The sequence below is a fragment of the Phocoena phocoena genome, chromosome 7 (assembly GCF_963924675.1).
Source record: "Phocoena phocoena chromosome 7, mPhoPho1.1, whole genome shotgun sequence".
NCBI classification, from domain to species: Eukaryota; Metazoa; Chordata; class Mammalia; order Artiodactyla; family Phocoenidae; genus Phocoena; species Phocoena phocoena.
In genome coordinates, this window is record NC_089225.1 from 48,859,368 (window position 1) to 49,003,546 (window position 144,179).

The window sequence follows — 144,179 nt, forward strand, 5'->3', positions numbered from 1 at the left end:
GTATATAATGTATATATCATATATATGATAATCTATATATAATATAGATTCTGTATATGTAAACTATCCAGAATATCATATAGTAGGTTAGAAAGTGATAAGGAAAAAAGAAAAATAGAACTGGGGAAGTAAGATCTGAAGTGCAGAGTAGGAGGGTGGGCAGATTGTAGTATTAAATAAGGTAGACAGTTTACTGAGAGAAGGAAAGAATTGGAAGAAGTGGAGGAGGTAGTCAAGGGTTACCAGGGGCAATAGTGATCCAGGCAGAGGGGACAACCAGAATGGGGGCCCTTAGGTGGGAGTGACTCCACATAAAAGACAGCAGTGAGGCCAGGGATGGCATGAATGATTAAGAAGAATGACTAAGAAAAGAGTTGTAGGTGATAAAGAAGTAAAGGGGTCTTGTTTATACAGACCCTTTTCACTAGTGAAAAACTATTACTCTGAGCAAATGGAAGAGCCCTTGAAAGGTTTTGGGAAGAAGATGACATGATCTGACTTAGACATTTAAAAGGATCTGCCAGGCTGCTGTATTAAAAACTGTAAAAAAGAAAAAAGGCAGAAAGGAGACCTCTTATGAAGTTTGGACCAGGGTGATAGCAGTGGAGGTGTAAGAAGTGGTCTAATTTTGGATGTTTTGTAGGTAGTTGCAATGGGACTTATTGACAGGTTGTGAAGTGCTAGAAAAAGAGAGAAGACAAACATAACAGAGCAACTGGGATCAAAGTATGATCAGTGGAGTTGGAGAAGGCCATGTATAACAGGACTGAGTAGGGGAAATCAGAAGTTCAGGTGAGGATAAAAAGTTTAAAATATCCATTATACATTCAAGCAGAGGTAGTGAGGATGCAGGTAGGTATTGCAGCATGGAGTTAGGAGAACAGCCTGGACAAAATATATAGCTTCAGCAAGGAGATGATATGTAAAACCACGAGAGAGCATGAGATCACAAAGGCAGTAAATGTAAATAGAGAAAAGATCCAAAAATTGAGACCTGACCCTCTCCAATTTAATCAAGAGGTTGGGGAGAAGAGGACTACCAGAAAAGGAGACTGAGAAGGACTAAAACAGTGAAGTAGGAGAAAAGACAAAGGATGTGACATCATGGGTCACAAGAATGTGCATCAAGAGAAGGAAGTGATTGGTTGTGTCAACTGCTTCTGATAGGCCAAGAAAAGGCAGATTGAGAATTGGCCATTGCATTTAACGATATGGAGATCACCGCTGGTCTTGATGAGAGCTGCCTTAGTGGGTCAGTGGAATTAAAGCCTGACTTAAGTGGGTTTAAGAGAGTATGGGTGGAGAAGATTTAGTGTATGTGTAGATAGCTATTTCAAGGAGTTTTGCTACAAAGGAGAGCAAAGAAGAGGAGCAGTAACTGGATGGGAAGCGGTGTTGGGAGAAGGTTGTCATTTTCTTAACTGGGAGAGACAACAGCATATTTATATGAGAAGGATCCAGTGGAGAGTGAACAATTAATGACGTGGCAGAAGGAGAGAATTGCTGGCTCAGTGTCCTTGAGTAAACAAGACAGGGTCGGGTCTAATACATAAGGGAGGTGAGCATATTGGGAAAATTTTAATATACTGTTTTGACACTGCATGACAGTCTCATTATTAAATAGTTCAAAGAGTCCAAGATTCAGAGTAGAAGTGGGTGGCATGTGGATAGGTATCTGGGCTTACTGTCACTTATTTCTAGGTTATTAATTCTTAACCAGGGGCCATGAGGATAGTGGCCATATCTATCTTATTTATTCTGTGTGCCTAGCGCCTAGGATGGGTTCTGGCACATTAAAGAGGTGCTTAATAAATATTTTCTAATTGACTGATTAGGTGAAGGAGATGTTTTATTTTCTGTATTTCTTACATTTAGCATAATTTACCCTTATTACTTTTTTTCTCGCAGTTTTATTGAGATATAATTGACATATAGCACTGTATAAGTTTAAAATGTATACCCTCATCACTTTTCAAATTAAAAAATGAACGTTATTCATCTTAAAGAAATGCATGGAACCAGGAATCTATAATTGGTGATTTCAAGTGAAAAGCAATATTTAAAAAATAAACTACCTTGGGCAACTTGCTAAATACTGTGTAATTCTGAACTGTTGACTGAAAAAAAAATGCACAACAAGAGTTGTGAGTTAAGTTTTATTTGGGGCAAAATGAGGACTATAGCCCAGGAGACAGCATCTCAGATAGCTCTGAGGAACTGCTCCAGAGAAGTAAGGCAAATGTCAGTGTTGTATATGATTTTAGTGAAGGCAGTACCTGCAGTGAAGCACACATGTCGACAGAGGCTTGCTGCTAGTCACGAGGAGCAGATGTCTCCATTCATGATTTTAGTGCTTTTCTAGATATGAGGAGATACAAGAATTTGGGCTCATAAAATCTTCTCCTGAAAATATCTAAATATCTGAAGGCCTGTTCTGCCAGTTTTTCCCAGAGCACAGAGGGCCTCATTCCTGATCTCCACCCTGAACTCCTTTCAGGGTGTGTTGACGGTCAGAGGTTGCAGCAGCTAGTGACTTAATCCTTGCAGAGGCAGATGGCAATGACAATTTTTAGATGGCAAAACCAAAATAAAAATAATATGTATTGGATGCCAATAATATGGTAGGCTTTTACATTTACGTAGTAAGATATTACAACTAACCCCATTTTATAGATGAGGAAACCAAAGCTTAGAGATGTTAAGTATCTTGACAGAAATCACAAGGTGAAGTGAAAGACATGGACTCAACCAAGGTCTGTCTGACTTCCTGCTCTTCGCTACTTCACAAATCTGTCTTTTGCAATGCTGGTACCCTGCATAAAAATATTACCCAAAAACCTAATGCAACATTTTCTTTGTATCAGATTCATTCTAAGCAGTTTCTTCACCACATAAATTCAGAATTGTTTCCTAGCAGTACTATCTTGGCTTAAAATGTATTTTTAATTAGTAGCCTTTTAAGAAAGGTAGAAGCACATTTGAACGAGTTCAGAGGATTTTCCTCAAATAACAAGGTGCAGCCGGATTGCTTTTTCTGATACGTACCTGTCTTTCCTCCCAGGGGAAGGTGGGAAAAGAGAAGGAGCTTACAATACGGAAACCCATTTATAGTTTGAGACCCTGGAAAACATTACAAAGCAGAAAGTGAATTATTTGTCCTTTTGTCAAAGTTGGAATTCTCACTGACTTAAAGTACAGAATTCAATTCATTGGATAGGCATCTGGGATTACATGAGCCATATTCTGATTTTTTAAAAATTTGAAGTATATTAGTAAGCATTGTGAAAATCTTTTCAAATAATATTAAATATATTAAGTAAAACTGAAAGTTTCTTCTTTATCTCCCTTCTCCTAATGGTAAGCATGGTCAAAGCTGACTATGTCTTTTTTCAAGACTTTTTCTGTGTACAGTAAAAACATTATCTTGGTGTCCTCTGCTTTGGAACATACGTGGGAGCCACACTCATTTTTACATCTGCAGAGCATCCCATGTTATGAATGTGTCAATACTCATTTAACTATTTCCCTATGGAAGGACATTTGAAATGCTTTTCAATTTTTCACTGTTACAAAGAGTGCTATAATAAGCACCTATGTATTTCCAGAGAATATGTTCCTAGGCATAGAATTACTGGTCAAAAGCGTTGGGCATTCCAAAATTTTGACAGATAGTGCCAAATTACTGGGAAAAAAAAGCTGCTCCACAACGAAGTAGGCCAAAGCTTGCTATCATAGCCCTTTGCCAACACTGGATATCATCAGTCTTGAAATCTGCCAATTTGAGGTGTGTGTGTGTGTGCTTTATTGGTACCTCTGGATTTTAATTTGCATTTCCCTGATTATTAAAGAGGTTGAGCATCTTTTCATCTGTATATTGGCAGTTGGTATTTCTTTTTTCTATTAAGTATCTGCATAGAATTCAAAATATGTCCAGTTTCTCAATGATTTCTCCTTTTAGGTTTGACTGAAATATTCCAGAGAGTACCCAAGTTTTACCCAGGAAATAAGAGTGCATGTGCAGATCATTATTTTCAAAATGGAAAGTATATTTCTTTTTGTGGATTTTTTTCTTGACTATAAAAGTAAGTCATGATAATGATAAGAAAAACAAGATCCAGGTGTGCAGAAAACCATTTTTAAAAAACTATTAAGAACACAATTAAGAAAAATGTTAAAACCTATTACAATAACAACCCAGAGGTACCCACTATCAACATTTGGGTGGATCTATACACTTTATTTTGTAGCATACCATTTTACAAAAGTGATAAAAGATGATAGTACACATTGTTTCTAAACAATTTAAAGTATTTTAAATTGTAATTTATTTTGTTTTTATTGTGAAAATAACTCATACTCATGGTGAAGCACACAAATACCTAGGAAAGTGTAATGTGGAACTCAAAACTTTCTGCTCAACCCTGCTCCTGCACAAGCTAACGTTTTGGTTTGCTAAATTATGTCGTCAACAATTGCCTTATTATGTTGGTGTTCAGACCCATGGAGAAACCCTACTTAAGCAATAATGAAGTGAAAATTCCCTCAAAATATGCACTGGTATTAATTAATCACAGAATTTTGCTTTTCCTGAAGTATCATGGGTAAAACATAGCCATGGGGTATGAAGACGTGATTGGAGTCCCATTTCTGCCATTTATTAATAGTCTGACATTAAGAACTACTTCACTCCTCCTCAGATGCAAACTGGGATTAGTAACGCATACCCTTCAAGGTACTCTGAGGATCAAGTGACATTACTGCCTGACACATGGCAAAGTGCCCAATAAATACGTTTGAATTTGAATTATCCAAACTATTCCATATAGCTATATTTATCTTATAACTAGATTTACACAGGAAATAATGTTATTTTCACATCATTTATTTATAACCAAAAGTCTTTGACTTACCACAAAGATGGCAAACAAGACTTTAAGTGTTGTGACATAAAACATAAGAGCTTCACTAGGTCATAACATTTATTATTTTCAAGCACAGGGCATCTAAATTGTTTGGAAATCATTACGTCCTAAAAATTGAGAAGCGTAAACACGAGCAAGCACATAAAACCTACTAGTAGCGTCATTTTTTTTTTTACGTGACATTAGAGCAGCATATTTAATCATGGTATCTCAATATTCCTATGAAGAATCTACTGTGGACAGGATAGTCTTTAAATAGAAGGTTTAGACAGAATTATGTCAAAAATTAATACAGCCCATATTCATGGCATTTTTCAAAACTACTCCTTTAGGAATTTCTATTCCAGTCTAAATAAAAAGGGAATTAGCTTTTAAAAATATTTTCCCACTACTAACTTTCCTTATCCTTTCAACTTGTTTTGGTAATTGTTTTACTGAGGTTATTTATATTTTACTGAGGATATATATATATATACACACACACACTGTGTATATATAGTAGTGAAGGGTTTTATGGCTTACTTAAGGGAAACTTCTTTTGAATTCTTTGAATCTGTCTACTTAATCTGCTCTTAGTGATGCTGAGATTGCCTGAAGGAATAATTCTGAGCTGGGGTTTCATATTGTGAAGATGATTCTATTTATAATCTGAGCTAATAGACCCTGCATTTTTATGAAGTCTTCATCTCAGAGCCCTATTAAATTGGGGAAGTACCAGAAATGGCTGTCACTTTTTCAATGTAAAAATATCAATATGAAAGAAGGCAAAATGTGCCTTTGATATTGTAGAATATTATTGTAAGTAAGGCCTTATTTTAGAGGGCAATTCAATACATCAGTGAGCCTGTGGATGAATTATGATGTGATCCTGTGGGAAAAAGAAAAATCAAGGGGAACAGAGTGGACAATTTGTTTTGAATAGAGTGGGAATGGTATTAACAGCTCAATTAAGTACCAATGGTTTAGAATTAGCTAAAAGTCATTGTCTTCCTGGGACAAATATATTCTAGCTTTTCTAACTTGCTTTATGTTTCACATAAATGCGAACTAAAACGTGTTTACATTTTTCCTGTTGACAACAGAGCAAGCCAAAAAAGGCTTCACTTGCTGAGTAGAAATGAAGATTCATCCATCTTTGCTTTCTAGAACACTGTCAGGGCACAAATTCTTTAAGTTTCTATATTTAGGCTAATGTAGATACATTTTCACTGGAGAAGTTTGGCCCAACTATTCTGAATCTTCCGCATTCCTCGCTCTCCTACTTTCTCTCTCCATCTCCAGCACACATTCACCAACTATGTCTTAGGAGGCACCATCACTCCATAGGTGAATGATGTTTTCTCATCAGTTGCTCTGCACTGGATTCAGGCCTCTGACAAGAACAGCTATTTGATAAAATGACAGTGGTCAGCTTTTCCTCAAACATAGTTTCTCTGCATTTTTAGTTTTATCACATAATCTCACTTTCTCCGCCTCACCTCCTGAAGAAGACTCTTTTTTTTTTTTTTTACCCCTGAAGTTGCTCTTTCAGATCCACCTTCTCCTACCTTTTTCTATCATCTGCTTCCAGAGCTAGACAGCTTTCACAGTCCCTTCCTGTGTTCTCATTCTTTGATTCCAAATCTGCCTGAGCTTTAAATGTAATTCCAAGGTCATTCCCCCACAGAGTGTTGAAACTTCTGTTTCACACTCGCTAGATCAGGCTAATACCCCTAATCATTTCATCTCCACTCAGAACCCTAGGAAAGGCACACTGTTATGTGTTCTCCCTACCCAAGTGTGAACTCTGTAAAAGGATGTTGAAACAGACATTTAAAAAGTTCCCACTAAGAGAAAATGAAGGATCCATCACACCTTATTTCCATAATGCTTTATCTATTTCCCCCCAAATCTTTTAGTCTCCCCCAATACCCAAGTGAATGGTGGGAACTCCTGCTGTTTGTCTCGCTACCACTCAGCTTTCTCTATTATCCCTGAGTGCTAAATCACAAGTGGAGATAGAGAAATTACACATTAAAAACTCTCATGTGTATCTAGCAATGGCAGAAGTCAGTTTCAAAAGCCCCTGCAGATCTTGATAATAACAATTTCTTTCTAATTCTGGTTGTTCATTGCTAAAATAGAAAAGCTGGGAGCAGGACAAAATTGTATTCCCAGAGAAATCTAAACAGTAGCTCTTCATAACAAAGTAAAAATAATGTTCACTGATTTGCAAACTTTATGGGTATATCATAAAATATTGGGTCACCACTCTGGATCTGGTAACAAAACAAAAATATGTAGATTATTCCAAAAAGAACAGCTCAGAACTCCAAGTTAAAGCCTTAATGTCAACCTGTTCTCAGATGAGACAGATACATGGAAAGAAATCTTCAGAGGGCTTTTTAAGAGTTGCCAAAGAAATACAGAAATTCTATAAATAGAAAAAGTGTGGAAAAGCACTCACATTTATTCTCAATGAAGAATCTAGCCTATTCTTATGACATAATGATAAACAACAAGAGAGCCTACGTCCTTGATTTGTGAAGACTTTATGAACACCATCCTCCAGAATACTGAGAACTCACATTGCTGGGAAGGCCAGTGTTCTGATACAATCTCTGACCGATTCTCTTGCCCTACATTTTTCCTTTATAAGCATGTTGGGCAGAGTGGCTCAAATGGAAATTTAATTAAAAGAGAAAAAGCTACCAGTTTTTCTTCAAATAGGTAAATCATGATTTTATGGAATTTCTGATTAATATAATTGTATTATATACCAAAATCGTCTCATCACAGGAATTTGACTTCCTGGTGCCCTTAAGCCCATTCCCTTCAGACACCTGCAGCCGTCTCCAACAGTAATCTGGACAGAAAACCAAGCATCTGTTCTAGTATAATACTCATCCTGCATCAGCCAGTGTTAAGGTGAGATATGCTTTGGTGTTTGCAACATAGTTGTCAGCTATGGACTTGGTAGGATAATGAAAGTTAATATTTATTGAGTTCACCATGGACTAGTACACTCATATCTTCTTTAATCCTCAGTAACCTGAAAGGTACAAATTATCATTATCTCTGTACACAGCCATCTACAACCCCCATATCACCCCCTCCTTCCCTGAAAATTTTAGCTTTTGTCTTACTGTTACTCTCCCTAACATCATACCTTCATAACCTAATTCTTGGTTATATCTGTATCCATGTAAATAAGCCCTTCAGTGGTAGGTTTCTGACTACCTTCTCCAATAGCTTTATCTTTTACTTTCCTCCTGTGTACATACCATACAACTGTTCATAACCAATAATTGTAACCCTTCCATGATCTCCATTCTCTAACTGCCTCCTATCTTACTTGCTTCCTCCCCCTAGTAATATGATTCTTATAATCCTTCAACCCCATTGGGACCTACCATGCATGGATCCCACCACCTTTCCACTCATGTCTTCCTTTCTTCCCCAAATAAACTAGATTCCGTGGCCCATCATTGTAATCACTTCCTGAAATTTACCCTCAACTCCCTTTGCCCATCTCTCCTGCTTTATAATACATTCCTGGCATGACCCCACCTCAGGTTCAACCTTACATTGCCTATTTCAGACCTGTTTCCAGCTGAACATGACTGAAGAAAAATGTACAACTATACTGATTTATTTCTATTTAAATTCATAACCACTAATTTCAACTGAGTCTAGGTGGCAGTCACTAATCCTATCTTATTTTCCAGGTCCACTAAGTCCCTTCCCATCCAGAAGACATTCTTTTTCTTCTTATAACAAAACTCCAACACCTCCTCCCCCCATCTCTGTGATCAGCTTATGATCTTGTTCACTATTTCACTGAGAAAATAGAAGCAGAAGAGAAATGTCGTAGGCTCTCCTCCATATCTCAACCTTCTATTTGTCACTATGGATGAACTGTTTCTGTTGCTATCAAGGCCAGACACTCAACTTGTACACAAGATCTCATTCTTTGTTGCCTATCCAAAGATATTGCTCTGGTATTTACTCTTCTCTCCTATATCATCAGTATCTCCCTCTACTATATCACTTCTATCAGCTTGTAAGTATGCTTTTTTTTCTTTAAAAGTGAAGTCTCTTTTCTCCCACATCACCTTTCATCTATGCCTCATTTCTATCCACTCACTTAGCAAAACTCCTTGAGAGAGCTATTTACACTCTGTGGTCTGGCATTGCCCCTACCACTTCATCAAAGCTGCTCATCAAGGTCACAGTGCCCTTTGAGTTTCTAAATATGATTGTAACTTCTCAGCCTTCCGCTTACCTGACCCATCACTAGCTTTGGAGAGAGTTGATTACTCCCTCCTGTGCGCCGCCCTATTTTATTTTATTTATTTTTTAAACTTTCTTTACTTTGCTGCCAAGAAACTACACTCCTCGTTTTCCTCTTGCCATGTTTGCTGGCTCTTCTCAGTTTCCTTTGTTGGTTACTCCTCATTTCCCCAGTCACTAAACATTGGGGTGCACAGGACTCAGTCCTCAGACTGTCTCTGTCCTTTATCTGCAATCTAGAGGCTTTGCATATTATTTGTTCACTGGAAAATGTTTATCTTTAGCTTAAAGTCCTTCCATAAATTTCAACTCATACATATAGATAGATAGGTAAAACTACCTATCTGACTTCTCCACTTAAATATATAATAGACATCTCAAAGTTAATTTGACCTAACCTAAACTCTTATTCTTATTTATCCCTTGGGAAACTTTTGCAGGCTTTCCAGGCATAAAACACTAACGCCCTCCTTATAATTGCACAGGTGAGAATCCTTGGAGTCCAGGTTGTCTCCTCTGTTTTCCCTAATCCCAAATCAAGCAAGTCTTTTTGGACTCTACTCCAAAATATATTCAGAATAAACCATGTCTTATCACCTTCACCTGATTCAGGTCCCCATCATTTTTCATTTGGTTTATTGTTAACAGCTTCCTAACTGGCCCCTCTTTCTACCCTTACTCTCATACAGTGTATTTTCAACACAGCAACCAGAGTCATCTTTTTTTTTATTTTTTGCGGTACGCGGGCCTCTCACTGTTGTGGCCTCTCCCGTTGCGGAGCACAGGCTCCGGACGCGCAGGCTCAGCGGCCATGGCTCACGGGCCCAGCCGCTCCGCGGCACGTGGGATCCTCCCGGACTGGGGCACAAACCTGCGTCCCCTGCATCGCCAGGCGGACTCGCAACCACTGCGCCACTAGGGAAGCCCTGTTTTGTTTTGTTTTTTTTTTCAAAGTCATCTTAACCTTATTCGTATTGTTCACTTTTCTGCTCAAGACCCTCCAGTGACTTTCTGTTTCACTCAAAGTCCTTACAAGGGGCTACAAATGACAGGACTATCTGGTGCTCTTCTTATGCCTCAGTCACCTCACACACGTCTCTGCCCTCGTCTCCTCCTCTCTCCCTCCCTTGCTCACTCTTTTCCAACATTCTCACCTCCTTGTTATTTCTGGAACGGGCCATATCCTTTGTGTTTGCCATTTCTTTTTTTCTGGAATTCTCTTCACTGCAGATGCTCTCATGGCTCACTTCTTCACCTCCTTCAGGTCTTTGCTCAAAAATCACTTCTCAGTGAGGCTTTTTCTAATCACTCTCTAAAATTTTCCCCCTCCTTCTCCATCCTAAGACTTCACTCCCTATCCCTTGTGCACTTAGCACATGATACAGTGTATATTTTATTTAGTTATTTTCTTGTTACCTATTTATTTTCTTTCTCCCCTTCTTCTCCTATGTCCACTAGAATGAAGTTCCTCGAAGGTGAGAATTTTTTCTGTGCCTAGAAAAGTGCCTGAAACATAGTCGATGTCCCAAAAGTATTTTTTCATGAATGGTTTCCCATTTTAAATAGGACGCTTAGAAAGTATAAGACCAAAACCATACAGCAAGTAAGCTGTGCTGCTGAGTCCGGAACCCAGGCACTCTGAGTCCCATGCCTTGCCAAGTACTCTTCACTAGACCTGTTTACCAGATGCTGGAGTAGGACCTGGAGTGGCAGTGACTCATCATCCCTTGCTTACCTATTAATGGTGAAGCTGGGATAGTTACAGGAGAGAAGTTGTACTTTCAATACAAATTGGAAAATAAAATGGAAACAATGAGGAAAGGCTCTTAGAGCAGTTTGATGAATTCAGAGGCTGAATCTTTTTTTTTTTCATTCTAATTAAATTCATTTATTTATTTATTTTTAATTTTTTAATAGATCTTTATTGGATTATAATTGCTTCACAATGCCATGTTAGTTTCTGTTGCACAACAAAGCAAATCAGCCATACTCATGCACATGTCCCCATATCCCCTCCCTCTTGAGCCTCCCTCCCACCCTCCCTATCCCACCCCTCTAGGTCATCACAAAGCACCGAGCTCATCTCCCTGTGCTATGCTGCTGCTTCCCACCAGCCAACTCTTTTACATTCGGTAGTGTATATATGTCGATGCTACTCTCACTTCGCCCCAGCTTCGCCCTCCCACCCCATGCCCAGAAGCTGAATCTTAACAGATGAGTAGGAATAGCCAGAGAAGAAAAGAGGAGGTATTTTAGGTGATAGAAATAGCATTGCAAATACATGGAGGTGTATAGTTGCATTTTATGTTCAGTGCCCTATTAGTGGGATGGAAAAAAAAAACATGTAGCATTTGATAGAAGGTAAGACTGAGGCAGGAAGAAGAGTCCATATGGTGGAGACTCTTGGGACCATGCTAAGTATCCTGATAGTGAGTCATGCAGGAGTTTAGCGGGGTGGGGGGGAGGGGGAGTGTTCCTTGATTACACTTCTGTTTGCGATTGCCCACCCAGTGCCAGGTGTAAAGAGGGAGACCAGGGACTAGACCAGCAAGGCAAGAACGGGGAACAGGGAGCAGTGGGTGGAGAATGCTGGGGCACACCAGGTGGGAATGGCTGCAGGAAAGAGGGCTGGATGAAGAGGAACCTGCCATGGCAACCAAGAATCAAAAGTCGGAAAAGTGGAAGATGCCTAGGGGAGTTTGATGCAAGTGACAGAAATAGAACACTTAAAAAGGGCTGAAAAAAATTTAAGGGATAGTTTCTTCTGGAAAGATCAGTTCTAAAGGAATGATGGAAGCAGATGCCTTATGGAAGAATAGATGAGAGATGACAAATTACAGTAATTTTCCAAATTATTGGATATAAAGAGAGAAGTGGAGTAATATCAAGATGGCAGTGCAAAAAGTGCTTTGTTTCATTTTTCAAATGAAATGAGAAGGTGTGTTCTGGGTTGGTATTTGTCCTATACACATTGAAATTATTCACTAGTTGCTTATGGCTCCTACTAGATCCGATAGGCAGATTTATCTATTCTGATTCCATGGTGGAATCTATTCCGATCTATTCAGAATCTAGAGTCAGCAGTCAGTGTCCAGGGTCATTGTTAAATATTTTTTATATTCTCCTTAGTGTGATTATAGGCTAAAGGGAAGAAAGTAGAAAAGGAATGGCTGAAGATATGGGAAAATGGCAATTATTCATAGCAAAGGTTAGCAAACTATGGCTGAGAGCCAAATGTGACCTACTACTTCTTTTTGTATGACCCTCAAATAACGGTTTAACGTTTTTTAACGATTGAAAAAATAAGAACGTTTCATGACCCATAACGATTTCATGAAATTCAAATTTCAGCGCCCATGTATAAAATTTTATTGGAACACAGACAAATCAATTTGTTTACATACCATCTACAGCTGCTTTTGCATTGCAACAACAGAGTTGAATAGTTGCAACAGAGACCATATGTCTTGCAAAAGCCTAAAATATTTATTATCTGGTTTATTACAGAAAAAACTTGTTGACCACTGATTTATAGTACAATTCTTGAGAAGAGAGAGGGAGAAGATGGGATCAAGGGCACATGCAGAGGTATTGGCCTTGAACAGGAAAAAAAGATGCTTTATCCTACAAAACGGGGAAAGGATGATAGGATTGTGCAAATATAAACAGTTTTGTAGGGGCTGGAGGAGAAAGAGGTGGGGGCTCGTCCCCACCACATACACCTCACACTCTAAGTGAAATGTGTTAGCTGCCATCGATCATGACATTCTAGAGGACAAAAACTGTGTCGTATTCATCTCTGTCTTCCCCACAGCTTTCAGCACAGAACCTTTCTTTCAGCCACTCTCACTAAATATTTAATTGAATCCCAGGTGAAACTCTATTATAAGCGCATTCCTAGAAACCTCTGCCTTTAGGGCCTTGCATTTAATTCTCTTACTATCTGAGCCCACATTTATTCAAGTTTGATGTTATGTTTAGAGGTGTAAAGAAAATGGAAGCTGACTTCTTATTCAGTTAATTTCCAGTTCACTAAATAGAGTCCATATAGTCAGAAAGAGTTAATATTCTTATTAAAATTGTCCTGTTTTTCCCTTTTTTCAGCTGGAATAGTTTTGTGTATCAGTAAGGTGTTTTAAGAATAAATACTATCCAATATAAGTCATTAATACAGATTTTTTTTAAAGCTACTAACAATATAAAAACAAAATAGGAACCACAGGAAAGTTTAAAAGTTAAAGGGGAAAAATTATTATAGAGTAGCATATATGACAACCCTTAGTTATTTTATTTAGCCAGCATGGTGAGTTTTAAGAGTTTGAATTTTAACACACTTGGGTATACACTACTCATTCACTGCCATTGTCACAGTTGCTACTGTCTTATACCTGCTCATATGAATATATTGCCAGCCCGGACCTGAAAAGTATTTAAATTTATAATTGCTAATGAAGAGTTATCTGAAAGCACAGAACAGTACAGATGACCAACTTGAGGTTTATTTTCATCATGGCTTAAATATACATACAAGAATATTTACATGAATATACATAAATTCACCCCAATCAGCCAAATCATCAGCTCTCCCTTGTTTACTTAAAAAGTAACAGCATGACAGTGGTAATCATATTACAATATATAAATATATCAAACCAACACGTTGTACACTTTAAACTTTCACAATGTTATGTGCCAATTATAAGTCAACAAATAAATAAGCACCAAAATAAAAAAAAAGTAACAGCATGTTTGTGAAAGTGTCTATTTTACCTATTAATCTATTGTGAAAATTAATTTTGCAAACACTCAGTTATCTAATGCTCTTTAGCCCCCCGATAAATCTTTCCATCTCCAAAGGGAGCTATACTTGTGACGACCTATAATGATATTCATCTTGGCATGATCATCGTTATAGTAATCTTCTAGTAAGGCATAGATTGCTGAAAAGAATACTCTGAAGTGACTGATGATAGCGTTATAATGCCCAGTGACAGAGAACATATCTATACATTCAAAGTAATAGTAACTAGGCACATTTACACACTCCCAGGCTGCCGCCTCTAATCTAGAAACTTATCTAACAGATGTAAAGTACAGCACAAACTTGCAGTAAAATGATGTGTCAGGAGCTTTGGGGGAGAAAAAGAGAGAGAGAGAGAGAGAGAGAGAGAGAGAGAGAGAGAGGACATATGCAAAGGAAAAAAAAAAGCAAAATATTTTGCCTATTAATCAATTCATGGAATATGAGAATTGGAAAATGGGAGTTTTTGTTTCGTCTTTCCAACTGTATTATTTTTCAACAAATACAAAATTTTGGTTCTTTGCCACTTTCTTCAATAAATCACTCTGGTACCAGAAAAAAAATCCCCAAACAAAGCAGTGCATGGTCTGTGAAGGTGACAGAAACATCAATAAAAATAGTTTAACTGTTGATCTCTATTGATAAAGGTGTACCTTTAAGATCACTTGTTCTAAATGGTATCAAACTCCTCATAGGTAAAGGCTAGGAGGAACAGGATATGGTTGCAGCTGAACATGCTTTTCATTAAGTATCTTACTTCAGGCTTTCTATCTGAACAACATTTAAATGCATTAGACCAGGATAAATGTTGGGAAGCTGACATTTTTTTAAAAAAATGAACAAAACGTAATTTATTAGCAGACTGTTCTCTGGAAGGAGTCCCAGTTATTTACAAGTAAAGAAAAGGGATGTATAATAGAACTAATAGTTGTACTAATGAGCAAAATCAGGTTCTATTGTCACCATTTAGTTTTGACACATTAGAATTTAAGGGAATGTAACTAAATTGAGATCTATAAGAATGGAAAAATGTTAACTTTGCATTTTAAGCCATCTTTCTAGTCTCCTGTTTGTCCCATATTATGGAATTACTCTGCATGTGATACTTTTTCAAACCTAATATCATTTTTTATTCATCCTTATCCAAGGACAAAAGGTTCTAGTTAGGTCCTATTTCTTAGAGAGCTCACAAACTATTATTTTATCTGGAAATTTCCTCTTGTTAAATGATGGGATCAACGGACTTCTCCCCTAAAAATATATTTTTAATAGGAGTGTCAATTTTATATAGTATACATATACTCCCAGGAGCAGAGGAAGTTGCTTAGTGACTTCTGTAAAGCTTTTTTGAAAATGACCCATGGTACTGATCTGTGTAGTAAGAAAATCAGGGAGTTACGACTGCTTTTTAGCACTCACCTCAAACATACTTTTCATAATATCCTGTGAACAATCCTTATATGCCCATCTCTTTTCCTGCATCTTCGTCTATCATGTTATCCTATAGCCAACCCAAGCTCTATGCTATCTTTTCTCTCTACCCTTAAGCCATGTGGTTCTCACTGAGTGATTCCATTCATGCCCCGCAGCCTCTGCATCTCCTGTGACAGTGTCTGCCCAAACCACCGGAAGCCTGGCTACCATGCTGAGCTTGAGTTATTCAAATCACTCTGTTTTTGATAAGAAGAAAAGCAACACAGTAATCAGGTGATAAAGTACTATTTAAAAGCAAAGCTCAGCGCTTCCCTGGTGGCGCAGTAGTTGAGAGTCCACCTGCCGATGCAGGGGACACGGGTTCGTGCCCCGGTCCGGGAAGACCACACATGCTGCAGAGCGGCTGGGCCCGTGAGCCACGGCCGCTGAGCCTGCGCATCCGGAGCCTGTGCTCCGCAATGGGAGAGGCCACAATAGTGAGAGGCCCACGTACCGCAAAAGCGAAGCTCAAAATATCTGTGTATAATTTGGTTAACTACTTGATCAGATATGAAATGCAGGTCCGTATGGCAAACCAGACTTTTTCCCGTTATGTGCTTGGCTTGCAGATCTACTCTGTTAGTGATGTGCCTTTAATCTCTAAACTGTTTATTTCACTGGTGTTTATGATATGATTTGGCTCACTGAAGCTTAAACCTTTGAGGGGTAAAAAATGCTATTATTTTTATATTTAGTTATAGCTGTCCACTTTCACACAGTGCATTTAGGAACAGGAAACATCCCCTTAAACACTATCCATTTATCGAACATATAAAAGGAAAGACTTTAATTCCTTATAGTAGTTACTAAGGGCTACCACTTGTCAAATACATTTCTGCAGTTAAATAATAAAAAGCCAGAGTGTTTGATTGAAAAGAGCACTAGTCTAAGCTAAGAAAGTGGCTACTTGATATATTTATGCCTTACTTTTCCCACCAGTAAAACTTCTTCCTTGCATGGCTACTTAAGGATGAAAAATATATTTAAAACACCTCAGGAGAAAATTCAAGTCCATCAAAAGATTGAATAAATTCAAGTTACCCAGCAAAACCCTCCCAAAGGCCATATGAAATTGGACTCATAACGGGAGAATGGTTGAAATGTTTTTTTCTTCCTCTCCAAGAATGATTTCTTACGTTTCCAATTCAGTAACGATTCTTCTGTTTATTCTGTGCTCTTGATATTCAACAAAAAGTCATTTCAATCTTGGCAATATATTCACCAAAACCTAAAATGAACTGTTCATTTGGGTTTCATTCTCTCTGCAAATATCATAAAATTACATTTATTCTCTCTTCTATAAATTTAACACCAATATTTATAAAATTATTGCAATACAGGCCACATTATATTCTCTTTTGTCCTATGAAATTCACCACAATTAAACTGAAATCTTACTATTTTCCATAGCACAGTATGTCCCTTGCCTCAAGAGGAAAGAATAGACAGTTGTGATGGACAAAAACTGAGTAAGAAATTTCTACTTTGTAAACCCTTTTTCCTTCTGGTCCATCTGCTGTAGATTTGATGCAGGAGGGTATTCTCATCATCAATCAGTGTCTCAATAAGTATTTCTTATGTTAATGGCCATTAAAGTCTAGTGAACTTAATGCTGAAAAAATATAAATACAAAGCTCTTCTATATGTAATATTAGTGTGTGGACATTTTAGTCTATCTAGCATACTTTTATTTAACACATGTCATGAATTGGTAGAAATAGCATTCTTAAAATAGCTTACATATTGGCAGACATGTTGATCCAAAATGTGAAATGTTTGTGAAGGCCCATTAGCAAAGCCTGAATACCTCTTATGTGCAAGTGTCTGTACTCTAAAAGAAACCTACCTCTGACTTCAAAGAGACTATGTTAGACAAATAAGTACATGCAAAATCACAGGCACTACTCTTGGACATGGGAACAGTTGAAGCACATCTCTTCTGTATTTGGAAGAAAAGGAGGAAAGGGAGAAAAGTTGTTGGCAAAGAGGGTAGTAATGATGATTGGTACTTGAGGAAAAGGTCCAAGACGTTTTATCAGTTGGAGGAATTTTTAACAAGGCTGAAAATGTGTTACCAGCTGTGGAACAGCTACAAGAGGAGAAAAATTGCAAGGTATCCTGTCTGATCCAATTCTCATACCCCTGTTGTGATGGGTGGGAGGAGGAAGTGTGTACAATATCTCCAGCTTTTCATTTGTTTTTTATTGAAACAAGCTCAGAAAACACAAACTGGAAGCTGGTGTTAAACAATAATTCTGTCCTCTGAATAACAACCTGCATGTTGCCAGCATTATCAAAAATATAAAGACAGCTATCTAAAAGCTGTGTACGGGCTTCCCTGGTGGCGCAGTGGTTGAGAGTCCGGCTGCCGATGCAGGGGACACGGGTTCGTGCCCCGGTCCGGGAAGATCCCACATGCCGCGGAGCGGCTGGGCCCGTGAGCCATGGCCGCTGAGCCTGCGCGTTCGGAGCCTGTTGCTTCGCAACGGGAGAGGCCACAACAGTGAGAGGCCCGCGTACTGCAAAAAAAAAAACAAATCATAAAAGCTGTGTACAGCTTATGTCTATATTCTAAAAACATTTTTGCAAGAACTTGTGCAACAGCATTGAGCATCTCCAGTGTGAAAGGCTTGTGGTAGGCACTAAAGATATAAATATGAATAATGTGGAGCCTTTAGCTTTGAGATCCCAGTTTATTGGTATCTTTCTAGAAATGTAGACACATTAATACAGTATGGTGTTATAAAGTGGATAGTAGAGTACTAAACAAAGACACATGAAAGAGAGAGAAAGGAATGGCCTTTTCTCTCCATGTGCAAAGGATATGGAGATAGGTTTTAAAGGGAGGGCAATTTTGAGCTAAGTCTTAAAGGGGAGGCAAGAGTTGATTGATGGAGGAAATAAGAGTATAAGAAATCAGAGGACCATCTCACAGTTAATACTGGCCTGTGGACTGAGAATGGGCTTCTATTCCAGACTCTTCTATATATAGCTAAAGATGTAGGGGTCATTACAGATTAAAAGTTGCCCCTCAAATTGTTGCCTGGGAAACACTCTCCAACTATGTTATGATTGGTTCTTTTCCAGTATACAATTAATAACTATAACAAAACTGACAATAGTATATTTAGGTTCAGAAGTTTTAGCATCATTCCTCTCTGGGATAGCAAGAAAGCAAGAGTTCCACTCCTGGACATTTGCTTTGCAGGCACTCTCCACGCATAAGGAAAATTTAGTATGAATGCATCAATATTTTCCCAATTAGATGTTTTTACCTCAGGCTTTCCAATTTTTCTGCTGTTAAATTTCAACCGGAACTACGTAATGGCCAGCTGTAGATTTTTTTTTTTAATTCTCAAGGTCTTCTTCCAGTTTAAACATGTATCTCTTAGCTCTAGTGCCCTTACCATTTTTTGTGAAAATACAATCTCTCTCCTCCAGGCAAGTAAAGTAATTTATCATAATGTAGGGCTCAGCAGCCGGGTCAGAAGTAGGGTTACTCTACTCACTGAGACCTTCTTGTGCCACCTCCAGTCACCCCTTCTCGTCCACTGCCACTGAGAGAAGGCATGGGAGTAGATATGTGAATCTCTTTGCAGTACCTCAAAAGTGAATTTAGAAAAGCAGTGCAGTATGTAGTTCCTTAAAGAAAATGTTGAAAAGGAATCTGTTCATTAATCAAAAGAAATTACATCTTTAACAAAGCTGGTAGACAGGATGGCATCGTGTCCAATCCAGCCTAAGGGTGGAGTGTGGAGGCAGAGTTCAATTTCCTTCATATCTAAAGGCTTAAACTTACAGCAGTTGAAATTGTTTGAACAATATCCTTATTTGAAGAACCTAGGGGCAAGACGGGAATAAAGATGCAGACCTACTAGAGAATGGACTTGAGGATACGGGGAGGGGGAAGGGTAAGCTGGGACAAAGTGAGAGAGTGGCATGGACATATATACACTACCAAACATAAAATAGATAGCTAGTGGCAAGCAGCCGCATAGCAGAGGGAGATCAGCTGGGTGCTTTGTGACCACCTAGAGGGCTGGGATAGGGAAGGTGGGAGGGAGGGAGATGCAAGAGGGAAGAGATATGGGGACATATGTATATGTATAACTGATTCACTTTGTTATAAAGCAGAAACTAACACACCATTGTAAAGCTATTATACTCCAATAAAGATGTTAAAAAATATATATCCTTATTTTTAAATGCCTTTCTTACCATTAAATTAAGTTAGCATAATTAATTTTAATATAAAAGTTCTAATGTTATTAATTTTACATTGTATCAGTAACAGGAAACAGAACACTTGTAAAATATAGAAAAAGCCAAAGTCAAAAATCAAAATCACCTATTACTTAACGTCCAAAAGATAACTATTTTTTATGATTTTGATTCTACTTTTCTAATTATTTTATGCTTATAGATACTTAAAATATTGAGCCCGTAGTGTGTATATTGCTTTAAACTCACACATAGTCCCTTAATTCCTTTAATTCCTCTCCAGTCTTCTTCTATACATATTAGTTGTAATCATGTTTCTTTATATTTCTGGGAAATTTCTTCACTAATTATTTTTTAAGCATATGTATTGTTTTTACATAGTCAAAATACTGATTTCAATGGCTATCTGATATTCTACTACATTGATAAATATATATTAAGTATATTTAGGTAATTTAAAGTTGGTTTTGTTTGTTTGTTTGTTTGCGGTACACGGGCCTCTCACTGCTGTGGCCTCTCCCGTTGCGGAGCACAGGCTCCGGACGCGCAGGCTCAGCGGCCATGGCTCACGGGCCCAGCCACTCCGTGGCATGTGGGATCTTCCCGGACCAGGCAGGAACCCGTGTCCCCTGCATCGGCAGGCAGACTCTCAACCACTGTGGCACCAGGGAAGCCCCTAAAGTTTTAATTATTGTGTGATTTCTTGAAATAGCTTTGTATTTAAAAACCTCATTCTTCTTGTAGCCCATTAAACCATAAATTTATTGCTGCCACCTGGTTCCACAGTGGCCATAGAATATAGTAAATTAAAATAAAGGGAAAATGGAATAATGTAGCCATAGGTGTCCTAGGTCAAAGAAATACTGTATAAATAAAATGTAATAAGCATATGTAGACAACCTTAAAGTCACCTCACTGTGAATGGCTGGGAAACAGTAGCAATATAATGCCCAATTTTGTCTCAGCCGTCATAATTGCATGTTCCATAGATAACTATCAGTAATTAAAGAGGCAAAGATCCAAATCTTGCTTTGGCTTCGAAAGAGTAGCAATAGCTGTGGTATCCCCAGTTGTTGGCTAAAGTTATCAGGAGTTATAGTATTCAGATAAAATGTATTTACCATTCTCTCTATTCCTAATCCCACATAAGAAATTCTTAGAATATCTAGAGTTTAAATGAGACTGTGATCAAAACTTGTTTTTACTGTTTATTTACAAGGCTAATGGCTTTTCTTCAATGGCATGTTGATGTTCTAAACGAAGACACATGTGACTAAGACAAGGTTCTTTAGCCTAACGACCGAATTAAATAACACCACCTTCCAATACGAAGGAACACATATGCACTATGATCACATGTGTACATAACAATCATATACTAGTATTATAAGGGTGTATAATTTCCTTCCCTCCCGAGACAAAAATCAGAGCCAAACATGCTTGGATCATGGTTTCATGTAATAGTGCTCTTTGATAAAACAGACATGAATAGTGAATACTAAACAGGAAGCCGACTATATGAACAAGGAAGAAAATGCATGCTTCATTTCAAAGAAACCAGTCACTAGCATTAATAGCAAGCCACGGGATTAAGCTCATTAAAAAATTTGCCTAAAGGAGAAATCTCACTTGTTTCTTGTATTTCTTCATGTCGTATGTTTAATATAAAGCACAGAGGTGGATTTTGTGATCTGGATCATGATTTTAATCTGCATAGAACACTTTAATAATAGTTTACTTATCTGAGTACCACAATTAAGTTCAATTGATGGTATTCCAGATTTGAAGTTTGATTGTGAAGTTGTTTTTCTTTCTTTACCTTTAATCAGGCCACTGAGAGAAATTCCGTTCTCTTAAAAGTTAGCTGTGATGGAGGGAATTGTTTATCTAGGTAATCGATTTTGTCTATGAGCTCCTCTGCCAGGCATTGGGCACTCAGAGGTCAAGAAGGAATCTCTGTGTTCTTAGAACCATGTACTTTTGCCAGGTGCATGGTAGACATTCAATATTTACCACTGAGTGGCTCCATATCTGATATTCCTCTTGTATTTCTTTCTTTTTTTCTTTTTATTCTTTTATTTTTTATTTATTTTTATTTTTTAATTTTTTTTGCGGTACGCGGGCCTCTCACTGTTGTGGCCTCTCCCATTGCGGAGCACAGGCTCCAGACGCGCAGGCTCAGCGGCCATGGCTCACGGGCCCAGCCGCTCCGCGGCACGTGGGATCTTCCCGGACCGGGGCACGAACCCGTGTCCCCTGCATCGGCAGGCGGACTCTCAACCACTGCACCACCAGGGGAGCCCTCTTCCTTTCTTTTTTAATGTATTATTATCTTTAATTAAGTACAAAGACTTTCCCAATCATGTCACCTAGAGATCATTTTATCCAGTGCTCTGTTTGGCCGCCAGTCTCTTGTCTCTCTTCTCAGCAATGGTAAGGCAGATACCCCTTCCCTGGGGAAGAGAGATCCATGGTTTGTTGTTTTTGCCAATAACAAAAATGTTGGAGAGCCAGATGGCAAAGCTGTTGCCATTGGCATCTCTCACATGAACTATATCAAAAGAAACAGAATGTCTTTTCTGGTTGGTGATCACACCAGTTCTTCCCAGGTTAGCATCTCCAGTCACCATGCTCAGGTTACCAGTGTCAAATTTGACAAAATCAGTAATCTTGCCAGTCTCCAAATCAGTTTGAATGGTGTCATTTACCTTGACGAGGGGATCAGGGTAGCTGATGGTGTGAGCACCATGGGTCACCAGATGAGGGATTCCTTTTGTGCCCACAAAGATCTTTCTCACGTTGCACAACTTATACTTGGCCTCCTCAGGTGTAATATGATGAATAGCAAAGTGATCCTTGTTGTCATGGATCAGACGAAAATTCTCTCCAGTCTTGTCAATACTGATGACATCCATAAAACCATCAGTGTAGGTTATATCAGTGCGAACCTTGCCATCCATCTTAATGAAACCCTGCATGCAGATCTTCTTTACTTCATCTTCTGTTAAGGCATACTTATGTCTGTTCCTTAGGAAAATGATTAGGGGGAGACATTCCTTCAGCTTGTGGGGACTTGTAGATGGACAACAAGCAAACACACTAGTCAGTTTATCCAATGCTTTGGAGTTTCTACACAATTCAGGTGCTCCTTGGGACCACAAGCCATAGCTGCACTAGGCACGAAAAGAGTTCCTCTTATATGTCTATCCTTGGTTACTGGTACCATCATCCATACTGTCTCCTAAATTAAAAATCCTGGATTCAGGGTTCCCCCTCACTCCCACTTAAGTATCTGTTGATTTATTTCCTTAATATCTTTCCTCTCCATCCCCAGGGCTGCCACTGTTTTCATTCAGAGCTTTATAACTTTTTTCTAGGATATTTCAACTGTCTCATTTGGTCTCCTTTCTTCTAGTCCCTCTCTCTAATTCATTCTCCTGAGTTACCTAATAAAACACAGTTGTAGTCAAGCCATTTAAACATCCCCTATAAGTACAAATTGATTCTTAGTTGAACTCCAAACAACCCAGCATTACAAATGCACAATCCCATATCAAGATAAATAACGTTACCATTTTCACAGTGAAATTTTTAGTTTCTTTCACATATACATTAGTCATGCCTCAGAATCTGTATATATTATAGCTCTTCTTCCCAGAATACTCTTTTCCTTTTCCACAAAAGAACTCCTACTCATCCCTTAAGATTTATTTTCCGTGTCACCTCCTCTATGAAGCCCACTGTGACTACTTTAAGTAACATGATACCAGTAGAGCCACACTGCATTAAAGCCATACTACCTGGATTTGGATACTGACTCTGTCACCTTGGCAAGTCACTTAACCAGTCTATGCCTTAGTTGTCTCATCAATGAAATGGAGATGGTAAAAGTAATTACCTCATAGGCTTGTTGCAATGCTTATGTGAATCAATTAATACACGTAAAGTAAAACACTTCAGTCTTGGTTAAGTGTTTGATAACTGTTAGCTATTTTTATATAGTTTATTCACTCCCGTCTTTATGTTCTTATATAATTTTCAGTTAGAGAATGTATCCCATTATGCTGTATCTATCTCTTTATATAGGTCCCTACCTCTAGACGGAAAGCCACTTAGCTTGAAGACTGTGACTTATTCATCTCTTTAACCTGTCAGAGCACCAAACCAGATCCTAAGCCTATAGTATTCAGTGAACGTAAAATGAATAAATTTGTGAGTGAATGAATGAATGAATGAATGAACAAACTCAGGTAAATAATATGCCAAAACTGTTTCTGTATGTGTCTGTTACACAAATCAAAGTAGATTCAATCTATTAGCCAAGTATCTATAGACTTGTATTGGTGAAATAAAATATAGGAAACTCTTTCTTGTGCCTTGAACCCCAAAGCAGTGTCATAGCCCTTTTAGTTATGATGTAACCTTCCCATTGACATGGAAAAGCCACTGGTCCTATTAAATTATTATTTTTTTCTTTTTTACCTGCTCAGTCCACGTTTGCTTTTGCATATGCTGTTTGACTCCATATTTTTGGTCTCTGGTTAGACATCTAATTCATTAATAAGAAGAAATCATTATAATCAACTCTGATGGTCACTAAGAAATAAATGTATCCTTTGTGTTCTCAGAGAGGAGGTTCGCCTCATTTACTCTTTTCTCTTTATAAATGCTGTTTTCTAATGCCTTTGTGGTGATAAAGAGAATGAAGGGTGGGGGGGAAACCTAGATACTTTCTCCTCTGGGTCACTTTGCATAAAGACTTCTTTACAGCCACGTTCAGATGATTTATGTACATATTGTATATGCAGCAGCAGCAGTTATAGAGCTATTCCTACCATTTAACCTGCATCATTCTGAGTGGCCGTTCACTGGCTGCTTAACTTAACATCTGCTACTTTGGTAGTCTAATATCCAGATAGAATGAAGAATCAGAAAAATAAAACTCCAATAGGCTTGTTTACTTCGATAGGTAATGGTGTGTGGTTTTGCGGGGTGGGGTGTGTTTTGTCTTAGTTTGCATTATCCAAAATTATCTATCTTTTTAATCTTTGCAGAATTAAGACATGTTTATCTTTTCCCAACTTAGGAATCAGACAGCAGAAAGAAATATAAATGGTCTCCTCTATGTACTGTATTTAAGGAAGGTCTTGTCGTTTTATAGTCTTTTGCAGCTTCCCAAACACAACATTAACAATATTTGATATTAACAAACTTTCACAATATTTGAAAGTAGACAAACTGAGGCCAATACAAATCAAAATACCCGTACAATTACTAAATCTGTCTAACTAAACTAGTTAAATGCTCTCTAGTTGTCATATATAATTGGTAACTGAATCATAAAACCATTGACTTTTAAGGCTATAAATGAGATCAGAGCTTGGCTTATCCAACCAATACAAAATTCCTTCTTTCTTTTTGACCAATTCCTCAATTGTCACCTTTAGTTCAGGCTTTCATCATATCTTCTTAAGTCCTCTTCCTCAACCTCCATGCTGCCTTGGTGCTCTACGAGTCTAGACACGCCTCAACTGCCAAAGTTGCTTTCTTTATTCATCATTTTGACTATACCGCTTTTCCTATGCCTTGGTCACTTCCCAGCATCTCATGTGTTGCAAAAATCTCCTCACTTCAAGCTTCATTGCACTCCAAGAAGGGGCACCAGACTTCCTTTTCTCCTTCAACCTCCCAACACATGCCTAAATCTCCTGTCACCCAAAACACTTCCTCAAAGTCCTCTCATTGTAGTTAGTAAAGCTCATGCCCATGTTTCTGGGCTTTTCCCAAAGTACCATTAATGGGAATTCCCTTTTCTCCTGGCTAGTGAGGCAATCTCTTCCCTATTAGTTCAGAAACCCCATTCCTGTAATACAATCTTCTTAGATAAATCAGTCCTTATGTGCTTTGGACACACCATGAATTTTTTTTTTTTTTTTTGCTTCTTTCTCTGCCCTCCTAAGTTGTATTTTCTTTTAATGCATCCATTAAATTCATCCATTTCACTGAATATATGTATCAGACAGTCGTTTCATGTACTTTTAGGTTTATTATGTTGTCTCTGTCATACACATGTAAATAGGTTCCAGTTATCGATTGCTGAGTAACTACCACAACACTTAGTGTCTAAAACAGCAACCATTTTAATACATCTTATGAATTCTGTAGGACAAGAATTTGAGAAAAACTCAGCTCAGCGATTCTCCGCATAGTGACAACTAGGGTCACTTCATAATATCCGTTTGGTGGATGGGTAGGTTAGGAGGGTCCAAAGTGGCTTTACATACATGTTAGGCATCAGGAATGGCCAGAACCCTGGGCTCGGTTTGGACTGTTTGAACAAAGTGCTTATATGTGGCTTCTCCAAGGCAGTCTTAGGGTAATTAATCCTCTTACATGGCAACTCAGGGCTCCTGGAAGACTCAAGAGGCTCCAAGAGGCCCAAGTAGAAACTTTAAAGTTTCTTAGGACCTAACCTTGGAATTTCTAAAACATCACCTCTGCAGCCTCTATTGGATTAAGCAAATCATTAAGACTAGCTTAGAGTAAAGGCAAGTGAAATTGGATTCAACCTCTTGATGAGAAGGATAGCATAGGAATATGTAGCCATTATATGTAATATATAGATATAGAGATAGAGATTAGATAAATGATCGATAAAGTCTTTTGATAAATGACTTTAATTATAGTAATGATTTTCTGACTTTAGGAAACAATATTGAAAAGAAATTGATTGTACCTATAATGCATGTTGTCAACAAAATATTCAAACTTTAGAAAACATTATCTCTACTTTACCACCCTCCCGTAACTTGCTCAGCACTTTTTTTTTTAACCTAGATAGACTACAATCTTCTTGGGTACAATGTATATTTCACTTTTATATCCCTAGCAACTGTCTCAGAGCTTGGTACACAGTAAACTCTCAATAAATGTTTGCTGAATTGAATTGAATTAGTCCTGGATTTTGAGGCTGACATGGCCAACTTAATGACTTCTCTGAACATACCGTAAAGAAGGATAAAGGTAGCAAGAAAATCCAGCCTTATCAAGGGTAAATCCAACAGGAGGTACTGATATATATATATAAATATATATATTAATATATATTTATATATCTATATATAAATATATATTAATATATATATATGCCAACTAATACAGTTCTAGAAAACACAGGTGATGGTATCAGTTAATCTTTCCCATCTTCCTTCATGCAGTAGAAATTTCAAGAGACCATCCATTTAGCATGTCTATGCCCAAATTACTGCAGGAGCTGGATAGCAAACATTCTGGATTACTTCTGACAAGCTTTAGTTATTTTGGAGAAAAGAGGGGCAGACAAAATGATTCTATTATGCCTCTTTGTCATTAGAGAAAAGCCAAGCTACTAAGAGTCAATAATAAGAATTGACATATCTTTTTGAATTCGCAGCTTTTAATATACAAAGTAAATTAAAACGTCCTTTTAATCTTGAATGGAATTTCCTTCTTTAAGCTGTGATCTTGTGTTTCTCTGTTAATTTCAAATTTAAAGAACTCTTGGCTGATGAAACTGTTGTATAAGCAGAGGCACTGTTGTTCATTGTGTAATGTGAGAATCAGAAACTCTACTACAATTCTCTTGTCATGTCGCTGACAGAGTTCCAGAATTTTGATTGGAAGGATGGGTATATTTTATAATTTGTTTTAATCCTGAGGCAATTTTATGAGATTTGTTTCAAATTACTTACTAAATTCATTTCTATTTTTTTTCTGTATGTATTAGGAAAAAACTGCCTCTTGTTTCCAAAAGTCCTATCTACTTATTATATCTGTTTGTCTTGGCTATTAGGATAATGCATTTAAAAATTCTTTTAAATAATCATTAGAATTTTACATCATTTTTTTCTCATTTTACTAATATTAGTGGACAATGCTTGAATAAAACCAATTTAGGGAACTGAAGAATAAAAATATTGCTATATATTTCCATGACATGCTTTCCAAAAATTTTTCTGTTCCTGTTTTGCAGACTTGACAAATAAGGCATAAGATGATAAAATAACTCACCAAGGTCATTTAAGATAATAGTAGACCTGGGAAGCTTATTACTGTTTCATGATGTTTTGTCTCTTTCTAGGTCTTTCCAACTATGTTGTCCACCTTTAAATACCTTTTTCAACATTAATGAATTTAGTAAGCTTTTACATTTAATACATTGTTTACAGACTATAGTCTTTCCATTGGAGACATTATTTTACTAATTTGTTTTAATTGCTAGCTATTTCTATATCCCTTGTATTTATTTATAGTTCTTTCTTACTGTAAATTATTTCTTTACATACATTCATACAAAATTCACATATATGGATTTTTATTTCTAATTTCACACCCATTGCCCCTCCCTATCCCAAGAATTTGGAAGTAACAGTTTTCTACTGATTCTTTCCTTCCATTTGGCAACCATTTTATTTCACTGTTTTTGAAGTGATGCAGTAAGAGAAAAATGGCTGCCTTTTGTTTATTTCCTTGTACATTAACATGATGACATCATCAAAGATATTATCTAGAATGTACATATCTTTAAGAACCCAGAGGTACACTATAAGCCAGAAACACTCTGTTTTCCTTTTCCTCTTAATGCCCCAAGGTTTTGCAGCTTTAGTGTAGCTCTTGTGTGCAGGGGGAAAAAGGAACTTGAGCATTTTGGAACAAATGCATTAAAATGGTGGCATTTAAAACATATCTGAATATTTTTTCAATGTTAAGAAAAATCCATGAAAAGGCATTTATTTAAGTCATGAAACATTCTAAATCAATGCTACCACTACAAAAAATATTATAAAGAATGATGTTAAATCATTGTATTTAGAGACTGGCTAAAATATTTAGCCACATGTGCCTATTCTGGCTTTAAATTATTTTTAAAAATTTCCATTGACACAAAAAATTTTGTTATAATTATTTCCAAAAAATAACTTCTCATTAATGGAAGGTTTAAGCAGGTATATAGATTTACTATTTTTAAGATTACTGTATTACTTAAAAACACTATTAAAATGTACTATATAACTGTACAGAAAATTTATTTTCTGATCTTCATTTATGATGCTTCTGACTTTTCTTTCTGTGCTCTTTGTTGCACATTGCATGTACTTGTCATAGGATTTCCATTGAGATCAACAAGCTTTCAGTTACAAATTCAATTTAGATTATTAAAGAGATAAGAAGTTTATTTTTTTCATCAACTTCCAATTATTAAATAGCTTTTTCATTTGGAAATACACAATCCATTTTCAAATTTTGAGAATTAATTTTAGGTAATTATTTTTAAACGTATTTCAGAAAGATAATCTGACTATACCTATGTGTGTGTGTGTATATGTATTAATTCAATATTTACATAGCAGAAAATTCCTGTAAATGTTGAGTACTCAGCTCTGAAACTACTTGTTAACACTGAAATCAGATAAGGTAAACCATATGCTTTATTGAGGTAAGTGCTCTAAAATAAGTTACTGAGATTTTAAGAATTAATATGAACCACATGTCCTTTAGATCTTTAAATTGAAATCTTCATTGTTCTTTTAAGTCAGCTGTTCTAGGGATGTGTCATCTTTTGAGAAGATAAATTAATCATCTACCTCACTTATATACATCAATAAAAGAGACTCACCCTCTCATCTACTTTATCAAAAATAATTAGAACATCCATATTTTTATTCATATATTATATCTTATTTTTATTCATATATTGTATCTATTAGTGGTTGAGATTTTCATTGAGGATATTTTTAGGGAAACAGCCACTTATCCTTTTAGAGAGCAACCTCCTCCAATAAAAATAAACACCAGCAATCTAAAGGTTAAAACATACTGTCAAATCATTCAGTTAAGCAAGGCTCTTTAATAACATTTGCACAACAGTACTTTCAGAAAGCAGAAGGTAGGAAATAGCTCTTTGCTAGTTCCCCTTCCTTAAATTATTATCCAGCCTCTTATTAAAATAAAATCTAGTGAACTTCTTTTGAATGCCTGCTCAAACGCTTTCTATAATAAAAAAAAATCTTGTGAAGGGATTTCCATAAGTTGTGCTGCATTAATGACTTAGAGCAGCTTCCTAATCTGTTATTCCTTCCTCCTAGCAGACCTCAGCTGATAAAAATATCCATACACACAGTGAAGTCAGTAGCATGCCTGGCTTTCTCAGACAAAACTCCCATGTGATCACATATAGGCAGCCTCAGTGAGGCTGATGCCGTGCAGCAAGCAGTAGGTAATGAGTCTTTGTGCAGAGTGAAGCTCTTGTCGCTGAACAATAAAGCATACGGTACCAGCAATAAAACACAGGGCTGGCAAATTTCAGAAGATTCCGCTGAACCAGGAAGAACAGTGCCTTCGGTGATGCTGACACACATTATAAAATGATAATCAATTTATTTTGGATTCTAATAAATAAAGAGTGCAAGGACTAAGACTGCAGCTATTTGAACAGGTCAGTGATTTTATAAATTACTCCTACACTTCCTTGTGTTTGATTGGATTTACATTAGGATGGTCTGATGTGTGTTTTGCCTTAAACAAAAACTTTGCAAGATATTTACAGTGTGTAATATGAAGGATGCACTTGAATTGACCCAATTCAATTAAATGGCTGATGTAGTCAGATATGATAGAGAAACATTTATATGATTATAGTAAACTGAAAAGTTATTTATTCTATTTAAAAATTTATGGGTTAAAAATCATTCAATAATTTCTAATCTTCTATGATTCAGAAAGAACATAAAGCAGAATACTACTAACAGATAGCTCAAATAAAAAGCTTCACGTTAATGTTTCTGGTATTAAAAAATCCTGTATTGCAATAGTTTGTGTCTTATGATTTGGATGATATATCCTTCAAAATTTATTGATGTCTTTCAGTGCACTGCAAGAGGTTTAGTATATTTAATTATTTAAATAAAAAATTTTTAAACCAAGAAAATTTTGAAATGTTAATAATGCTATCTCCCAGAATAATGCATTTTATATTTAACTATAATATAGTATATATCTATAGTAATCTGTTGTGTGCCTTTTATTTTGCATGTTATATTTCTTTTGATAGATGGAAAATATTATTGCATTAAACCTTTTATTTCATAAATATTCACTCATTAGTGGAGAAAACAAATTAGCTTAATTTTAAAAAGAAGAATTGATTAATTATGTTACGATGCATATTTCCATTGACTCACCATTTAGAAAAGAAGAATATGTGCCTTCATGGGTATTTATAAAAATATGTACACACATGACCTTCTGTATCTAGAAAATAACCACTTCTTAGGTTTATGAGCAAGAGAGTTTATGTTTTAAATAGAGAGATTGCTGTGTGTAGGAAGACAAGGAAGAAATAACTCTAGCAAATAATAGCACAACACTGAACATCTCTGTCAAAGACATACAAGCATTACTGCTGCATGGATCTTTACATTAAAACACATAGTTTAACTTTGCTCTGCATTTTTACTGCTGTATTGTTTTAAAGGCATCGTGGGACCTAAATTCTTTACAATTAATTTCTTGGACACCATTTAGGATGATCTTCTCTAAGGCACTAGAGTACATTTAACATTTTATAGAATTACCGGTGACTTCACGTATTTGTATAGTGACTCAAATAATTGTATGCCTGTAAGATGCTGTTTAAACCACAACAAAAAGAAATACCCTATGTCCCTGATTATGCGTGTACTATGTATTCGAAGGGGAAAAAAATAGCTATGTTTCAAAAACAAGAGAAGTTAATGAAAATTTTAAATTGGCCTTCCACATGTATTTAAATGAAGTATTTGACTATTTGAGTTTCCTTGGTTACCACTGTCGCTGCTGACAGCTTCTTTTTGGTGGGGAGGGGGGAAAGCAGCACTCCAAAACAAAGAGTTAAAAAACACTTATCCATTAATAGACGCGGGGGTGGGGTGGGGAGGCGGGAGGGTGTGATGCGGACAGCCCGGCGCAGTTGGTGCCCACTCCCCATCGCGTATTCCAGCTCTCGGGCGATTCAGGTATTCTGGCAGAACCGCAGTTCCACAATTCCTTACCCAGCATTCCGTTTCAGCTGCTGGAGGGCTGCCTGAGCCTTATGCAAATGAGACCAGCTCCGAGGCTTTGACTGCAGAAGCGAGAGGAGGGGGGCAGAAGGGAGTTCAGAGGTCACAGGGCTGGTGGAAAGGCTGGATCGGTTGCCCCAAAAAAAATGCACTGGGCTCCTCTGCAGCAGTGTTTTGCAGCAGTTACATGAAGTGTGCTTTATTTCTCAGAGTGAAGATCTTAACAGCGTGTGTGCCGTAGTCGTTTAAAGTAAACGCAGGTACGGTGACAGATTTCATGATGCGCCTGATTTTATTTCTATAAAAGACACTGATGAGGATTGGCTATTTTAACTCATTGTGGAAATTGGCAGGGTGTTCTCGATTTTCAGCTTCCCTTAACTAGTTTATTAAATCTTCTTAATGTTGTCTCAATTTGAAACGTAGGTGTTTTGTTCCAATGGAATAATGTCATGAGAGAAAAAATTGGTTTGAGGCTTCTAAATAATTCCATTTTGAGGAAAGTTTTTGATTGCAGAGAGGTGTCTGGGTTGAAACATCTAGCTGAATATCAAGACTTTCAACTTTTTGAGGATTTTCACATTTTTAAGAAATGTATTTTAAATGAGGTATCTGGAACTAAATAATGGAGTTCTTTTGTTCATACCCCACATGATATCATAAGGACAGTTTTAATAAGTTATATTTTCATTTCATTTTAAGAGAGGGTTTCAGTTTTGAGATTCTCTTTTCTATATTTCATCGTTAAACATCTTATCAAAGAAATAATTTATTTGGGGGTCCCATCCTTTAAATACTTTAATTTTCATAATTGTTATTAATTTTCTTTGGAACTTTTTAGACAATGCTATTTTGAACTCAACATGTTCAACTTCCTATGACTTTTCCTTTCAGTTAAATCTGGATTGTGAAGTGATCCTCATAAATGTCACAGGCAGGACAAAAGTCTTCTTTTTCCATGCATGAAATTTCACACTTTTGTAAAATGTGTGATCACATCATAGAAAAGTCTGACCTGAACCAAACAAATGTGTACTCACTTTTATTGTTCATATTGCTTTTTTATTTCCAAAGCATATTTTTAAATAAACTTAAAGCATCGTGATCAGACTGTTTGTCTATATCATTAAAATTTTAAAATATATCAATTCAGCAGTTACAATGCTGATGGGAAAAATGTTATTTTAATTTGCATCAAGTGTGCATCTGTCTACATTATAGGTTGTACGTGTATGAAAATAAATTGGAAGGATGAAGAGGCAAAATAATGTTTAGTCATGAAATAACTGCTTTATGCTTTCATATTTGCATAAGATATTTTGGAGTGAATTTTATGCAGCTTACGTACAAAGAGCTAGTACATGTTTAGATAAACTTTCTTTTGCATTGAAAAGGGGGTGTTTATTTTATTATAATGATTAAGGCTTGGCAGTTTGGCAACAATATCTTTTATTTTTAAATGAGGGGTGGGGGGGAGCATGGAAGGCAGACCAAAACAGGAGGATGGCCATTTAAAACAGTGATTTAAAACAGTGAAAGACAATTACTTGAAATATTTATGAAATCACTTCATAGTAGTCATCCAGGGCCAGATTCTATGGGGACATTGTGACATTTATCCAGGATCCCGAGATTAATTTAGGAAAAGAAATTCATATTTTGGTATGGGTTTTTAAAAAACAAATAAACTGCCATTTTCTTCTAAATTCTCTTTTGAAACTTTCAGTAATGACTGAAGCTTAAGGGGGTATATTTTAAATCAGTTATTTCCTTTTTATGTTGAATGGAAAATGCTGTCCTCTGTCCTCTGGTCCAAACAACGTATTTGTTTACTTTTGTTTTATACATATGTATATAATTTATATATATATAAACATATATATATATAAATTATATATAAATATCTATATACACATAGGCTATGAAATACCTATGTTTACATATATTTATATATGTATATATTGTTATGCATACTATAAATTATATATATTTTGTATGTATACATACATACATATATTTCAAACAGCCAAATAAAATCTTTCTTATGGTCAACCATATTTAATCCAACAATTCTGAAAAGCAAAAACTCTTTATTTCATTTTTAACTCAGGTAGTGCCCATAGTTTATACCTCCCAACCTCTGCGTGTGTTCTAGGCAGGGCACAGGGAGGAGGAGAGAACTGGGTTTAAAATTCATTTAGCTTGTCCAATACTATTAACTTTGTAAATGCAACCGCTACCCGTTAGCACATTCTGAATATAGAAATAAAAACAGTGCGGGCAAAGAAGGAGAGCCTGTGAAGATTCTTGGAGAAAACGTGGTAATAGACAAATGTGAAATAAAGAGAATTGTTGTGCTTCCGTGAGCCACGAGAGAGCTATATATGTCCTGCAGCAAATTTATGGCTTTGAATATCCTGGAGAATTTATGTCTCTATGCAAATTCACTCAGAACTTTGAAGTCTTTTTTTGCATTTGCTCGAGCCATACTGCTTCCATTCAAATCTCAGCAGCGTGTACCTAGTAAGTTCATGGTCTGGATAGTTGGGTGTATATAGAAAAATGTATTTGTGTAAGTGCAATTCAAATTAAATTTAGAAAGTTAAAGAGTAAATAGAATAATGTAAAAACAAATCATTGAAGGAAGTGCAGTTAGTGTACTTGAAGAGGTGATGTTACATCAGACTTCAAAGGAATCTTTAAGGATTTTTCAAAAATTAATTTCCTGCTTTCTGATTACCAGTCTGTCTTTGTCATCACTTGAAACTAGAGACCATATTGTAAGCTTGGAAAAGATGTTAGGGCAAACATGTCGTACTCAGTCTAGCAGTATGGAACATAGTCTAAAATCTACAAATAACTGTTGTCATCTCAAAATCGCATGTGTAGGTTTTAGGTTGTATTATCACTATATGTGTCCTCCTGAACTTCTGGTGCCTATGAAATAGAAAAAAGAAGAAAATAACTTATAACATATAGCAGGAAAATATTCAAAATAATTGAGTATTCAAAACAATCACATTTCTTCATTTTAACCTGGCATTTCTTAGGAAACAAAACATATGATTGCATTTTTATCGCCTATTCTAAAATTTAAATAGAATTGTATCAGTTTTATTGAAGAGTATAAGGACGATAAAATTGCAAAATGATTTTAAAGGTCTTATTTTTATTCCATAGTATTAGACACATGGCAACATTATAGTAATACTTTGTCTAGGACAGTTGGAAAATAATCTGTACTAAATTAACCAATTTTCCAAATAGGTAAAGTTTATGACTTAAATGGCCAGTTTTTTAAAATGTGTTAATTGCTTTCATGGAAGCAAAATACAGTGCATGCCATTCTGCCTTATTGAGCAAAGTGGAAATCCATTTAGGCTTTTCTTCATGCATAAGAATCATTATTTCCATCGTTACATTGACTTATTGCAAATGATAACACTGTTTCCCAACTGTACACCAACACTAAATGGTGTTGCTATTATATGCTTTTTGCATATAGTTTTATATGTTTTTTATATGCTTTTTATAAATTTACTCTTCCTTTTCTCATGTTAATATTTATTTTAATAGTTAACAATTATTCCTTATCTGAGAGTAATTTGAAAATCAAGTTTGTGCACTTTAGTTTACATTAACTTCTAAATCATTTAGACTTCAGTGGGCAAAGAGAGAGAGATAACATCCCTCTATACTTCTCCTATGTACTGAACTTCTGACACGTACATATATGTAGTATACTGAGCATAGAAACATAGAAAATAGAATTTGTTTTACTTTTCTTATGTTCAGGATATTGAAAATCATGTTTGAGCTCTAGATAAATGAGAAATTGGTTCTTGTTGCTACAATGAGAATCTGTCATAGTAAACCACCAACAGAAATTTGAAATTACTTTGTCTAATAAGGAAATGAGGAATCTCTAACAGGTATACCAAAGAAAACACGCAGACCAATTGTTTTGGTGGTGTTTGACTAAACATTGGTGTCATATACCTATTCTTGCCAATTTCAGGAATTGTGTCTATTTCATTCTTAAATCCTGGGGCTTTGTGATACACCATCACCATGCTAGTTAGGAAGAGTTGTTACTCAGGCAATCTCTTATTTCCATGCAAGCTTACGAATCCACATTTCATTTAGAAATGCATTTAGTCTGTGTGTGTGTGTGTGCGCGCGCGTGTGTGTGCATGCATACACGTACACGTGTGCACACCTAACATTCTCCCCAATCACATACAAGAAAAGTAAGACAACAGAGCCATCAATCCCCATTTCTTTTAAAATTCACTAGTATAATGCATGTGTAAAGATACACGAGGTGGCTAATACCATAACAGCTAATAGGTGGTCTCTTACACTTTGAAGACCTTTGAAAAGCTGAAGGAATATTGCTTCTCATTCTGTAAGAATTAGAATAGTCCAAACTATTGGGGAAAAGCTCCATATTCTGGTCTTTTTTTGCCCATTAATATCTAAAAAGGCCTGAGAACTATTTTAACAAACCTGGGTAACTTTGTTTAATACAATAAAACGTTGTAAACTTAGGGCAATTCATGAACAATTGAAAAACCAGGAAAGTATTGTATATTGTTTTCTTGATAAGTAAGTGCTTTTATTATGTAGTTTATTGAGTGTGTGAGTTCAAGCTATATCATGGAGTGTGAAAAGACTGAATAGCACAGTGGTTTGGAGCTTACCTTCATGTTCCAACCCTGGTGTCACTTCTAAGACATAGTCTGCAACTTACAATCCATGTGGCCTTGGACAGGGTACTTGAAAACTCTAAGCCTCATCTTCATCTGCAAAGTGGGGATAACTGTCTCTATATCAAAGGGTTTTTATGAAAATGAAATGGCATGATGCATGCCTGGCACAAAATAAGATCATTTTAAGTGATGACTAATATTACTATTTTTCATCCCACAGGGGTTGATTCCCTGGTGCTGATAAGACAAGTTCAGCTTAAGCCTATAGTTACAGATAATCTTGATAAAACATCTTAGACTTCAATGGATGAGGAATAGATGTGTTTTCCAAAAATAGAAACCCACTAAGAGTTTATTGGAGGTCATACCTAGGAGGTACTAAGCAGATGATATCTTATAATCAGATGGGACAAGTAGAGAAGGCAGTCACCAAATTCAAACTATATGTGGCTCCATAGATAGCTTAAATCTTACCAACCAGAAGCATAATAACCACAAAATCCTCACATAGGATGTAGTAACACGTGATTTTCTGAGCTCTCTTGTTTTATGTCATTTGTTGCTTTAAAATGTTTCATCTTTGGGCCTTTGCCTACTATTTTTTCTTTTCCATGTTGACTTTGTACAATTAAGGCATTAGTTGTTCATTCTATTCACCGCAGTTCCTATCTTATCCATAGACTATGGACCTTTCAATTACAGAGGGAGCCTGGCTCATGTTAGGCACCCAAGAAATGTTTGCTGAGCCAGTGCTGTTGTGGAGCATGAGTCCAGTTCTACCTCATGACTTAAAAGTGCTAATTTGTTTGAATCATGAAACGATCTCTATTCATGGACTTACTGCTATTTTAAACTTCCTGTGTATCAGAATGATGTCTAGAAATATTACATCAATTGATTTAGCCACAAGGTTTTTCAGAAGAAATTTAGAAAATATATCTACATTTTTTTACTTAAAAATTATTATAATAGTAGCATACCTAGAAGTGATAACTATACATTGGTAGCAAGTGTTGGATAAATTGGTTGGGGAGGAATATCATGACTGCTTTTGTGAAACTTGTTTGAATGATGAAACTTTTCTAAATAGTGGGTTTCCGAGTTTTAAAAGATTGTATGAGCATGGTGTGATTTATTTCTATTGTGAACCAGTTTTAATTTATGCCAGTAGAACCTTCACTGAGACTTGAAAATCCAAGTATTTAATCTTACTCTCTAAATTATTTTTACTAATTGCTGCTTGATCTGATGTCAGCTGAAGGTTGAATAACTTTTGTTCTCTGCCTTAGATAGTAGAAATCTATATCTTGCCTAAGGTAGTAATCATTTTAAAGAACATCCAAAGTACTTTCTTCTACTTACTCTAATTTTTAAAATCTTCTTTATTTTTTTGCACAGTATCTTTGGCAGGATCCCCGTGCTTAGATGGGTATAGTCCTAAAGCTTGACCATATTTTATTCTGATGTCCACTTTAGAGTACTTTATGAGGGAAGTGTTTTTAAATATCCTTTCACTTCAGACTATTCTAATGATTCTTCTGAAGGAAAAGGATGTCATATTTCTTACATACCTTTTGAGCTACACTGACTACTTTATTATTTAGTCAGAAACTTTCTAAAAGACTGAAGAGAAACTTCTTAAGTGCTAAGGAGAAAAAAATACGTTATCTTCCAGTGCTGCAGTAGTAATTCTAAATTCTTCCATGTCTGTGTGGTCTTTTTTTTTCCTTAATGTGGTAAGTCTTGCCAATCTTCCAGGAAACTAGGCTAAATACTCCTCTTTAGTCGTAATAGCAAGCACATCAAATAAATTTTTCGTTGGTACTTTTGTCGTTGGGGTAGGAAAAATAGGCTGACAACAGACACTTGATCAATTTTCAACAGTTTTAAAAGCCTTATCATGTTCTTGGTTGGGTCTCTGTGCTCTTGCTAACTGAAAACACGTCCTGAAAGTTAACGTTGGGGAAGGACTTTTGGCTTTCAGTTCACATGTATTCTGCTATATCATGTTGACAAATAACAAGTAATGAACAATGTTTAGGGTTAAGAGGCATTAAAAACCAAGTTCTGGGTATCTTATATGGATCCTAATCCCAATGACAGGTAATATGGAAAGCTTCTTGGGGTCTCCCCAGCCAGACATTCATAAAGAACCCCTTTACCGTTAGTAAGTGGAGTAGCCTTCCATCCCTTTGTCAGCAGGGCATAAATCAATTTAGCCATTGCAGTTTGCACACAGTGAGGGAAGAGGTATGGACAGTTAGAGGCACCTACCTTTGATGGAGAATCCATGGGTAAATGACGTGCATTTGTGCACTGTTTTCAGGGATAAGCACTCATTTCTTTAACCAAATTCTCGAACTGCAAATCATCAAGCTGCAAAACTGTCGAAATCCAAAGCACATAAAGTAACTCAGACCTCTAACTCAAGGTCATGGGCAACTCTGGCACAAGGAATTCATACATAATTGGGGAACCCTACAATCATTTCTCCAACAAAAATATTCATTAGACAAGAGTGCTCCCAGCATTTTTGGCTTAAGCAGGCACCTAGACAAGAGAAGTGTATTTGGCTAACTTGTACTTCTTGAATTGGCAAGCCACCAGTAGCATTTTTCACATTGGTGGTACCCCATGGAAACACCTTGCAGGATTTTATCTTGTGAATTAATTGCCAAATCCCTATCTTCTTGGCGGCAGATAGGTTAATTTCTTGCCAACTGGGTTAAGGCAGAAATAGCCCTAGTATTGTGAAAGAAGTTATCCCTTTTTTTTTTGTTTGTTTAAGAGGAATGCATAAGCATTCTGAGACCTGTGGCGTGATAAGTGTTCAAGGCATTGAAATCTGATGCCAACTTCTTAAGATAATGATTATCTTATTTAGCAGAAACTTTAGCCAATAGTCAGTATTTGATTAACATAACAGTGTAAGGGCAGTAGCAGTGTGATTAACATAACAGTGTAAGGGCAGTAGCTGTGTGAGTGTTAGGGCAGAACAAAGATTACTCAAATTCATGGTGTAAAAAATTTGAGGAGGAAAAGGATTGAATATAAATTAACTCGTCTAAAAAATTGTATCCTGATAGTTAGGAACACATCTGGATAACTAATGATATCCCACCAGAAAATAAAAATAACACAGTATGATTTTTTTTAGCCAAGCTCTCTTTTGTTGAGTATTGGAATAAAACCTACACACCATCAATTGAGCAACTGTCCTCTTCATCCTCTCTCTAGCCCTGTAGACAATCTGGTTGATGAAGTGTGACATTGTGAATAATCTTGCTTTTGCCAACTCAACTTCTCCCACCTGCTATCACAGATGAGCCACACACCAGTATTTTCATCAACTTGTTTGCAGTACTTCTCATCTCATCATTTGAATTTGGTGAAGCAACCAGAAGAAACATCAAAATTGTTTTCCATTCTGCATGAAAGTAAAGAACAATAAGCTTCTTTTTCTATGCAACTTAATCCTGACACTGGTGTTTCCTGTTCAAGGCGAACAGCCTGAGCTTATCAAAGTCGTTGGGAGAGAACAGTCATGGTTTCTTAGCTTTTTGTGCTTGCTGGAAGAATTTGATGAAGATGTAAAATAGATGATTTTGTTCTTTGACAAATCATGAAGAAACGTCCTTCATGTCAGGTTATAATGCAGTTAACATGCTCCTTTGATGTATGCCATATCACCAAGGCAGAAGGGTGTTTGTTAATGACCTTTGCAGTTAAAGGTTGCTCTCATTTTGATCAACTACAAAACTAGCAAGCAAGCAATGCAAAGGATATACGCAGACTCCCAGGTAAAAGTGAACAGAGGGGCTCTAGACACCCGCCTTGTTCCTGAGAGAGGACCATGTAAAGCTCCCAGTTTAAGCAGCCTCCATTGGAATTAAGGACCTGCCAGGTCAAATGAACCAGGAACTCACAGCTCACCACCCTTTCTTTTATCAGGCCAGGGAAGAAACAGCATCTCACCAAAAAGACCTCCTCATTACCATAGAAGGAAATTCTTGCCATGCCAGAATTACTTCCTTTTAAATTCATTTTTTCCTGTGTCAGTGATAGGCCATGCCTGCCCTAAGCCTATTAACCGTCTCCCACCCCCTCACCTTTTTTTCAATTGTTTGATAAACTCTTGATTTGCCCTAATAACTTTACATATGTTATGTACTGGGTTTTGTCTGATTGGTAAAGGACAGGAATATTCACGTATGGTATTTCCAGTTGGTAGGTGGCATTTTTTTATGTAGATGTTTTGTTGATTTTATAGTCATTCTACTTTCTCACCAAGAGCACCAGTTAGGGTTGTTAGAAGAGATGCAGGCTGCCCCGTTGAATTTAAATTTCAGATAAGCAACAAATAATAAGTAAAGTGATATCTCAAATGCTATTTATTTTTTTATCTAAAATTCAAATTTAACTGGGTGTCCTGTTTTAATTTGCTAAATATTTTAATTTGCTAAATCTGGCAACCCTAAAACGATTCTTCTCCAAATCAGACAACTTGCTCTTCAGAACTAGGAGATTGATGATGCTCTTAAGGCATTTTTCCTGTGGTCATTTCCCTATAATGCAGAGCAAAACATTGGGAAATAGGGACAGAATGTATGAAGAAAGAAGGATTAAACATTAGATGAATATAAATGGGATAGTAAGAACTCAATGGGTTACCTGGGAAAGCTATGAAATTTTTAGGCAGTCAAAAGAGAGGGATATAAACCAGATTCTAACAAATACCCAAAGTTTAGCTTCAGTAGTTCTTCCAGAGGCATTAAAATGTACATTTTTATCCAGTGTCTTACTTATCTTCACCCTGCAGCCTTCTGGTTTCCAACACTTTTTCCAGAAATATATTAAATAAAATAATTGTATTTACTTATAACCATAGAAAATCTAGTGTGGTTGATCAGTATCTTTTTGAGGAGAAATGGAAACATTTATACTTTTCTACTACTCTTTCTTTAAATGTGTCCAGAGACTTCTTACATCTAACACAAATATGAAATAAATAGTATATGATAATTAAGAATAACAGGTATCCAAGATTACAAGATGTTTATTAGAGTTTTAAAATAAAGTAATTCAGGGCTTCCCTGGTGGCGCAGTGGTTGAGAGTCCGCCTGCCGATGCAGGGGACACGGATTCGTGCCCCGGTCCGGGAAGATCCCACATGCCGCGGAGTGGCTGGGCCCGTGAGCCATGACCGCTGAGCCTGCGCCGTCCGGAGCCTGTTCTCCGCAACGGGAGAGGCCACAGCAGTGAGAGGCCCGCGTACCGCAAAATAAATAAATAAATAAATAATAAAATAAAGTAGTTCTTAAATGAATTTGGCAATAGAAAGGGCACTTAGGTGTAGGGAAAGAGGAATCCCAAACTGAGAAGCCGGCCAAGTGTTGAATTCATGGATGTTTTGCCGAAAGCCTTACTTTCAGTTTCAAGGTTTGTAGGATTCCCTCGCAAAATAACCTCTCTACACTCAGTTAAACAAGAATTTAGAGAGAGTTTATTGAATTAACAAATAACAGTATACTAATTAAGGAAAGAATAGTAAAGGCAGAGGTATATACATCACCGAATTGGGGAAGCACCTACATCCAGGTCCAAGCAGCGCTGGGAAGTCCCTTGAACAGCAATCTGGAGTCCCAGTTGAGAAGGTCCCGGGCCGTGCGTTCACCCCTCGGGTGAGACTTCAGTTTGCCACTCGAAGGAGCCCAGCTTTTAGCACCAGGCCGCAGGCTGCTAACTATCAGCCTAGTTGCAAGTTTGCAGCTCTGGTTGTTGTCATAAATGCCTTGGTCTTAACTCATAAGTTTTGGAATGTTCTTGATCCCCAGGGGCTGGCCAGACCCTCAAGGTGAAAGAAGTCCCATGACTTACGCTCTATCTTATCTAGGGGTTTATTATTGATTCTGGCCTGGGTGTAGCTCAGCAGTTAGGCATGCAGTCAGCTTCAGCATCATTATCCAGTCAGAGAGGCCTGGTGCCACCTCTGAAGCCTGAACAAGACTACTTTACTAGCTTCCCCAACAATGGACTATATTAATAAGTGAAAAAATTAGATAAATCAGTGTTAGACAAGGAAAGAATATTGGCTTTGAAATGCAATTGAACTTATTGAAGCCTCTGAGTGAGGTTCTCTGAGGTGATAGCAAATCGGCTGGCTCCTTGTCTACTGGCCACGTAGTCGAATGGTCGCAGGGCTGACACCTGACCCAAAATGGGCTAAAAGGTTGCTCATGCTTTGGAGCATTAAACTTGAACTGTGAGACATAGAAGTTGTTGGGCTTAAACCTGGTAACTGTGGTGCTCTAAAAAAAAGGATCATGGAATTTCTACAACCATAATCCCAGAAGCTGTCCTTATTCCTGCAGTTCCTCAATTTTTCATTTCAGCTCTATCTTAGATTGCATGAACTAGTTCAGTATTTTTCCAACAGATGTCTTTGTGCTTAAGTTAGCTAGAATTGGCTTTTGGGTTGCTTGCAAGCAAAAAAAAAAAAAAAAATTATATGACGCTTTGAGGTCAATTTCATCTCATTTTAATTCTCATCTAATCAAATATGCCAGATATTTTGATAGGAGAGATAGAGTGGTGAATGAGATGTACATGATTCTGCTTATGGAGCTTTTAGTCTATCAGAGAAAATAGACACTGACAAAATAATTAAAGTATGGAAATAGAAGGGTTTCATTCATTCATCAAACAAATATTTATTGAGCCTCTATTAGATATAAAGCATTGTTCTAGACCCTTGGAACATCAGTACAGAGATCCCTGCCCTGGTATCTTCCAGCAGTGAGAGGCCCGCGTACCACAAAAAATAATAATTAATAAACCTAAAAATACATAAATAAATAATATGGATTTAGGAGGTGATAAGTGCTGTGGGAAAAGAAATCAAAAAGTAGATCGGAAAGAATCATGCATACATCAAAAGGCTTAGAGTCCAGAGAGAAAAAGCAGGTTAGAGAAACTGAGTTATTATTAGCGCTGAAATATTGGCAAAAAGGCCAATGGCTCAAAAAGAAGATGAAGTTAGCCAGAGTTAGCCAGAGTATATTGTTAAGGACTTTATAAGCCATTTTGAGGATTTTGAACTTTATCCTAAGGTAATCCAAAGCCACTTAAGAGTTTTAAGCTTCTGAACGTGATCACATTTGCAATTTAAATTTATCATTGTTCCTCCAACCCGGAAAACCCATTGAAAGCAAACAGTAGTGGATGGGAGAGAATAATTAGGATGTGGCTGTCCTAGTCCAAATGAGAAATGGTGATACCCTTGACTAACATGTGTTTCTTGAATTGGAAAATGGTAGCTGTATTTAAATGGCTGATAACGAGACTTAGATTCTCAGCTTATCATATTTAGAGTAAATTAATGCCTGTTCAGGTTTATCTTCTGTTCTTTGAGCTTTGATGCTGTTTGCCAGCTTGAAATGTTGACCACTTTTTCACTGGCTTCATACCTACCAAGTTTAATTATGCCTCGTCTTTGGGAACAAAAATATATTATTAAATGACTATTTAAGGAGCTATGGCAGCCACAGGACAAGCATTGATTCTGCTCACTTGCATCTATACCTAGCTAGCCACCTATTGTCGTCCTCAAATTCTGAGAGAACCAATACAGGGTACAAGCAAACCAAGTATATACAACTCCTTTATTAACAGGGTCTTTTCCCTAAATTCTTTTTTTTTTTTAGTATTTGTTTAAGGATCTCTTTGTTTTTCTTTCTTTTCTTTTCTTTTATTTTTCCTAAATTCTCGTATTCTTTTCTTTCCTAGTTAGCTAGTATAGATGCTGAAGGCGAAAACCACGAGCTTCCGTTACCATTCCACTGTTAGGTCTTGATCAAGGTTTATATACTTGTAAGCAATAGGTCATTTGGCCCTCATAATTCGTTATGACATCTTGTTATGCTCACAGTGTTTTTTAAAGGCTGTGAAACTAGACAGGTGTTACGCTTGGTTGCTACACAAGCAGTTTAGCACTTAACCAGTTTCGTGGGTATAAGTTAAAGTTATGCCCACTTGTAATTATTTGAATGTTTAATTTCCAGCATAGATACTAATCACACCTTAAACAGTCAGTTCCTTTGTCCCTTTGACCTGGGAATAGCTCAGGCTCTTTCAGTCTCAAAGACGTAGACAAAAATTACAGCCAACCTTCAACTCCATTGCTTCAAGTCTTGCCAGTACAAATGTAATAACAAAGGGAAAAGAGACTTTTGAATTCCCTCATCATTCCTCCAAAAATTTCCCCTCTCGTGCTTGAGGAGGTGAGAAAGGAAGAGAAGAGTACCACGTACCACATTTTGCCATGTTTGAATATAGTTTCCTTTGGGCCTGTTGGGTATCCTTGAGAAATCTGCCTTTCTTAAGGAAGCTGGGGGAGATCAGATGGGAAAGTAGAGCTTAAGGACATGGCTTTTAACTGTTCCCATTGCAATATCTTATTATAAAAATGTACTTTTTAAACATGGATTTCCTTTTTGTATTATTTTGTCTTGGTGTCTCTCCCTCATGAATTACTTTGCATCTTGTTTGAAGTGAACAATTTTAAAATTTATATCCTGTCCTACTTTTCTTTCAGGAACTTTACTTAAAATATCTGTTTTTCTCTCCACCCTCTCAGATATGCATGAACATCTTATGCATTTCACACTCTTTAAGATGGAGAAAATAATAAGCTAATCTGAATAGTGGTAAAATCAGTCAGAGTAGAGATTTTATTCTCAAAACAATAGACAGTGTAGTATCTTCTTATTGCTATCAGTTATCTCTATTGTTAATATAAGTCGTGAAAAAAGGCATAAATTAGTAAAACAAGGCAGTAGAACATGAATTTGCAGGATATTCTCAATTCTATGCAGCCCAGCATAGTGGATGCTTGCTCCTTGGGAGCAGGTAACACATTCTACTCCTTTTTGTATCCCCTACTCCACACAAGGTGGCAAGCATATGCATACCAGTTACTAAACACGTGAATAGATGAGTAGAGTAAGTTGAAATTAATGATACTTAAGAGACATCTAATACTGTACTTATAGAATTCACACCAGTGACGGACCAAGAATATTTTGACTAGGAATTGAGTGCTGGGTTATATAACTCTCTAGGGCTGGTGTGTGGACACATCCAAGGAAGGAAAAGTACAAGGAAGGAAAAGTCCAAGGAAGGAGCTACTGGAGAACAGACTAGAAATTAGACAAATGGCCCTCCAATTTGAGGATGTATCAGAATCACCTGGAGGGCTTCATAAAGCAGAATCCTAGGCCCTACCCTCTGGAAGTTTCTGATTCAGTAGATCTGGAATGAGGCTTGAGAATTTGCATTTAGGGGCTTCCCTGGTGGCGCAGTCATTGAGAGTCCGCCTGTCGTTGCAGGAGACACGGGTTTGTGCCCCGGTCTGGGAAGATCCCACATGCCGTGGAGCGGCTGGGCCCGTGAGCCATGGCCGCTGAGCCTGCACGTCCGGAGCCTGTGCTCCGCAACGGGAGAGGCCACAGCAGTGAGAGGCCGGCGTACCGCAAAAAAAAAAAAAAAAAAGAGAATTTGCCTTTCCCTCCCAGGTGATGCTTATGCTGCTAATCCCAGTAGCCGACCTTGAAAACTACTGAATTAAAATTTGGAAAACTCGCCCAGCTAAGGGGATCTGGTCAGGCTGCCTGCTCTGTGATCTGCACAGAGAAGGGGTTATTACAGAGATTCCTGAGGGCAGTGCCTAGATAATGTAACTAAGAACTCAAAAGAGAGTTAAAATCAGCTGACATAATGAGATGGAAGATAGAATGCATGGAATCAATTTAGCAATACTTTCAGCTAAGTTAAATTAATTTAACAATGTAAGACCATCACATATATCTAAGCTAATTTATATATAAGTTATTCCTGAAAATATTCTTACACTGCAAGGAAAGTTTATGCCCTTCAGCTGACTATGTATATGTCGAGGTAAATGGGGAAGGTAGAGAAAGGGCAGCTCAAGGAAAGGGGAAAACCCATTCATCCTAGAGAAAGGATTTAGGAGAAACCGTACCCACTCCCCACACCTCACTCTTCCCACCCAACTAGTGCCACGTCCCAACTAACTAGCCTTAGGAGGTTTCCGAAACAGTAGCAACAGCTTCAGCAACCAGGTGTCATAGGGACATACTTCACCTTATTGTAATATTTCAATGGAAACGACCTAAAATTTAGATCTGATTTCATATAGTGCTCAGCTAATTAGGTTTCTTACATTTTAAAACTTGAGTACGAAGTTTTTGCATATTTACATGTGTTCCTTCCAGCAATCATTTAGGACTTTGGGGAACATTGGCGTTTATTTTCGATACAGAATTTTATGGACTTGGGTGGATTTTCTCAATTTGCCAACAAAAAGGAATAAAGGTATTGCATTCAAATGAACTATGTCTAAAAAAGTTGATACATTTTGGTAAGCAAATGGTCAAATGCTCATATTTAATTTAATTTTTGTTAATTTGAAAATGTTGTTTTAAAAACTGCTTAGTGATCCTTTCAAGGGAAAGCTCAGCTCATGTATAAAAAGCCACATAAAAATGACTCCGGAGACCTTGGCTGCATATCCAGCGGTCAGATATTTCAATGCTTCGTTGCTCCCGTTCCTGCTACAGGTACATGTGACAGCGCTGCAGCGATGAGTGGAATTTTAAAGAGGAAGTTTGAAGAAGTTGACGGCTCCTCCCCCTGCTCCTCTGTGCGGGAATCAGATGATGAAGTTTCCAGCAGTGAAAGTGCTGACAGTGGGGACAGTGTCAATCCATCCACTTCTAATCATTTTCCCCGTGAGTATGGAAACTATACCTGAAACTGATTGTCTGCTTCTACAGTGAAAATAATTGTATCATCTTGGTCATTTTTTAACTTTTATTACTAGTTTGTTTTTGTTTTTACAGTTGAGCTAAAAACAAAACATGATTAAGTAAAAATGAAATATTTCTGAGGCATCAGTGGGTTCCTTTATTTAGAATGCTTTTGGGAGTGGATTATTTGATAGTGTTAACCAACTGATTCGATGGAAAAAATGACATTTTATTATTACTACTTTTCAAAGGAAGCACCCTACTCCAACAGTAGATGGGGAAGGACAAGTCCAGGCACAAAAATAGGTATCCACCCATAGCTGAAATGATATTCTAGGAGGAAAAAAAAAAGTGGGGAGTGTGTATTTGGCAGTGGAAGTTCTAGGTTCAGTGGGAAAGAGCATAGCCAACCATGCGTTAAGAAATGAAAAAGCAGCAAAACTCTCCCAAGTGTGCGAGCGCAGTTTATACCTCTTTTCCACTCATCCCTTTATTCTCTTATCCTTAAGAATAATATTTAAAGCCCACAAAGAAAAAAAAGGTGTATGCTTTCTCTTTTTCCTTTTTCTGCCACACTGTAACATCACTCCTTCCTGTCAGACAAGGTGAGGTTTGAAGGACTGACAGGAAGATTTTGTAAGGAAGTACAATCTACAGGCTAAAGGAAACTGACTATTAATAGCTAAATAATCTTGAATTTATATTTACAACAGGAAGATTTTAATATATCATGATATCATGATAGATAACTAGTCTTAGTTTATTTTTCAGTTAAGTAGCTGATTTTATTAATATGTGATTCCATAACATAAAATTTATTTTGGAAATGTGCCAATGCAGAAAACCAAGAGAATTAACCATATTTTTAAGAGGTAATAAGGAACTCAGTAAAACTATTGAACATGAAACAAACATACAAAATCGACAGCATTCCTTTAAGCAAGCAAAATTAATAGAAAATATAATGAAAGGGCAACTACACTTATTATAACAGGAAAAAATCATCAAATATTCAGGGACAAGGTTACTGTGTGATGTAGGTGATCTTCAAATACATTTATATATATCATTATGATGTGAAATGAGCTTGTGTTTTGATTCAAAAGAAGATATATGTTTACCTATTTGGCCTTAATATTAACAGTGATAATAGCAACAACATCATCATCTGACAGGGTTCTGTGAAGATCAAAGAGCGAGTGAGATAATACATATGAAGGAACTTTATAAAATGTCAGGTACTAAGCACGTGTTATATTAAAAATTATTCTCATAGCTAACATTTACTGGGTACATGCTGTGATTCAGTAGTTTTATATACATTATTCCTATTCTTTATAGCAATCCTGGAAGTACCATTACTTTCAGTTTACAAAGGAGATGACTGAGAATCAAAGAGGCTAAACATCTTGCCCAAGATCACACAGGATTAAAGCCTAGACATACATGTACACACACACACACACGTATATATATGTCCATATATTTATGTGTTCCACCCCATAGCCTTCACCTTTTCCATTATCTCACTCTGCCCTTTAGTTATGTAATATTGGACATATCTTTAAAATGTGATTTATTGTGAGTTAGAAAAGAATACTGGAATTAATGAAGAGACAGGTTATGTTTCTGGTAAACGTTTATAAAGGTAAATCTGTTAAAGCTTTCCACATTAATTTATGAATATAAAAGGATAATCTCAATAAAACCCTCAACTGGATTTTCTTAGAAGGTGATGGAATAATAAAAATCCATTTGGAAAAATAAGCTAATGAGAATAAGGGGATATCTTTTAAAAGAAGCCATAAATGTTGAAAAGCCACTCCAGGTATCAAATAATAGTAAAAAATTATATAGTTTAACATTTTCGGTACCATGTTAGATCTAGGAAAATAGAGAAAATCTCAACATAGTATGATAAGAATTATATACACACATAAATGTATATGAATAGGGCATTATAAAACAATGGGAAAAGGAGTATTTAGTAAATGGTTTTGGTATTAGAGTTTGAAAAAGAAAAATTTAGATAACACATCTCACAACATTGCCAAAATACATTTCAGATGGATTAAGTAGACAAATATTTTTAAAAATCAAATCACAGGGGAAGTTTCATATTTGGTAGGATTGTTATCTGAGTGTTGAAGTAACATAAAAAAGTTACATTGCAAAATACTTAACATATTTATATAAAAATATTAAACATACCTGATCCCCAAAAATCCCAAAGTAAAATAATCTATATTGGAAAAAAAATATTTGCAGTTAATATGGTAAAGCATTACTGTCTGAATAGCGAATAAAAAAACACATAAATTTTTATATAAATTAAGATACACAACCCCAAACATAATCTACATGATAGGAAATATGATTAGCAAATATTTTGAAGCATTTAACACCAGTAGTAATAACAACACAGATTAAAATAATACTAATGAGATTTCATTAGTATGAAATCATGGAAATTTCATCTCCTTGAAATTAGTGTTCCTCCCTTCAACAGAAAATACTGATACCTAAGTGCTGGTGAAGGTCGCAGTACAAATTTTGCATACATCCATATTGCTTTTGATGGCAATGAAATTTATAGAAGTGTCTGTTTAGCACTTTGGAAATATAAGAGCCATAATGATATTCATATCTATAAGTCTGTACTTCAGAGAATTTATCTGAAGGGGGAAACATCAAAAACATGGGGAAAAGTGCATAACTGAAAATGTTGGTTCTTGAGGGAAATAACAAAAAATGGGACCTGGGGCAAGGAAGAGGAAGGTAACATGTCTAAGAGTGGGGAAATGATGCATTAAGTTATGGTAGCTTATACAATTAATTAATTTACATGATAGGTATGAAGACAGGAGATAATGTTAAGAAAAGCAGAACACAAAATTTTACCTACACTGTCAGGGAAAGTCTCTGTATCATAATGTCAAAGAATGGTAAGGTGCTTTAAAAACTGAAAACGATTTGATTTGTTGAAGTATTAGAATGATAGATTAATTTTCATATTTATTAATTTTTTTCAGTTAATATTTATACATCCCACAACAAAGCAATTTTAAATTTAAACTAAAATGATAACTGTAGTTCTGATTGTGTTTATGTAAGCAAATGGCATGATCAGCTAAATCATGCAATACTTCAGCTAACTAGTAAAGGGTTTTTATGAGTTATGTCCAACAGATGTTATTTTTCCTGTTGAAGAAAATAGAAATATTTTGTGATGCCCAAGAATTTATTGAAATTTTCAACTCATCATTTATTATCAGTGGTAGTTGGCAATGGTTAGTTTATGAAATTGCTGATTTAACTTTGTATTAAATGAAATCTGGTGAAGATTTTTCATGATTTTTAAAGATAATTAAATGATTGATTTAATAAAAAGTGCCTTTTTGATTTAATAGTCTGCTTAGTTCACCATATTCACATTATGGAGAAGGAAAAAAAGAAAAAGTGAGAGAAAAAAACCCCAAAAATCAAAAAACAAAAATTCTCCCTCAAATATTTGCTGTATAAAAGATCTGAACATGTTAACCAATGTAAAAGAAATAGTTTAAAAGATTTCTTGTTTCTAGAAATGTATTTCAGATTATTTGCTAGCCCCAAATTGATGCACAAACTTTTATAAAATGTTTTATTTATTTTTTCAGCTAAAGTACAGTGATCTTATCTGCATATGAATCTATGAACATACATTTTTAGAAATATTGTTATTGATGAATCTTATTTCTTTAATATATTTTTCTACTTTCAAGAAAAAAAGTAGTTACCTTAGAGTAAAAAAGGATTTTTGATGACTATCAAATTTGTATAGTATTAGGAAACCAAATTTAGCTTCGCACTGAGATCTTTTAAGATACAGTTATTTAAATCTCACTCATCATGAGCTCATCTTTCAAGTTTAAAATGTCAGATGCACTCAGTGCTTTATAAGCATTAACATATTGTATAACATAACATTTTGTTATCATTACAAATATAGGAATTGATAAAACTGTGTGGTACAAGACAGCAGCTATGGTAGTAGAAAATTCCATCTATTCTAAGCTTTCTATAAGCTATTCAACTTGCAGCACATCACATTATGATATTAAATCAGTAAAGGCATATGGCTTTTACCTTGGACTTTTGAGTTTTGCTAGGCAACTAGCATACTTACCAGCAATGAACCAAGGTCATATCTTATACTTCCCTTGAGATAGAAGTAGCTGGATTCTGTATTGCTGTGGAACACTTTGTTTCATCAAATCCCTGTGGCTCTATAGCCAATCAGCCTGTACTTGAGTGCTGTCAAAAGGAGAGCTACAGAGAAGCTGGAATGATTTTTTTTTTCTGCCCTCTCAAAGTTCCTGGCGCTTCACACGAGTAATGAGAAGCTGTATGATGAAAGGAACACATTTTTCCTGAAACAGAGTGTTTCTACAGATAAATATATAGCATTTAGGAAGTGGAAATATCAAAAGGCAAAATGATAGGTATTCTAAATTTCACATGAAAACAGGTAGTGTATGTCTTATATAGGGACAAGAGTTTTCTAATTTACACTTTCACATTCTTGGGTTCATTTGATATCCTAAAGTTGTTGTGTGATTAGGAGCCATTATTGTACCCATTTTATAAAAGTAGAAATTAACATTCAGAGATATATTATTAATTTACCCAATGGCTGAGATTTTAATCTGTTTTCCTCCCTCCTTCCTTCCTTTCTTTCTTACTTCCCTCTCTTTTCTCTCTGAATAAACAGGCATAAATACGCTGCCATGTGCACCCAAGTCACAGTCTTCCTCCAATGTCATTTCCCTCACAATGACTGCACATTTCATAGTGGGATTAGAGACAAAAAATCAAAAGAAATCAGATCTTGACATGAAACTTTGTAGTGGAAGTATGACCGAAACATATCTATTCTCCTTACCGAGCAGTTAAAATGCATTGAAAATCTAGATTCAGTTTTGACAAATATAGTGTATCTTATGTTACAGTCTCTGTGGTAGGTGCTTTCAGACATGTCAAAATGATAGACTACAAGTAATAAATACAACTCAGAGATACAGTGACAGATCATGTCTACTCAGCATTGTGGTATTAATTTGAGAACTTACTATAGCAAAGACAAACATAGCAATCTATCCCTAGATCAGTGATTTTTCAAACAATGGAGGAGTGTTAAGGCAGAAACTGAACATAGAAATTTTAGGGAAGTCTTTGAGCAGGACTTAGGACCACATGACCCTCAAAAGCTCCTTACTACCCTGTAATAATATGCTTCTAAGAACAAGGATCAAAATAGCATCTTAAGTTAGAGCAGACACCAAGTGGGAAAAGATAAGCAGTGTAGGTCAAGGCACCTCTGATGAGCTATTAAATTAAGACATCTCCAGACTCTGACTCTGCAGCTCCTTATGTTGGAAAAGAACCAAATAGCCTGGCCTTGTGAGATCAGACCTGGAACCAGTTGCAGATCTATTATACTGGGTCATGTCCCTATCTGAACACCAGACATGGACCAGTTGAGTCATTAAGTATTAAGTTTAGTTTAGTGGAAATGTGGGAGTTTAAGTAGTTGGCACAATTACGAGTGGAGGAAATAGATACGAGTTAGTGGTCCATTTGGAAAATACTCACTTGAGTGTACTATAAAAGCCGTTGGCTGATACAGTGGAATTATTTTCAGATCATTTCATCTGAGAGATCTGAGAGATCCAGTATGATAAATCAGAAATAGTCAACCATTGCTGCCTCCTCTGACCTTACTTAGACCATCTTTCAGGTTGAAATGTCTTCTACTCTGCCTCTCAATCTCTAACTCTAAAGTTATGTACCTGCTACGCGGCTCATATCAAATATTTCTTTCTCCATGAACACTTTACCACGTCTCTCATGATACTCATCCTCTTTGCCTGAATCTCCCGGTATTTCACCAACATAGAAAACCTTTGGCAATGGTTTTCTAACTTCTTTCCATCTCAGTTTTGCCCACCAAGCCATGATGTCAGTAGCCATGTGATGGCTCATTGAACCATTAGCCTCATGTTTCCTTGACCACCTCTATTCTGGAGTCTTCCATTCCATTCACGTCCTTTACCTCCACTCCATATAGCTGCTTACGTCCACAGCTTCACCCAGGATAGTTCTATAAACTAGTACAGCTCTATCACCGAAATATCAAATTTCAGTGTTCCAAACTCAGACCATAACCTGTTTTCCTTCCACTTCCTTTCTCCCCCTACCCATTTTTTTTTACCTCATCCTGTTTTCCCCCAACGTAACACCCACGTCTTGTCTTTACATATCTTTCCACTCCACCCTTTACATTCGCTCCATTATTTCAGCTTTTTTTTTTTTTTTTTTGGAGTCTTGGACTCAACCATTTTCCTCCCATATCCTTCACTCCTTATTTCCTTTTTATTCAAAACATCCGAACACTTTAAGGAAGTTTTGGAGAAAATGACGAAACTGTGTATATATATATATACTGTTGAGTGAAATACACAAGTTGCAAATAAGACAGTACTTACATAATTAAAACATACAGACAACACTCTATTTTATGGAAGTAAAAATAGACATAGGAAGGGCTGATACACAACAATGTGGGGATTGGTTCCTCTAGAGAGAAAGGATATAAGAAGGGGTGATGGCTGCTTTAGCTGTACTTTCTCACTTTCACTTATATTTTAAAAGGAGCAATCTAAAATAAGTATGCAAAATATTAACACTATACACTGTTATAGTGTATATACAGTAAATCCCACATAACATTTTTGCCTCTTCTATGGTGTTAATATAGAACATTGTTTCTTTATTTATCAGTGAAGTAGCTGCTTGTGTGTGGGAGCTATTGTAAAAGAAAAATATTTAGGTTTGCTATGATTTTGCTTTCCCTAGTGCATCAGGTGAATTTGTGAGAATGAGACTCTACTGCAAATTCCTTCAATTTGTTGTAACTGAAAAAGCCACAACCGAGGAGCCAGAAGATCCTCAATCTAGTTTTAGTTCTGTTACAAGTAGCTCTGACCGTGATTATATCATGTTTTTTCATTTGAAAAATGTGAAAATAGATTGATTTTAAGGTATTTTAAATCACGTAAGATTCAGATAATCCTTTTTCCCTCCAAATATAATATGCCTCTGGTAGTCTTTTTTGCTTGAGTTATTTATATTATTGTATTTGAGGACATCTTTGTGTTTTCAGTGTTTATGCTTGTGTACTATTAGTGTACCTATATACAAGTCCAATAGAATATTCCATCTGGTGCTTTTAGTTTTTAGGTTCCACCCCCCAAAAAGAAGACAATCATGTGGGTTATTTTAATTGATGCCGTTTTGGTCTGTCTTGATTAAACAGATAATGCACTCAAAGAATAGTACATTAGAACTGTAAAAAAGACAGTTTCATAAGGACTGAGTAAAATTAAGTAATGATGGTTGGACTAAGGAGTTGTGTATGTTGTTTTGTTGACAGTGAAATATTGGAAAATAAATAGAATACTCATGTATTTACGATTTTAAAAATTATCTTCAAAGCTGTCTTTGAGATGTATAAGTGAACACTCCAGAACATCTCATTACCACAAAGGAATATTCTAACTAAAATTTCTAAAGAAAGCTGCAAAAGAATGATGCATTGGAAGGAATGATTTATCTGGAATATGTTTAAAATGCATAGTCATTTGAAGCCATGGAATGTTATTTATAAAACTAAATATCTACATTTGTCTCATTTATGTGCTAATTGTGTTTTAATATTGATAGGGTCAACCCTACTTGTCAACAGAATGTACAGGCGTTTAGGCAGTATACTTTAAGAGGCTTTTCTGTCCTAAAATATCTTCTACCACATAATTGGAATTCCCACCATTAATGTAATCGCTTTGGGATGATTCCTTTGGAATGTCTATTGAAATCCACAGGGCTTCCCTGGTGGCACAGTGGTTGAGAGTCCTCCTGCCAATGCAGGGGACACGGGTTCGTGCCCCGGTCCGGGAAGATCCCACGTGCCGCGGAGCGGCTGGGCCTGTGAGCCATGGGCGCGGAGCCTGTGCTCCGCAACGGGAGAGGCCATGGCAGTGAGAGGCCCGCGTACCGCAAAAAAAAAAAAAAAAATTCCACATGTAGGTGGCCTATGTAGTCTATCTAGTAGTTAAAAATGTAATGTCTATATTCAAATTGCTTATATTCTCATCAAAGGTTGTCTACTCAGGGGCAAGTAAGGTAGTATCTCTGATGTTTAGTTTCCTCATCTATAAATACCAATAAAAAATAGTATCTACATTATAAGTTTAATGGTGGCTTAAATGGGCGATATAGGCAAAATGCTTTACATTGTACTTGATATTTAGTAAGTGCCCAAGAAGCGTTCGCTATGATGATGATAATGGTTCCAATGAGGGACAACACAAATTTTATTAACAGTTATTTTGGAAAACTACCTATGCAGAGAATAACTCTCCAGAGGAAAGGAGACATATGATAGCTGTGGTTTTGGTAGGCTGGGAGAAAAGTCTGGAAAAGATATAGATTAGAGATGCAAATCCAAATATCTTCAGAACCAGGCAAGTCATAGAACTGTGAGAAAGCATCCAGGTGTATGACATGAAGGTATGGCGGATCTAGAGTATACCTCCCTAAAAGGAATTAGACTTAATGGTAACAATAATAACAATAAACCTGTCTAATCCAATGAAATTCTTCTTGAGGTTGTATTCAGTTTACTAACTACCTGTTTGCTACTCCTGGCCTAGGCATTGGAACATTATTCAGAGGATATCATGAGATTCAACACAACAGCTATGGAAGTAAGAATTTCCAAAGTATATTCTCCACTCTTGCTGGCATTAGTCCTAAAAAGTCATAAGGGTTCAGAATAATAGTCATAGCAGTACTAGCTGCCATTTATTGAACTTTCATTAAACACTCAGTGCGAGGGACTGCACTTACATTTTACGTATGTTATCTTAATTAGCATAACCTATGAAGCATCTGATGCTGATTTTAAGTAGCTGCCCAGAATCACAAAGCTAATATGTAGTGGGGCCAGCTTTTAGTCTTTATGTCAGTGTGACTCTGGAACCTGTACTTCTGTATTATTATATTGTTTCCCGTAATTATTGTTGAAAACAGCATTAGCAGTCTTTCTCATTCGAGCATCACTTCTCAGACTTCTGAAAACATCTCCTAACTGTTTAGGAAATATAGTATAATCTACTGCTAATTAATAAAATAGCACATAGATTCCATTTCAAATGAGAGACACTCAGTAAATATTACATGGGTTGGGTTCAAAGTAAATAAGCTGTATTGGCTGACTAACTCTTTGTGTTTAAATTGCAGGGCAGATAGTCAGAATTTTGTCCTCTTAGGTTTTTCTGAAGCTGAAGCACTTAGTCTTTTTCTGAATGACATTTTCTTTTTAGAGTAAAAGGAACAGGGAAGAAGAGTTGCTGACATTGTTATGACTGAGGGTGTAAGGCTGGGCATTGTGGCACCTCCCAGCCAGGCCCACTTACCCACAGGAAGTGCTTCGGAGCTGCAGAGAAGAGGGTGTCTTGTCAGCTGCCTCCCCTTTGATTGACCACATCAGGCTTTAAAAATATCTATGATCTCATTAGCATCAGCTATTTGCAGAGCTCTCTTGTAGACCATCTTAATGGAAACGTGAGAGCTTTTATGAGTGCACTCTAGGATAGGATTTATGGGAAATAGTCACAGCAGGTGTTTGATGTCTTTTGGACTTATTCTCCTGAATTCTAGATACCATCAGAACATCAAGAGAGTGTGACTTCTGTGTAAATACCAGGACAGAGAAATAAGTGTTGGCACAGGTATTTCTGGAAAATTTTCTATAACATTTATCAAGGACAATTTACTAGAAGAAATGGATAGTAACTTGAGGCTTAAAAGTCAGAGAGGGAAGGAAGGAGGGGAGAGGAAGGGAGGGAGAAAGAAGATAATGCGGTCGATTGCACTGAAAATGTATACTTATATACTCAGAATATGGGATTAGGAAAGGAAAAGGGTAGTAAGCAGGAAAAGCATCATAGGGTAGAGGCGTGTGCTTGCCTCAGGCCCGCAGCACAGACAGCAAACAAGTAATAAATAAGAATGTGTATTTAAAAACCAATTGCTACTGTTCCAGTTAGCATCTCTTAAAGTTTCCAGTTAAGAGACAGAGTCCATTGCAACCTGGCAAGAAGGGTGGGTTTCCTTTCAAATGGTAAAAGAAATGTGAGATTTAAAAAAATGATGTTTACTGCTATACTTTACATGCATTTATACAGTTAATGTCTATTACTTTTAATCCTAATTTTTCACATGAAGGAACTGGAACTCAGAGAAGGTTAGTGACTTTTTTCAGGGTCCTGGTTTTTTTTTGTTGTTTTGTTTTTTTTTTTTTTTTTTTTTTTTTGCGGTACGCAGGCCTCTCACTGTTGTGGCCTCTCCCGTTGCAGAGCACAGGCTCCGGACGCGCAGGCTCAGTGGCCATGGCTCACGGGCCCAGCCGCTCTGTGGCATGTGGGATCTTCCGGCATCGGGGCACGAACCCGTGTCCCCTGCATCGGCAGGCGGACTCTCAACCACTGCGCCACCAGGGAAGACCTCAGGGTCCTGTTTTTAATAAGTGGCAGAACCACATTCAAACCCTGGCCAGCTTCCTTCCAGTGCCTCCACTCTTAACCATGCACCTTTCCCTTTCTATGGAAGCCTCAAAGGACCTGCTCAATGAAATCTTTTTCTTCTCTGATTTGCTTCTTAATCTAGGCTTGAATTTAACCCTTGCAGAAATCTATGTGGGTGTGATTTAATTTTCTAAGTATAAAATAAAATCATTAATTCAAGAAAGTCTTCATTGTACAGCTTTTATTAGTATTGCCTAAAAAGTAAAAACATTTATAATTTATCATATATGCCCTTGCTTTTAATAAAGACTACCTTTATATTGTCTATGTAATACTTAAAAAACCACAAGATGCTTGCCAAAATATTAAATACAAATTTGCCACATGCAAAGATTTTTTAAATACTATTTTTGTGGTTATTCTTGGTAATCATTTAGTTCTCCAATTTTCAAATTTGTGTTTTGTATAGAGTAGCAAAATCAATTACCTTAGAATTCTTGAATAATAGAACTATGCATGTGTAAAGGAGTATATGTCAGAGTATTATATAAGCTGCATTCATTTGTCCAAAGTTTTGAGGACATATGGGTGAAAATATTGCTTGTAACGGTAACCAAATTTTCAGAAACGGAGACCTGATTGAAATAAAGAGGAATTTATTTGGGGTTTGTTAAGACTGCAGCCTGGGAGACAACAGATTTAAGAAGCACTTGAATTGTGTTTGCTAGGACTACAAAATGGGGAAGGCTTACAACGGCAAAAAAACTACAAGGTTCCATAAGTTGTTTGTCAATAATTAGGACTGGAGCTGGCAAGAACTAAGGGTGCTTGTTAAGCAAGGATTTGTTTGGGGTCTGAAATGATTACATAGTTGCAAAGGTGGAGGTGGGACTTTGAAACTACAAGGTTGCAGCTAGCAGCTGCTAGCAGATATTGTTGTGAAAATGGTTGGTGGTGTCCTTCAGTTTGATACAGTTTAGAGAAAATTCAAGTTCTCAGTGATGCAGGAATGTGTCTGAAACCACATCTACAATGGTAACCCGACTCCATTTTGGATGCCTGAATCATAGTTACTCCATTTTGATTTTTAAATAATCTTAAAAATGTCACCATAATCATCAAAACAGTGAAATTCTAACAATACTGTTTTACACTGTTTTGATGGTTATCATGAGCTGTTTTGCTTTTGCGTTTATTTTGTACTTTGAGTTATTCCCATAAATATTATATTGAAATAAAATTATATTTACTTGCCAGCCATGGTGGAGTTATTTACTCCACAGAAATTGGCAAATACCACACATCAGGGCTATCCATTTATTGTTTTGTAGATTGTGCAATGGAAGAGCGATGGAAAAAATGTGAAAAATGCAAATTAAAATTATATCATTTCTGTACCTTTTACATTGTGAATAGCACAAAAACGTGAATATTCTTCTAGTCATCAAAAATTATTATTCTACTTAGGAGAGAAGTCATTCATGTCATTGATGAATGAGTGAAGTTTCAACATGTTTTTGATATTTCATTTTCCTTTTACCCATTTACTTAAATGAAAATATCAATCAGTATTCATATCTAACTACACTCATCTATCAATTGCAACCAGAAGTTGGTGATAGAAACAAAAATTAGGCAAAAGTCAATTAATAATTGATTCTGTGAGAATCAATTGATTAAATAGAATTACAATAAAGAATATTTATATTTTATTATTTGTAAATCATGGGCTATGCATTCTTTATATAAATAAATGTATTTTTATGGAGAGCCAGTTAACTACTCCGTTAGCTCTATGATTATTGTTAAACCCAGCAGTGTTTTGTGCATTTAAAAATTATTTTGCACTTTTCCTTTATCCTTTTGAATGCCCTGAGTATAAAATTTTAGTGTTTCTTAACTGAGAAAATGGTATTTTGTTAATTTTCATAAATATTGGCTCATTACAAATTCTTAAAACTGTAGGACATAGAGGGGAAAGCCACTCATTACACTAAAATGAAAAAATAATTTGGGCGATAATTTATAGATATTTAAATATAAAAAATAATAATAATCCGGCTTTTCTTTTATGTTTCTCAACCATTTCAGGTCTTTTTATGCTGTAAGCTTTTGTCTGATTTGTGGTCAGTTAGCTCAGTTAGAATTTGAGTGTGAATATCAGGCACAATTCCAGACTGACAACTGCATCAGCTTCCTTCTCCTCCGCTGACACAGGCTACCCCCAATTCTGTTCATATAGCTACACTGTCTATTCTCCAATGCTACAGAAATGGGCTAGAGGACAAATAAACGAAAATGTTCCACAGCAACAGAAAAACAGAGTTCAAAGTGTGTGGTGCTCAAAGATCTTTGTACACAGATCATAGTCACATATGATATACCAACAAAAATGTTCCATCTGTGAGTTTTCAGCACAGTGGTGATAGGTCATTTGCTATGCTATCTTTAAGCAGATGCTTGAAAAACTAAGAGTGTCTTTTTCCCCCTCTTGGAAATTGAAGTGTGTTATCTTATTAACATAGCTCTCATTGTCATCAGTGTTAGCGAATATTTACTAACAACACCCAAACAGCTCTTTCATTTAATTGGACTCTGAAATTCACAAAGTTAGGCATCTTTGTTATTTAGGGGCAATAGCAGCAGAAAGACAGTATGAACCAAGAACTAAACAAATTGACATTTACACAGATTACACCATTTCATATAATTGTGAAGCCAGCATCAGGACATGTTTGCTATCCATTCACCTCTTTGCCCTGTCTACAGCCCAGGCAGAGAAAATTATATATGTGGAAGGATTATGGAGTGCTAGAAATAATAGCCTTCACAGGGATGGGAAATGCTCTGAGGTTAATTATAAAAGGTTTATTAGGAGACCCAAATTTTGAGTTGGGCTTAAAGAATGATTTGGTAATGTATTAGAAGTGGAAAAAGAAGTATACAGTAGGATTATGGTGGATTATCCTTATGAATGTTGTTATTTATGTGGTATGAGTTTGGGAGGCTGTTCAAAAGTGCGGTAATATGTTAGGAACACATTCCTTTTCATTTAGACCCACCCTTCACATTCTTTCTTTGGGGATGGTTAATATCAGGGCTTTAAAGCCATAAAGCTATCAATCACAACCAGCATAGTGAGTGACTTAGTTTCTAAGAGAAGGTTTGTGGGGCCCCAGTAGTGTTCTACATATATGAATTAAAGAAGAGCTCCAATGAAATCAAGCAAAAGAGCAACAAAAAGAGAACTAGAGCTGAAGCTCTTCTAATTTATAATTTTACCTAAAATTATTCCTAAAAGAATGCAGAGTAGATGAGGGATTGTAGGAAAATCCCCTCTTCTGTGTCCTAATTTTCCACTTACTGAGTTGTGAAGTGAAAAATTACGAGGTATTTTTTTTCTACTTACCTAAACTTCTTTCAAGTCAGATTCACACAATCTGAAGATTACAACTGACCCTTTTTGCTACCACAAAATATTTCATTACATTAGGAGTGAGCCTAGGGAGTAAAGAGTGCTTCTTGGTGAGTTGGTTGGGGCCACATGTGATTTTCCCCCCATAGTGTACCTCATAGCTGCTGGCAAAATCAAGAAAGTGTCAAAAACAATGATAGAACTTATCTTTTAAAAACCATATGATCGGGCTTCCCTGGTGGTGCTGTGTTTGAGAGTCCGCCTGCTGATGCTGGGGACACGGGTTTGTGTCCTGGTCCGGAAAGATCCCACATGCCGCGGAGCGGCTAGGCCCGTGAGCCATGGCTGCTGAGCCTGCGCGTCCGGAGCCTGTGCTCTGCAACAGGAGAGGCCACAACGGTGAGAGGCCCGTGTACCGCAAAACAGAACAAAACAAAAACCCATATGATCATCTCAATAGATGCAGAAAAAGCTTTTGACAAAATTCAACACCCATTTATGATAAAAACTCTCCAGAAAGTGGGCATAGAGGGAACCTACCTCAACATAATAAAGGCCATATACGACAAACCCACAGCAAACATCATTCTCAATGGTGAAAAACTGAAAGCATTTCCTCTAAGATCAGGAACAAGACAAGGATGTCCACTCTCCCGCTATTATTCAACATAGTTTTGGAAGTCCTAGCCATGGCAGTTAGAGAAGAAGAAGAAATAAAAGGGATCTAAATTGGAAAAGAAGTAAAACTGTCACTGTTTGCAGATGACATGATACTATACATAGAAAATCCTAAAGATGCCACCAGAAAACTACTAGAGTTAATCAATGAATTTGGTAAGGTTTCAGGATACTAAATTAATGCACAGAAATCTCTTGCATTCCTATACACTAACAATGAAAGATCAGAAAGAGAAACTAAGGAAACAATCCCATTTACCATTGCAACAAAAAGAATAAAATACCTAGGAATAAACCTACCTAAGGAGGCAAAAGACCTGTACTGAGAAAACTATAAGAAACTGATGAAAGAAATCAAAGATGACACAACAGATGGAGAGCTATACCATGTTCTTGGATTGGAAGAATCAATATTTTGAAAATGACTATACTACCCAAAGTAATCTACAGATTCAGTGCAATCCCTATCAAATTACCATGACATTTTTCACAGAATTAGAAGAAGAAAAATGTTTTAATTTGTATGGAAACACAAAAGACCCTGAATAGCCAAAGCAATCTTGAGAAAGAAAAATAGAGCTGGAGGAATCAGGCTCCCTGACTTCAGACTATACTACAAAGCTGCAGTAGTCAAGACAGTATGGTACTGGCACAAAAATGGAAATATAGTTCAATGGAACAAGATAAAAGCCCAGAGATAAACCCACACACATATGGTCACCTAATCTATGACAAAGGAGGCAAGAATATACAATGGAGAAAAGACAGTCTCTTCAATAAGTGGTGCTGGGAAAACTGAACAGCTACATGTAAAAGAATGAAATTAGAACACTCCCTAACTCCATACATGAAAATAAACTCAAAGTGGATTAAAGACCTAAATTTAAGACCGGACAGTATAAAACTCTTAGAGGAAAACATAGGAAGAACACTCTTTGACATAAATCACAGCAAGATCTTTTTTGACCCACCTCCCAGAGTAATGAAAATAAAAAGAAAAATAAACAAATGGGACCTAATTAAACTTAAAAGCTTTCGCACAGCAAAGGAAACCATAGACAAGACGAAAAGACAGCCCTCAGAATGGGAGAAAATATTTGCAAACAAAGCAACTGACAAGGGATTAATCTCCAAAATATACAAACAGATCATGCAGCTCAATACCAAATAAACAACCCAATCGAAAAATTGACAGAATACCTAAATAGACATTTCTCCAAGGAAGACATACAGATGGCCAAGAGGCACATGAAAAGATGCTCAACACCACTAATTATTAGAGAAATGCAAATCAAAACTACTATGAGGTATCTCCTTACACCAGTCAGAAGGGCCATCATCAAAAAGTCTACAAACAGTAAATGCTGGAGAAGGTGTGGAAAAAAGGGAACCCTCTTGCACTGTTGGTGGAAATGTAAATTGATACAGCCACTCTGGAGAACAGTATGGAGTTTCCTTAAAAAACTATAAAAATAGAACTACAATATGACCCAGCAACCCCACTACTGGGCATATACCCTGAGAAAACCATAATTCAAAAAGACTCATGCACCCCAGTGTTCACTGCAGCACTATTTACAAAAGCCAGGATATGGAAGCAACCTAAATGTCCATCAACAGAGGAATGGATAAAGAAGATGTGGTACATATACACAGTGGAATATTACTCAGCCATTAAAAGGAACGAAATTGGGTCATTTGTAGAGACACGGATGGGCCTAGAGACTCTCATACAGAGTGAAGTAAGTCATAAAGAGAAAAACAAATATCATATATTAATGCATATATGTGAAATCTAGAAAAGTGGTGCAGATGAACCTTTCTCTATTCCTGCTTTCTTGCAAAGCAGAAACAGAGACACAGATGTAGAGAACAAACGTATGGAAACCAAGGGGGAGAAGGGGGCGTGAGATGAATTGGGAGATTGAGATTGACATGTATACACTGCTATGTATGGAATAGATAACTAGTGAGAGCCTGCTGTATAGCACAGGAACTCTGCTCAATACTCTGTGGTGACCTAGATGGAATCCAGAAGGGAGAGGATATGTGTATACATATGGCTGATTCACTTTGCTGTACAGTAGAAAGTAGCACAACACTGTGAAGCAACTATACCCCAATAAGTTTTTTTACAAATCAGTTATAAAGTTCTGTACACACAATGTAAAGCATCATCAAACAGAGGAGAGTTGGAGGCTCAGAAATGCTTGCCTTGTATCCTAGAGTTTATTCACTGGCAAATATGCTGGTGTAGGTAATTCTGACCTGTGCTGTTTCTCTACTCGCTCAATCTGATGAAGTTACTGAATTGCTTATACAACCACCTGAGTCAGAAGTGCTTAGAAGTTCCAAGGAAAAAGAATTTAAAGGATTCTTTCAAACTTACTAGTGAAGTCATTCATTTGATTATTAATAAGACTAAACTTACTACTCTGGTTGGAGGAGTAGATGCTTAGTAAGAGCAAGGCTTGGAAATCAAAGAAAAATTCTCAGATGAAGGGCATGTATCTGAAGTGGGCACCCACAGGAAATGCAACCTTTTTTCTTCTCTTATTTTTAGAGATTTTATATATCACCTAAGCAAAAATATTTAATTGCAAATTTTTTAAAAAGTAGAATTAAAGCAGCTTTGTATTTAGTTAATAATTACTTGATACATCATTTTCTATAAATGTTATTGGATAAAGCATATAAGCACTTTAAATTTTTAGTTTTTCTTTTTGATCAATTTGATCCAGCCAGAGCTTATAACCTTCTAAAAATTATCTAAGGTATCTGGTCATCTACTGTTCAAAAAAAGAATGAAACCTTGTAAAGTTAATAAATATTTTTAATTTTCTTTGTTTTTTTTTGAAATCTATGCTGTCGTAGTTGAATGAAATGTATTCACTTAAACTGATTGCAAGTACAAAGTGGCTTTTTTGGTGTGTATTTCGCAATTAAAAGATAATGTGGTGAATGGTAATATTGATATTAAAAGGGATCCTCAGTGTTGAAAACATTGAAAAAACATTATTCTAGATCCTCAAATATGATTTATTCAGAAATAAGGGTATGTCCAATGGGGTTGATAAGGTAGACCATTCAGCACTTATTAGTATCGCATAGTTGCCTCTGTCGCTTCCAAATAGATTACTCTGTTCAAATCAATGCTACATAAATGTTTATTTTAAGAATTATTTAGAAGGATAATAAAGCAGAAAAGACTTTTATTTAAATATTGCTATAGAGGGCTTCCCTGGTGGCGCAGCGGTTGAGAGTCCGCCTGCCGATGCAGGGGACACGGGTTCGTGCCCCGGTCTGGGAAGATCCCATATGCCGCGCAGTGGCTGGGCCTGTGAGCCATGGCCGCTGAGCCTGTGCGTCCGGAGCCTGTGCTCCACAACGGGAGAGGCCACAGCAGTGAGAGGCCCGCGTATCGCAAAAAATAAATAAATAAATAAATAAATAAATAATAATAATAATAATATTGCTATAGAATTTGCAAAATACTGCAAGCACACCCTTGATATATTGTGACTCATTTTCCATTATATTCTGTGATATATGCTCACAGTGGGTAGTATTGGTATCCCATAAATGTGGTGGCTGATATCTTACGTTTGGTATTTGTAAGGTGCTTTTTCATTCAGTGAATGCTCACATATTTTCATAGAAGGAGTTTACCTGAAGGATATTACATTATAATTCCTTTTCTACAACAAAATGTCAATGTTGCCTATGGCTTAAATGGCCTCAAGCTTTGTTTACCATCCCTTAATTTTATCTTCTCTTTCATGTGTGTATGTGATATATATGTATATATATATATATATAATTCATATATAATGATATATAATTATAATTGTATTATATATAATTATAATTGTATTATATATAATTATATATATATTAGATATATAGTATAATATATGTAATGATCAGTTCTTTAGCTGACCTCTTTCTAGTCTGCTTTTCTTCAAACTTACACTTTTAGGAGAGCAATGACCACTATATAGTAACCTCAGTTTTCTTACTTTATTTCCCCAATGTTTGAAAGAACAGAAGAGTATGGTCCCATTATGATACATCTTAAGCTGGAAATCAGAAGCCAAACTAAACAAATACCAGTCCTTGGTAAGCAATTGTGGATCATTGTAGTCCTGGGTGTTATGCTGAGTCTTTTCCAACCACAGCTGTTCTTGGCAGCTTTTACTGCAGGCGTCCTACCAAAATATTTTTATTTGTGTTCCACTTGCCTTCTTCAGTCCTTTTTTTGAAATACCATTGATGCCAGCTCTTTTCTGGCTTTTCATCTCCCTTTCCTCCCAGCAGGCAAAATTGTCCTCAAGTATTCTTTTATTCAATATGCTAAGAATGGAAGACACTAGGAAATAAAACATGGTTTGGCCCTCAAGGAACTCCCAGTTTTAGTGATGGGAAAAGAAGATGCAAGCAGTTTTCAGTAGAGCATAAAATGAGTTGGTAAAAGTAAGGAAAAGTGTATGAAGCAGCACAGAGCAGAATATTTCTGTTGAAAGGGGTATGGACCAAGAAGGTCTTACAGATGAGGGGATATTTGAGCTGTTTTGTTTTTATTTAGTCGAAAATAATAACATTTCTTTATTAAAGAGAATTTAACATATGTTCTCATCAAATTCTCTATCTTTTCTTGTTCTTACTAGTTTGTACCATTGAAAAAATTAATCTATTTTAAATAGTCTCAACACATTTTATCTTTATGCATGCTTGAAAGTGTGCACACACGCACACCCACACCCACACAGGATTTATCTTGTTTCCCTGTTGCCTTAGCCTCTTTTACTCCTTGCCTCTTCTTATTTTGACTTCTCATTTGATATTTCTACCTAGGTGTGCTATTAAATGTTCTCACAGGGGATTCGAATGTTTATTTTGCTCTTTGGAGACATCAGCTTTACCACGTGGGGAATATTCTTCAGATCATTTAACATACTCCCCTACTCTTACAGATCTTGAAGGTCAGGTAGAACTTTCCTCTTTGTGCTGGTCTTTCTATTGTATTCTGAAATGTCTCCTTTCTAATAGGCATCTTACTGTATATATTTCTGCCATATTTTCCACATTGAAAAATAATTTCTGAAGTTACTGTGGCAGTCAGAAAAGAGAGTATGTCTCAAATTGAATTCAAAAAGTTCTTTTTTCTTGCAAATCAATATTTTTAATGCTAGTAGCCTATTTCCCTTCTTTCATACGTGTATTTTCCACCATGTTATTATCCAGCTAAGCCTCCTTAATTCTCATCTGGCTTTATAGATCTTTGATGGGTTAGTTCTGGGTCTGTATATTTTTGTAAGAATCAAAATATGTATTTTAAAAATAGTATACTAAAGAGAGGCATATATTTAAATAGCTTTTCTTTAGTATCTATGTATTAGTTTGGCTGATGTAACAAAGTAATAGCCGCTTTAGCTACATTATAGAATATAGCTTATGATTAAGGTTATTATGTAGCTTAAAGAAAATAAAGTTTATCTCTAAACATAGGGTCTAAGCATAAGGAGCCCACTGCCCGTATGGCAGCTCCCTGTTTGTGGGAACTCAGGTTACTTCTATCTTGTTGACCTTTGATACTTCACATACAACTTCCAGGTTGGCTATTTGGTCTCCTGCCACCATGTTCACATTCTCACTCGTGGGTAGGGGGTAAGAAAAGAATGGTGAGGAGAAAGACACTTCTCTTAAAAACAAGACCCGGAAATTGCACATATGATTTTTACTCATACCCATGGGTCAGAACCTAGCCACTTCATGACCCCACTTAACTGCCAGGGAGGCTGGGTGACTAGCTTGAAAATATTAGCAGAGAAAAGGTCAAGATATTGGCGAAAGAACTACCAGTCTCTATGCTAATCTACACCTGTACATCCCACTTTCTTCTCCAACCCAGACCTATTGTCTTTAAATCCACTTGTCCCTCACTTTTCTGAAGAGTCTCCATGCCCAAGCCTTTTGACATACCAGGCTTTTGTATGATGTTTCATGTATTTGTTCTTTGACAACCCTGCCCAGCAGAGCCTTCAGCCGTCAGATATTGTGATGGTGTGCGGTCACTGATTGTCTCTCTCCCTCCCTTCTGATTCCCACTTTTGATTTCTCTTTTAGGTGGCTGTTGTCTTGGCTTTTTGTCTCCTACCATTACTTTTTCTAACACTCTTCCTTTCCGTTTTTAGAGCAACCTCAAGTGAAGTGACTCTTCCTGTCTCCTTCTCTCCACAAAAGCAATGCTCTCCTTCTCTGGCTTTTCCCGGGATTCCACAGGAAGTCTGTCAGCCTCATTTCTCCATTCCTCTCTGGAGCTTCCTCTTGCCAATCCCCAACCATTACAAACAATAGCAGAAGAGTCCTAGCTACCCTGCACTGTTACTCCAGCCCAGTTATCTTGTTTCTTCTTTCATCCTGGACCCTAAAGACGATTCAGGAAAGCCATCCTGGAATTTGGGGGGGGGAGGGGAATAGTTTCTATTTTATATAATTTTGGCTTTTTAATAAAGAAATTTTATTAAGTATTTTATTTATCTTAAGCTTTTCCATATATATTCAGAAGCTAAAGGGTACAATAATCTTTATCAAAACTGTATTGGGATTCTGAGTATATATGCCCCAGGCTGGTTCTGTGGGACCTCCTGAGGGAATGAACAAAGGCTTCCGTGCCAGCTCTGCAGAAGCACATAGAGGGCTTCCATCAAGCCAGTCCTTTCTTCTTCCTAAAACGGCCTCCAAAGGCAGTCTTTCTTTTTTTTTTTCCTTTGATGTAAGCTCACAATATTCTCACTTTCAGGGTTTTAAATTACTACAAATGTTCTGGGGGTTCACCCATTTTTTTTTTCTCCGTATATTTTTTTTTTCCATTGAGGTGAAATTCACATAAAATAAAATCATCATGTTAAAGTATACATTCAATGTAGGATACATTTTTATTTTATTTATTTTTTTAATGAATTTATTCATTTTATTTATTTATTTTTGGCTACGTTGGGTCTTTGTTGTTGTGCGCAGGCTTTCTCTAGTTGTGGTGAGCGGGGGCTACTCTCCCTTGCATGGGCTTCTTATTGCCCTGGCTTCTCTTGTTGCAGAGCACAGGCTCTAGGCATGCAGGCTTCAGTAGCTGTGGCATGCAGGTTCACTAGTTGTGGCACACGGGCTTAGCTGCTCCGCGGCATGTGGGATCTTCCTGGACCAGGGCTTGAACCTGTGTCTCCTACATTGGCAGGTGGATTCTTAACCACTGCGCCACCAGGGAAACCCAGGATACATTTTTTAAATTTCACCTTGATTTTCTCGCTTTTCCCTTGAAGGGTCAAGATACACCTTTCATTTTGTTTTTTAAATTTTTAAATAAAAATTGTATATATGTAAGGTATATGACATGATCTTTTGATATACATATATAGTGAAATGATCACTATAGTGAAGCTAATTAACATTTCCATCTCCTCATATAGTTACCGTGTGTGTGTGTGTGTGTGTGTGTGTGTGTGGTTACAGCACCTAAAATCTACTCTTTTAACAAATTTCCAGTCTACAATACAGTATTATTAATAGAGTCATCATGCTGTACGTTAGCTCTCCAGACTTATTCATCCTGTATCACTGCAACTTTGTGAAGGTTCATCCATTCCGAGCTACCATAGTACCTACAGAGTCCCTTGCTGGCTAGCTGTTCCCATCCATTGTCAAACTGGTGCCTCATAAATTTCCCCTAAGAGGTCCTCCCTCTTCACAAATGCTGCCTGGTTTCCTCTTTTTTTTTTTTTTAGAAATGTTGGAGGTAGGAGTTTATTAATTTATTTATTTATTTTGGCTGTGTTGGGTCTTCGTTTCTGTGCGAGGGCTTTCTCTAGTTGTGGCAAGCGGGGGCCACTCTTCATCGCGGTGCATGGGGCTCTCACTATCGCAGCCTCTCTTGTTGCAGAGCACAGGCTCCGGACGCGCAGGCTCAGTAGTTGTGGCTCACGGGCCCAGTTGCTCTGCAGCATGTGGGATCCTCCCAGACCAGGGCTCAAACCCGTGTCCCCTACATTAGCAGGCGGACTCTCAACCACTGCGCCACCAGGGAAGCCCCTGGTTTCCTCTTCTTAACTAAGAAGCCTTCTTTCCATCCTACAGCCCTCAAGGAAAGCCAGACACACCAAGATTCTCACCTTTCCTCCCCCAGCCTCTCCCTGTTTCCTCCTCCTTCCTAACATCTCATTCCTTTGTTTATTCTGTCCACTCCAGTTGTCTCACCTACCATTCACTAGGAATCACTTAGGTGCCAGACGTTACACTTGTTAATCTCCACAACCCAGTGAGGTAGATATTCTCATTTTACAAAGAGGAAACACTCAAGAGAGGTTATAAAGCTGGAAGAAGGTGGGAAACTAAATAGTGGCTGAGTCAGGATCGAAATCCCAGTCTGGCTCTGAAGCCGACACTGTGTCACACTGCCATTCAGACATACTTGTCACATTCTGTTTTTAAAGAAGTTGCACAGAGTCATTGAAACAACGTGACAGTCCAAAAATCCAATTTCAAATCCTGACTCCATCATTTGGTTTGTGTCCTAGCCAAGTTACCAAACTTCTGAGTTCATTTTCTCACCTGTAACATGGGGCCAATGATCCTTTCTTTTATTCAGTAAATATTTACGGAGCACCTCCTACATGCCGGCCACAGTTCTAGGCCATGAGGACATGGCCCTGACTAAGACACGGCCCTGACTAAGGTAACAGACGTTACCCTGCTCTCAAGGAACCAACATTTTAGTGGGAAGGCAGATAACGAATATACATATCATGTAGTTGTAAGCACTCTAAAGAAAAATAAAACAGGGAAGAGGAGAGAGTGAGACAAAAGAGGGGAAGAAAAGACCATTCCAAGAATGTGAAACTTAAGCAGAGACTCATAATAAGAAAGGGAGGGAGCAACATGGGTACCTGTTATAAGAATATTCCAGGCAAAAGGAAAGGGCAAAGGACCAAAGGCAGGATTCAGTAGTAACTAATTCAAAAGCTTGTTAATGATTAAGTTAATCCTTACAGTGTGTGTGGATTGGTATATTTCAGGCACATAAATGTCATCTTTTCCCCTTCAAAGTTTTCATGTATTACCAACACTCGGTATTTCCTGTCCAAATCATATGTGAGAGCTGCACACATCTAAAGACTTCCTGTTTTGCTCCACTGCTATGGTGTGCGCTTTCTTTGTGCCTTCTGCCACCACCTTTCACTACCCCTGGTCTCTCCTCTTTGTACCCAGTGGCCAAGTGGCTTCACCCCAGTGTGGACCAATCTCTCCCAGTGTGAAAGCTCTTGATTCTGCCATGCTTTTTAACATAAGATTAAAGTTACGTATATTTGTCCCCAAACCAGAGAAAAATCCCTACTCCTGCCTCTAGTTTTCCATACCCCCAGTCACATCCCACTTCCCCACGAACACAATGAACAGATTCTTTTTTTCTTTCTCCAGTGGCACTCCCCTCACCATTGTACAGGCTGCATCTCTGGCTTCCTTGTTTCTGGTGTGATATGTGTTGCTTATTCTGGCTTTAGGCTTTCACGCACTTTAGAGAAGAGGTTCTTCATGGCTTCCTTTGAACCCCTTCACCCCTTATTTGACTCTTCTCTTTTACTCCCTGCTGGTTATCTCAAATATTCTCTTAAAGACTCTTCTTCTCATCCACTAGTTGACAACATTGAGAGCTTGTGGGAGCCATTTAACTAGGCTGGATGTTCCCCTCGATCTTCTCCTTCTACCCTGAGAAGACCTCTACCTCTGATGTAAGCCTACCCATCTCCTCTCTTAAGCAGGTGCAATCATTTCCCTTTCATTTTCTTGATTTGTCTATTGTCCAAGCCGGGCTAGTTTGTTTTGCTTTCCATTGCCTGAAATCCTCTGCCATTTCCCCTGCAAGCCCTTTTGCACTAGCTGCTCCTTCTGTGCTATGATAGCCACAGGTAGCTTCCCTGAGTTCTCTTCTCTTTCATTCTGGACCCTTGAAGTAGGCATAGCCTACCTTTACTGAGAAATGATTTGTGGCAATCTGCAAGTAATAGCGTTTTCTCCCTCTTTTAAAAGAATTCACTGATGGTCTCTCCTTTTTGAAACCCCTCTTCTCCCTTCACATTGTACTGATTGCTTGAACCACATGCAAACCATGCTTTTGGTGCCCTTTCTTGGAGCCATTGTAGAATTCTTGAAAAAGAGAATGGGTAGTTCTTAGCCTCAACCTGTTCAACTTGATGAATACACATTAGAGTTTGATACGCATTAAAGCTTGAGAACATTTTCACAGACCACATGTGACCCTGCTAGAGGCATAGTCTGCTCCTTCAGGCCCTCACCAAGTTGTTCTGACATCCCTCCCTCCTTCCTGCTTGGGGGCCCAGGGACAGATAGAGGACTACTGTGTGTGCTCACTGTTTGCCTCCTGCTGACTCATTAAATAATATGCAACAACAGCAGATTCCATGACCCTGGAACGCTCCCATATCCATTTCACTTGGAGTAGCTTTGCCTTCTCATTCCCCAGTTCGTACATCTCATTCACAGAGGTAAAGCTCCCATGACTTTTCTCCAAAATGCTTTGAATTCAGGAGTGCGCTTATGATCTGTCTATCTCTGTGAAGCGGCTGAAGCATCGTAAGGTCATTTGGTTACCTGTCAAGTCAGGAGAGAAGGCAGAGTCAGAGGTAGGGTGTAATCTTCTCCCTCCAGATAGCCGTGATTTAGTCTACCAAGCGAGAAATGAAGATGTCTCTACGTGTTTGATTCAGAGACCAAATCAGTAAGCTCCAGAACCATCAAATTTCTGTGCTTGTGAAAACCTGAAGCATCAGCTGAGCATGAATCCTATTCAGTCACCCTCTCTTTCTTCCGTTTCAAAGTTTTCATCTTTATTTATCTTCATTTTGCACTCTACCATTCATTGATTCCCTCTTTTAATCCCGGACGCCCTGCCTGGTGTATTCAGCAAACTCTTCCTTCTCTCAGATCTAGAGGACGCTGAGCTGATTTCCTGTGGTTCGGTTCTCAACCACTTAAAAGAAAGGTTGCAGCGTTTTCTTTTGTCCGCAGGTGAGTTTGATTGTTTGAAACAAGCTTTCTTTCAAAGAGTCTCAACAGACTGTACAAAAGCTTAATCACCGTATCTGTATATAGACTAAAATAAGACCTGGGGGGGGGCACCATCTGACGGTTCCTGCTCTTTGATTTTTGAAGACATTTTTGAAAGCTCCTTTTTGTTTCCTTTTCTGCCTGAAAAATTAAATTCTAGTGAACAATGTATTAATCTTGCATACATATTTGGGACAGGTCTTTTCTTTTTTTACTAAGATGACATTTAGAATTGCAAGTTTTATTTCTTCTACTGCTTTATCTGACTCCTTTTCCTTCAGTGTTGATTCACCCTGCTTTGTTGCCTTTCTTGCTTTACCCATTTGTAATTCCTCCTCCTTAATCACTTTGAAATCCACCATATTTTCTCCTGTTTGTTAGCCCACAATCTCCCCGGGGCATTAACTGTAGTGAGTGGTGGACACGTTTCGGGTACCTGTGAGAGCCTGCCGCGGACGTTCAGCCCTTCAGCTGGATGCCAACAATTTCTTCAGCCTGGGTCTCCAGTATCCTCTCCAAAACTGCTCTCACACTGCATCTCTTTTTTTCCCAGATATCAGATGAAAGACAAGGTAGACATTTTATATTTACCCTGTACATGGATATCTCCCTCATGGTGAATTTCAACACCATTTCAGGAAACATTGACTTTGTACAGCTATCGTCTAGTGGGAATTTTATCAGAAATTCTTTTATTTCTCTTATCATAAAATTGCTAATATTCAACATGTTCAAAGTAAGCTCTTCAGTTCTTCAAAGCTGGTGGAGCAAAGGCCTATTGCCTTCATTCATTCAACAAACATTTATTGAAAGCGTACCCCAGGACACACAGGAACAGGTGGATGCCCCAGGGAGGCTAATCGTTTGTTCCACATTCTCTTACTAGGGCCAGGGTTTTCAATTATTTGTATACCTTTTTCATTATGTTCAAAATGAGAGATTTATTACCTGCACTAAACATTTTGTAACATTATAACTTAAACGTAATTGCATTGCTGCTGCAATTTTCTGAACTAGATAACTTCTGAGGAGGCATACAAGAGAGTTTGAAATTTAAATGATAAAATAAATCACGTGTTCCTGGTAAACAGTAGTTATGCCATGCATCAGGTGCTTCCAGAATTTCATCTCCCGGTGACCATGACTTCAGGTAACTGACTAGGTGCTGGGGGCAGCACGTGTGCAGGGATGTGGCTCATTCCTGTCCTTGCAAGGAGAAGCTCGGTGTGTGTGCCATGCATATCCTCAACAAAGATGACTGGTGACAGTGAAGGCTTTTTTAATATACTTTGTTGGGAACGAGACCAATTTACAAGTTGCCAGTCTCCTTTGGAAATCCATCCATATTGGCACATATATTTTATTTATTCCAGTGATATTCTAATATCCCGTTATGGACGTCCTAATAGGAACGCTTGGCAACTGCCCAGCTGTCCTGCCCCTAATATATCAGGGATGTTAAGGAAAAGCTAGATGCACTCCATGCTCTGAAACACCTCAATCCAATGGAAGAAACAGAATTGGGAATAGATAAGTTACACAAACTGGTAATTAGACAATCAGAATATGTCTTGTTTTAAATGATATTTTTACAGCAATAATCTATTTTATAATTCAGAGTTCAGCAAACTACAGCCATTGCAAGCCAAAGCCTCTCCTGTCACCAGCTTTCGTAAGTAAAGTTTTACTGGCATACAACCGTCCTGGTCCGTTTACATCTTGCACATTGTCTGTGGCTGCCTTTGCACTGTAATGGCGAGTGGAATAGTTGCAGGGGATGGAACGGCCCACAAAACCAAAATTTTTACTATCTGGCCCTTTACAGAAAAAGGTTTGTTGACCCCTGCAATAAAATATGTATGAACCTATTTCAAAGTGTTGGGTTCAAATACTATTGGCATTTAAAGCATTTGACTCAAGAATTGTTTGCAATATTTTCACACTTTCTGTGCTGTGTGGCCAAACCTAGAAACAATAATGAAATATGACCATCCTCACACTAATGTTGATAGAAAACCATTAAGCATTGTATAAGTGCTTAGAATACTGCCTAGGTACTAATTCTGAATTTAGTGAGAAAATGTTCTTTTTATTTTCTTATCAATGTCACAAGTCTGACATCCTATTAAGAAAAAAAAAAAGTGAAATAAGAACCAAATGTTGTTTTCTCTCTCTTCAACAGTCTCTCCCTGCAATGGGAGTTTAGAGTCTTACATTTACATTTTAAAAATCTAAATCTAGGAAATCAACAAATCAAACCCATTTGTGTTTTAATAAACTCTCCAGCAGAATATTTCATTGTGATTCATAAAAAAACCTTGGATTAAATGAATATCTCCTCATGGCATAGTTCCAATAAATATAATTGTGGCATACCCCGTGATTCGCCCGCATTTTTACTTTGCTTCTGTGTTTACCAGAATTTGCACTCTCCAGTCTAGTTGAACCACATGGACCAAGCGACTTAGCAGCCGTCAATTTCCATTTCCTATCTGCAGAGTAGAAGCCCTTTATCTTATCTGTAGGGCTGTGCCGAGAATTAATGATATAAAACCTGAAAAACATTGAGCACTGTGGTAGATGTGTGAAAAATGTTATTTTCCTTCCCTTTTTTTGATACATTCTGTGATATTTGACCATTCTTTCATGTCATACTTAATGCAAATGTTCCTGTCACCTTAAACTTAGCAAAAGGACCACCCGAGTGAACCAAATGCTGACGGAATGGTGAAGCTGGTTTCTTGTCTCTGAAAGCCTTCATCTCCGTCGTTACCTGATAAATACCATTTCAACTGATTGAAACCTAGGGATGCTCAACTCCAAAGAACTAATAATGCAATAATATTGTTAAAAAGAAGGCAGCCAGGACTGTCTTTTATTGTTTCTTTCTATCACTTAAATCACCTGTAACTATGTTGGAATATAGATCATTAACCTCCCAGAGTCAGCAGGTTTTGAGTTTCTATTTTTTTTAATAAATTTATTTTATTGATTGATTTTATTTTGGGCTGTGTTGGGTCTTTGTTGCTCTGCGCTGGCTTTCTCTAGTTGTGGCGAGCAGGGGCTACTCTTCGTTGTGGTGCGCGGGCTTCTCATTGCAGTGGCTCCTCTTGTTGCCAGCACAGGCTCTAGGCACACGGGCTTCAGTAGTTGTGGCATGCAGGCTCAGTAGTTGTGGCTCACGGGCTTTAGAGCGCAGGCTCAGTAGTTGTGGTGCACGGACTTAGTTGCTCTGCAGCATGTGAGATCTTCCCAGACCAGGGCTCGAACACGCATCCCCTGCATTGGCAGGTGGGTTCTTAACCACTGTACCACCAGGGAAGTCCTTGAGTTTCTATCTTTAAGGAAGAATGTAATTGTCTGTCATCAAGCCTCAGCTTTCTGGCATCGACTGTATTTTGATCTTGTTATTTTTCTAAGATTTCTTATGAAATTGACCAGGAAATATTTACTTTTTAATTACAAAAAGAAAGAAATCTCTTCTGATAATTGAAGCTTCTTTAGTCTTGCTTTATTCAACATTCTAATGCCTTTCTTTGTTTTCCACATAATAACTTCAATCCCCCAGCTTACAAGCTTTCCAAGACTCCCCACTGGGAACAGACTAAAGTCCGGTCTCCTGATCACAAGATTTGAGTTTAAAACCAAGCTGGTCTATTCTATTGTATGTTGGATTCTAGGGCTTGTGTCTAATTCCTCTGTTCATTTCTTCAGTGCTGAGAATAGTGCCTGGTACATAGTAAGGTGCTCAGTAAACATCTGTTAAATTTAACTAGTAACTGAAGTATGAACAGAACTGCAACCATCCACTCTTTGTGGTTCCGTGAATGTGTTCTGTCCCTGGCACCCTTGGGGTTCTTTTCAGTACCGTTGAAATCCTACCCACACTTTCAAGGCGCTGCTCCATTAAACCTTTCCTGATCCTTCAGCAGCCAAGATTAATTTCTCCATTGAGTTTTCATAGCATTCCCTACGTCTGTTAACAGTATTAAAGCAATTCATTCATTCTACAAGTATTTATTTGTTGTGAAATATTATTTATAAAATATGTATTGAGCACCTATTCTGCAATGTTCCAGGCACTGAAGATACAGTGGTGAAAAGTCTGATAAGGGCCTTGTAAGTTTATATTCTGATGGTCATAATGAAAACAAACAGACAAATGTATCACATCAGGCAGTGATATGGACTCTGACAAAAAATAAAGGAGGGAAAGGAATGGAGAATGATGGATGGGCCTCTCTGAGGAAAAGGCACGTGAGCAGAGACCTAGATTACACAAGGAAGTGTGCAAGGCCTTGTGCTAGAGGCTGAGAAGATAAAGACTGTGAAGCATGCTCCTTGCTCTCAACAACATGAAGAAACTTACCTGTTAGGTGGTAATAATTGCACTCTAGTGTCTGGAAACAATGCCAACACAACCTGTAGACGAAAGCCATTCTAGCACCGATGTGTTTGCCTTGCTATTTTAGATGCTTCTGTGTTCCTTATTATATTGTCCTTTTGTCTAGGAAGAAATCATGGGTTGTTCATCTTGATGTCCCCCAGCATGTTCACAGTGCCTGGTGCCTTCCCGGCCCGGCAGACTGGTGGGTTTGGCCAGTGCAGTCCTGAGCAGAGCCTTCCCGGCACTGAGGCTGGAACTGAGGGAGGAGCTGCCTGGAGCTCCGTCTGGGTGTTCTCCGCAGAGGGAGCTGATTGCTCTCCCCTATGAATTACCGTCCACACTGAGAAGCCCTCCGCAGTGGATCTGATGAGTGGGAGAGCTGCCAAAGCAGTGCAGCCAGGCTGGGCCCCCGGGGCACCTGTGAGGTCATCCTTTTGCTTTCTGTTTGAAAAGCTTACTGTGATCACAGTGGAGGTGAGTGGGTGGAACTGGGAGAGACTCTTACTCTTTTCTCTCTCTATATAGATATCAAAAATGTACCCCAGTACCACACGGGGTAATTTGATTCATCCAGGTTGGTAAAAGCCTGCCTCTATTTTCCTCCCAGGAAAAGAAGGAATTTTAAATAGAAACTAAATTCCAAAGTCTTCAGAAACCCTAACCCTCATTCTCAGAGGCATATCTGAGACTTTACTCTCTGGGATAATTGTCGGCTTTAACAAGGAGGTTGGCGTTCATTGAAGCAGAAAGAAAGAGAGCAAGTGAGAAAGTGCAAGTGAGTGATTTGTGCGCAGGTAGAAACATGGCATCATAGAATGTTGGTACACCCAGGACAGGATTTTGAATCCTTAATCTTATTTATTATACTATTTATTATACTATACTATATATATTGTACTATTTACATATGAGACAGTATTATCTTGTCTGCACACAGTATCTCACTTAATGGTGAGACTGGCCGGGACTGGTCTAGATTTTGTGACAGATGACAGTAGTCATCTCGATGTGGTGGCCATGGTCCAGTGCAGTTCACCAGGGTTGCAGATGAGAATGGCATGCTTCTGTAGAAATGAAAATCTGTTTCAGAGTCATAGGTAATCATTGCATAACAAAATGTGTAACCTTGCTCCTCTCCCTGGCTCTACTCTTCCTCACTCCATACTCCTCTCTTTTCCCCCTGAATTGCTCCCCTGAGAGCTGCAAGGCACATCCTTTCATTATGCAGAACCATTTAGCTCCCTCCAGTTTCTGCTCCCAAACATTCAAACACAGCGTGGGAGTGGCAGACTAAAGAGTAAAGAAACCTGGTTTTTGTTGTAACTCAGTTTCCTGAATCTGTGTAAACACCTGACACTGTTTTAATAGTATTCCTATAGACATTAAGAAAAACAATGTCTTCCATTGGGTCAAATGAACTTCCTTGTCTTTATCGGCTCTGGCCAGTGGCACACTCATTTTGTCAGCGGATTGGCAATTTATGCAGAAGCCACCTAGAAATTGCCTGGGTTATAGGTGCTTAATATATGTTTCTTCAGTGAATGAGTATGAATGCATGCCTACATAATTGTGTGCATAAATTAGGAGCGTATATGTGAGGAACTCCTTGAAGGAGTGAATAACATAAGAAGATGATCTGTGTGTTTTTAGAGATCTGTGTATGAGGAAAACCATTCTAACTTCATTGATAAGACATGTCTTGAGATGCTTTCCCAGTAATGTTGATGTATTTGCCTTACTCAAGTTCATCTCTTCCATTTAGTTCTCATAACTGACAGCACTGATGTACAAGACAGGACAGGTGATTACTGTTACCGTGTACAACCTTGGCTTTGCTAGAATCAAATTAGCAAATCAACCAGATACTAATCACAAATGGATATATGACTATAAAAACATATATCTATGTTACTTGTATTGGGTTAGCCAAAAAGTTCGTTTGGGTTTTCCATAAGATGTTATGGACAACGCCGAACAAACTTTTTGGCCAGCCCAATATATGTAAGTCACATGTATATTTGAATTCTAGCAAAACTTAGACTCTATGGATATTTTTTCCACCCATTCCAAAATTCCATCATGCTAATTCTCCTACACTTGTATTATTTTTTAAATAATTAGAGAATTAAGCATTAGTTGACTCATTACCTACAAATTCTTCTGGTTTTTACCAGTGCTGGAGCAGAGCACACAGAGATGTGGTTTATGATTGGTAGATTGGGATTGAGGGCAGTGACTGGGCAGTAGGGTTGACCCCTATGTAAGAAAATCAGCAGTCCTATTCACGATACCACAGGTATCATGGCATATGGTTCTGGTCTAGGCCAATTTTTTGTTTTTAGCTAAAACATCTGATATGGTGAAAAGAAGTATGGCAGAAGATATTGTGGGATCAAGGAAATAGGCAGGTCACAGAGCTAAGATTCTAAGTAGATTCAACAGGGCCATATAGCACTAACTCATAAAATAACTTGGAATTGAAGGAATAAGACCAAGTCCTGAGTAGGAGGAAAGAACTAAAAGAGACCAGGGCTCTGATAGGAAAGCTTCAGTTCTAACAGGGAAATGGAATGTGAATTCAGAACCAAGAATGAGGCTGCTTTAAACTGTCTGGGTCTTTATATAGAGGTCTGGCAGAAACGCTACTATCCAGTGGATGTCAGTATGCCCTGTGAGGAAGAACAGACTAATTGTATACCTGGCATGCTAATGGAGATGAAGTTATTAATATATTTCCAGGTTCATCCTCACTGGCTCCAAATTAGTACTCACAGCTGGTTGTGATGAGACAGGCAAGGAATAACATATTCATAACCATTATGGAGTAGTTTAGGCTCTTACACATACTATATGGAATTCTATGTATAAGTACTTGTGCTTGTATTTAATGGAATTTAGAAAATGTGAAACATATGGTCATAAGTGCTGGGGTATAAGATGACTCATTTATAGTAATGCCACTTCATGAATGCACTAAACAATTTTATTGTCTTATGTTCAGAAAGCTATAGAAGTGTTCTTAAAGGGCACAATGGAGATTTTACAGTCTAAGTTTTCAGCTTTTTGTGATGTTCACTGTAGAAGAGTTGGAAAATTCAAAACAGCATAAAGAAATGGATTTTTTAAAACTATAACCCTATCACTCCAAAATGATCAATATTAGCATTGTGGTATATTTTCCCAGTCTTTCTTTCATGTATTATTATATAGCTGCTATGTATTGTTAAACATTTTTTTCTAATCTGCTACTGTTTTTTACTGAACACTATATCAGGCATTTTCTAGTATTATTAAAACATCTGCACAATCTTATTAATCTTGTTGGCTACAGAACTATCCCTTCATATGGACAGAGGCTTGTTTTCACTCAACCGTTTCCATAGTGTTGAGCATTTAGGGGTTTTCAGTTGGGCAGTATGCATAACTTGAACATGTTTGGACATAAATAATTTTTTTAATTTCTTAATTTTTTAAGATCAATTTCTAGATTCAGAATTATTTTTATTCAAAGCAAGACGAAGATTTTCTAAGGTTCTTGGTATACATTGAGAAATTGCTTTCTGAAAATGTTGCAATAATTTATATACCAATCAGTAGTATAGAAAAGTGCTCATCTCTTTGTACTGTTGCCACAATTTAAGACTATTACAATTTTGTATTATTTGCTAATTAAATGGGAGAAAATTGGATTTTGTTATTGTTTTGATTTTTACTTATTTGATTATTAGTGAGTTTGAACGCTTTTTATATATTTTAATCATTTAAATACCATTTTTGTCACTTTTCTATTTATTAACTTTGCTCAGCCGTCAATTGTTAGAAAATGGCCCATGAACAAAGAAGAAGTACAGCTGATTCTCATTATTCATGGTAGTTGTGTTCTATAAAGTTGCCGCAAACACCAGATTAGCAAATACTGAACCACTGCTCCTAGGAGAAATACAGGGCTAGGTTTCTAGGAGCCTCTAGTCATAAGATTTTCATTCACTGATCAATACATACCTTGTTTAGTGTGTTTCTATTTCAAAACACCTTATATAATATTTATTGTTGATTGATTAACATTAAACTCATGGCCAAAAGCACTGTGACTCACGCCCGAACAAAGCTCATTAACACGTGTATAATTTCTCTGTAAGGCACATCACAGCCTTGCACTTAGGAATACTAGAGAACATTTCAGCACTATGCTTTGGGGCCATTTTAAACAGCAAAATGACCAACAAGAAGCCCCAAAGTGCAAATCCTGTGGCACTAAACATACTACGTGAAGGATGCATGTTTACACTAGGAGAGCTGAAACAGAGAGGCAGGCAGTCCCCTTGTTCAGTCTCAGCTGAGAACATGAGGCTACTCAAACTTTTCACTGCTCTGGGCATGTCTGTGAATGACCATGAAAGTGCCATGAGTATTGATTGGAGGTTACAAATAAGTTTCAGCAAGTAGGCAAATTCACAAATACAGAATCCATGAATAATGAGGACTGACTGTATCTTCATATCTTCGTGATCTGGCCACAGATAAATGGTGATAAATATGGGTGAGTAAAGAAATGAATAGACGGATAAATGTAAATCAATTCATGTTGAAGGGAACAAGTAAAAAGAAAAGTGTTCTTTAAATCCTATGATTTTGAAGTATAGACAGGAGTTGCAATACCCAGAGCAAGGAAAGAGCAAAACTGGGAATGGCAAAGCAGGTATGCTGACACCTGAGGAGAAAGAGCAGAACAGGGCAATGCAAAGGGCACCAGTGAGAAGCCAGATGGAGCTGAACGTGAGGCTCATTTGCCAGCTTGTGACCTTGGAGGAAAACCACTCTGAGCCTCCATTGTCTCCTCCACAAAATCAAGATTAAAATATCCTCCTTAGACTAAATGTCCCTTAGGGGTACCTTTTGTCTTTTATTCAGTTACAGCCCTAGGACTTTGCATAATTCCCAAAATATGCATGTCAGCTATGTCAGATATATATATGTCAGATACTCAATGGCCAAAATGTACCAAAAATGAAAAGAAATATATTTAAAGTTCAGAATATTCTACACTTAAAGTACAGAACAAAGCATTTTCATTGTAAAACACTTGTCATACAGGACTAGTCCCTGCCAATGAATAGTTAACAAACGTCGATCACTCCATTTCAGATGCTCTACTGCTCCATATAAATGATTTATGTGAATTCAAATTATGTGAATGATTTATTAATTTCTTTATTTTTATTTAACAAACATATAGTACTTATTATGCGCCAAGCTTTGTTTAATGCTTGACAAATGTTAATTTGTTTAATCCTTGTAACAACACTATGCCGTAGGTTTTATTATTAAAACTATCTTATACATGAGTCATAGAGGGAGTAAGTAACTCGTCCAAGGTCACACAGCAAGTAAATGGCAGACCCAGTATTTGAACTAAGTGCTTTGGCTCCAGAGTTCATGGTTATAACCTCTACTTTGTCACAGTGGCCCTGGGAGATTCGAGATAAGGAAACAGGGGTTAAGTAACTGACCTAAGTTAGCAATGAACCTGCTGGTGTGTCTGACTCCAAAGCCTGTGTCATTAGGATTTATAGCTCAAGGCCACTAGCATTCTGGTGATAAAACAGCAGAGGCTTACAATGGTTTACTACCTATGTTGCTTTTAACGGCTTCTAAAACACAAACAACTTGCTTTCTCTCTTCCTGGTTTCTTAATAATGCGGCTAGATTATCATTGCCCTAATTCTAGATTTTTTTCTGAGTCCTGAGAGCAGGTGTTCATGGAATATAAGAAGGAAGAAAAAAGAGTATTAGCCCATTCTGGAACTAAGGAAGGGAGGCAGGATATTGTCAAGATTAACAGCTTGAGCTATGGACTGACACTGTCTGAATTCAGATCAGGCTTCCCTGCTACCGGCTGTGAGGTTTTCGTAAACCACTTCACCTCTCTGGACCTCAGTTTTAGCCACAAAATTGAACAGTTCTACCTATTCAAACCATGCTTGTATTGGTGTGAGGATTCAATGAATTACTACCTATAAAGCAATAAGAAAGGTCCTTGGCACACGGTGAATACACAAATAAAACTTCAATAATAGAAGCAACATTTAAAAATTATCCAAATTTGTCTTTTACAATTTCACCTCTTATGTACTAGTAAGTTTCCAAACTTTGTGATTGCACACCTTTATCATTAAAATTGGCATATGTACAAACATCCTTACTTTCTGTATAGATTATCGAAATGTGTAGCAATAGATTGTAGTAACAGATTGCGTGAAATTTTAAACTAGATGACAGCAACAGTTCACCAAGTCCTGGTTTATCTTTCCCTAATATGCCCAAGCTGCCCTGGGGCACCCTGGATCCTTGTACCCAGACCTCCCCTCCCCAAAGAGTTCTTTGCTCAAAGCTACCTATGGCCTCCTCTAGTCTTTCTTAATTTCAATGACTTGTAAAAGAAAAAGGGGTAACTTCTTCTGTTGATGGAAAGTAATTATATCCATTACCATCTGGGAACAATAATAGTCCCTTAACTCTTCCAAGATTATTCACATACTCAAAAAACATCCTACGTTATCCCTACTGAATTCTTGATCAAAGGCCAGAAGTCTGGGGGTCAAGGCAGGGTCTACCTCAAATTGATTCTGCTTCTCACATTTTTCCTTTTGCCAACTCCCAGCACCAACTCCCTTTGGTGAATGAATTGGTCTGTGGCAGGGGGTGGAGATGAGTATTTTGCTTGTGAAAGTCACTTAAAACTTGGACTTAGCAACATTGAAGACCACATATACATGAGAGGGAGGTCAGGGAACTGGTTAGTGGAAGATGCTGAGAACCAAGATTCCAAGTTTGAGTTCACTCCAGACAATAAAAGAAACATAGTAATCATTGAGAAGTGGTGCTCTTGAAGATAGAAGAGGCTGAATCCTGCTTTTATTAAACACAGTATACTCATTTTGCTCATTTTTTCTCTTCCATCCCAAGGAATATAAAGTCCTAAAATGTAAAAGGAAAAGAAACCTTTTTACACCTTTGCTTCTCCCTTACATAGCCCGAACCTGAGGTCACATTTAGCTTTGGAAAATATATTTCTTGTAACAACCCATATGTCATAAGAGTAGCATAGGAAAGGGAAAACACAGATCCCAAAAGGAGGACTGTTTCTATACCTCCAGAGGTACCTGAGAATATATATGGATACACACAGTTGACCCCCCATATCCATGGATTCTGCATCTGCGGATTAAACCAATGAATGATCAAAAATATTCAGAAGAAAATTCCAGAAAGTTTCAAAAAGAGAAACACGAATTTGCCACGCTCTGGCAACTATTTATATAATAGTTACATTGTATTTACAATAATCTACGTAGCATTTACATTGTATTAGCTATTATAAGTAAGCTTGAGATGATTTAAAGTATACAGGAGGATGTACATAGGTTATGTGCAAATATTATACTAATTTATATAAGGGACTTGAGTATCCATGGGCTTTGTTTCCATGGGGGGTCCTAGAACCAATTTCCCATGGATACTGAGGGACACCTGTATTCCCTTACATGCCCCATAGATGTGATAGCAAATCGTAACTGGTACCACTCCTGGGGGCTGCCAAAATCATTCCCAAGAACTTTGGACTTATTCTCTCCTTTGGCAAGATGTTTGCAAAGGGAGGTATCTGTGAGCTATGAAGAGACCGAGAGGAACAATGCTATACTTTACAGGAATAAAAATACCTCATGAAGCATTCTCTAGGAAACTCTTTAGTTCATAGGCTCTTTATCGGGAAAATTGTTTCTTTATGTGTTTTGAATATTGCTTTCACATACTAAGTAATAAATAGTTATGATGTAGGTGCTTATGAAATTTTTATTTTGCAAGAATTACAGAGTTTAATAAAAGTAGAACCCTATCAATAAATTCCCCTCATTCATTAAAAAACTATGTATTAAATATATCCCCACACTATTCTAGGTGCTTGGGATATATGAATGAACAAAATAAATAAAAAATCTGTTGGGAGACCCTTGCCAAGAATGCACTGCCCTGTCCCCTCTATACCTGGGCCATTTCTCAGTGTTGAATTTGTAGCAAGCAGCCCTGAAGGATGAGGTAGTGTCTCCTTCCTTCCAGACAAAGAGCAGGCTTGCTTACTGCTTACTAAAAAAACAGTGGGTTCCCAAACTTACCATGCTTTCGGTACAATGCAAACCTACTATACATGTAGCATCTATTTGACCCCTCCACATTGCCCCCATAGAATCTGGGGGACAAGGAGTACCAGCAAGAACAAGATGCTCATGCTGCTTGCTGTATTGTGAACAATGAAGTAGTTTGTTTCTGATCCAGAGACTCATGTTTTTGCCCCCATCTGCAAAACGTTAACAAGATAACTCTTTAGCGTCAAGGTAAAATCGTCCCAGAGAAGACAAATCTCTGCCTTCATTCAGTTTACATTCTAGCCCATATTGTATCAATTCTATCTTGCTTTCATATTTCAATAAAAATTTAAATCCGGCCTTCCCTGGTGGTGCAGTGGTTGAGAGTCCACCTGCCGATGCAGGGGACACAGGTTCGTGCCCCGGTCCGGGAAGATCCCACATGCCGCGGAGCAGTTGGGCCTGTGAGCCATGGCCGCTGAGCCTGCGCGTCCGGAGCCTGTGCTCCACAACGAGAGAGGCCACAACAGTGAGAGGCCCGCGTACCGCAAAAAAAAAAAAAAAAAAAATTAAATCCTCCTTGCTTCCTTCTGCAACTTTTCTCAGGAGCTCATCAACCATGGTTTTTACTTATGTTTAATCACCACTATCAATAAAAAGAGAAAAATTAGATGACTTAGGATATGGATGTTATTATAAAATTTCATAGGAAATTATAAATCTTGTGCAATATGATATTTTAAGGTAAGTAACTACTTTAAGGTGAAGATAACAATTTAAATACTAAGAGACAGAATTGTTTTGTAGATCTATCACTAATGAACTGCTAAAGGCACGAATTTCAATCCTGTTTTTGCCAGAGGTCAATATCAATTAGTGATATATATATATATATATTTTTTTTTTGGTACATGGGCCTCTCACTGTTGTGGCCTCTCCCGTTGCGGAGCACAGTCTCCGGATGCACAGGCTCAGCGGCCATGGCTCACGGGCCCAGCTGCTCCACGGCATGTGGGATCTTCCCGGACCAGGGCACGAACCCGTGTCCCCTGCATCAGCAGGCGGACTCTCAACCGCTGCGCCACCAGGGAAGCCCCGTCCAATTAGTGATATTTTATCAACAGGATTTCTCTTTCAAACCCGTTTTATAATATTCAGATAACTCTTTCCCTTGCCAGCTACTTGCTTTTTAGAGATGGGTTTACCAACTCATTATTAATGGATTATTTAGAGGTTTATTATGGTGCCAGGGTTTGTTTTTTATGTTAGGTCTAGTGAAATGTAAAATATAGCATATTTCAAATGGTTTGTTAATACAGAAGTTTTGTGTACCCTCAAGCCATGAGGGCGATGTGTCCCCTCTTCAGTATATAATGGTTTTTATTGAAAGGTGTCTCTAGAAAATAAAGTGAATAGAAATTAGTGAGGAAGGAAGACACTGACCATGAGGCTTTAGGGGAAAACTGTCAAATGTCATCTTATCATTTAAAATTAAGGAAAATATATTTAGGAAATGTATATGTTTACTTATTTAGCCCATAGTTCAGTTATTCATTCATCGAATTTAGTGACGCAGACATTTATCAAGTGAGTCCTTGGTGCCCAGCTCTGTGCTGTACGCTGAGGGTTCCCCAGGGAGCAAAATGCAGTCGTTGCCCCCTAGGTCCTTACCAGGCAGTTGAGGAGAAACGCACACTCATATTATCTGTATCAAGGCAGCGATGTTCTGGAAATGTGTAGAAAGAGCATTTACCTCATCTTAAGGATTCTATGAAAGTCTTCCTGAAGTTGACATTTGAGCTGAGTCTCAATTTATTTTTCTAGTATTGTTAGATATTGGGTAGTAATTTTATGCCAGACGTGATACTTTAGAGATTTCCTTATTCGAAGTTTTAAAAAGTGTTAAAAACAGACAAGGAGAAGATTATGAGAACTTGAAGAATATGCTCAATCAAAAAATATATATGTTTGTAGAAAAATCATAAAGTTTTTCTTTTCTTTTCTTTTCTTTTTTGACGCTTACAAGCCTCCCAAATCACTCATTGACAACCAGGAAACAGAAGGCACCTCAGTAACCCCAGCTGCCCCCCTCCCAGCTGCCTTCCCAGCCTCTGCTTTAATCCCAACTCTGCAGCCCTGGATCTCTTTTTGAAATTTAGCATTTCTAACATATGGAGCCAATAATACAGCATTGATGAATTTCTTCCTTTTATGTTTTTAACGATTTGGATTTTTATTGGGGGTAAGTATAATAAAGACTTTTTAGGCCTAAGGGTAAAAAAAAAAAAAAGGTGATTCCAGATTTCATCCTTCCTGGGAAAGTTCAAAGTTCAAGTGTACTATCTTTGACCCAGTGATGTTCTCCAGAATGACTGGCTCTTAGAAGAGTTTTGTTGCTCTTGTTGTTTTAGAGGATTTTGCTTTGTTTTGTTGTTATTATTCAGTGATGTTCTGACCTGGATTGTCAAGATATGTGAGGCTTGATGGGGCTGTATTGTTGGATCAGATGAGATACTGTGTGGGAAAGTCATTGAGCAGGTGGGAAGTGCTGTTTAATCCTTCTAACAGGAGAGGCTCATGGTGGTGCTGAGAAAATGTAAAAAGCAGCAAAACAGGTTAGTAGAGCCAAAGAATAGCAAATGTCTCCTTCTGTCACTGTGTGAGCATTTTAATCAAATGACCTGCCTCATGCAGCTTTATTTTGCATTGAGATATTCTATATCCCCAAAATATTTCTCCAGTGGTGGTAATGAATTGCATTGCCCTCTCCGTTGTAAGAGCGTGGGTATTCTGCTGCGGAGCCATATGGTTCCCATTTATTTTAATGTGTCTTTGACATCAGGAGAATTGCTGAGACAGCAGAGGAAAGTGCTTACAACTTGGACTGCAGCCAGAACTGCGAATATTTATGTTTAGTAATGACTACCTTTTTTTCCCAATTAGAGAAACGGTATAGTCTTAAGATGGTATCCATGTTGAGATTTTAATAAAGTGAGAGTTTAAGTTTATATATTTTGGAAATAGCTGTTACTTTAGTAGCAGAGAAATGTATTTCTTAAGCATGAAGTTTTAGGGTTTAATTGCACATATGAGAGATGAAAGGAACAAGCTGGGAAGTAGGTGGTACTTATTTTCTCACTGATAATAAAGAAACACTTTTTGCTTGGTTTAACAGCAATACCAAGATAGTAGTCTGCATATGTGATGCTTTCCATCTGTGATTCCTAAGGCTTTTAACAAAGGTAATTATTTCTGATAATATTCCTGTGAGGTAGATAAACATAATTCTGAAAATACTAATGACTGAGAAATGAAGGTGCCCATTAATCTAATCTGTATAATGGAGATCAGCAAGTTTAGAATTCAGATTTTGATTTAAGTACATTATCTAACAATTTACTATTTTCCAGGTATCAGGATAGGATAATATTTTCTCTAATTCATTAGTAATACTGTATGCTTATAATAAAGAAGCATTCTTTAAAAATGAGAAGACAGTAAAGACCTCAGTAATAATGAATGTTCCATATGTAAATGTTAATATCAGCTCTGTAGAAATCTTAGGTCCCATGTAAAATTTTAATGTTATCTAAAAGAATATACATAGTGTGAACAGAGAAAAGAGGTGATAATAATGTTGATCACAATTCTGTGAAATTGTTCTCACTAGTAATAAGGTCAGATGGCCAGTTGAATATATGGAACAGGAAAGAAATTTCCCAACTTCCAGTCTGTTTGGGGCAGAACTGAACAGAATGCAGGGCCCAGATTTAGCAAAACACTTTAATATTATACTGTCTTTCGAATATTTTGCTTAAGGATTTTAATGTGCAAACTTTAAGTGATGTATCATATAAACACACAATTTATCATATAAAGACCAGAAGGAAGACTTCATGTCAAATATAGAATTAAAACTCCAAGATCCATGATGCCTAGTACTATTTGATGGATGAATTGATGAAAAAGGAAAATTAGAATGAAACTTGGTAGATCGCTCAGTTAGTGGTGCTATTTTAATCTACGGTTTAATCTAAATTTGTTTTAGTTTAACAATTCACCATCCCCAGTATTAACTGCATTTGATGTTGATGGCTAGCGCTTTCTAAGTCACATCACATTTTCAGTGGAACAGCAGTTTCATGTATGCAGGAGAGGGTCAGTGCTAAGTCAACTATATATTAAGATTATATAAAAGAGAGAACATGATTTCTTTTTAAAATTTTGTTCTTTCCATTTTTAAAACAATTTTATTGGAGTATAGTTGATTTACAATGTTGTATTAGTTTCAGGAATACAGCAAAGTGTATACATATACATATATCCATTCTTTTTCAGATTCTTTTTCCATATAGGTTATTACAGAATATTGAGTAGAGTTCCCTGTGCTATACACTAGGTCCTTACTAGTTTCTCCCAATTTTTTAATTTCAAGTTTATAACTCCAAACTATTGTATTTATTCCTTTTGTCCTAACAAGTATGAGAACAAAATGACCTCCTCCCTATTTTTTTAGATTACTCACAAGAATTAGGGGGAAAGTGCAGGGGGCACCTTTAATAAATAAAAATGTGTGAATGAAAAACAGCTAGTTCTGAGAAATGACCAACCACTCCTTGTGAGTTAATCATCTTAATTATTTATGACATCAAAGCTGGAAGGTCGAAGCTTGCACTTAATTTTTATATGCTGCTTTCTGAATTTACATCAAAATCCTGGGCAATAAACCTTATTTTTTTTCAAGCTGAGGATTGCAAGTAGATGATTACACTATTAAACCACCCCTATAATTGCAGTGTGCTGAGTGGCCTGGGCTGTAGCTGTCAGGAGAGACTCAGGAGGGAGCTGGTTCCCTCCACGCAGATCTCGTGCTTGCTTGTGTGGACGTAGCTGACAGACTCAGTGGATGACGACGTGACATGAATGTTCATGATCCAAAACAAAGCTTTAGCCTCGAAGCTTTGTTTTTTATATTATTTCTCTTCTTGTTAATTTTTTTTTGCTTAAATGTATATACAATATTTTTACATATCTTGATAGAAAATGTATTATCACACAGTCTTATGTGAGAGGGTTTTTTGTTTTGTTTTTGTAAACTAAGGATTTAACCAAAAAGGTCTCATCTTGAATTATTTCACTCAGAAGCTGCAATGAACAAAAGACATTATTAGTCTCAAAAGTAATCCATTGGTGAATATTTTCATCTTGTTATAGGATGGAAAATACTTATGGTTAAACTACCTAATCTTGTCTACAAATTATAAACCTCGTCCTCTACAGAAGGACTGACATCAGAATGAAGACGACTGGTTCTTATGTATGTCTATCATATTTTATATTCTCCACTCTATTTGCTGCTTTACTAATACATAAATTGGTTGGTTGGTTCGAGATGGGGAAGAATGGCATTTAGGGAGCTGGAGAGACAGATGCGCTACAATTTGAAAAGCATTTAGAGCGATCATTCACACTATAGGAAACCAAATACAAATTGAGACTTGATAACTTGAGCATCACTTCAAGTCAGAGCTACTCTTCCTTGATTTTTGCTTTTGAATGCTGCTTTCATAGAAATAAAGTCAGTAGTAGAAGAAAAACAAGCCGCTGGTTTGCTCTTTGATGGATTCTGACATTTTCTTACACTTAACTGACTGTCTCAGTTCTGATGAAATTTTGGGAAATGCAAAGCACTTCAATTCCAAAATATTGGGAATACCCCAATATTGTCTCTAACATGTTCAGTGTTTGGGAAAGTCTCTTTCTTTCCTTTGTGATTGTTTTTGCCTGCGTTATATCCTTCATAACTGAGTATAAAGTAACATACTGAGTATAAAATACCATAACATTGATTTGGCCATCACTTTATGTTACATACTTAGGGTAATTTGGATTTTGTTCATGATTGGAAGGAAAATATTCCCAATTAGTCTTTACTTTCATTTTGCCTCTCATTTACCCATGCCTTAAGATATTTCCTTCTTATCAGTCGTTTGGAATTGCTCCCACTAAAATGATTTACTACAGCCCTAAGTACCTTACTTGAGCAAAGTAACAAAATAAACACAACTGGGGCAAACATATTTGAGAAACTTGAGAATGTGACTTAAAGGAATAAAAGGGGACAATTAGAACAAGGAGGGATTGCTTTTGATAGCAAAATTGCCTTCATTTTCAAAGGAACTATTCCTATGTTTCTTGGTTACTAGATCCATTTTCACTCCTTACTTGTGGTTAAGATTTGAGACCGTGTGTGTGACACCATGATCAAGAGGGGCCAACCTTGACAATCACGTCAAGCTGGAGAAGATGTGAAAATATGGTCACAGGAAATTTTCAGAAGTCACTTGTGAAGGCTGAGGACATTTTTTTTTAGTCTTAATAATTTTAAACATTGGAAATTGATATAATATCTAAGCTGTTATGCTAATTTCTATGCAAAATATTTTCTGATGAAACTGGATTTTCTGTTTGAAAGCTAGTTTTCATGCATGATTTCGTAACTGATTTGATCTTGATTTGTTCTTCAAAAGGTAAGAAACAACATGCATACTTTCAGAGCCCCTGACTAATTTGGTCTGTATGATGCAGAAACACAAGTTTTTATTGCCCAGGATTTACCAAGATAAACAAATTAATTTCAGCAATCTTACTTTTCTTCTACGGAATTTCCCCCAAAAAAATGAAAAGTAGACTCAAAATATTGACTTACAAATCACCTGGTATTTTCCTTTTGAGCATAGCGCATAGAAGTATGCTATTAACTTCAGACCCAAATGGTAGAGTTACTATTTTCCACAATTTACCCCTTGTTTAGCATCAGACTGGACCATAAACTCTCAACCTCCACGTGCCAACTTTAGTGCCAAAATACATAGTTCTGTTTACTGCTTTCTGCCTTTCCAGCTATACCAGGGCTTTGCTGATAGCTGTTGACACTAAAAGAGCCAGGTGTGCCTTAGGAGGGTAACTAGATTCCTGCTCAAGCATTGGCCCCAGAGTGGCTGCACTATGGCTTCCATTTTTTCTTAAGTTATTTTATTGAAGTGTAGTTGATTTACAATGCTGTGTTAATTTCTGCTGTACAACAAAGTGATTCAGTTATACATATATATATATATATATATATTCCTTTTCATATTCTTTTCCATTATGGTTCATCGCAGGATACTGAATATAGTTCCCTGTGTTCTACAGTAGGACCTTGTTGTTTATCCATTCTCTATATAGTAGTTTGCATCTGCTAATCCCAAGTGGCTTCCATTTTTAATCCACTCTGATCATGAACTCTTTATTATAATGTATGGTACAGCTTATTTTATTTTATCTACTTACATTCTGACCCTGCCATTGTGAATTAGTCAGTTTCTCAACTCTCTTCTTCACTTATTTTTAAAAGCATTTTTTAAGGTTGGATAGCTTCTTCAGATGGCTAATGTCAGTTACTCTGCGCTTTTTATTCCTTTAATTTACAAGGGTCAATATTATCTCCATAATATGTGATCATTTTACAGCAACACCAGTATGCCCTGTTGTACCACCATAATGGTGGTCCCAAAAGCTGTGTCCCGGGCAGGATATATAGTACTGTTGCATTTAGACACTTCTGCTTCAGGATGGTAATGGTGAATGGGATAAAAGAAGAGGAGCTGAGAGGCAACAAAAACTTAGCCTTGTGTATGAAAACAGACTAGTTCTTTTTCAAAGCAGTAATGAAAGCCACCTTCTCCTTCTTCTTTCTTCTTGCTCTTGACCTCACGGTAGTAAAATGAACCCTGAACTCTGTAGAGACACAAAGTTGAGTTCAATCATTCTGTAAAGGGCACAAATTACTAGGTAGATATATCAGGGAGGTCTCAGATTCCCTAAGGCACATGTGCTCAGTGAATTTAATCTGTTTTTCCCAGGCTTGACGAACACAGACTCCTTTTTGATAACTTCATTCTGTGATGCTAGTCAAATCGGGGCCTGGAGGCAGGAGATAGCCCACAAGAGCCCATTCTGGGACTCCAATTCAATCATCAGAAGAGAGACGTGAGTGGCTCCTAAGTTTAGGAAAGCCACACTTAAAATATCCTTCATAAGGCTGATCTTGTGGCATTTCAAAGCCTTCCTCTTAAATATATCCCATAGGCTTTTTGATCATTGTCTCTACAGTGCTATTTATAACATGCAAGTGCTAAAACAAGTATCAGCACATGTTTGAATTATAAACCCTAGTGGGTAGGAGGAAGCACTAATCCTAGTGCACTTTGACGGTTAGAAATGCCAAGAGCCCAGGTAAAGGGCTTCTGCTCTCTGCAACTATTGTCTTCTTCCAAGCCTTGGAAAAACATCTCTTAACTGTCTTTTGGGGAAAGTGTAATCTGGCTTTTGGTGAAAGGATGGTACAATAGATTCATCCAGAAGGTTGAAGTTTTTTTTTTTTAAATAAATTTATTTTTGGCTGTGTTGGGTCTTTGTTGCTGCGCGCAGGCTTCCTCTAGTTGCGGCGAGCCGGGGCTACTCTTCAGTTCGGTGCGCAGGCTTCTCATTGTGGTGGCTTCTCTTGTTGCGGGGCGTGGGCTCTAGGTGTGTGGACTTCATAAGTTGTGGCATGTGGGCTCAGTAGTTGTGGCGCCCAGCCTTATTTGTTCCGTGACATGTGGGATCTTCCTGGACCAGGGCTTAAACCCATGTCCCCTGCACTGGTAGGCAGATTCTTAATCACTGCTCCACCAGGGAAGTCCATGAAGAATTCTTATAATCTAAAAATACAGGTACAAAATCTAAGTAAATTTTTTTAAAAGGAAATTTGTCTAGAGTACTATGAATTGTCTAAAAAATAAGTAATAAAATTATCAGAGGTGTTTATAGTAATTGTTTTAAATGAGTACATGAAAATGTTTTTATTTCATTTGTAAATGATGGCCTTGAAAGATAATGTCTTCAGGGCATCATTTGTATGATACTAAGAGTAAATTAGGTTGAAAGTTATCACCCAAAAAGCAGAGTCTCTAGCCTGCTGTAAGGTGGTGACGGATGAGGCTGCCAGATAGGGTAGCAGATTACTGGGCAGATTATTGAATTTTGCTTTTTACAGTGATCTTTTACATTTTGACAAATTCTTCTCTGTTTTGAGATGATTTAAACATACAGTTATGAAGCAGATCAGAGCTTCTAAAGCTAAGTTGAAAATTGTCACTGCTGCCAGGAGTACAAGTATTTTGCCGTGAACGTGTACATAAATAAATGGGAGAACTACGTACATGCTTGAAAGCATTTGCTTCCTGGCAATCTCTTCTGGAGAGGTAAAGCAATAAAGAGGAGAGAAAGTTGGGAAAGCTAAATTCTTGCCCAAATGTCCTACTTCTCTTGCTCTGTAATCTTTTGAGTCTGTTTCTTCTGTCTGAGTTTCTCATCACTGGAAGTGGAAGTTCCATACAGGCAGGGATCACCATCTGTTTTTTTCACCAGTATGTCCAATCATTTAGAAAGTGCCTGGCATATAGTAGGCCCTTGGTTTATATTTATCGAATTAGTAAATCCTTGAAATGAGATGTATCATAGCACCTCTCTGTATTTGGCTTGAGAGTTTTATGGGGGAAAAATGAGATAAATGAACTTGAACCCCTTGAAAGAATATTCTTATATAAATCCAAAGTGATGCTGTATTCACTTTTCCTTCATTGCTTATACAGCCTTCCAAATAGAAATCATCTTTGGTCTACAAATAACAAATTTTGGGAGGATGTGGAGAAAAGGGAACCCTTGTACACTTTTGGTGGGAATGTAAATTGTTGCAGCTACTGTGGAAAACAGTATGGAAGTTTCTCAAAAAAAAAAAACTAAAAATAGAACTACCATATGAACTGGGTATATATCCAAAAACACCAAAAACACTAATTTGTAAAGATACATGCACCCCAATGCTTATAGCAGCTTTATTTATAATAGCCAAGGTATGGAAACATCCTAAGTGTCCATCAACAGATGAATGGATAAAGAAGCTGTGGTATATATATATGATGGACTACTAGTCAGCCATAAAAAAGAACAAAATTTTGCCATTTGCAGCAACATGGATGGACTTGGAGGGCATTATGCTAAGTGAAATAAGTCAGACAGAGAAAGATAAATACCATATGATATCACTTGTATGTGGAATCTAAAAAATACAGCCAATTAGTGAATATAATATAAAAGAAGCAGACTCACAAATATAGAGAACAAACCAGTGGTTGCCAGTGGGGAAGGGGGGAGGGACAATAAAAGGATGGGAGAGCGGGAGGTATAAACTATTGAGTGTAAAATGGGTGCAAGGATGTATTGTACAACGCAGGGAGTATAGCCAATATTTTGAAATAACTGTAAATGGGAAGAAACATTTAAAAAGTGTATAAAAATAAAACAATTTTTAAAAAGAGATATACAACCCCCCCAAAAAAAAGTCATCTTTGGAGTCTGCAGCAGTTGACATCTACCAGAAGCAATGGGACACCAAATCTCAGCCTTGTTCAGCTCCCTTAGCATGACCTCAGCTGTCTACTGTGAAATGATGGTTAAAAGACTGGGCTCTTGAATAATGAATCCCAGTTTCACCACTAGTTATATGACCTTGGCCATGTTATTTAACCTTTGGTGGATTGGTTTCCTCAAATGGAGACATGGGTAATTTCAACACAAGGAGTTATAAGGATAAGATGAGATAATTCATGTAAAGTTCTCTGCATAGTCCATAAATGTTAGCTCATATATGTATTTTTTTACGTCCAAGGAGTCCATTGTTTCTTTCTGTCTGTTTCATTCATTTCTTTCTTCATGAAAGAAATAACTCAAATTCTGTAAGACTGGGTTACTTCACTACAAAATAAAAAGACTGGGCTAGATGATGTCTAGCATGTCTTCCAACTCCAAAAGGTCAGGATTATAATGTGTAGCTCTCTTTCCCCTCAAATACGGTGTGTATCTCAACCTTCCATGGTGCTCTGTGCATCTTGATTTCCCTGTAACTAGTAATAAAGGTTCTGATATATCTCATGACGTTTTCAATTTTCTCGGTGTATACTTGGATTAAAATCCCACTGTCTGTAATGTTATTTACTGGAGTTTTCATCAAATGAAAGCTTGGTTAGATTTAGGTTATAAAAATACCTAAATGGTGCCTTTGAGCCTTTTTTGGTGTACATTTTTACTGCTTTTTGGCATTTTCTAAAATTTAGAAAGAGAGATGTTTTTCATGCCAGATGCCTTCCATATCAAAATAAGAGCCAAAGCGTTCGTAGTTTGTGTCTTTTCTGATTATAGTATGCTACGGCTCATGTGAAAACCATAAAAGTAAAACGTAAAAGTTTAGGGGAAATGAGAAATTAAATTGTGCCACGGATCCAGACTACTGGCAACTTTCCTAAAAGTTTGCTTAGACCACCATTATAGAAGGACTTAAAAGTCTAGTCTGCCACAGCTGGAAGAAAATAGAGGAGAGGAAAGAGAAACCGGTGCCAACTCTGAGAGACCACATTTTTAGTGTCTCCCAGCCAGACAAGGTTGCCCATAGACTGAAGATCATCAAGTGGCAATTTCTAATTCTTCGCCTCCTCTGAAGACTGCTGCCCTGGCTGTTCACTGAACTGTCTCTTTCCCTTTCAGCTTCCTCCATCCTTAAAAGGGAGAAGCGGCTGAGGACGAAGAATGTGCATTTCAGTTGCGTCACCGTGTACTACTTCACCAGGAGGCAGGGCTTCACGAGCGTGCCCAGCCAAGGCGGCAGCACCCTGGGCATGTCTAGCCGTCACAACAGCGTGCGCCAGTACACCCTGGGCGAATTTGCCAGAGAGCAGGAGAGGCTCCACCGCGAGATGCTGAGAGAACACCTCAGGGAGGAAAAGCTGAATTCTTTAAAGCTAAAGGTAAAAAAACCTTAGACGCTCACTTTTTTTTTTTTTGCCAAACCCCCATCCTTACCTCACTTTGGTTGCATTAACCATTTTCATATTTAGATCCACAGATTAAACTGGGCATTTTCCACAACAGACTGTCTGCTGAGGCTTTTTTAAAGCAAAAACAGTATGGTGGCCTGAAAGCAGTGTGGAAAACTTACCTGACATTGTTTACTTATTCATCCTATGAATATTTCTTTAGATCCTAGACCCTGTGCTTGGGCTGGGACTATGTAGTATGAAACATAGACGTGATTCCTTTTCTCCTGGGACTTACGAATCAATAGGAAAGATAAATATTAATCATGTAGACAAAATAAAATCACATCTTCGTGAAGTGCTATGAAGGGGAGTTGCAAGGTGCTATGAAAGTAAGTAACAGGGAATTGATGTGGTCCAGAGGTCAAGGAAGGTTTCCTCAAGGAAGTGATGGTTGAACTGAAATCACACATAGACAGGAAGGGTTGGCGAGAGTGGTTCAGGTGACAGGGAGAGCTGGAGCTGCCTCATGGCAGGAGGAATCATGGTGAACACACAGAGCTAGCATGGCTGGAGCAGAGATGAAGAAAGTAGAATAACGTGGTGGGTGGTGGTGGTGGTTGGGCTTTGTAAGTCTGGTTGAGGCATTTTTTTCCTCTTCATCCTGATGCCATCAGAAGTCGTACAGGAGTCTTAAGCATGGGGTTGGGGGTGGCAGGGTAATGTGATTCAGTTCATGCTATGATGTGAGGATAGTTTCGGGGCAGGGGCAGCCATGTTGGGGGAGCTTATGGAGTCAGACCAGGTAAGAGGCTATTACAGTGGTCCAGGAGAGAGATGATGGTAGGTTAGATTAGACTGATGGTAGAGAGAGGAAGAGAGATGGACAGAGGGAGTAATTTAGGAAATAAAATCGACAGTCTTTGATGATGGGTTGGATTAGGAAGGGAAAGAGGGGGACTGTCAAGAATGACTCCTGAATTTCTGGCTTGCAAAACTAAATGGGTTGTGGGTGATATTACTTTTCTCAATAACGAGGATATGACAAGAAATCCAGGAAGAGAAGCAGGTTCAGGCCGGGGGTGGGATGGGGTGGGGGCTGTGCCGTGGTGGCTATATAATGAGATCATCTCTATATAATGAGATCATTTTTGGAGATACTGCTTTTGAGAGGCTTTTGAGTTATCAAAGTGATGTCTGGGAGAGGTCCAGGTGGAGATAACTCTCGTTGTGCCACCTTAGAGATTAACTGGAGAGAAACACAGCTCAGAAAACCTTTTCCTCAACCGGAGACACTCTTTATGTTTGTATTGAGCCCTCAGCCTGTCAATATGTAGAAAATGCTCTCCCATCATTATCTAATGAAAAAGGAAATCTTTCTTAGGAAATCCAGAGTGCTAAACATAAAGGATCACAGGTTAAATAGCAGAAGCACCATAAGCACATCTGTGTTACCTGTACCTTTATTTTCCAGTATGAAGTCAGTTGGCAGAGGTGTGATGTGTGTTTCGAAACACCTTGTTTTTATGTATTTTGCAATGTATGCATGTGCTTTGTTCCCAATTTACAAGAAGGCAGTTGCTTAAGTGAGGCTAGACACAACTTAGCCTAAAGTGTGTCTTATATTTCCTTTGGTGGTATTTTTGACAGATTTCAACGAAAGTCTCTTAAGATTTTTTGGTAGCAAGACACAATTGTTCTCCACGATTGCTTTGCATGTAGCCGAATTTAATGATAATGCTCAGATTTGCTTCTGAAATCCACCCTCTGCCTTTCTCACCCGCTGCAAACCAACTCTACCCCCTACCCAAAGGGTGAAGTCATTCTCCAGATTCAAATATTGGCAGAACAATAGGGATGGCTGCTATTCATTAAGTGATTTTTATTTGCCAGGCATTTTATAAACATTATTTAACCCTAACAAAACCCCACTGGTAGGTAAATTATGAGACCATGTGTACAGCCAAAGAAGAAGAAGCAAAGAGATGTTAAGTAACTGGCTCACTCAATAGAAAACTGGTTTTGTTATCCTGTTCCTTACTATTCTAAAATTAATTGATTGTTCCCTATAGGTGTTGGGAAAGACAATCTCTGTACCTATAGGGAGTTGTCCCTTTCTGGGGTTTGGTACTGTGTGCAGTGGTTTTTTAACAGCTGGGGGACTGTAATTCTATCTGAGAGAAGATTTATTGTGGTGACCTTTGAAGCACATTGTACATTCCATGACTATTAGGGGGAGCTACACACCTGCAGGCCCCTTCCTCCATACCAGGCAATGATATATTCTGATACTATAATTTGTATTCAGTTACTTCTACCCTTTTATTTTTAACACGCTAAAGAAGAAGCAAAAAAGAGGCTTCTATTATTGATTCACTTTTGTCACTGTGCTTAGTTTTGGAAGTTGGGAAGACATTCATCCGAGTGGGTGTCATGTCTTGGTTTGTCATTGATAACCGAAAACATGCAGCTTTCCCTTTTGGTGAAGATATAAACAAAAGGCATTTGGACATCATCACTCCTTCCAAATGAATATCAAGCAAAAAGATAATGGGATTCTAAGGTGATCTGATCTAAGTCTCACTATACTGAAAGTATTCAAAAACTCGGAAACACATGTCACATAAAACGAATGAAAGATCACGGCAATGTGGACTCACTGGCTGAAAAAATCTGAGGGGAATTAATGAAGGAAAACATATATTTTAATTGTGATTCCTCTAGTGTATTAACTTTTATGAGTTTTTAAATATCATTGACTATGCTTGTCTAAGGTTTAACTACCCCAAATCTAACATTAGCTATCCAAAAACATTACCTATCCAAAAATTTCACTCCGATACTTGAAATTTCACTTTTAATGTGATGTTTGTTTTGAAATATACCTCTGGCATAAGCAACGAAATGTGACTAAATTGATTCCATTTTTTGGCTGGAGCAGCAATAGAGGGTCAGTAGCTGAGAGAGGGGTCCAAAGAGGAAAGGGAGGATTATTAAAGACAAACTTTGCCACTTCGGTTTTGCCTGGAGGTGGCCCTCTGTGGGTGACAGCGAACTGCCCATTGAGTAAGGAAAGAGAAGGCAGCATCTGACAAAAAACATTTTCCAAAGCTCTCAGCATCAAACTTTTCCCTAAGCCCTTGCTAGGAAACTCATTGGACTTAGAACTGGGTAGTTTCCTTCCTACTTACTTCAGAACCAACAGCCCCAGAAGAGTAAGAAGTTTCTCTTTCCATTCTACCTGTGCGTCTTTCCAGGGTGTCTCTCTAGGTTCTAAATAGTGAGCCCATTTATATAACAACACCTCCTACCATGGGGCCTTCATAGTGAAAGGTTAGTAAAAAGAACACAGACACGCATCTTGATGTTTCTTGATGTTTCCTTGGAAGCAAATAAGATAGAAATTTAGCTCTTCATTGTAAAATGTCTTCTTATTTAGTGATTCATCTCTTAATCAAATTATGAGTTAAATATATTAAGAAATAATATATGCAATTAGATTTGTAGAACAAATCCAATTTTATTTTGGGGGTTCAAGTGTGTCTTTTTTGTTGTTGGCATTGGTGTTCCAAACATTGCCTAGAAACAATTAATAGAGAAAGCTTATTGAATAAAGTGCATGTTTCTAGAAGAAATAACTAGCTTTAGATTTCCAAATTACAGAGCACAGTACTTTTTCCCTGTCAAGCCCATTCAAACATGTTGTACTCTTCACAGTAATCAATGCAGTCATCTTAATACTATACCTTTTTCCAAATTAAGTACTTAGATTTCATCATCTGCACCACATTGTTGAACAATTACATTAGACTTTATTCCCATTTCACATGGGTCTGTAAAATGCATTAGGTGGCTATTTGTATGTTTCAAGAGAGCCTTGGCCTTCCAATTGCCTCTGGGGTTATATCTTACTGGATTCTACTACCTTGGTGTAGGAAATGTACCTTAGCTTTCACAGCTTTCACTGGACTCTCTTTCTCAATGTTTTTTCAACATTGATTGTTTTTCCTCTCCTTTCTAAGATCAAGCCTTTCTCTACTCTTGTACCATTTCCAGAGGCTTTCCAAGTTATACAGTTTTCTCATGTGTTCCTTGACTAATGCTTGGTGGTTTGCTGTCTTTCTTCATAAAAAAAGTTACCAGATGGTGACTCTTCCTTTAAGGAGCAACCTTGAAAATATCTCTATCTAAATCTCCTTCGCCCCAAATCTTAGATTTATGACTGTGTGTTATTCATTTAGAAATTTACCTGTACAATATTATAATTCTTCCTCTTCACCCCCAGCCCTGCCCCTTGTATCCTCTTAAGAGTCTTGTGATTTAACTAACCTACGGGTAAAGTTCTTAAATACCTAGGAGATAGGAGGGATTAGAGGTTTGTGAGAGGTGGTTGACACCGAATATCTCTAACCTATAGTTTCAAAATTTGGGGATGTGGTTTTAACTATTTCCTTATACCACAGTTCTTATTAGACGGGTCAGAATCTGCTGATCTTGGTAGTCTTAAGTGCCACTTATTCCTACAGAACTTCTTTGTCAGCCTCTGTAGACATTACTCAGGAGCATACGTAGTACAGTGCTTCCAGAATGCATCCCTCAGTGGAGGCCTGCTCCAACACTGAATGCAAAACTTTGATTTCCATTTGCCATGTCACATGTACAGCCTATTTTGACAAGAACAGAGAAGACACACCTAACCAAAATGATGCATCCTGAGAGACTGGGCTTCAGCCCTGAGCAAATGCAATATATTTAAGAATAGGTTCTTTCAAAACATTGCTGGCATTTTCATTTAAATGGAAAACTTAAGCATATGTAATCACATCTCTACATTCTTCCTGTACAGTAAACATTGATCTTCTTTTCTTATTGAGGAGAAATCTGTTGAACTGATTCTCCTGATTAAAATATGGGGTTCATGCAGTGGTGTGCTGTAGCCAGCTTGTAAAAATTCTTCGCTAAAGAGGATTGTCTCATCTCTTCCCCATGGTAGCTCAAAATCACCCACGATGGGAGTATTCACACCGTGCGACTTGCCAAACAGAAAACTAACAGCACAATTAGACAAACAAATTCGACAACAAATTAGAAACACCCCTCCTTTTTTTTTAAGAGACCCAGTTGTTAAATATTTATCAGCACACTCTTGGATTCATTTAGCTTATTAGCTGCCGCTAAAAGAGACAAAGTTTGTCTGAACCAGAAGGGAGGATAAAGGAATGTATGAAAAATTTATATGTCTTATTGTTGATATTATCATCTTTTCTGGTGACTTTTGGGGTGATATGTAAACCAAAGACTCATTGTAAATTCAGGTTGTAGAAATATTTATTAGCTGACAAAACAACCTAACATTTCTGGTTCTTCAAGGACATGATTAATCTGGTTCCAATTTGCCACCTGCAATTAACAACTAATGAGCCAAAGAATTATACTATAAGATTTGACTGAATATCAAAATGATATGAATGTTTTACTTCAGTTTGCCAGAGACCTTAATGACCAGGTTACCTACCCAGCTCGTAGCATGTAACCAGGAACTCCTTTCATCAAATACATATCGTGTGTGTATTTGCATATAAAATGCAGATTTGTATATCCAGCCTCTTACTATACATCTCTGGCAACCCAAAGCACACTGATTTTTAAATTTTATTGTAGCATAGTTGATTATGGTTACCAAAGAGGAAAAGGGGGGAGGGATAAATTAGGAGGTTGGGATTAACATATATACACTACTATATATAAAAGCACACTGCTTTTTGAGAAAGCCAATTCCATTTTGTAGCTGTAAATTGTTAGAAAGCTCTTCTTTCTGTTGATCAAACTGCTATCATCTAATTATACCTTTTGACCCTAATTCTGGCCTCTAAGGATGTAGAATAAATCTTGTCCCAGTTCTCCAAACTCCAAGTGTTTGAAAGCAGTGTTGATGGACACGCAAATATTTGATAATAGGCTATATGGATGGGCTCCATGTGTCTCTGTCCTATAAGATTAAACATCCCTAGTTCTTTTCACTAATCCTGCTGTTTTTCAGACACTTTATGGCCTTGGTTACCTTCTTCTGGATATAATGCTATTTATTTATGTCCACCTCAAAATAATGGTACTTGATCTGGACATTGTACTCCTAGTGAGATTTGTTCAGTATGTTACATTACATTCTCCCAAGTTGTGGATACTCTATCCACAGTATACACTAAAGGTACAGTAGCTTTCTGGACCTTAATCAATTTTTTTGTTCATATTATGCTGGTGGTAAGTAAAACAACAGACAAAAAACAAGCAAGCAAACACACAAAACCCGGGTAAATCAGGTCTGCATCATTACATAAATTAAAACTTTTTAACATCTCCTGGGCAAGAATCCTCTTTAGTGCTAGACATGGTGTACAGAGAAGGATCAACAAAGTTTTGTTTTTTATTTTAATGAACCTAATCTTGTCATCTGAAGATGCGATTAGCCTGCCTTTTAGTTATTCATCCAATATATTATTAAACAAGACAGGGCCAAGTTCAGGATACCTTCTCAGAGTAGTGACCCTCAAGAGGAAAAGGGGGAGACTTTCCTGTCACCACCCCACAGCGACCTCCCTGGAGATTCCTTGCCGGGTGGGTCACTGCTGCCGATAGGATGTGTAGGTGCCACACCCCTCATTGGTGGTGCAAAGGAGCCGAGCATCGCTGTTCTTTGAAACATTTTCAACGTTTCATCTAACTAAAAATCCATGCATTCAACCATACCCTTATTAATCATCTTGTATCCCATCCTTCCATGTACAGAACATAAGAAATTTTGTCAGAGAATCTCAAGACTAGATCACTGGTTTTCTAATTATGTTCCATGGGGTCAGGGCTCTGGGTGCCTCACTCTTGCTTTTGTCTGTTTTATATGTTAAGATTCTTCGTGGGCTTTAATTTGACAAATGGACATTTTCTCCCTAGTGAGCCCAGGCAACAGTCACTGTTCCCTCTTTTCACATGTACAGACCATCTGTTTAACTCATCTTTTCTGGAATTTTATCTAGAATTAGCACTTTTTATTTTTATTTATTTATTTTTTTTAGTTTTCATTTTTTTTGTGGTACGCGGGCCTCTCACTGTTGTGACCTCTCCCGTTGAGGAGCACAGGCTCCGGACGCGCAGGCTCAGCGGCCATGGCTCACGGGCCCAGCCACTCCGCGGCATGTGGGATCTTCCCGGACCGGGACACGAACCCGTGACCCCTGCATTGGCAGGCGGACTCCCAACCACTGTGCCACCAGGGAAGCCCTAGAATTAGCACTTTTTAAAATAATAATTCACTTGCATTTTGATTACCTTTTAATTCCTTTCCCTATGACTCTTCACAGATATTTGACTGAGCAATCATAACTTTAAGCTTTTTCATTGCTCTAAAACATGAATACCCTGGGCCTGGGTATTCTTACGTAAAACAGCTGAGTACTCTTTCACTCTCTCCCACCTCTTGTTTTGACATGAAATCCTTCCTAGCTGTTTTCCCATTTCTTGTTTAAAGGTTTTTCTCCTTGATAGAGACTGTGGAATCAGAATAAGAAGTAAATAATTCTACTTGTGTCTTTGTACCTCCCCTCCCATTTTTTTGTCAATCATTTCCTCCTTCCCACTGCTTCTGTAACTTGCTCATGTATTTTATTGAACTTACCACACTGTATCACATTTGTTACGTGGTCATCTCCCCAGCAGACTAGAAGCTGCTTAGATGGAAGCACTGTTATACACGTGTAAACCCTGATACCTGATACACGGCTGGCGGTATAGCACAGTGATTAAGGATGTTCATTCATTCATCCAAAAATATTTATTAATCAATTAGTATGAGGTTGCAGTTAACACAGTGCTGGAGACAGAGTTATGAGCAAGACAGATATGGTCCTTGTTCTCAATGTGTTCACGGTAGAATGAATGAGGGAGGTATACCTAAAACCAATTACCAGCACTAATATATTACTACAAAATGAGGCAGCATGCTATGCGGATTAAACGCAGGCCAGGGTAAAAGAGTTAAAAGTCAGCTGAGGAAATCAAAAGTAACATTATTTCAACAGTGGTAGCTGTCACTTGGACCAGCTTCTTTTGCTGGCATATCTATTAGAAAGAACACCTCCGCAAGCCCACAAAATAAAAACTCAAAGGAAATGCTAACTGGTGAGAATGTCATATCTTCAGCTGGCTTCCTGTCTTCTTTTTTGAGCTCCTGTTCTCTGTATATGAGTCATATATTTTTTTATTTCCGAATGAGCTAATTATAAGGAAGCTTGTCTGCTCTTTGCCTCCTGCCCTGCAGTGCTGAGATCGGCTCTTCGAGCGTGGCTGCAACCGTATCCTTTTCTTCCATACAGGTTTCCTGTTACTCTAAGAATTTTCACTCCAAACGGGTCTCGTGAGCCTGGCTCAAGCTTTGGAGTCAAATAGACCTGAGTTTGATTCTCAGTGCAATCACTAATTATCTTTGTAACTAGACGTTGGCAAATTACCTTCTCAAGGCTCCAGTTTTCTCCAAATACCGTATTCTAAGGCATATATATGGAATCTAAAAAAAAGAAAGAGAAATGGTACTGAGGAACCTAGTTGCAGGGCAGGAATAAAGCTGTAGACATAGAGGATGGACTTGAGGACACGGGGTGGGAGGGGGAAGCTGGGGCCAAGTGACAGTAGCATCGACATATATACACTACCGAATGTAAAATAGCTAGTAGGAAGCAGCAGCATAGCACAGGGAGATCAGCTCCATGCTTTGCGATGACCTAGGGGTGTGGGATAGGGAGAATGGGAGGGAGGCTCAAAGGGGAGGGGATGTGGGGACATATGTATGCATGTGGCTGTTTCAATTTGGTGTACAACAGAAGCTAACACGGTATTGTGAGGCAGTTATACTCCAATAAAGATCAATTTAAAAAAAAAGAAAAAAGCACTGTTGCAAAACAAAACCAAAAACAAAAGCTCCAGTTTTCTCAACTGTAAAGATACTTCCTAAGATTGTTTGCAAATCAGGTGAGATAATTTATATAAAGTATGGAGGGAGTTCAGTACCTGGTTTTCAGTATATGATAGCTTGGCCCACTCATTATACATATCATCATCATTATAATAGGCAGGAATCAGTGTTTGTGGAATTGAATTATTCTTTCACATTCTTGTTTCCACTGTCATTGTTACATGTGTTAAGAACTTTGTAATAACCAGGAGATTTTATTACTAAGAGCACCTTTTAACCACTGAAGGGAAGTGTTTTTATTTCTGTGGGTTTTATTTTGTTTTGTTTTGTTTTCAGCATTATAGTCCATCCACATTTTCAGTATTGTTTCCCTCTCCATAATCATTTTGCACTAAATTAGTTTCTTCAAGCACTTAATTCATCAAAAAGTTCATCTTGTAGGCATTTACAGTGGAATATATCCACTACATGCTCTAGCCAAGAAAAAACACGAAAGATTGAATGCTGAGTTGATAATCACCTCCCCCCACTCACTCACTCCCCCGCCTGACCTGGTACTTGATTCAGGATAGCCTGAGAATCACTCCGCCGATTCTGACAGTAATGTGTAATGTGTCCCATCCCGCCAACGTATTTAGATGGGCAAAGGTTTTACTCTGTTGCGCTTTGGGAACTGTTTACTCATACGTAACAGTACATATCAGACAGATTTGCAAAAGTAAGATGTTTCAATTCTGTTTAAGAAAAGTTACAGTCCTTTCATTTGTAGAGTGAGTCTGGACAAGTTTACACAGTGGCTCAAGAACTAAGTCCTATCTTAAGTAGCATCATTGGAACAAAGCAAGTACACACACACACGCACACACACACACACCTTAAGATACTTCCAATACAGTATAAATAAATGCACATATATGTGAGATAAATATAAAATAAGGATCACTAAATCAAATTATGAGTTAAGTCATTACTTTTCACCTGTAAAATGGCTAAGGCAGGGGAAGGGAGATGCTACTTTCTGAAAACCTAATGTTTATTTACTTTTTTGTTTTTTGCTTATGGATCAAGACAGGAAGGGATGCCACAAAAGTTCAGCCAGTCTGGCTAGTTTGCAAGCCAATGAATGCATGTTCTGTCCCATCTCAGGCCTTTGAAGCTGTTGTTGCTCAGTGGGGAATACCTTCTGCCTCCACCTGTTCAGCTAACTGCTACTCCACCTTCAGATTCAAGCTTAGGTGTGAAAGTCTACCCTCCTCACCCCGTCACCAGCCCCACCTCAAGGTGACCCTCCTGCATGGTTTCAATGCCTTGTGTTCAAGCTCAGCTAGGAAATCCTTATAAATTAGATTAAAATTACTAGATTCCTCTTCTCTTTACTCTAATCCATTGATTTCAAGACCCATGTCTTGTGCACCAACACACTTAGAGCCTAATGTAAAATAAGCACAAAAGATTACTGAATATATATTCAATATATAAAAAGTATGTCTATATAATTATCAGGACAGTTAAGAACCCAAGCTGTAGAGTTAAATATTTAGGATTCTGATGTGGTACACACCTCACTGCTTATGATCTTGGACAAGTTATTTAGCATTCCTGTGCCTCAGTTTCCCCATCAGTTAAATGGATAGAATGCTAATATCTACTTCATGAGATTTTTGTGATGGTCAATGAGTAAACGCAGGTAAAGTGCTTGCAGCAGTGACACACAGATTCAGAACTGTTACTATTATCGTCTCATGTCTGATTCTCTCACCTTTCTTTCACCTCCAACACCAATCTCTCTTCTTTTCTCTTTCTCTCTATCTCTCTCTCTCTCTCTCTCTCTCTCTCTCTCTCACACACACACACACACGCACGCACACGCACACACAAGCAGGCTTGAAGGTCAGGATCCTTTGGTGGTCTCCTTAAACCACATTTTTGGCAAGCTTTGTTTGAGCTCTTGGAAAGGCAGTGTTCTTTGGGAAAAGAACACTGAGATAGAAATGGTCCAAATCCCAGACTGGCTTCTAAGGAATCTACTTCAAAAGAGAGCATTCCTTTGAATATGCTGGTTACTCTGTATGTATTTATTTTGTAAACAAAATAGCTTGTTAGACACATTGAGGTTTAACTCCACATTACAGTCCCTGTACTGCATTAGGTACCATTGAAAACTTGGAATCTATCTGTTTTACACAGGGAAAAGCATGCTAAAATAGGGGTCAGGGAATTAGGTTCTATAAGCATGTCTTGGAGGGGACACAATTAATCTGAGCCTCAGTAATGCATAAAATAAGGAGGCTGTATTTGATGAACTAAAATCTGAAAATTCAATGATTCTATTTTGAGATAGGAAGAAGACATTCATAGGTATCACTCATGTCAAAGAGACAAAATGTACAAAATAAATATTCTTGTGAAGATGGGCCAATGGGGTAAAGGAGTCAGCAAAAACAGATGAGGAAATCATAGAAGACTCCCTAGAGTTTGTTGTACAAGATCTTGAAAGCATGATGAACATGAGTTGATGGACAGAAATAGCTCATTGACTTATTTCCCTGTTGCTCTAATATAGAAAAATGCGTTTGAAAATAATGTATGTAATACTCTGATTTAAAGGAGCATTTAAACTCGATAGGTTTGGTCTGCGTTTTAAAGGGGCAAATGGGCATATCCTGGAGGAGAGGGCTGGGGAAGGACTTCCAAGGGGACAGCAGAGAATAGTATCTGTCAGTGGTTACGTAACCAAACCAGAAACCGTGAGGACAAAGGGATAAGCCAATTAACCGGGCTGAACTAGAATATTTCCAGTCTTCACTAGAAATGGCAGAGATGATATTGGATAGATGAGGAGAAAACCTTGCCAGATCACTTCAATGATAATGTGAGATTTTTTTGAAAATCTAAATTAGGGCCCTTGTGGGTTCTTGAACAAGAGTAAGAACAGTATGTAGCTAGCTGTGTATCAAGGACTTTTAGATTCTTAATTGAATTTTTATTTAAAAATGAAACTGTTTATTGTAATTTAAGTGTGGGAATAAGAAATGCAGATTTTATTTCTAAGGGCTCTTATATTTGTTTTTTTATGAGTGAAGAATTGTTTTATTGTACTTTTTAAACTTTTATTGAAATATGGTTGATTTACAATGTGTTAGTTTCAGGTATACAGCAAAGTGATTCAGTTTATATATATATATATATACACACACATACATATATATGTAACTGAATATGTATATATATCTTCATATATATATGTATATATAGATATATCTTTTTCAGATTCTTTTCCATTATAGGTTATTACAAGATATTGAGTATAGTTCCCTGTGCTATATAGTAGGTCCTTGTTGGTTATCTGTTTTGTATATAGTAGTGTGTATATTTTAATCCCAAACTCCTAATTTATCCCTCCCCTCTCCTTTCCCCTTTGGTAATCATAAATTTCCTTTCTGTCTGTGAGTCTGTTTCTCTTTTGTAAATAAGTTCATTTGTATCATTTTTTAGATTCCACATATAAGCAATTTCATATGATGTTTGTCTTTGTCTGACTTCACTTAGTATGATAATCTCTAGGTCTATCCACATTGCTACAAATGGCATTATTTCATCCTTTTTCATGGCTGAGTAATATTTCATCCCATATATGTGTATGTATATATATGTGTGTGTGTGTTTATATATATCTTCTTTATCAATTCATCTGTCGGTGACACTTAGGTCGCTTCCATGTCTTGGCTATTGTAAATAGTGCTGCTGTGAACACTGGGGTGCATGTATCTGTTCGAATTAGAGTTTTCTCCAGATATATGCCCAGGAGTGGGATCATACGGTATTGGAATAAGCATCATCTGTAGTTTATTTGAGATACAGTTGTTTCTTTTTCATTCTTAGATGCCATTTGGTTAGTCATGTTGCCTTAAAAATTGTCATGTTTTTAAATGTTTGCTGAAGTCTTACTTTTTGTTGATTTTTAGATTTCATGTATTATATGACAGCAACCATTATTTTTTTAAAAATCAAACCCTGTTGATATGAAATGAAGTTTTTTGTTGTTTTTGTGATGTTACCAGTTACTGTTAGTGGACATCACAGAAAAATGAAAACAGTTTAACCAATACATTTATAAAGAAATTCCAAGGAAGGAAATAAATTACAGATCACACCAAGAAACAAAACCCAATAAAAGGAAATGCCCAACTTTATAGGAACACAGATTTAAGCTCTGAAATATAAAAAAATACATAAATTAGTAGCTTTTGACAATGCATTTCAGGGACCCTTTGCAATATATTTTAATATACACTTGCTACTGTGTTGTTTCCTCTACCTGAGGGCAAAAATCAGTCTTCTGTTTGTTTTTCAATACATTCAGAGTTGTCCAGGTTGGGATTTTTGGTCAGTAATAAATATTCTTATCTAAATGTAGGATTTTTCCTAGGAAGGTAAGAAACTGATGTCTGGTGTCACCAGGGTATTTTAACTGTGTAATAACTGAATTGTTATTAAGATCAAAAGGCATAGTAATAATTGCAGATAATGAAGTTCATGAAAGTGATACATATAAAAGTTAAAGAATCAAAATAGCTTCCCTATCTAGAACTTCCTTGAATAATCTCTGAGTTTCTTCATTTATTCCTGTGCTGCTTCCCAGAATATAGTTCTTGCTTATATTCAGAGGAAATGTCTCTTTCTAAATGTTTTTTTATGAAGAAAATATATTATGTGGTGATATGGTGGTAAGAAGTGAAATACTGACTCAGGGTTTCCCGATGGATGAAATTAATTTAGAAAAGAAATATACACAGAAGCAGAAAAGTTATGGGTATGAGACACAGTCGTCCACAGGTGCTATTATGTGGAAGGTATTGCTCTGGGCAGTTTCCTATGAACTCCTTCGAGGGAGGAGTTCATTGTTTGGGTTGCCTGTTGGCAAGAGCCTGCCACACTGCCCTCTGCTCCTTGTCTTACTGAGAGCACAGTGACCTGACTAAGTGCATCATATCAAGCTCTCGTTCATGGAACATTCTGTAGGGAAACCGTGTTTGTAATCCCAACAGCACAGGACAGCAAAACTTTACTTCCTAGTACATAGTTTCTTTGGAGCCCAAAAGACAGGGTTGTTATTTCAAGGACATGTTTGCTTATTTAGGTGGCAGTAGCTTCCGCTAAGATGCTATCACCTCTGAACAAGGACACATTTATTCCAACATCAAATCTGCCCATCACAAACTGAGTCTAACAGTAGCTTTCAACTGATGGGCATCTGTAACCTTTGGCCTTTTTCACATCGCGCAGGCTGAAAGCTCCAGCAACTATACCTCCTAACATTAAGAGGTTAAGAGTTCCAATTAACAAGTCTTGTGTCCATTTAAAAGCCTATCATTTTGAAGCATTCATTTTCCTTCCTGTAATTTCTCTAAAGAGAAAAGTAAAAGGAAATGATTTGACTCACAAACATTTTCTTCATCCCTATGAATCATTTATTTTGTAACTGGAAGTTTATACCTCTTAATCTCCCACACCTATCCACAAACACTTATGGATTATGGGGACATAATGTTATATAATAGCTTCATTCTTACCAAGTGCAGAAGTAGGGATTTTAGACCCTGTCCATGCTAAGTCTCTTTTTTACTGCTTTGTATTTCTAGATGACGAAGAATGGCACCGTGGAATCTGAAGAAGCTAGCACTCTTACAGTGGATGACATTTCTGATGATGATATCGATTTAGACAACACCGAGGTAGACGAGTACTTCTTTCTCCAACCCCTGCCAACAAAAAAACGGAGAGCACTGCTGCGGGCCTCTGGGGTGAAAAAGATTGATGTGGAGGAAAAGCATGAGCTACGAGCCATCCGCCTATCTCGAGAGGACTGTGGCTGTGACTGCCGGGTGTTCTGTGATCCAGAAACATGTACCTGCAGCCTGGCAGGCATTAAGTGTCAGGTAAGGATTGGGATTTCAAGGAATCCGAAGGCATGACATTATACACCAACCCCTAAAAAGGCAGTTGTGTTCCATGTAATGAAGTTTCCCACACGTGGAGGAAAATTCTGGGGTAAGGCAAGACACATGATTCAAGAAGAGAGAAATACTAATTCAATGACATTTAGGGGTATATGTAATATTTATATATATATATATATATATATATATATATATATATATATATATATATAGTATAGTGTGAAAGGCAATCCAAGCTGCAGTTGTCAGTTGAAATTGTTTGCTCTTGGATTCATTTATTATGCAAACTTATTTTGTCTTCTTACAAGCATTTAGGGAGATCATGACATCGCTAACATTTAAAGTTTGTATTCTCTGATCCATCCATAAATGGATGATGATTGCTTAGAGGTAGTGTAGGTTAGTGGAAAAATTACTAGACTGGGACTTAAGAAAACTGAGTTTTCCTCCTGGCTCTGCCTTTTGCCACGATGTGAAATTGGCAAGTCAGGTAAACTTACTGGGTTCAGTTTTCCCACTTCTAAAATGAATGGGCTGGGCTAGATCAGGGGTTGGGAAACGATAACTCACAGGTCAAATCTAGCCTGCCACCTGTTTTTGTAAGTAAAGTTTTATTGAAGCACAGCCATGTATTTTTTGTGTGTGTTTACATGTTGCCTATAACTGCTTTCATACTTCTACAGCAGAGCTTGAGTAGTTGTCGCAGAGACTGTATGGCCCACAAAGGCTAAAATAATTATTCTCTGGCCTTTTTACAAAAAAAAGAGCTTACCAAGCCCTGAACTAGATGCTTCTCAGGTTCCTATCCATCTATATCATTGGTGCGCCATGATTAGTTAGGGGTTTTTATTGTATGCAGAAACTCAACTTTTTCAATAAGAGCCTCTCAGGCAGACAAAGGGAGAGGACAGTTCTTATCAGTTGAACAGTTGCTTGAGGTAGATTCACAGAAAATGGAATCACAGGTAAGAAAGTAGCTATAGATTCTGGCTCGACATCTGCTACTACTTTTTGTGGGGACCGGGATGACTGTGCTAGAATCCACTTTCCCCTCTCTTGCATGGGAACTACCCCATGCTTGGATAAGGTGGAAAGAAGGGCAAGTTCTTTCTGGTTGCCTGTGCTCTGGTCTGCATAAAGGTGGAATCTAAGCCAGCAAATATCTTAGGAGTCCCTTAGATTGCCCAGAATTCCACTCATCACCTGAGTGAAGAGCTCAGTCCAACAACACTTGCTGAACCTAATCACTCTATCTACAGAGTCCAAACACTCGAATAATCATGGGATATTGATTAAATGAACATCTCCTTCTCTCCAGAAGCTTGTAGTCTAAGGGAGGGGTAGGGAAGGCCGGGGAGCCAGCAACTAAACAGAAATCCACCAGTCACCATCATGAATGTGCGTACGCATCGCAGCCTGCAGTTGCATACGTGCATCACCTACCGAGGATCCAAAAGAATGAGAAGGTACACCAGTGAGAGTGAATTATCACACTGCTTGATACTAAGGTGGTGTCAATCTGGACACCTTGGGCAGAGAAGTTCATTTTATAATAAGCAAAGAAAAACTCCTGGCTTGAATGAGGAATGTCATGTAATTTAGACTAAAAATAGCAGGTGGGGATGAGGGCAGTAAGTTTGTTTAAAACTGAGCCTGTGAGCTGGCATGCAGCAGAAAAAAAGGGAGCTTGGGGAAAGGACAGAAGCATTGAAAAAAATGGGAGCAAAATTAATGGGATGGAGAAAAGAGGGAAACGGAGAATGGCGACAGAAGGAAAGAAAGCACAGGAGGGATAAATGAACAAAACTACACACCATAACTCATTTTTTATTTTGAGTATGGGTTTAAAATTAGGTTAACTCATGTTCTAAGCCTTCACTTCCCTTTTTGTTTCTGTCTGCAGTTTGATTGTCGTTTGTTCTGGCGTAAGTGGGTTTAAGTCATCCCAGATTTCAAAGGCTTTGCCCTGAGGTACTGGATTTTTATTTGATTTGTAAGAGTTCCAGGGGGCTAATCTGTGTTCTTCCCTCCAAGGTGGATCGAATGTCTTTCCCATGTGGCTGCACTAAAGAAGGATGTAGTAACACAGCAGGTAGAATTGAATTTAATCCTATCCGTGTCCGGACTCACTTTTTGCACACAATAATGAAACTTGAACTGGAGAAAAACCGAGAGCAGCAAATCCCCACGCTGAACGGCTGCCACGGGGAGATAAGTGCCCACAGTAGTTCCATGGGCCCTGTGGCTCACTCCGTCGGATATTCCATCGCAGACAATTTTGAGATTGAAACGGAACCCCAGGCTGCAGTGCTGCACCTGCAGTCGGCGGAGGAATTAGATTGCCAAGGAGAGGAAGAGGAGGACGGTAGCAGCTTCTGCAGCGGAGTCACGGACTCCAGCACCCAAAGCTTGGCTCCCAGCGAGTCAGATGAGGAGGAAGACGAGGACGACGAGGAGGAAGACGAGGACGACGACGAGAAAGGGGACAGTTTCGTGGAAGCTTTGGGTCCCCATGCCGAAGGGGTCCCTCTTCCTTCCGTCCTTTGTTACTCCGATGGCACGGCCGTCCACGAAAGCCACGCGAAAAGCGCTCCCTTTTATGCCAACTCTTCTACCCTCTATTACCAAATAGACAGCCACATTCCAGGAACTCCCAACCAGATCCCCGAGAACTACTCGGAAAGAGAGACTGTCAAAAGCGGTGCCCTCTCGCTGGTGCCTTACACCATGACCCCGGAGCAATTCGTGGACTATGCCCGACAAGCGGAAGAGGCGTACGGCGCCTCCCACTACCCAGCTGCCAACCCCTCTGTCATCGTCTGCTGCTCCTCTTCGGAAAACGACAGCGGTGTGCCCTGCAATAGCTTATATCCCGAACACAGGTCCAATCATCCTCAAGTGGAATTTCACTCATACTTGAAAGGCCCCTCCCAGGAAGGGTTTGGCTCTGCATTGAATGGGGACAGTCACATTTCAGAGCATCCTGCTGAAGATTCTTTGAGCCTCGCAGAAAAGAGCAGATTGCACGAAGAGTGCATCAAATCGCCCGTGGTGGAGACTGTCCCTGTTTAGTAGCTTAAGTTATTCTTGGACCAACTCCTCTCCTATGTAAAGCACTGTATTTAATTGGATTTCCTGGGCTCATCGTGGTTTCAGCTGAGGACCAAGAAAACTTGGACCGTGGTGAATCTTCCAGACTGTATTTTGTTTTCTCCCTTCTAGCTACGTGACTGTGCCGTTGCACAAATGCAGTCTCTATGAGGGTTTTAAACGATTTCAGACTGTTTTGATAGAAAATGCTAATTTTAAAAAAGCATATCTCACAGTTGCCTACCTGTGAAACCTGCCAAGCTGTGTAGATCAGAGCTCCAAGTTTTGGATTATCGGGCCTGTGCAAGATTGTTAACTAAGACTGGGAAATAATAAGATTTAGAGTCCTAATTTTCGATATATCTGAAGATGATGGTGACTTTTTAATGTAAAAGTAATTATTGTAAGAAAAAGATTTAATTGTTCCATGCGTATTTTATTTATGGTAGTTAGAAGTCATGTTTTGATGAAAACGAACAGCAGCATGTTCTTTTAAGCTGAAGACACATAGTTAGTACCACCGAGCATGCCCACATGGATTGCCTCTGGAATCCATTCACACTTTTATGATCGTGTCTGATCAAATTTGCAAATACTTTCTTAAGGGTGAAATAGGCCTATTTTTGCTATTTTGGACAAATAAATGAGTCTATATGTGCAGGTCCTTACACAGTTTTCTCTAAAGTTAACAGTTAGGACAATCCTCTGGTGAGGGTCTAGTTCATTGCCCTCCCTCAGTTGACTCCAGAGATGGAGGTAGAAGGAATTGCCTTTCTTTTTTAAACAGCATCATCTTGGTTCTTAGCTTGGACAGCACCTTCAAACTCTACTCCCCTGCATCAAAATGCACTTTAGTGCCCCTTCATGGTACCTTGTGAGGGGTGGGGACTAAGAACTCTTTGAGATGAAAAATTTTAAAAAAACATTTTTTAATCTGTAACTATTATAAGGTTCATATAATTAAATAGAGGAATCACCCAGTGATACTTTATGAAGGAAAAATGACCTGTTTTCCTTCACCACTCTCAAGACCTAACTCGGTAAAAGCAGAGGAGGCCGAGAAAACATGGAAGAGACAGAACCTCAGCAACCAGCCTTTTTCTACAGCGTGATCAATCCATCTCTACACAATGAGCGTATAATGAAATTTCCATTTAGTGACTAGCTGATTGAAGGGGGGGCCTCTACCCAAATACTCAACTAGGCCTTACTTTTCTGAAGCATTTTGATTTCTCTTGCCTGGGACAATTAGCAGAACAGTCCAGAATGCATTGAATACTTTCTAATTACCTCATGTTCTCTTATTAAAGGGGACAGATAGAAATAAAACATGCACTCCCCACCTTTAGATTATCTGCGCTTGGTTCGTCGGAGGACTTCTAAGATCCCGTTTTCCTGTAAATTAATTTAGGTAACTAAATAGTGTGTTCTACTTTTTTTGTTTTCCAATGCAATATGACTATGCTAAATCTGTTTCATATTTTTGACCTTCTATTATATCATTTCACACTTTATGCCTCTTTGAAATGTGGACATGCCTTGCTATTCAGTGACTGCATCGCTACTTATTTTTTATGTCTTTTAGACTTGGATGTTTGGAAATATGGATATAAATATATTGTAGATCTCAAGTCCTTAAAAAATACTATTTTATTTCACTGAACTTAAAAAATGTTTGATCTAGAGAAAGTCCTCCAATGGAAAAGTTTCTACTAACACTTGATTTGGGGAAAACATGTTTACTTGGCAGCTCTTCCACTGTGCGGTTGGTTCCTGCCCCTACTCTACCCCACCACTGGGCCAAACTAGAACCATTAGTATTAACAGTACAGCAGCTTTGGGTTGGTCCTTATGGAGGTAGCAGTAATGAGGGCAGGGATGTTCCTTTTGAATGACAAGCCCTTTGGGCTAATCAGATTGGGGTTTTGCTCAAATCTTGATAGTATAGCCCATGTTGTCTACAAAGTTACAGTTTTTAGTGCTTGATCTCCAAATTTTTCCCCCTATTATATAATCTAAAGAGCACAGGCCCAAAGAGGAAATGACAAGAGGCTATTGTTCCTTCATTTGAGCACGTGAAAGAATCATGTGTGCCATATTGACTGGGCCATTACAAGCCTTTGAAGCAGCTACGTGTGAAGTATTCAGCTTATTCTTGGAACACAGTGTGGCAGAGTGGGGCAGAGGTGACTCTGGCTGGGCAGAGTTGAAGGGTAGGATGCCAGTCCAGATTCTGAAACGATGGATATTTAATTTAGTTCAGCTTTATTTTCACAAGAAGGTTGACACCTACTTGTTTATGTTTGGCTGGGTCTCTGTTTTGTAGCTTCATTTCCAAAAAGATGTTTAACCTAGAAACAAGGAAACAAACAAACAAAAACAGAGCTTTTGCCCCTATCTGTCCAACTGAGGTGGAAAGTCACTGCTACACAGAAGGATTAACCTTCCAGCCACAACAGCTTCTATTCCAAATGTTCATATACATAACCTAACCCCTAAACATCTCCCACAAACTACACACACAGATTACCTATTAAATCACCTCGGGACGTTGCACATGCACACACACACACACACACACACACACACACATACATAGTAGGTGTATACCACACATTGGAGAATGACAGATTTTAGGCAATGGCCAGTGATGAGTACTGAATTTTTCCCACCCTAGCATCTGGTTGGGTTTTATGATCTAAAAATGTGGTTTAAAAATAAAGATAATTTTTAAAGCTATAGTTTAAAAATATTGGTTCAAAGTTGCAAGTAATACTAATGAGGGAATCATTTCATTGTCACTTCCTTTCCCAGAAAAGCTGAGAGAGCACTGTGTGCCAATGGACTTTTTTTTTTTCCATTAATAGACCTTCTATTCAACAAAAACTGCCCACATGCCAGGAAAGCGCTACAGTTTTTCTAAGGTTTTTAAATGGGGATCAAGCTGGATGCAGCCAGTGGATTCTTCAGATCTTTATACCAAGACACAGTAACCTGACCTGCAGCTGTTGTATTGCCCCCGTAGTATAGCTGACCAAATTATAGTCTTTTTTGACACACAGCTTTTTAGTCATTCACTGTCAATGGCAAAGCTTCGTGCTTTGGTCCCTGTTGTTTTAGCACCAGCCCTCTACTTTTTATTAGGGCTTAATTCCCAGTTTATAATCCAGGCCAAATTGATTTGCAAGTCAAGTGGCTGGAGCAGCTTGCATTTCCTTTGTCATTCTAGGTTTCTTCTGGGAGAAAGAAGTCAATGAAAGAGAATTACTTAAGTTTTTCCCATCTCTTGATCATTGATTATAAAGACGTTAGTAAAATCCATTTGTCTCATGTCTTCTGGTTAATTGAAGAATATGGTTACTTTTTGAAAGCCAGTCTTTTCTTTGTGATGAAACTATATTTTTCCCAGAGTGCCAATCACATATAAAATGTGAAATTAATACTTACTAATTAAATTTTATTATTAAAATCTTCACAATCATATATGGCCCAGCAGTACCTCCCCCAAAAAAAGCTGAATTACAGAAACACTGGCCACAAATTAATCAAGAAAAAAGAGGATTATAAGTGATTGTGCTCTTTAAATTTTTATACTCCAACAGATGACTTCTAGGCAACATTCTGGTTTGGTTATCATTAAACAGGAAAATATATGATTTATTTTCTATAAACATATATCACTGATTCTTTGTTTAAACTTCTGAGATTGTTGTACAGGTTAAAATCCTTTGGTCTTGATATTTAGAATGTACTAAGTATCACTTCTTTCTTTTAACAAATATTTATTGAACACCTACTATGTTAGAGGAACTGTCCCAGGTGGTTAAAAAAGAGGGGGAAAACACTACAAATTCTAAGGGATTATGATAATGATGAAAAATGGAATGAAATAATCAAGCCCCATTCTAATCCTTTTAATCTGTGATTTTATAAAGTGATATTAGAAATAATGACATCAATTCTTGTCTAATTACATTCAAACTGCGACTAAAGAGAGAACGTCTTTTGCCTAAATTAATGGAACTCAATGGACCCTCCTTCTCCCCTCTCTCCCCATCTGAAATTTATGAATTAAATCTGGACTCAGCTAGAAGAACTGTAATCCAATGAAAAAGAGATTGTCAGATAATTGCTTCTTCCCTGTTAGACCTATGTAAGTGATGCTAAATTTATACCAACAAACTCCTACTGGACAGTTTCAAAGGCAGGTTGACTCACACATAACCCAGGAAACATTTCAGGAAAACTTTGAAACAACAATGTAGAACACCATCACTCTTCCTTCTATTTATAAACAGCCTGTCAAAATAGCTAAGCCTGAGTTCCTCGTTCCAAAGGCATTGCCTTGCAGCTTGTAGAAAACACATAGGTCATTCAGAGCCCTCACTTTTAGCCAAGGATACAAACCATTGAATTAGCAGGTAGAAAATTAACATCCTCAGAAGTTGAGACAGCCTTTTTAAAAGGTGCCATGAGCCTTCCATTTCTCCAAATACAGACTTAATCTTTCTCTTTAAAATGGCATCTGCTCCTTGTCTCCAAGACAGTTTAGAGTATGTTATTGTAGTCAGTGTATGAAATACCAATCTTAAATGGGAAGTACCTTCATGCTTTCTTAGGCAAGACTTAACTGTAATTCAAAACTGGAACAAATCTATGTATTCTTACCACAACCAACACCAAAAGCTTAAAGCCTTGATCACTCTTAGTTCTAACACAAATTTGCAACTACTGATTACATTATTCTTTCTGAGATCTGCTAACTTGAGTGACTTAAATGCCTAAGCCAAATGCCACAGCTTTGCACAGACAGCGCAGCTCATCAGATGTTTTCTGTAGCATTAAAGAATGTAATTGACAATTTAACTGAGTATCAGCAATTTGAAAACTCACTAGAATTATAGACATGTCGGGGGGTTGAGGATGGAATATAAGCTTAATAAGTGGTGGTGTCTTCTAGGAACCATAAAGTTTCAACAGAGCTGACAAACTAGAATTTTATTATACTGGAAAAACTAGATTCATAAATGGCAGCCCAAAACCTAGAAGGGTCAATTACAATGTGGACACTCACAGCCCAGTTGGTGTTCCCATCTGTGACCTACTATCCCCACCAATTTCACCTTCCGATCTAAAAATCATTTGATGCTTAAAAAAAATAAAAATACAGAGCTACAGCATGCTAAAGAAACTGTTTTAAAGATTTAAACACATTTTATATTAAAAAGACTGATAGACTCTTGTCAAAAGTAATGAATATGGAAATAAAAGAGCTCTTTAATATTTTACCTGCCAAATCTGTATATTCAATGTGACTGTTTAAAACAGTCACTTCTAAGTTTTATTTCAACTCCTCTCATAGAAAGGGGAGCATGAGGTTCCCCTCCCCCTTTCTAACCAATGCAAGTGTTTTGGTTTTTTTCTTTCTTACCAGAAATTCAAATTCAGAAGTTTGATATGAACTGGGTTTTACCTGGTGAGCAGTCCTGATGTTAGTCTAACTTTGTGCTGTCTGGATAGTAAGTGTAATAATGCCTTGATTTCTGTATCCTGACAGTGGTGATTCAGACAGAATGATGGGAAGCAGGAAGGTCTATACAACCAGATTCAAAGCCTAAACCAGTTCATCTTTTATATGCAATTTTTGTAATCTAACTTGTAGCCTGGGATTTTAGTAAATACAGGTACTTGTTACATTCATGGAAAATGAATCTCAAAGATTTAAGTCAGGTTGTTGACTAGTTTCTTTCACTTGTGATAAATATACCACTATACAAGATAGTTGCTTTCACTTGATACTCAACACTTGCTTATAATTCAAGAAAAACCAACTCTGGTGTGTCATTTTATTTCATCTCATAAAAGTTTCTGGCAGAAGTGAAGTTTCAAAAGAGTATGATAGAATGTATTTTGGACAATATTTGTATTCAACATGCTAACGGTGGCATTCCTTTCTTTGCATTTCTTGTTACCATGGTGATAGTCAAGTCAGTTCAATGACTCTCATTTTAGTGACATGTGTGAGGCCACTTAAATATTTTTAAGATAATGTACATTGATTAGAAGCATTTAGGAAAAGACAAATTTATGGTAGAAATTAGCCTTGCCTTTGTCTAAGTTAATTTATGTGACCTTGTTTGAATGCAAGTTGCAATTTTGGAATACTTCTTTGCTAGGTATTCCTCTCCTTTCTCTTGTGGCTTTCTCCCAATATTTTTATCTGGCTTAGCAGTATCTTAAAAGTTATTTATTAATGAGTATTAGGAAGGAAATTGATATAGAAAATATCTCTTTAAAAATTGTCTAGGAGCTTCTATCACCAGAGACCTTCATCAAGCCCTCCTGCCACACTGGGTAAGACCCGAAACGACCTTGTCAGGGATGTGGCCTTCAAATATGATTTTGCTGTTGTCTCTAAATAGGGAACCTATAAAAAATACGGTTGAGGGGCTTCCCTGGTGGCGCAGTGGTTAAGAATCCGCCTGCCAATGCCAGGGACACGGGTTCAAGCCCTGGTCTGGGAAGATCCCACATGACGTGGAGCAACTAAGCCCATGCACCACAACTACTGAGCCTGCACTCTAGAGCCCGCGAGCCACAACTACTGAGCCCACGTGCCACAACTACTGAAGCCCGCACGCCTAGAGCCTGTGCTCCGCAACAAGAGAAGCCACCACAGTGAGAAGCCCGCGCACCACTGTGAAGAGTGGCCCCCGCTGGCTGCAACTAGAGAAAGCCCGCATGCAGCAACGAAGACCCAACACAGCCAAAAGTAAACAAATAAAATAAATTTATTAAAAAAAATAAGCTTGAAATTTCTAACTTTGTAGCATAATTTATCCAATTTTGTTTTGCTCTTCCTTTTTATGTTGGCCACCAAGCTTTCCTCCTTAGCCATAAATAAAGTGCCCATCTTTTTAAAAAAATTCAAAGATCTATATACCATTTTGAAATGATACTTAAATATGAAAGAGAAGGAAGAAATAAAATAAAATCCAAATCTGAATTCTCCTGAAAAGGAAAAATCTAAGTACTTAAACCTAGAAAATAAATTGCCTGAGATTAGTTGGTTTTGTTTTTAATCTAGTGTTGATCCTTGGATGGTTTAATGATAGCCAAATTATATCTGAATATAATTGATTTTAAATTTTAGTAGTTGGCAAAGTAATTTCCTTTGTACCATAATCAAATAGGGTCCACTGCCAAAGGTTACTGTCTGAATCTTGATTCATTAGGCACTAGTCATGCCAAACGGGTATCTCAGAATAGTTTCATCTTTTCAAAGATACTCACAATGGCCAACTGTATGTGAATAATGGAAAGTTTGAGATTCTTCTGTATTCTTCAAATTTTATAGCCCTGAGACTAGAAGAGATCTCCAGAGGTCATCTGGCTCATCCATCTACCTCCAGGGAGGACAGTCACTCAGGCATGCTCTACAGGATAGACACCCATCTATTCTTAACATCTCTAGGGAAGGCAGTTTCCTTGGCAACACAATCCAGTCCTCCTAGGTTTTTCTCACAGTACGAAAATATCTTGGCCAGTCTTTGCGAGTTAGGCACCTGGCAACAGTTGTGGTGATTTGGGCCATTGTACTGGGAGAATCTGAAAGTTAGGTTTCACCTACCTTTGATGTTTGTTACATTTGATGATTCCATAAGTCTCCTAAGAAATCAGAGTTTTAAAAATAAAGATGTGGGTATTGGGACAGTGTTCAGTAACGTGACCTGCTCTCAACAAATATGGCTGTAGTGTTTGTTCGTTTTTATTTTCTCTTTTGTTTTACCATTGCTATGATGTCAGGGAAAGTGACTGTTTCAGATCCCCGGTGACAGACATCAACACTAGGATCGAGTGACTCGACTTTTTAACTGTTCAATTTTCTGAGAAGTTACAATTACAAAAAGTGAGCATTTTCTACCTTCTTGCTTCTAAATAAGTACCTTCTTATTCATCTTTCTATACCCTAAAAATGACAAATGAGAATCTCAAATTTTTCCACTTTTTCTGGGGAAGTGACTGGTTGTGGCGAGTCTGGTGTGGAATGAAACGACTCCAGAGAATTACTCAGCTACCATTTGATCCCAGCCTTTGTCCCCATGTTGTTAAAACAGTGGCTGCTTGCCTTCTCAGGGATCAGCAAAATGATTTAAAAATTTGTCGTCTTGACAAGGCCTGAAAACGAAAGGAATCCGGGAGGGTGGTGACTTTTTCCTGATTACATCACTTGACCCAAGCACCCCCTGCAGAGAGCTTCTTCTGTTTGTTCAGAGTTGCCTCCAACTCAGAGTCAGAACTAACCGGAAAATGAAGAACACCCTCAAAATCGATGTTTCCTTTCTCCATGGGATTTTTTCCAATCTAGGTACAGCTGCTTATGCCCCCCAACTCAGATGCTCTTGTGAAATGACAGCCACATCAGTGCGTGGTTGCTCCCCACAAATAACATTAGGGGAAATAACCTTTTTTGCTTTAAAAAAAAAAAAAAAGCTATAGAATGCTTATGTAAAGAATGTTGAATCATTTGGCCCATGTTTTAATTGACTCTAGACACCTCTTTGGAAATAAGTCCGAGGCGTAGTTTGTGAAACATGTTTCAAAAGTGTTTGATGTAAAATAAACGCTAGACATTTACAGTACAGAAATAGTTTAAAAAAAAAAAAAAAAACCTGTAGATTACAACTCCGTTCCTAAGAACCTCAGCCTTTATTGTGTCTTAGTAAAGTTGATCTGCTTTCATTTTAGTTTATTGCATTTCTGGTGTAATAGCCTCTTAAGATAGAACTATTAATACATATGTACTGGTTAATGCCTGTTAATGCAGAAAATGGCACTTTGTTATTTCAATGTGTTTCCCTCAATGTCACAGGGTATAACAATTTGATAGGAAAAGGTCATTTGACGTTGGTCAAAAATGCATTCTCCCCATTTAAAATGTATATGTATAATTGGTTGCATAGACAAATGTCACTTTTGCAGTATCTTTATCTCGATCATAGTCTTAGACATCAACTGTGTGCCCACTTTCCAGCTGCCATAGAAATTTGGTACATTTGCAAATTCTGGTGAAATCTAGTGAGCTGAATGTAATGGTAGATCAAATGATCCAAAGCACTTGGGTGTTATCTTTCAGTCTACATTGAACCATTCGGACATTGGGAATGGTTTTTACACAAGGGAAGTCTTTTGAGAGTATTTGTTGGGGGGGGGGGGTTGTTTTGTTTTGTTTTGTGTCTTTTGGATTTCGCTGGCCAAAAAAAAGTAATCTAAAACCAGTGAGATCAATCCACCGTAACATTTTCAACATTGTGATTGGTTTTATCTTTTAGTTGATTCCTATTATGAGTTTTACTCAATTTCAACAGTATTTCAATAGATACTTTATTACTGTTATGTTCAATATAATCATTTAGAAAGGTTGAAAGGGAAGAGAATCAAACTACAATTCATACATAACTTCACTTTACACTAAGTTGTCATGTTCTATGTCACGTAGTTTCTAGATTGATTTCTCTTGTGTATAAGTTACAACATCAAAGATGCCAAAGGGTATATAAAATAAGCTACAATAATATTCAACAGAACTTAACCTGGACCTTATGTTGTAATAATTTATTCATATTAGCTGTAGTCTTCTGTATTTATATTTTCAGTATTTATTATGAATGACATGGAAATTCGTGTATTTATTGTGGCTTTTTATTGCAATGTGTATATATATATATCTATTACAAATAAGCATTTTTAAGTCTGATCCTTAAGTTTCTTTTATTAGTGGCACTTGTATTATGCTGTACTTTTTATTATATATTGTACAATATCTTGTCCATTTGTTTGCAGCAGAGTAAAACCGGTTTCTAAGTTGTATCTACTGTTGCATTTTTGTTGCATTTTGTGTAAATCCTTTGTTTTTACCTTCTGAGCCGTCACACACACACAAGAATACCTCCCTCCCCTGGTGCAAAAGATACATTCCTGAAAAGTTGTGTGTGAAGCCAGTTCCTGTGAAATGGCTCATTACCTTATCATCTCAAAGATGTGCTAACTTTATTATGATTGATCTCTAAGTGGACAAGCTTAATAAAATGTTTCCTCCTCAACTCTTCAATCCTGTCATCAAGTAATGACATGTAAACAAATATGAGGGCCAGAGAGGAGCATCTTATCCCAAGGAAACTGGGGAGGATATTTTTACCAAGACAAATCCAATCTTTTGCAAGTAGTATCCTGCAATTCACCTGTTTAGTAGTATTTGTGTTTTGCTTTGCTTAAAGCAGAATGTGTGGTTTGGGGTTTAGAATATATATGTACACATAAGTACATATATATGCCTACCTATTTGATAATGCCGACTTAAGGTAACCAAACTTCTTTTTATTGGCAGTAGAATGAAGAGAAAAGAAAATGGATCCTTCCTAATCTCCTACTATGTGTAGGTCACTGTCTTCAAACAACTTGTTTTTCTTACATCTGGACACTGGTCTACATTTTTGAAAGTTAAATAATAATATGTGATTGTGTGATCATCCCCAAAGGCAAATTTGATCGTGTTGCTCACTTAACAACTCTTCTGTACTCTTCCTTCCTCATTGCCAACAAGATAAAACCCAAACTCTTTGGAATGCCCCCACGAGATCACCTAAGATCTGGGTACAGCGAACCTCTCCAGCCATTTTGCTCATCAGGCTCTCTCTTTGCTTCTCTTGCCCACAGACAGACCACTTAGACTTTGCCTACTACCCTATTTTGTTTCTGCCTCCCTTTTTACCCAGAGTATACACTCCACACCCCATCCTGACAACACAATTATAATGACTTCTTATTTTTCAAGAGAAAACACAAATGCCCCTTCCTTTATGTTGCCTTTCTGATTTTCCTGAAGATTGATTACCTGCTCTTTTATGCCTAATGCAGACGTTTATTAGCGCCCCTCCCTTCAAGTCTCACTGCACTTATTTAGGTACCTAATCCCTCTACAGAACTCCCTGAGAACAGAAGATGTGTCTTCTTACTCGCCATGTCCTTGGCATCCAGCTTAGCGCCCAGACCATAGTAGATGCTTAAAGTATGTTTACTGATGTATGTGCAGTACAAAACTGAGTGGTGCATTTGTAGGAGTTCAGATGTGGGAAGGATGGGTGGCTGAAAGTGTGGAGAGGGTGTCAGATTCAGGAGGAGGAAGAAATTCAGCTGGTAGGAGACATTCTAGATTCCATGTTGTGGAACAGCTTGAGGAAGGGCTGAGTCAGGACCAAATCACCCACTTCTGTGTAGGGTAGAAGGAAGTTGCTAAGAGCAGATGATTTACATTCAGGAACAAATGAGCATCAGGTGAGGAGAATCGATTCAGATATTGCAAAGCTTTGAAGACCAGTCTAGAGAGTCTGACTTGTATCCTTAGGGAAACAGGGAAATCTTAAAGGGATTAGAAGAGGAAGTTCAACCAAAGAAGAGTGATGTTTAGCAGAGTGGAATCACTGTGGTTGCAGGACACAGACAGTTTGGGAAGATGGGAACACCAGAGTAAAAATCGTCCTTGTAGGTATTGCAGTCATTACTCATTCAGAAAATCATTGTCAAGGACCTACTCTGTTTAGGACACTTTGCTAGATTACAAGGGGGCAGAGCTGAGCAAGACAGGCAGATCCCCTCCAAACAAAGATAGGGGTCCTGATGATGATGACAAAGAAAACGTTGCTTATTTGAAAGCCTACTTAGGCGTGAGAGATTAAGAGCAGCAAAAAGATGATGAGCTTAAAATACAACAGGTGGAGTACAGGGAAGGACTTAAGAGAATGGCTATATCGTTAACAGAAATGACAATGTTACAAGGAGGAAGAGGTGTGTTCATTTTGGACATTGAATTGTGGCTGGAATACTCAGTGAAAATACCAAATGGACAGAAGGAAGTATGAATCTAGAGCTTAGATGAAGATGTGAGATTGGGAATGAATGGGTGTTTTAAGAGGAAACCAGAGAGAGAGAATGAGAAATGTAGAGGAGAAGACTGAACCTTTCAAAGGCTGGGGTTGCAGGTTGTGCTCTCAGGCAGCGGTGCTGAGATTGAGTTCAGCAAGCAGGATTTTCGTCAGGGACCAATACTCATGGAAGCTGGAGGAGGACGCAGGTGAGGAAGAGGGAGAACTCAAGCTACAAAACAGATGCAACAAAGCCCCGACCAGCCATTCCCACCTGGTTGCTCTGGAGCATAAAGGGCTCCTCCAAGCCTGGGGGCTGAAAATGGCTGGGCTTTTATAGTCACCCCACAGTCAGTTACTGGATGTGGTCCCCTGGGATGGGAGCGCTCTGGGGCGAGTTGGTACTCTGTAATAGAAGAAATGCCCAAAAAGGGCCAAAAGCTGGAGGCTGTTTGCTAGGAACACTCTCAGAAGCTGGTAAGTCCTTCCTTGAAGGGGAATCCTTAAAAGTGGCACAGCTCTGTGTCTTCCACAGTCCATAATTCAGACCCACTTCTTCATTTGAATTTCATGGAGCAGGCCCTCCAGGATTCAGGAATACTTAGAAGAGCTTCGTTAGTAGAATAAACTACAGCTCTTGCCACTGCATTTGGCCTTAGAACCACCACTGATATTCATCAGCTCCCCGGTTCACTATAATTTCTACATTCTCCTCATCTTCAGCAACCACTTCTGCTAATCTCAGTGGCTTACTTGGTGGTATGACTCAGACCCAAGAGGCATCTTAGTGCACTGATATGCCTTCCTGCCCCCATCGTGTAATAGTAGACCCATCTCTTCCTGATGATCAAGATGGCGACTCTTAGGGCTTCCCTGGTGGCGCAGTGGTTGAGAGTCCACCTGCCGATGCAGGGGACACGGGTTCGTGCCCCAGTCCGGGAAGATCCCACATACTGCGGAGCGGCTGCGTCCGTGAGCCATGGCCGCTGAGCCCGCACGTCCGGAGCCTGTTGCTCCGCAATGGGAGAGGCCACAACAGTGAGAGGCCCGCGTACTGCAAAAACCAACCAAACAAACAAAAAAACAAAGTGTGCCTCTTTTGGGAACTAGGGCCTTTAACCCAGCAGAGCCTATAGAGTTGTGGAATAGGATGCACAGTTTTCCCCAGTGAGTCATGTTAAGTGGGGCCACTTCTGCTTTCACCCCATGGAAGGAACACTTGGGTTCCTAGACCCATGTGTTCTTTCTCCTGGGGATGTAATAGTATATAAAGGTTTTTGATCCAATGTATATACTGCATCCTGAAGCACAGTACCCCATCATATAGAGCAGCGGTCACCAACCTTTTTGGCACCAGGGACCTGTTTCGTGGAAGACAATTTTTCCACTGACAAGGGGGTGAGGTGGGGTCCAAGGGGGGGTTCAGGCAGTAACGCGAGCGGTGGGGAGCGGCATATGAAGCTTTGCTCACTCTCCCGCCGCTCACCTCCTGCTGGGCAGCCCTGTTCCTAACAGGCCATAGGCCGGAAGTGGCCTACGACCTGGGGGTTGGGGACCCCTGCTATAGAGTATCACCTCCAAACTTGTACTCCAACTGCACCTTTAGCAGGTCAGTCAACACTCTGTCAGGCTGGCGGCTACTGAGTCCATGATATGACCAGTGGATCTTGTGGTCATGGGCCCACTCCATACCTCCTTTCCTATAAGTTAGTTCATGGCTCTGATATGGTGTTAAATGGGACCCCATATGGGCAGATCATATATACTGTAAGCCCTGCAGCTAAGAAAGGCAAAATCAAACTTAGAATACATATATATATATATATAGTTGTTTTTTTTTTTGCAGTACGCGAGCCTCTCACTGTTGTGGCCTCTCCCGCTGCAGAGCACAGGCTCCGGACGCGCAGGCCCAGCGGCCATGGCTCACGGGCCCAGCCGCTCCACGGCATGTGGGATCTTCCCAGACCAGGGCACAAACCCGCGTCCCCTGCATCGGCAGGCGGACTCTCAACCATAGCGCCACCAGGGAAGCCCAGAATATATATTTTTTTAATTAAAAGCAAACAACAACAATAGCAAAAAGCAACCTCTTGTCCATCCAGGATGTAAGAAAATCCAATGTAATCAATTTGCCAGCAAGTGTGTGGTTAGATTTCGGAAGAACAGTGCCATATCGAGGGCCCAGCATGAGGCTCTGTTGCTGGCATTCTATAGATTTGACAGTAGTTGTAGCTTCATCAACCTTAGTAAATTGGAGGCCATGCTCATGGGCCCAGCCTTCCTATCTCCCACTGCCACCCAACTCGTGTGCCTATCACGGCAGCACTGGAGTAGCCAATGGCTGAGGCTGGCTGCCGTCAGCTGGCCGAGTTCTTCTGCCTACACCAGTACTTATCCCTCTTCATGGTGGGAAGTGCAATAATTTATCTCTACTGTGAAGGAGATGTCCTGGAATGCCCCAGACCACAGGGTCCCCAAAGATTATACTGATGTGGCAGGCTTCTGAATCTTCAAAGTGTTTATCTCCTGCCCTTTAGAGCTCCTGTGTTTTACCAAGGCCTTCAGCATTCATGATGACCATTTATTACTCATCTGGCCTGATTAGCATAATATCATAAATGGGGTGGTATTCTGCAGGATATCCAGAGAGTCAAGATTTCTTTGTACTGTATTATGACAGAGTACAAAACTAAATACATATTGTCACCCATTCCATGTGAATGCAAATAATTTCAATCCTCTTTTCTAATTGGAATAGAAAGGAATACATTTGCCAAACAATGGTCTCACCCATGTACCTGAGGTTGGTTAGCCTTCTCTAGCAAAGATATTACACCTGGCACAGCAACAGCAATTGCGGTTACCACTTGGTTGAATTTGCAGTAAAATACTCTCATTCCCCAGGATTCATCTGCATTCTGCAGGGGCTCAGGTGACTTAAACGGAGATGTGATGGGACCTCCACCCCTGCATCCTTAGGTCTTTAAGGGTACCACTAATTTCCACTGTCCTCCCTGGAATGCAAGCTTGTTTTTTAATTTTACCTTGATTAGGGAGAGGGCACAGGAATGGTTTCAGAGATTTCCTCTTGGCCTTCCTCACTATTATAGCCTTTATCCCACAAGCCAAAGGTCCTATGTGGAATTGCATACATACCAAATATGCCAATCTCAATTATGTAGTCGGAGACAGGGGAACCGGCCACTGGATGGGTCTACAGACCCCGTGGACTTAAGCCAGACCTTAACCAGGTCACTGTTTATTTCCTGGTTCTTATAGGTCCCCTCTTGAACAGGGGGCTCATAGTGAGGCTTCAGTTCTCCAGGTCATTATCAAGTCTAATCCAGTGTCAAATAGTCCTTGGTGCACAGGCATCTAAGTAAATGGTTGTAGGTCCATTTTCAGGAGGACTGGGGGAACCATTACCATGTATACTTGTATGATATAGCTGGGTCCTTCCTCCTAGGGATCTGGCCTCCTCTTGGGTCAATCAGCCTGAGTCTGAAAACTAACCCAGGTCTAGAAAATGGGCAAGAGATATTTGATCTTTTATTGGGGTGATTGCCTTCAGGCTCCTAGACATCCATCCTAATTTCTTGTGATGGTATAAACTGAGTAGTACTTGTGTTGGCTGCCCATCTATTTTTTGCCGCATTATACTAGTATCTATGAACCATTTCCATAGCTCTCTGTGTCAGGACCCTTCACTGCCACTCTGACTCTGCCACTAATTATGATAATTGCAACCTCCCGGTTTTTAGCAGTTATGTGCCACTACCTGTCCTCTATTGTTTTAGAGTTCTACCATCCCCATTGGACTGCCACCTTGGGCCAGGAAGTATCTGTCCTCCATATATAATATCATCAGATCATCAAGATCTTTCTATGTCATACTTAGGACTTTGGCTATTAAGCAGTGGCGAGTTTTATTCCACTCAGAGTTTTAAAAGGGTAAGTCTGACAGCAAAATAGAATGGATTAAGAGAGGTGTACAAGACAGGAAGCAGAGAAACCGATTAAGAGTAGCCATGATCGGGGGCTTCCCTGGTGGTGCAGTGGTTAAGAATCGCCTGCCAGGGCTTCCCTGGTGGCGCAGTTGTTGAGAGTCCACCTGCCGATGCAGGGGACACGGGTTCGTGCCCCAGTCCGGGAAGATCCCACATGCCGCGGAGCGGCTGGGCCCGTGAGCCGTGGCCGCTGAGCCTGCGCGTCCGGAGCCTGTGCTCCACAACGGGAGAGGCCACAACAGTGAGAGGCCCGCGTACCACACCAAAAAAAAAAAGAAATCGCCTGCCAATGCAGGAGACACAGGTTTGAGCCCTGGTCCAGGAAGATCTCACATGATGCGGAGCAACTAAGTCCGTGCGCCACAACTACAGAGCCCGCGCTCTAGAGCCCGTGAGCCACAACTACTGAGCCCACACGCCACAACTCCTGCAGCCCGCGCACCTAGAACCCGTGCTCCGCAACAAGAGAAGCCACCGCAATGAGAAGCCCATGCACCGCAACGAAGAGTAGCCCCCACTCACCGCAACTAGAGAAAGCCCGCTCGCAGCAACAAAGACCCAACGCAACCAAAAATAAATAAATAAAATAAATAAATTTATTAAAAAAAAAAAAAAAGAGCAGCCATGCTCGATGGAAGCAGTTCTGCCTTGCTCATCATAGTATTTGCAGTACCTAGCGTGGTGGCTGGACATGGAAGAGCCTCCATAAATCACCATTAAATGAGTGTATACTCAAGCCAAGTACCAACGCTCGCCTGAACTAAGACAAGGGCCATGGGAGCATCGAGGGGGCAACCTGTTCAAAACATATGTCAAAGGCTGAATGCAGAGGAAGGGAGAGGAAGGATTGAAGGGTAATGCAGAGATTCCCTGATTTGCACTTAGAGGTACACTTGCTCTAGACCAGAAACACTAAAAGAGGAGTAACGGTGGACAAGGGAAGGGAAAGAAGGAAAGAAAGACTGAATTCTAAGGTTCACCTAATAATCTATGGTTAAGAGCTGCCTTTGTTGAAATTTCTCAACCAAGTCTCCGCTGCTAATGTGCTTTCTCACAGCTGTTTTGTATGCACGAGTTCTCGATGATCAGCACCTCCCTATCGGTATGGAACAGCCTCTGCCTCTTTGTCAAGCTTTCACTGGTAAAGCAGAGCAGCAAGCCAATTACTGAGATCATTCAGATGAAAATTTTACTTTTGCCTGAATTAGCCAGAGAATTGAAGCATAAATGGACCTTTTCACTTGACTGATTGAGATAATTGCCTCACTTTTCTAGGGGAGACCTATAGCTGGGAGGCTGCATTTGATCACCAAAACATGTTTGTAATATGCATTATTGACTTTTCCTGAAACATCTATGCTTGGCTAGGTGCCACACCAAAACGCTATACCTCGTCTCTTGAGGTATCACTAACAATGCAGAGAAATACCATACCTGGGAAAACTCAATGTTTGAATTCTTTCATTCTGGGCCAGCCTGAAAACAGAGGTGCTCAGGCCACCAGAAGAGATAAAATGGCATCTAGGGGAGTCTGGGGGGAGGCGGCAGGGCAGGAGGTTGGCTCAGTGGATAAGATGCGAGAAGTGAGAATTAGCTCCAGGTGCATGGAAACAAATGGCTTTTCCTGAAAGAAGTGGGTAGGTGGACTTGAAAGAAACATGTAATTTACATTTATTATTGGAGGGGTGAGAGGAGTTAATAAAGAGACCTGAGTAGGGGCACACATTAAAGCAACAGCAGGACTCAGATCAGAGCCTTTGGCCTGGATCTTATGTTATAGAGGCTTTTGCAAAAAACATGGGACATGGGGAAAAAAGGATTCCAAAGAAACAGCACAGCATCTGAGCTTTTCCACAGCATTTACTATCTGCTGGCCCACTGCTATGACAGCCTGCGAGCGCACAGACAAAGCATGGTCAGTGATGACCTAGAAAATTCGCGGAAGAGCAAGACGTACATTAGAAAAACCCTCACAAACTTTCATTCTAGGAGGAAAGGTTGTCATGGAAATGTGTTCATAATTACTTTGTGATGGCTCCCCTTACTGGCCGACAGGCAGAACGTCCTAGATCCCATTCTGAAGACAAGTGGGAGGACATACATAACACCGAGGCATCCTGCTTAACTTCTAAGTTTCCTGCGTTAAAAAAAAAAAAAAATGTTGCTAAAGTAGATTTTATTTTCTGAATATCAAAGTAAAACAAGGGAAATTTCAGCCATGGCATTTATAAAATCCACCAGACTTATTCTTTGATCTTTATATTAATTATCCCCAGTGGATGGTTAGAGTCCAATGATAGGATTTGTGATTTATAAAGTAATATGATTGCTTTAAATGTTTTAATTCTTTAAACTTTTATAGTTACATCTAATTTCAAAAACTACTTGAGGTGATGGATGAGGTACACACAAGCACACACACACACATCAGGATTGATATATATAAATGAGCTGCATTTTTTTGAAGACTATATGCTTACAATAAAGAGACTGTCATTGTTCAAAGCAATCTTGAATTTCTTTTTTATTCTATTGTTTGGACTATAACTTTGTGGCAAGTATTAATACTTTAAAAATCTATTTGGCATTTTGTAACATCCAAAAATCATTCAGAATCAACTATATTGAATTGTGAATGAACTAATAAAGTTAAACAATTGTATCTAAAATAATAAAAATAAAATATATGTCTTCCACAATGTTCCCCAGGATTTCCCCCCAAATAATCTTTAAAATGTCAAATAATGTGCTAACTTAGCACATTAGGTGCTATATATATCATCCACCTTTCCCACAGGTTGTGTACATGTTTTTTTTTATTTAAACATAAGGACAGGAATATTTTATTTAAAAATTTAAAATCTATATATAGGTATGGTCAAATATCTTTATATACACTTTGCTATCAAGAAGTCTGAGTAGAAAAATTCAGTTGCTAGTACAAGACTGATTTTTTACTTTAAACCAAGACTAGTAAATTTTGCTTGCAAGACAAATGATATTGGCATGGAAGTAGTCACACTATTAAACTGATTTTTTTAATTTAAGCTGACCAGCAAGAGATAGGATACTCTTGAGATTATCAGTTTACATTGAAATTATTCATTCTCATTAGATTTTTCACTCTTTTCTTTTTATTTTACTATATCCACTGTGTTAGTCAAGAGATTCGAACTTACGTTTAGGGGCAAACAAACCTCTAAATCTCAATGGTTTGAAACCTGGACTCACATCAGGTCCATCTTAAATGGGAGGGGCACTCTGCTCCAAGCTGTCCTCACGCAAGTATTGAGACTGATGGAAACTTCCAGCATCTGAAACATTGCAGGCGGCGGGAGGAAGGTGGTTAATCGCTCACTGTTTCTTAAGGATTTTTGGCTGGAAGTAACATGTCACTTCCACTACAATTGCAGTGACCGAAATAAGTCAGATGGGCAGAAATAGAATTGCATTTTACTTCCTATTGTCTTAGTTGACTCCCAACAAAAATACTTTAATCTTTCATAGAAACAAAAGGGGTTGGATAATGCTATCCTACTATGTGCTTGGAAAGAGAACAGAAACACTGTGAACAACATGAAAAACTACCACACTTACACTGAATGAGGAACTTTATCTTAATGCAAGGAAAGGGGACATTGCTTCCTACCTGAGAATCAAATACAGCAACAGGATACAGTGAAATTTATGTTTTGATTTTTTAACAGAAAGAGGCTGAACATAATATTTGCTGATTAGATTTAATGCCTGAACTTCTTTCCAAGTCTTACTTTTTACTGAAATAAATTGTACTTAAATTGAGCTCTCTGGGGATTTCACAGTGATTGATTGATTAGACTGTGGTTAGGGCCACTCAGGATAAGTGTGAGACATGGGGCAACGGTGCGAGAGCAGCTGCTTTCAGGGCTCCGGCCTTAATCTTGAGTGTTGCCATGGTGACAGCTGCCAGCAGGAACCCACTGGGAGTCCAGTAGGCGCACTGGCTGCCAGACCTTTGTATCAGACATACCATCCCCAGCCTTTCAGACATAAGCATAATGAACTCTTTAGCCAGGGTGTTTCTGCTTCCTATCCTAGGGGACAGTTTATTCTTGCTTCAACTGTCAATTATCAGATGTCAATTCGGAAAGACAAACTCTATTTTCTCTTTCTTCCTGTACTCTTCCTTGCAGCTTATTTTCATATCACAGCCCACCCTTTTCCCCATTTTATAGTTACATAATTAACAATTCTTAATAGAGCAACCTCAACACGTATGTCCTCTAATACAACGCTGACCAGTAGAACTTTCTGTGATGATGAAAATGTTCTATGTCTGTGCCATTCAATACAGCAGCCACTGGCCGCCACATGTGCCTAGTCAGCATTTGAAGTGTGGTCAATACAACTGAGTCACTAAATTTTAAAAATTTATTTAATTTTAGCTCATTTTAATTTTATTTTAATTAGCTACATGTGGCTAGGACGATAGCATTGAACAGCACAGTTCTAGAATCATATTTAAGCTCAGGGAGTTGTACGACCTACAGCTGCCCAGAAGGGAACCATCCTTAGCAGCTTCCTCTCATTTGGAGCAGCGTATCGTCTGTTCTAAAGCATATTATTGCTACTGCTGCATAAGGTATGCCTTGCCCTGCACTAACCTCCTTGCTTCTTTTAAATTTAATTTTGCAACCAAAGAAAGAGGAGTAAAAGGAAATATGATGATTTGGGCCATTAAAGGTAATAGTCATCTAGAAGCAAACCTTAATAATGGGAAAGATGCTACTGTTTCTAATTAATATACTGACCACATTACTGTGATTCTGCAAAAGAACCAGATCCTCACTAGAAGTCATCAGTTCTAGTCTCAGAGTTTAGGCTAGTTAATATTTAGGGAAGACACACAACAGAGGGTTTTGTGGGGGTTTTTTTGCCTAAAATTTCTCCTCTGTATGAAAAGGGGGATAATAATATTTACTGTGTGTTTACTCACATGACAGAGGCTTTAAGTCTCATTTATTCCTTTTAACGAGTCAATAAATTAGGATTTATTATGTACAATATACAGATGAGGAAACTGAAGCATAGGAGGGTTAAGATTTCTCAGCTAGTAATTTTAAGAACCAAATGACCTTCCAACTCAAGTCTGTCTCCAAAACCCAAGCTCTTTCTACTAAATATCATTAGAATGTTTCTATAATCCCTTCCAACTCTTGATTAACATTAAAGTGAGTGCCATGTATTTAAAAGTATTGAATGAGCTTTGCAAACAAGCAAAAATAGAATTCTTAACTGTATTCCAGTTTTAAAAACATTATAATAACTGTAACTATTAGATACTTCCCCAGCTGGACCCATCTAAGATGCCCCAGTTTCATGGCTTTCAATCCTGGCTTCACATTAGAATTATTTGGAGAGTTTCTTTTAAAATACGGGTGCCAGGGATCTTTCCCAAACTAATTAAATCAGAATTTCCAGGAATGGGGCCCAGGGATAGCTTGTTTTAAGACCGTCAAGTGGTGCCAATGTGCAGCAGGGCTGAGAACTGATCTACCAGGTGTGGAAGTTGCAGAAACCTGGCTCTGTTGAGCCACCTGCTAGAACTTCATGAACCTGCATCCAGGAGAAAGCCCCTTGGCATCTTGGTTGATGTGTTTCATTTTACGGACATGTGCTGGGGGCAACTGCCATGTGGAGATGACGAAGCAGTCTTACACAAACAAGCTTCTCCTCCTGAAGACTGGTTAACCATGACACCAGAGGAATTTTTCATTCTGAGCCTTAGGATCCCTAAGCCTCTGTCACACGCAAAATTGGAAGGAAAGTAGTGCAAAAAGAGTAATTATCTGATGGGAGAAAGGACTTGCCAACTTCGTTCTGAATTTCTTTCCATGTGCATAGGAGCTATAACAGGGCAAGTCCAAGTTCAGATTGCAACAGCGTTCGAAAGGCTTCCCTCCTGGCAGGTAACGCCATAGAGAGCAGGTATGCTAAAGTGGGATTCCTCCAACGGGCAAAGGAGTTTAGTAGTTAGGTTGGTTCATAGACTAGAAAAATAGGCTTGCCCATCCTCTCACACAGACACCAGTTGCTTTTGTTTTCCTTTTTTTCAATCTGAATTCTGTGCAGAATTTTCTGTTACCAAAAAAATGAGCAGAAGTAGACCAAAACTTCAGTAGCCCTCAACAGAGCTTAACTCTGACATGATTTTAAAGAGCTCAAGTTTATCATCCTCAAAAATTTTGAGTGACAAGCCTTTTCTCACAGCACTGATTCTCAAACTTGGAGAAGTTTGTTTAAAATGCATATTTCTGGATCCCACTCCTGGAAGTCTAGAGTGGAACCTATTTGAAATCTGTATATTTTAAGGATTCCAGTAAATCTGTTCTAAGTGATCATGGTAGGCTGAGTAATGGTCCCCATAAGATGTTCACATTGTAATTCTCAGAATATGTGAATAAGTTAGCTTAAATAACAAAAGAGACTTTGCGGATGTGATTAAAATAAGGATCTTAAGCTGGGAAGACTATCCTGGTCATCCAGGGGGGCCCAATGTAACTACAAGGGCCTTTATAAGAGGGAAGCAAGAGGGTCAAAGTTTAAAAAGGAAATGTGACAATGGGACGAGAGGTTGAAATGAGGCACTTTGAAGATGAAGGAGCCACGAGCCAAGGAATGCAGACAGCCTCTAGAAGCTGGAAAAGACAAGCAAATAGATTCTCTGATTGTCTCCTAAAAACTCCAGAAGGAATGCTGCTCTGCCAACATCTTGATTTTAGGCTTCTGACTTCTAGAACTGTAAAAGAATAGCTTTATGTTGTTTTAAGCCACTAAGTTTGTGCTAACTTGTTACAGCAGTCATAGGAAACTAGTACAGTGATCCAGGCATTAACCCAAATAAAAAGCTGTAGAAATCAGCTTCAATATCTCCCATTATAGAAAAGTAACCTTGAGCACAAAGAGTGAAGTAAATTAGCTAACTTCACTCACAGACCTGTGGAAAGTCCAGGAGAAAAGTGGAATCTTCTTAGTTTGGTTCTGTCTCTTTAACCTGGCGCTCAAGGTGTAACTCCTCAATCTAACCCAACCTTTTCCACATTATCCCAGTACTCCTATATCCTCACTCCTATGGAAGAGCAAACTAGGAGACACATTCCTCCCCCTGGATAAGCCCTATATTTTCTGTTTCACTACCTTGGCACATGTATTTCCCTCTTCCTTAAGTCCTCACATTCTTTTTTTTTTTTTTTTTTTGCGGTACGCGGGCCTCCCGCTGTTGTGGCCTCTCCTGTTGCGGAGCAACAGGCTCCGGACGCGCAGGCTCAGCGGCCATGGCTCACGGGCGCAGCCGCTCCGTGGCATGTGGGATCTTCCCAAACCGGGGCACGAACCCCTGTCCCCTGCATTGGCAGGCGGACTCTCAACCACTGCGCCACCAGGGAAGCCCAGTCCTCACATTCTTAAATGTTAAGGTTCATTCGAAGTCAAGTTCTGCCCCCTCTTGAGCTATCCAGCATCAGAAGAACGTTGGCCTCTGACTCTTGTGGCGTCAGTACAGCTGCTCTGTAGGGATCATGATGAAGACTCCCCGGTCAGTCTGTTTATTCCTCAGTACGATGATCTGATTAACTCTGGGGCTTATGGATACTCTGTAAAGTAATAATGAGGCAGGAATGGATAACTAAAGATGTTTAATCCAAGTCGAGCACCCGGACTTTCCTTGTTCAATAATTAAAATCTTCTAAGTGTCTTGATTTATAGATAGCAACCTCAATATTTACATCTCATTAGAGTAAAAGTTTTTTAAAACATATTTCTTATTGAGATATAATTCACATACCATAAAATGCACCATTTAAAAGTTGTCTTTAGTATATTCACAGAGCTGTGCAACAATCATGATAATCTAATTCCAGAACATTTTCTTTACGCCCAAAAGAAATCTTTTAACCATTAATAGATACTCCCTATTCTCTCTCCACTTCCCCAGCCTCTGGCAACCACTAATCAATTTTTTCTCTCTATGGATATGTCTATTTCATGTAAATTAAATCATCCAATAAGTGGTCTTTTGTAGCTGGTTTCTTTTACTAAGTTTAATGTTTTTAAGGTTCATCCATGTTGTAGATTGTATCAGGATCTCATTTCTTTTTATGGTTGAATAACATTCCATTCTATGGATATATCACATTTTTTTTACCCATTCATCGGTGAATAGATATTTGGGTCATTTCCACTTTTTAGCTAATACGAATAATGTTGTTATGAACATTTGTGCACCAATTTGTGTGTGTGTGTGTGTTAAAATATGCTTTTAATTCCATTTGGTATATAACTAGGGGTAGAATTGTTGGGTCATGTGATAACCTATGTATAATTTTTGAGGTACTGCCAAAGACAAATACTGTATGATACCACTTATATGTGGAATCTAAAAAAATAAAACAAATGAATAAATATAACAAAACAGACTCACAGACATAGAGAACAAACCAGTGGTTATCAGTGGGAAGAGAGATGATGGAGGGGCAAGAAAGAGATAGGGGATAAAGAGGTACAAACTACTATGTATAAAATAAATAAGATACAAAGATATATTGTACAGCAATAAGTTTAAATGGAATATAATCTATAGAGATATTGAATCACTATGCTGTACCTTTGAAACTAATATTGTAAATCAACTATACTTCAATAAAAATAAATAAAAGCTGTTTCACTGTAGGAGTGACTTGGGGACTTGGTACCATTTGGAGACTTTCCAGTTTCCTCTTTCCATTGGTGTTGTTTCCCAAACTTAGCTAGATAAGGAGATGTTATTTGAGAACGCAGATTCTGGAATCTGCTCCAGTCCTCCAGGTAGTAACCTGGAGACCTGCAGCTTAAAAGCTCTTCAAGGATCCTAGTGATTGGCCAAGTATAGAAAATCGATGCTATATGTTTTATTTCTTTTCCAGAAAGACTAAACACCTCAAAGTTAAACATTAAAGATAGTCTGAATGCAGTTGGTTTGACTCTTGGGATAGAAATGATGCTAAATAATTTAATAGGAACTTTTGTCAGGACTGTAAGAACAAGTTGCTAAAGATCTATTGTATCAAGAAGAGGGAAGGCAAAAATTTACTGGGGACACACTTCATCAAATGCTGTTGTATATGGAACATGAAACTTAAGAGTCCCAATTTCCCTGCCAGATCAGGTTTCCTCTTCCATAGCTGTTACATAACTGAGTATGTGAAAAATTGAAAAGTTGTTTCAATTCAAAAGTAAAAATGTACAGTGCATTTCTTAGTTTACAGTCTTTGCTCCTAAAGTTACCTCTAGATTAGTTGCTTAGAACCACATAAATATCTTTTAGCAGATGTAGTACATGGTGAAAATGGTTAATATACTTTTAGAATTTTTTGCAGCATATTAAATGTCTATTTAAAATAATATAGCAGAAAAACAGTTCAATAAACCTATCTGAAGTTCTGGAAATAGAAGGTCATGGAGAGAAGGCAAGAAGAAGGCACAAGAGGTGAAAAAAGAGGAAACAAAGGAAAAATGTGTTTCGTCTTCTTTTCTGAATGCAGGGTACACCATAAGGAAAGTGGTTTTGCATCTTTCTTTGCCTTTTCTGTACTCCTTTCTTTGGCCTGTATTGTCCTCATAGCCAAACCACAGGTCAGCTGGCACTACCCCAGTCAAAGCTCTCCTAAGCTTAGTGAACAGAACACTTGTTCTTCCAGCACAGTGCAAAAACCTCAGCTAAGCTTAGCTGGAAAACCTTGATCTCATCTATAACCCTTTTACAATTTTAGTGGAACCTACCTTGTTTTACAAAGGCCATAACCCAAGATAAACACACACATATATATATATATATATAATTAATTAGGGAATATAAAACAGTGAAGAACAATGATAACAACAATGAAATCAGGATATAGGCAGGAACGCTAGGACCTCTAGCTTTACCCCACTTTTCAAAAAACTTGAGGGGTAGTATCTACGTGGATTGAAATGTGAAATTCTCTGTCAAGTACTGAAAGACTCAAATTCCTTTCATTCACAGATAGTTCCAATTCTCTCAGGTGGGCAGCATTTAAAATAATTTGTTGCCAAAAATTCAGTGGTGTCCAGCTTTCTGTAATATGTGCCATAAAGAGAGATGGACTCAATCCTTTATTTAAATTGTTTGTGGTGGTGTTTTCATTATACTAAGGAAAAAAGTAGGGTCAAAATGGAGATCCATAGTGCTTTATGTTTTGCTCTGTTTTTAGTTTGTTGTAGTTGTCATTGTTTAACTTTTTATTTTTACATAATTTCAGATTTATAGAAAAATTTCAAGAGTAGTACAGAAAATTTACATCTACCAGTCACCCAGTCTCCCCCGTGTGAAATTTCATCATCTTTGCTTTCTCTTTCAAACGTTTTTCCTCCTGAACCATTAGAGTGTAAGTTGCAGAAATGATGCCCCTTCACCACTAAATCCTTCAATGTTCCACAGAGATTTGGATCCGCTCTGCTAGCTAGGTGAGTTCCCATACCCCCTGAAGCACACAGGCTGGAGGGTTAGAATGCCTCTGTCCCTGGGTTTTCAGATCAGCATTAGACCCAAGCTTCTATTGACTGAAACATCTCAATGTTTCAGGAATTTAGAGCAGCTCCTGGAATCCCCTGGAAAAAAAAGGAGGGCAGTAACTATTGTCTACCCTGTCAGGGTCTTTGTTTTCTAATGCTTTTCGACATCCAAAGCTGCTCCAGTATTAAAAAAAAACAAAAACAAAAAAAAACAGTTCCCCTCCCACCTTAGCTGTTGACCTAATTTAGCTGAACACACCCTATTAAGTATTTATTAAACATCAGTTTGTGGAAACACTATATCAAAATGGGTACACAAGGGCAACGCCTACTGGGCAGGTTTTCGGTAAATCAAAATGCACAGCTCAGCATTAGGAGGGTGACTGATGCTCTGAAAAGTGTAACAAGAACTTGATTATTTGGAAAAATGGTTCTACACGATAGCAGGAGCCCACTTTTCTTTTAAGTGGGTTAAAAAGCAGAACCAGAAACATCACAAACACAGTGGAAGAGAAGCTACATTTCATCTTCCTATGTGGATTTGGAAAGAAGTCTCCTTCGTTTATTGTTCAGCTTTCACGTTTGCAACTGTCCATTTCCTTGAGCACCAAGGGCAGTTGCAAGTGTTGTGGAGGCTGAACCGTTTACAATTTGGGAGCTTCTTGTTATGAAAATAAAGCATAGAATTATGAACATAGAGTACAAAGGTAAATACCCATAATGAGAATTTAAATCTCAACAAATGACACATTTTAAAAAACTGACAAATATCATAAATGCCATAAAATCAATAAAAATAAGTTTGGTTAATTAACTAATATGCCTCTATATTTTCCTGCATTTTTTAGCTGCATGCTCTCTCCATACAACGATATTTTAATGTCATTTTCTACATAGAGAATATAAAAATAATTCCATCACACCTCTACCATGAATGGATAAAATTTCTATCAAAAATAAATAAACGGACTCCTTTATTAGGGCCAGTTTTAAGCAGTGATTTAAACTTCTTTTTCCAAGTATGTCCCTCACCCTCTAGACAGTACTGGCAAAATTCTCCTGTGACGCCCAACAGGTTGGGAGTGATATATTATGTCAAGTCTTCTCTTGGAGGAACTTTGATCAGTCTTTCTAAATGTGGAGCCTTTTGCCGGAGTGAGGGTAGAAGAACCAGAGGACCTTGGGACTTGGGGGAGAAGGACGGACAATGAAAAGGGACAAGAGCATTAAAAAAGAAGCAGAAAACAGAGTTAGATGAGAGGATGCTGAAATCATCTTCCTGAACATTGATTCATAAGGCCTTTGGTAACATTTTCTCTGCCTCCATCACAAAGTGAATTTGAATGCCAACGGGCGGGCACACTCCCGTTGTTGAGAAACAGATCTAAAAGTAAGTACCAAGCAGACAAAAATGGGTGATAAACATGATGGGCAGCACTTTTCAGCTAACTATAGAAGATGTAAGCACAGATGGAGGAGGATAGTTTATCTTTGCTGCTGCTTGAAAAATAAACACCAGAAATATAAATGCCATCAAAATGTTGACTCTTCTCAAACCAAAAATTTTGGTTTCGTATTCAAAGCCATGCCCATTTAGAAGAAAAACACATTCATTTGGGTTTTGTGGTTTGGGGGAAGAGCTGCCAGAGAGGAGTTGAAGCCACAGTGGAGCATTCCTGGACAATCTATCGCAGGCCTGGGGAGATCACCATGCAGGCAGCTGCTGCTCCCCTAATCGTCAAAATAGCAACAGGACCACAAATAATTCAAAGCCCGAGACGTTTTCTTCCCTCCAGTTCAAACTCTCCTGCTTCCGTTAGATGGCTCCAGCAATCCTGCCTCTTTCACAAAGCCTTTCCCAACTGAAACCGTGGCAACTCCCTTTGAACTCTACTTTATATAAACACGCAGTTCCCATGGCTCCCTTATAACTCCCAAAATGCACTTGCTCTGTGGTCAGATCATAATGCAAATCCTTTTATGCTGCATTTGTTCAATGCTCGTCGCTTTGGCTCTACAGTGTTCATATCCGGTAGGCCCTTCTGAAGTATTCTAAGTTCCACATCTAATTCACCAAGCGTTTTGCTTAGCAAAGCCTCTTACACAGATACATATTTATCATGAAT

General features: G+C 38.1%; 2 protein-coding genes across 2 annotated transcripts; one reads left to right on the forward strand and one right to left on the reverse strand.

Moving 5' to 3' along the window:
* Positions 1-22,070: 22,070 nt before the first annotated feature.
* Positions 22,071-22,855, reverse strand: LOC136125684 (small ribosomal subunit protein eS4, X isoform-like). Its single transcript, XM_065880601.1, is given in 2 exon segments — positions 22,071-22,801; positions 22,804-22,855. Coding segments are annotated over 2 exon segments (783 nt in total).
* Positions 22,856-47,138: 24,283 nt separating this feature from the next.
* Positions 47,139-115,559, forward strand: CSRNP3 (cysteine and serine rich nuclear protein 3). The gene is made up of 4 exons (XM_065881014.1): positions 47,139-47,286; positions 97,297-97,556; positions 112,170-112,466; positions 114,522-115,559. Exons 1-4 carry the CDS (start codon positions 47,139-47,141, stop codon positions 115,557-115,559), a joined length of 1,743 nt encoding a protein of 580 aa, XP_065737086.1.
* Positions 115,560-144,179: the final 28,620 nt, after the last annotated feature.

What these genes read in the sequence shown, in the direction of transcription:
- CSRNP3 (XM_065881014.1), top strand. Translation starts at nt 47,139, where the DNA reads ATGAGTGGAATTTTAAAGAGGAAGTTTGAAGAAGTTGACGGCTCCTCC. An exon ending in CACTTCTAATCATTTTCCCC is followed by an intron (nt 47,287 to 97,296) that starts GTGAGTATGGAA and finishes TTTCCCTTTCAG; the next exon opens with CTTCCTCCATCCTTAAAAGG. An exon ending in TGGCAGGCATTAAGTGTCAG is followed by an intron (nt 112,467 to 114,521) that starts GTAAGGATTGGG and finishes CTTCCCTCCAAG; the next exon opens with GTGGATCGAATGTCTTTCCC.